The sequence below is a fragment of the Lynx rufus genome, unplaced genomic scaffold (assembly GCF_022079265.1).
Source record: "Lynx rufus isolate CCGP_SWC_20201006 ecotype Redwood Valley unplaced genomic scaffold, mLynRuf1.p SCAF_26, whole genome shotgun sequence".
In the NCBI taxonomy this organism is placed as follows: Eukaryota; Metazoa; Chordata; class Mammalia; order Carnivora; family Felidae; genus Lynx; species Lynx rufus.
The window spans coordinates 4,583,804-4,715,920 of NW_025814841.1; the positions used below are offsets into that span (position 1 = coordinate 4,583,804).

At 47.9% G+C, this 132,117-nt stretch overlaps 1 protein-coding gene and 1 long non-coding RNA gene across 4 annotated transcripts; both read left to right on the top strand.

Moving 5' to 3' along the window:
- The first annotated feature begins 28,766 nt into the window (after positions 1-28,766).
- On the top strand, positions 28,767-65,740 carry LOC124519084 (uncharacterized). Its single transcript, XR_006963995.1, has 5 exons — positions 28,767-29,455; positions 45,788-45,978; positions 60,503-60,594; positions 64,069-64,351; positions 65,425-65,740. It is a non-coding gene; the product is annotated as an uncharacterized LOC124519084 (long non-coding RNA).
- A 33,840-nt stretch (positions 65,741-99,580) lies between these two features.
- Positions 99,581-106,063, top strand: KLF10 (KLF transcription factor 10). 3 transcript variants are annotated; one of them, XM_047088962.1, is made up of 4 exons: positions 99,581-99,727; positions 102,741-102,974; positions 103,079-103,991; positions 104,463-106,063. In XM_047088962.1, the coding sequence occupies exons 1-4, from the start codon at positions 99,692-99,694 to the stop codon at positions 104,720-104,722; spliced, it is 1,443 nt and encodes a 480-aa protein (XP_046944918.1). In that variant the 5' UTR covers positions 99,581-99,691; the 3' UTR covers positions 104,723-106,063. The 3 variants fall into 3 exon arrangements, with proteins under 3 accessions (XP_046944918.1, XP_046944919.1, XP_046944917.1); XM_047088963.1 differs by lacking the exon at positions 99,581-99,727 and adding an exon at positions 99,765-99,888; XM_047088961.1 differs by lacking the exon at positions 99,581-99,727 and adding an exon at positions 101,684-101,786.
- Positions 106,064-132,117: the final 26,054 nt, after the last annotated feature.

Sequence of the window (132,117 nt, forward strand, 5' to 3'; positions counted from 1 at the left end):
CTTCGGGCTTGACACTGAGCTGGAAGAAGCCTGGGCGGCCCTGCCCACTGGTGTGAGGAATGGAGGGCTCTGACTGCCTCCTCAGTGTTCTCTCGTCTCCTGTGTTTTCTGTAACCCTTCTCTCCCCTGATAGAGTCTGGGCAGGTGAGGTGTAGGGCCCCTGCTTAGTCTGGGAAGGTCAGGGGTAGGGATCAGCCAAACTCAGACTCATAAGGGACGAGCCCAGCTGACATCTGTGGGCGCATGGGACCAGAGTCACCGTGGCACGTCGCCACCGTACCTGTCACCTGGAGCCGGGCTCCAGGCCGCCGTTGTCAAGAACGGGGAGGGTTGCTATGAAAATAAACCCTGTGCAGCTGGCCGGGCTGTGCTCGCAGGCGACGTGCAGACCTGAACTCTTGTTTGACAGAGTTTGCGTTCATCAGCGCAGTGAAGGGGAAACTTCCTGGCAGGCATGACCGGCTCCCTAATGCCTCCAGGGAGGGGAGCACCGTGGGGGACTACCTCTTTCAGCTGGCGTGACAGGGAGCCGCTGGAGAAAGAGCTTCACTGTGACTGCTCCTGCAGGTTAAAATTCGCTGGGGGATCTGGGAGCGCGCTCTGTAGGGAGCAGCGGATTGAACTGTTCTTCCATGATTTCCGTGTACAAGTGAGAGTCCAGAGAGCAAGGCGACGCTTAAGTGATGTGTCCTACCTGCGGTGGTCATTCTGCGTCCGGGCCCTGTTTCCTCAGGTAGACCGCAAGCTGCAGAGGGCAGGGAGCAAAAGTGATGTTTACGGGTAGCAACCTCCCTGCCCCTCTCCTCCAGACCCCCCCTGCCTTGCCCCTAGTCTTGGGGCCGCAGGTAAAAGCTGTGGGTGATGTTTGTTGTCAGGGACAGCAGGGAGGAGGAGGAGCTGGCCTCCGTGCAGAAGGCCGAGCTTTTCCACAGGAAAGGAAGCAGCAGCCTCCCTCTGCCCCTCTGCAGCCCCACGCTCCCCACGTGACCTGACAGTGCCGACCAGATGTCATCCCAGACAGCCGTAGCCCAGTGCCCGCGGGCCTCTCACCGTAGGCCTTCCACCCCCTCTCCCTGGACCGTACCGTGCATCACATGGCTGCTGCAATCTGAGGGACCCTGCGTGAGAGACAGAAAGCTCTGGATGTCTGGATGTCTTCCGAGCTTTTACTTAACTCTTACTGTTTCGAGACTGTTGTCTCTCTGTTAGTTTTCTTCTGGAAGAACAAAGCCCACCTGGAAAGGCCCCTCGAAGCGGGCTGTGCCAAGCCAAGGGCAAGGGCACTCTTGGGAGACTGGCTGCTTTGCCTGTCAGGGCCCTTTTCTCCTCAGGGCCAAGGAGCCCAGCTGGCCCCATCCATGTGCAGGAGGGAGTTAGGGAAGGGCATGGACCTTCAGAAAATGACCTCTGCCTCCTCCTGTCCGTGTGGTAGACTTATGTTAATATGGCCCTCTTCTGCCTTTTCCAGGGGTAGGATCTTTTTACAACATTGCGGTAGTCTGAATAATGGCCCCTCGAAGATGGCGATGTCCAGATCTCTGGAACCTGGGAATATGTAACCTTACATGGTCAAGCAGACTTTCCAGATATGATTTAGTAAGGGATTTTGAAATGGGAAGTTTTTCCTGGATTACCTGGTAGGCCCAAAGTAATCACACAGGTCCTTATACAGGGAATGCAGCAGGTCAGAGAGGAGACAAGTGCCATCTCCTCGCTTTGAAGACGGAAGAACAGGTGAGAGCCAAGGAATGCAGATGACCTCTGGAAGGTGGCAAAGCCGAGGAAACAGATTCTCCCCTAGAACTTCCAGGAGGAAAGCAGCCGTGTCGATTTTAGTCTTCCGACTTCCAGAACCGTAAAAGAGTAAATATATTTTGTGTAGAGCCACCAAACTTGCCGTAATTTGCTGCAGCAGTAACTGGGAGCGAATATACACATGAACAAACGCCATGGCTCCTCCTATGATTGTTTTCAGCCACATTGGATTGATGAAGAGAATTCATAATGACAATAGGCCACCTCGAGTTCAGTAATGCACTTACAGTCTGTTAAGCACACAGCAGCTACAAACATTTGAGAAGCAGTATAACCCACACCCGGCTCATACCAGGTGATGGATTCATTCATTCATTCATTCATTCATTCATTCTGAACATGAGCTCTCTCCCAGACCGTCCAGGTTCAACTTTCAGCCTCAAGGTCCTCACCTGTAAATGGGAACAATTATAATACCTACCTTATATTATTATGAGGAATAAATGACTCAACGTCATTTGGGAAACGTCCTAGGCACACTGTAAGTGCTATGAAAGTAATTGCTACGATTTTTATTAAGACATAGGATAGCTGTGAGAGACATGCTATTTATTCCGTCAGTAGATAATGTGCAAATAATGTTTAGTCCTGCTCTACTGCACTGTACTTTTGCTTTGTTTAAAAAAAAAAAATTTAATGTTTATTTCTGAGACAGAAAGAGCATGAGTGGGGGAGGGGCAGAGAGAGAGGGAGACAGAATCGGAAGCAGGCTCCAGGCTCTGAGCCGTCAGCACAGAGTCTGGCGCGGGGCTCGAACTCACAAACCGTGAGACCACGACCTGAGCCGAAGTCGGTCGCTCAACCGACTGAGCCACCCAGGCGCCCCTGTACTTTTGCTTTTTAATATGTCCCAAGAATGCTTAGCCTTGCAGAGAAGAAAATACGAATGCTCACCTCAAATCAGCACAAACACAATGGATTCTTTTCTTATGGGTTCTCAGCCTGATCACGACGCCCAGTTTCTTAGACATTCATTACTACCATCAGCCAAACTTGGAAGACAAACCCCGCTCCCAGTCCAGCTTGTCTTATTAGGACCCTCCAAACCAGATAGGGGTCTCCTAGGCCCTGGGAAACAGAAACTATGGGTGTCAGCACCATAGCCATTTACCTCTTTGTTCAAGTGTGAGGCAGCAATATGCCCAACCCTAGTGGGTGGGGAGCGTGAATGTGGCTGGGTTAAACCTGTTACGGTAATCCCATTTATCTTCGCCAATTAGCTGGGGTCTGAAACCAGCACTAGCCCCTTAGATGTGAGTAAAAGTCTGATGGTGGATTTCTGGGAACGTTTTTCTTTTCTGAAAAAAGAAAAAAAAAGTGTTTAATTATGGTTCAGGCAGGAAGACAGACACCACTCTAGGTATTTCCAGCAGGAAGGAGCTCTACACGTGGAATTAAGTGGTTACACAACTGCTGAAAAGGCTGGAGGAGCAAACGTAAAACGAGCCGCAGGGATGATCACAGGTCGCTGCAGACCACAGCGGGAGATGTTCACGCGCATTCCTAGAGGCCACTCTACATTCTCGTGTTCCCCTCTTCTCTTCCTTCCTTCTCTTCCAAGTCTTACACAGGCACCTCCAAGGACTGCACTCGAACCCCGATCCTTGCCAGTGAAGGATTCTGGGTTCTGTAATTTTCGGGCTCTCAGCCTCCATGGCAAAAGGGATGCACTGGCAGTAGGTAGTGGTGAAGACACTCTGGGACAGAGAAACTTTGTCTTCCTCCTTTTGCATTTTTTTTTTTTTTTTTTTAAATCAGAACAAGAAGCATGGGACTCATAGTGCTTGGGACCAAACTGCGCTGGAGAGTTACTCTTACTGTACATCCCTGTGCATCGCTTGTCTTTTTCACACGTGTTTCTAAAGCTAAATAAGGGCATTTCCCAGCAGTGGAGAGTTTGGCGGCCAAGTTCCTATTTATCCCTCAAGACCCAGCTCCTTTAAGAAGACTTTCTTGATCCTTCTCCCAGATCTTTGTTCTTTTCTTTATCTCTGTGTCGACACCTCATACCTGGTATATACTTGGTTCCCAGGAAATGTTTGCTAAATAAACAGCCCCTAAAATCCACCAAGCTTCCTGTCCCTTCTGCCTGGCCTTGACAAGTTTTCTTAGAGTGCCACTTCCTCATTGTTATTCTTTTGCTCAGAAACCTTCACAGGTTCCTATTTCCAAACCCCATCAATCTGGAATTTGGCCCGAGTTTCCAGGGTGTCCCCAGGCTGGCCTCGCCCTGCCTCACTAAACGTGCTCCCAGTGCTAGAAATCCTACCCACCCATTGAGACTCAGCCTTCGGGAGGCTGCTTGTGTTGATTCCAAGCCTTTGACTGTTAGTGAGGTTGACCATCTTTTCATCTGTTTATCGGGCATTTGTTTTTTTCTCTTGCAAATTATCCATGCATGTTCTTTATCCACTTTTTCCATACAGTTTTTTTTTTTTTTTTATCAAATTTTACAAACCCTTCTCGGAATGTAACAATTAGCACCTTTGACTGTCAAATATGGTGTCAATATTTTCCCCGATCTTTTGCTCCCCCTTCCCGTGCGTATGTGTCGATTTTTCTTTATTACTGAGGGATTTAACTCTTCGTGTAATCATATTTATTGACCATTTCCTTGATGAGAGCTGGGCTTCCTCTCATATGAGGCTTGGAAAGTCTTTCCTAATTTCAGAATAATAACAATGCTCATTCGTAGTGTCCTCTAATACTTTAATAGTTTCTTTTTAACTATGAGCATGAATTTTTTATGAAAATTTAAATTAAAAATGCTCCTGGGCTATCTCCTCCCCTGTATCCCCACCACCACTGCCCTAGGTCCTTATGCACTCTTGCCTGAACTATGAAAAGAGCCCCTGGCCGTTTGCTCTGCAATTTCCATTCAGGCCCTTCTAAGTGGAGGGGGGGAGGGGGCCCTCCTGCAAGTTCTGTCTGTGATGCTTGAAGAGCCAGTGGGGGTCCACTGTGGCTCCAGCATGGTTTCTGCTGGCTTCCTATTGGCCAGCTCTGCCATTCCTTGCTTTCGGCCTCCCCCTCCTTCCGGGCTCTCCTCCCCCTCCAGCCTCCCCTTTGGGCCTCCGCTCCTCGACAAGCTCCATCCACCCTTTGGACTGATGACCCAGTGTGGAAGCTGCTGGCTCTGACCTGCACGTCCCCATATAGACCACCCATGGTGTCTGCTCTCCGGTTGTTGAGACCTTTGTCCCCTGGGCTTGCACTACCTCGGGGCGTTGTCTTCCTGAGGAGGCCCGATCACCAGACTCCCCACCACTGTTCCCATCACCACCATGTGCTTTCATAAAACACAGCTCGCTCCCTGGCTCTCCAATTCTCCCCACGTCTAAGAATGAAGTCCAAACTTCATTTGTTTCACATCGCATGCCAGGCTCGGCTCAAGTATACTCATATATACTGGGCTCAATATATAAGTATATTCATCTTATATTCGAGCTGTGTTTGTAGTTGTCACTCTTGCTTTGTAAGCTCCCCGAGGGCACGAACTGTACGTTAGCTAGGACCCCACATTTAGACAACCACAAGAATAGAAATGTAATTCAAACTCACTTAAGGACGTACTAGGGAAAAGTTTTGCACCGAGGGCTGAGAATGTACCAGGGTTGGCCCAAGCTGGGTCCCCGTGCCACCCTCGGATTAATCCATTAGGACATGATGTCAGAGTGGCTTCCGTGGGAGCCACGGAGATGCAGGTGGGGCGGGGAAGGAGCAGAGAAAGATTTCAGTAGGGAAGGGGCGTGGGGTGTGGCTTCCTGGCCATGAACCATAGGTGCCCACTACTCCTGCACTCACGTTGGGTTCTGGTCAGGGATGTCTCCTCCCTCTGTCTCATTCATGATTCATTCCAACTCTTTTCTTTGTCGTTTAGCCTTCCGAATTTCAGACCCTCCTCTTCTCCTCTGCACAGGGGGTCTGTTGTTTTGCTTGCCCAGGCGATTGTTTGCCTGCCTTGTTCTACTGCGTGCTGGTGAGAGTGGTCTCCTCTACTTTTCCTTTGAGGAATTAGTCCCTTCCACCCGAGTTCCAAATCACAGGCCACGCGCTCCCCCCACCCCCCACAGTTGGGCCCACGGCCCAAAGTAAGCCAATCCAGCTCTTTCCCTGAAAATTCGAGTCCAGGGGAGAGTTAAAGCTGCCACTTCGTGGGCCACCCTCTAGAGACCTCCAGGGTTCCCAGTCTGCCCCCAGAGCGCCCAGTCTTGTCCTTCCTGAGTGCAGCCATTCCTTCTTATTCATGAACTTCCTTCAGGATCTGGTTCTGGATCCCCGCACAACCAGATGTGACCAATTCCTGCCTTTTAGCATTTTGCTCAGACCTTTCTTTTAGTATTTGTCGCCTTCTGACTTGCCTATAGTTATTTGGCAGTTCATCTCCATTGATTCAACCTCTATTCACACACTGATTATATGTGCCAAATAAATTCTCTTTTTGCTCAAGTTGGAATTGTATTTTATAGTTCGAAACCCAAACCACCCGAGCTGATAAGCCACCCTAGTCCCACAGAGCGGGGAGGAGGTCTGGCGCTGTCCCAGGCGCGCCCATGCACGGCTCATCCTGGCAATGTCGGATCACAGAGAGCTTGGGCTCACACTTGGGCTGTGCACCGTTCACCGCTGTCCCTGCTTGTTTATCTTGCCCCTTAGCTGCGCTGTGAGCAGTGTGGTGCAGGCACCATAGCATCTACTCACCGTACCTGGGGGAGAGCTGGGCCCGTGCCATGCAATCCATTAGTATGGATGGAACACTTTCCGTCAGCCTGACTCTATTTCGAGGCTGGCTACCGCGACCTTTCCACCCAGAGAATCCTCTCCTGTTGTTGGGTAGCAAAGAGGGACAAATATCTGACTGGGATCATTCCTGCCCAGAAGCCTTCGCTGAATCCCTGTTGGCAAGCCCACAGCTGGCCAGTGGAGAGCCCCTCACGCTGTGTGAGCTTCCTGGGGCTGCCACAACAGAGCACCACAAACTGGGGGTGGGGGGGTGTGGTTTAAACAACACAAATTTATTCTCTTACAGTTCTAGAGACTGAAGTCTAAGATCAAGGTGTGGACAGGGGGGTTCCTTCTGGGGGCTGCAAGGGAGAATCTGTTCCATGCCTTTTCACCTAGCTTCTGATGGTGTGTTGGCAACCTTCGGTGTTCTTTGGCCTGCAGACACAATCGTTCCAATCTCCACCTTCCTCTTCGTATGGTGTTCTTCTGTGCACAGGTCTCGCTCTGCCCATATTTCCCCGTTATAAGCAATCTTTTTGGATCAGAGCCCACCCTAATGACCTCGATAACTTGATCATCTGCAAAGACCCTATTTCCAAATGAGCCCCCATTCACAAGTACTGGGGGTTGTCAATATCTTTTGGGGGAACGCCAGTGTGCTGCACTTACCCTCTTCTCCCACTGCTTCTCAGTATGCTGTTGTGTCCTCCGAATGCATAGCTGTGAGCATACCCTGTATTTAAGCTCCTAGGGAGGCCTATGCTCTTCCCTTGGCTGACATCCTCTCTCCCTCCTCCCCACGCTGAGTGCTAAAACCCAACCGGGCCCAAGGTTCAAACCCAATGCCACTTCCCCTTTCCTCCGAAAAGCTTTCCTGATTCCCCACCCAGATGCGACCACTTCCTGCTCCAAACTCCTTTGTTGTTTGGATCCCCCTTCTAGTATTTGTCAGTCTGTCTAGTATATTGTTATTTGCCTATTTATTTGTTCACTCAACATTTATTCAATATGAGTCAACATTTGTTATGCTGTGTGTACCAGGCGCTCTGCTAACCCCTGGACATCCAAAGATCAAACAGAACCCCTACCCTGGAGAAGTTCCTACACAGAACAACAGTCAGGACAGTAGCTACACTGAAATGAGATATGGACAATGATGGAACTCTGTTGCTGTTGTTTTTATTCCTTTTTTTTTTTTTTAATTTTTTTTTTCAACGTTTATTTATTTTTGGGACAGAGAGAGACAGAGCATGAACGGGGGAGGGGCAGAGAGAGAGGGAGACACAGAATCGGAAACAGGCTCCAGGCTCTGAGCCATCAGCACAGAGCCCGACGCGGGGCTCGAACTCCCGGACCGCGAGATCGTGACCTGGCTAAAGTCGGACGCTTAACCGACTGCGCCACCCAGGCGCCCCATGTTGTTTTTAATGTTCATGTATTTGTTTTGAGACAGAGAGCGAGAGCAAGTGGGGGAGAGGCGGAGAGAGAGAGAGAATCACAAGAAGGCTCCATGCTGTTAGCATAGAGCCTGACACAGGGCTCGATCTCCCAAACTGTGGGATCATGACCTGAGCTGAAACCAAGAGTCGGACGCTTAACCGACTGATCCATCCAGGTGCCCCAAGGGAACTCTGTTTTTGAGCCCATTAATTAATTGCATCTTGGGGGTGCAGTGAACCTTTCACTTCCTGGGTGATGTCGGAGACTGTTTGGTAATGACACGGGTATGGAGTCCAGCAGCCGTGGTTTGGAACCCAGTAAACATGAATGATTCACGATGCTTAATCTTGAAGCCTGGGCACCTTTGGAAGTGGGGGCAGGGAGGGAAGAGCATCTAAGCAGCTGGAATAGCACGTGCAAATGCATCAAGGCAGGCAGGAGTGCAACATCTTCAGTGGGAGGTGGGGTGGGGTACACAAGGAGAAGATGAAAAGAGAGCAAGGGAAGGTAGAGAGCCTGGTCTTGGTGCAAAGGTGGAGTGTTTCTAACTCTGTACCCTTTACCCTGAGCAAGCTCATAGTCGTAATCCCTCAATCAGTGTTTATTAAACGAATTCAGTGGTTGGATTCAATTCCCTCCAGGGACATACTCATTCTTACTGGGAAAATACAAGCCAGCCAAAAAAATCTTCAACCAGTTTAAGTCAGAGAGATGCCGTGCAGAGCATCTCAAGGCTGTGTGAGGCCCTACAACCTTCCAGAAGTGGCACAGCTTCAGCTGGGAGTCTGGGCCCCTTGGTGGCCTAGACCCTCCTCCTGCCCTCCGGTTCCCGTCTCTCCTCTCCTGCTCTCCGAGGGTCCATGCGGCCATGCCTAGGGTTAGGGCTATGTTAGGGGCCAACTGTGTGACTGTGGCCTCTCCTGGAGTTTGGACCAGCGCTGGCTGGGTCAGCTGAGGACAAGCAGCAGCCTGTGGCGTCTCCTCACACTGTCCCAGGGAGAAGTAGTCCTGGGAACTGCCTCTGATATTCTGGGAATCCATCTCCCGGCTTTCTAGTTCTTCTCTCTTTTCCTTTTTCTCAGGCTTCTTAGCAATCCCATTGGACCAAGACAGGCGAGTCAAAAGTCCCCAGGACCTGTGGCGAGCAGGAGATATCCTCTGAGTCATGTGCTGTCTCACACCTGGCCCACCCAATGGTCTCACTTCCAACAGGACAGACTCACCTTGCCAAGGTCATAGGACATGCCAAAGGTCAGAGAACACATTCTCTGTCAGGCAGGAAGGCACTGAGATCATGCCACTGGGGTCCTGCTTTTCCTGGCCCAGTGACAGTTGCTAGAGAGGGTTATTTCAAAACTGAGAGACGGTTCTCCAATTCCCTCTTGATTTCTTGATTTTTGACTCAGCAAGGCATACAACACTTTTGTGCAACATAATAATAATAATCGTAACCAACACTTTTGTAGACACTTGCATGTTGGCATTTTTCTAAGTGCTCTATGCCATTAAAGAGCAGCTCTGTCCCTGACTGGGCTAAGCTGGGTGGCTTGTTCTGTCACCAATTATGGCTTCCTTTAGCAATACTAGATTGTCCAACTCTGATTCAAGAAGGAGGCAGAAAAAAAAGTGCTGGTCTTAGAACTGGATTCGCGGCTCCCCTGGGCCAAGTAATTAGCTCTGTGACCTGGGGCAAACCACTGAGCTTCTCCGTGCTCTAGTTCCATCCCCGGTGACATGGACTTCACGATCATTCCTTCAGGCTCACCTCATGGTGCAGGTGGGAAGCCCAAATGGGATAAGGGGTGGGAAAACCCTGTGGACGCTTAGAACTGTACAGATGGAGCTTTGTCATTAATGGCAAGAGCTCTCACTGACCTCCCTGGCCGAGGAGGGGACTGTGCCTCTCACAGGAGAGTGGACCAGGGCGATAAGGAAGCCAGGGCAATCCCAGTCTTGCCTCGTCCCACATGGGCAGGCTTTTGTGTGTTGGATGAAGAAAGCTGGGTTTTGAATTCAGGTCTGAATTCCCTTCGCACTTCTGCCCCTTAGTCGTGACAACTCCAGAGTGACAACTGTTGAGTCCCTTAATGTCCCAGCAAGTCAGTTAGTCACCTGTAGTGTGGGCCTGAGGATACCCCGTGAGGCAGTGGGCGATGCATAATAGGGGCTTGAGAAATGTTAGTTTTCTCCTCCTTTCTCCCTCAAGTGGTAGGTTGGGTCCGCAGTGGTTCTGCGGAGATTCACGATGTGAGCTGCATCTTAGAGCCACCTGGGGGACTTCTAGTAAATTCTGCCCAGGACCCATCCCAGATCAATGAACACAGAACCTCTGGGCGGTGGGGCCCAAGCTATGGTTGTTTTCAAAATTCCCCAAGTGATTCCTGGGGGCGGTCAGCTGGAGAGAGGCGTAGGGCCGCAGGATAGAATGCAACTGCCCCGTAGCTGGGGCTGGCACCCAGGCTGGCCCCGACTCAACTGCACCCCCTCTCCCATATCCTCACTGTGCTTCACTTTAATGCAGCCTGTGTGAGAGCTGAGCAGGGCAAGCGTACTCACACGGTCTTTCCCACCCAGCCTGGTCGTCCCCGAGGAATGGTTCCTTGGCACTGGAGTTCCTGTCTGGGTCACCTCTGCTTTCCTTTCCTTCCCTGCCCATCTTGGTAACAGTGCAGGGGCTCTGCCCTCACCACCGGCACCCACACCCTCTCTTCTGTCATTCACGGCACATTTACCCAGGCATAGACACCATGACAGGCATTAGGAGTTTCAGATCCAGGTGAGATACCAGGATGGGCTCCAGGAAGGCACTCACATGGAACAAAGCCAGCGAGGGCCGCCTGTGGAGGGGCGGGGCAGCCAGCAAGGGCCCTGCGGCCCAGCAGAACTGGCTCCAGTTCTGGATCCATGGTGTAGCCTTGTCCCCTTAATTTAAACTCGTCTAGGGGCGCCTGGGTGGCGCAGTCGGTTAAGCGTCCGACTTCAGCCAGGTCACGATCTCGCGGTCCGGGAGTTCGAGCCCCGCGTCAGGCTCTGGGCTGATGGCTCGGAGCCTGGAGCCTGTTTCCGATTCTGTGTCTCCCTCTCTCTCTGCCCCTCCCCCGCTCATGCTCTGTCTCTGTCTGTCCCAAAAATAAATAAAAACGTTGAAAAAAAAAATTAAAAAAAAAATAAAAAAAAAATAAACTCGTCTACTCCATCTACAAGTAGGGCTTATCATACTCCTAGGTTTGTAGTGAAAGTCAAAGTCAGTGAGGGAAGGAAAGCGTGTGCATGTGGCAGGTGTTCAGGCGTGACAAAGGAGGCCAGTGCGGAGTGACCGAAGCAGGAGCAAAGCTCTGTGGGCTTCCTCCTTCCTCTCATTCTCAATTGATCTCTCAATGATCTCATTGATCTCATTTCATTGCCACCCCATCTTTCCCTCCTCCCTCCTTTTTCTCCCCTTGGATTCTCTCCTCCCTTTCCTTTAACTAGGGGGGTAATGGCCATTGCCTCCATTCAGCTGGCACTTGATCATGCAGTTGATAAACATGTATTGAGGAGCTGTTATGTCCCTGCTTTCAACCTTAAAAGCAGGTGACTAGAATTGATTATCCTCAACTAAGTTTCCTGGGTGCACGTGTGCACCTGTGTGGGTGTGCGTGTGTGCGTGTGTGCACGGGCGGTTCTCCTTTCCCAGCGCTGCTGCTGGAAGGAAATCACAGTTTCCTGTCCTGGGGGCAGAACAGCTGCTGGGCAGACTGAGTTGGAGACTCAGTTGGCTGCTGAGCCCCTTAGGGGTGGTGTCGGCCTGAGAGTTTCCTAGAGGGAAGGAATCAGACAGGCTGGGGACCGGCTCCCATCTGAGAGCTATCAGCCCCTTCTTCCTGACCAGAAGGGAGCCGGACCTCGGGCCTGAAGGCTGGGCCTGCTTCCAGTGACCCTGTACGGAGTATAGACTATTTCTCGACGCGCTCCCAAATGGATCTCATTCTATGTCACTCCCACAGCTACTGTCCCCTCACCGGCCACCTGACTGCTCCCTCACTGGCCTCACTGACACCACCCACACCCTAGACGCCTAACTCAAAACCTACGTGCTCCGGGTGTGCCTCTTCCCTCTCCCCCACCCGAGGCCCACATTTCCATGGAAGAGAAAAGTGGCACCACTGCCCACAAAGAAACCACTAGGGGAGCCTTACCTGCGGCCCTCCAGCTTCCCATGACTATCCAGACTGGGCAGAAGCTGATACCTGTACAGGGATTCAAACCCAAAGGCTGGGCTGACAATCGCATCGTACTAACTTCGCAGAGTGACAGAGGGTAACTAGAGTGATGGAGGTGAGCATTTCATAGTGTATGAAAGTACCGAATCGCTGTGTGGTACCCCCGAAACTTACATAATATTGTATGCCAATTACAGTTCAATTTCAACATTGCTATTCATAAGAAGTCCCCCGCAGCTAGCTAGCTGCTCACTCCTGAACTGCTGGCTGGTCAGAGTTTTGCTTGTGTAACATTTAAACTACTAATTCTTCCATAAAATATTACCACTACCTTACTTACTCCTTTGTTAAATCGGAGAGCCGCAAAAACAAGTACTGTAACCCGGAGAAATGATAATGTGCCAGGCCTCAGGATTCAGGTTATCAGTGGGAGGCTCCCAGACAAATCCATCTCCAAATGATAAAGCAGACCAGTCTCCAGAAACTTCTAAGGCCTGTTGTGCTGCATGGACAGGCACAAAGAGAAAGGAGTCGGGCTCTTTTAATCTCTCCACAAGTGGGGTCTGAAGTTCTTCGCTCATAAAAAGCTACATTTTCAGTAAGAACATGATGGAGTTGTTTTGTTAATAGCTAAAGTAGGAGCTTGTTCTGTTTTTTAATGTATGTTTATTTTTGAGAGAGAGAAAGAACGTGTGAGTCGGGGAGGGACAGAGAGAGGGAGAGAGAGAGAATCTGAAGCAGGCTCTGAGCTGCCAGCATAAAGCCAAACATGGGGCTTGAACCCACGAACCAAGAGACCATGACCTGAGCGGAAGTCAGATGCTCAAATGACTGAGCCAGCCAGGAGCCCCACAGCTCTTTCTTTTTATTTTTTTGAAAAGTTTTAAAAATGTTTTTATTTATTTTTGAGACAGAGAGAGACCGAGCATGAGCAGGGGAGGGGCAGAGAGAGAGGGAGACCCAGAATCGGAAGCAGGCTCCAGGCTCTGAGCCGTCAGCCCAGAGCCCGACGCGGGGCTCGAACTCACGGACCGTGAGATCATGACCTGAGCTGAAGTCAGATGCTTAACTGACTGAGCCAGCCAGGTGCCCCACAGCTCTTTCTTTTTATTTTTTTGAAAAGTTTTAAAAATGTTTTTATTTATTTTTGAGACAGAGAGAGACAGAGCATGAGCAGGGGAGGGGCAGAGAGAGAGGGAGACAGAATCCGAAGCAGGCTCCAGGCTCTGAGCTGTCAGCCCAGAGCCCAACAGGGCGCTCAAACTCAGGAACCGTGAGATCATGACCTGAGCTGAAGTCAGACACTTAACTGACTGAGCCACCCAGGCGCCCCACAGCTCTTTCTTTTTAAATCACGTTTTGAAAATAATCATCTTGGGGTAAAAGTAAGGATCTGTGAGGAAGTCTTTGAGTCCAATTTTTAGGACTTCTCTGGGCAATGGTGCCATGCATAGTCATGGCACGCGTGGTCCAAGTGCATCATAGTAAACATGCAGACGTCCCCCTTGTGCTGACAGGACTCCTAAAGCCCTCTGTTGGGGGAGCCAATTCCTTTTTGCTCTCCTCAAACTCTCAGAGGTCCAGGGCCCGTCTCGGTTCCATACCGGGCTCCATATCCCCAGCTTGAAACTTGACGATGACTTTGGCCCAGTAGTCTTTTCCTTCCTTCCTTTCGTCTCTCTGGAATTACCCATCACCTGCGTGATTCTCTGTTTAGCCTAAGCTTCCCCCACATAGACAGGGAGCTCCCGGAGGGTAGGCGCTAGTCGGCTCGCTCACCTCTGTACTCCTAATGCTTCGCTCGGAGCTTGGCACACATCGGAGCTCCACAGCTGGCTGCCGGATGAATGAGCTGAACGGCCACAGCTCTGGGTCCCAGTTCCAGGTTTCTGTGGGTGTTCTGCTGCCCCAGCCACCCCGGTTCCAGTTGCTTTAGACTTGGCTCCCCATCAGGGAGAAGGTGGGATTCCACAAGGAAGCTAGCAGATGGGTAAGCAGCAGTCCGTTATCCATCTCAAAGGGCCATTATGAAGATTCCGTGTGGTTGTATCTGGCATATCAGTACCTACAGGACGTTAGAAGACTGTATTTGTTTATTTCTGCCCATCTCTCTGACCTTAGGTCGCCACAACGGCCTTACCCACTGTGAGGACAGGACCCTCCAAGACTTCCTGGGACACCAGAAAAGCATGCAGAACCCGTGCAGTCAGAAGCCCACTGGGCTCTGTTGCCACTGTTCTTTTCTTTCTTTAAAAAAAATTTTTTTGGGGGGTTTGCCTGGGTGGCTCAGTCGGTTAAGCGTCTGACTTCAGCTCAGGTCATGATCTCACGGTCCATGAGTTCGAGCCCCGTGTTGGGCTCTGTGTTGACAGCTCAGAGCCTGGAGCCTGCTTCCGATTCCGTGTCTCCCTCTCTCTCTGCCCCTCCCCCGTTCATGCTCTGTCTCTCTGTCTCAAAAATAAATAAACATTAAAAAAAATTAGAAGAAAAAAATTTTTTAATATTTATTTATTTTTGAGAGACAGAGACAGAGAACGGGGGGGGGGGTGGGCGGGCAGAGAGAAAAGGAGACACGGCATCTGAAGCAGGCACCAGGCTCTTAGCTGTAAGCACAGAGCCCGACGCGGGGCTCGAACCCACAAACCGTGAGATCATGACCTGAGCCGAAGTCAGTTGCTTAACTGACTGAGCCACCCAGGTGCCCCATCACTGCTCTTTTCGATAGCAGGATCTAGGCCAGTGCAGTGGCATGGACAAAATAGGAGTTTATTTGCCTGCAGGTCAGTGAGACCTTTTAGGGGAGACTCTACCATTCTCCTTGCATAGACCTCTGGCTCCGAGTTGCTTTAGTTCTTGGGATCTGCCAGCTGACCAGAAGAGGGAAAGGGAGACAGGCGAGCACTCACCTAATCAAGAGGACAGAAATCACTTCTGTTTGTACCCCATCGCCAAGAACTCAGTCGCATGACCACATCTAGCTGCAAGGGAGGCCAAGAAACATAGTCCTTAGCTGGGCAACCATGTTCCCACTTAAAACTCCATTATTATGAAAGAAAGGAAAAGCGGATGTTGGAGAACAATAGCAGGTTCTGCCACCGTGGTCTTATGAAAGCTGGTGAGATGATCAGAAAGTCCATAATCAAGGCACTGCCCTGCTGAAAACATTTCAGTGGTTCCCCCATTGCCCTCAGGATAAAGCCCACATTCTTTATTTTATTTATTTATTTTTTTTTTAAATTTTTTTTTTCAACGTTTTTATTTATTTTTGGGACAGAGAGAGACAGAGCATGAACGGGGGAGGGGCAGAGAGAGAGGGAGACACAGAATCAGAAACAGGCTCCAGGCTCCGAGCCATCAGCCCAGAGCCTGACGTGGGGCTCGAACTCACGGACCGCGAGATCATGACCTGGCTGAAGTCGGACGCTTAACCGACTGCGCCACCCAGGCGCCCCTATTTATTTTTTTAATTTTTTTTTTATTTTTTTTTTAACGTTTTATTTATTTTTGAGACAGAGAGAGACAGAGCATGAACGAGGGAGGGGCAGAGAGAGAGGGAGACACAGAATCCGAAACAGGCTCCAGGCTCTGAGCTGTCAGCACAGAGCCCGACGCGGGGCTCGAACTCACGGACCGCGAGATCGTGACCTGGCTGAAGTCGGACGCTTAACCGACTGCGCCACCCAGGCGCCCCAAGCCCACATTCTTTAACATGGCTTATAGTCCCCCCTGCATATAGCTCTTCAGCGTGCCATCATTCTGGAACATTCTTGCCCATCCTAACCTGTCCCAGCTGCATGGAACCACTTTTAGTGTCCCAAGTGTATCTTTATGTCACCTGAGCTGGACACGAACATGCCTTCCTTTCTGCCTGTTCTTTCCCCCCAGGGTCTCCCCTTTCTGTTGAGCCTCCCAGCATAGATGTCCAGCCCCACCTATGTGCCTCCTTAGGCCCCAAGTGGTCTTCTGAGCCCCAGACTCTTGTGTACATCTGTCTTCTGGATTGCCTCTACTTGGAGGCCCCACAGGTACCTTAAACTAAAGTCCCAAATGGGATCATCGTTTCCCTTCTGTCCAATCCTGTTCTCCTTCTGGATCCCTGAGACTAACCCCACCATCCATCTACCCAGAAGCCCAGGACAGAATCCTGGGAGTCATTTTCTCTCCTTCCTCTCCTTGATCCCACATCCTCTCAACCACCCTGGCTCACCTGCACTTCCTAGTCTCTACCCTCATGGCTGTGACCTTGGTTCCAGCCCCTACCACCTGGCACCTGGATTTCTGCAGCAGACTCCGAGCTCTGACTCCTGTCTTGTCCTCCCATCCATTCTTCACACTACAGCCAGAAGGTGGTTCTAAAATACCAGCTCAGTCAAGTTTCCATCTTTGTAAGGCCCTTTAGTGGTTCCCCATTGACCTGGTTCCTGCTCGCCTTCCTACTGCCTCCCTTACTGGCTTGCTCGCTGAATTCCTTGCAGATCTTTAAAGCGATGCCAAGCTCCCTCTAATAACCTTCTTGCGTCATTCTGTGCTTCACCCCAAGGTACTTCCCACGTTTGCCTGGCTGAGCCCTTGCGCTTGGCTCCGACGCGATCTCCTTCGGGAAGCCTTCCCTGAGCACCGAGGGGCGGCAGATCCCCCTCACATGCAGTCCCATGTGCTCTCTGCGACTGTGGGGAGCACATGGATGTCACAGTTTCCTTGTCTGCCGCTCAGGGAGCCAGGCGGTCCGTTCTGCGGGGGTCACCTTGCCCACCTCCCCCTGAGCCTTCACCTGTTTCTCAGGACTCACGGCTGCTGCACCTTGTTCTGGCCTTCTCCACGCAGTGATGAGGGCGGCCACGTAGAGGACACGGTGTGCCCCGTGCTCTCCTCACTGTCCCTTTATGATGGAGTCATCCAGCTGACACCAATGCTGCCGGGACGGTGACTGTCCCTTGCAGGTGCGGAAAGATGCGTCCACACATCTGGGACACATTGGGTCTGTCTGACCCCACAGTGCAGCTCTTTGTGCGGGCGCTCCTTTAGCTTCACCCTTCCCCAGAAATCAGGGCCTCTCACAGAGTCTGGGACCATCTCGTTCCTTGCCTCAGGGCTCTTGGAACTCCGCAGGCCATCGCTGTGGCCTTTTGCCAGGACAGAGTCGTGTCTAGCCTGTGCTGTGCCAGGGCAAGGATGGTCAGGCTGACCAGCCCTGGTAGTGGCCTGGCCCGGGGCTCCTGGCTCTGGTTCTATCATCATCCCACAGCTCAGCACGGCTATCACGTGGTGTCCGATACCACCCCGGGGACACAGAGCAGTTTCCCTGGAGATGCCAGCCTTGCCGTTTTCCTGTGAAGCCCACACATTTACCCAGAACAGCAGGAATTTCTAAAGTGAAGGCTGGTCCTCCTTTTTTCCCAGGGAAGAGACACTTCATGCTTAGCTCCAGTCCTTCTTATTAACAGGAGGTTTGAACCCTCAGTAGCCCACTGGCTCTGTGACCCCGGGCAGGCACCTCAACCTCTCTGAGCCTCAGTTTGCCCAGATGTAAAGTGCAGTAAATACTTGTGAGGGTTAAAAGAGGCCACTTGTGGAAAGCACCAGAACAGTCCTGACCGTTAGTAGGTGTTCAATCGATGATAGCCCCTGCCATTATGATTGTTGACTTCGTTCCCTCTGCCCACCTCTTGAGATTTCTAAGCTCCTGGCACAGGCATCGGCTCTCTCCTTGGCATCTCTCTCCTTTCCCTTTTTAAGGGCATTTCTGCTGCTCCAGCTGCACAGTCAGCCCCAGTTCAGACCCTCTCGGAGTCCTGAGGTCCTGCCAGCAGTCCCAGCCCCAACCAACCCGAGTCCTCCGCCCACATTCCTGCTAACTGTAGTCAGGGATCTGCCGAGGTCTGGCGGGGTGTGTCCCTGCCTGGGAGGGAGGGAGGGGGTGGAGGAGGTGGGGGGGAGCGAGCGACAGCTGCTCTTTTGTCAGCCAGTCACGGCGGGTGAGGCCAGGGCACAGCCTGTCCAGGCCAAGAACAGGAAACAGGTGGACTTTGCTGAGGCCCAGATGGGGGTGGGACGTGAGGCAGCCCACGTCTGGGCTTGAGGAGGTGCATGGCGAAATGAAAAGGACTCGCTGCGTTCCCAGGCCGGGGAGTCCGGAGGCCCTCAGCTGGGTTTCAGGTTGCTCTGGGACAAGGCAATCGACTGACTCATGCAGCTGTGCATTGAAAATTGTTTAGTCACCCTCCGCCTCTCTGTTAGGGTGCAGGTTAAGTTGCTGTAACAAAAAGCCCCCAACAGACGATTGTGTAAATGAGGCAGGACTTTACCTCAAAGAGCAGCCAGCGCCCCCCCCCCCCCACACCTCCCCGGCGTGGCTCGGCCTCAAGCAGTCATTCCTGAAGGCGAGTTTTCAGGCTTGTGGTTCTACCATCCCCAGAGACTGATATTCTAAACCTGGGCTCCAAACAGGGCTGGCCAGAATTCGGGGGCTGTCTGAACTTGCATGAGAAAACATCACTTCTTGATTTCCACCGTGGTGTACCTGAAAATTAGCATTTCTTTCCATCATGACATCAGGCCACAAACACAGGAGTGTTGGTGGTACCTGCGACCTCGTCTCTGACAGAAACCACAGATATTTTTGTATCACACTTAGTTGTTGTAGATGTTGGGAAATCCCACTTATACTGATTGCCATTACTTTGAAAGCAGGGTAGTTAGTAATATGTACTATTAGGCCGAATCTTTAATATTTCAACAGTATTTCAATATAGCTGTTTTCCTTTGTAATCTTATGATTTTTTTCTATGAATTTAAGAACATTCTTCTGAGAAGCATCCATTGACTTCTCCAGACAGCCAGAGGGGTCTGAGGCACAAAAAAACAAAAAACAAAAAACAAGCAAAAAAAAAAACCCAAGCAGCCCTGCCTCGTGCTTTGCTCTTGCTGTTGCTGGGAGCTAGGCCACCGCTTGTCAACATTCCAGAAAGGGAGAAGGGTACAGGTGCAGGACAAACAAATTCCTTCTGTGCAAGCAATATGGAACTTGCACGCTTCACTGCTGTCATCCTCTGTTGCCAGAACTTAGTCACATAGCTATACCTAGCTGCAAGGGAGGCTGGGAAATAGGGTTTTTCCCTTGGCAGGAATGTGCACAGCAGGACTCTATAGTTATGGAGGAAGGAAAGAATGGATGGGGGACCAGCTAAGGGTCTTCCACAATCTCCAACAATTCTCCTGCCCCATCAGGACCCGGATCTTCTGAAGCCATCACCTTCTCACCATTCCTGCTGTCTGCCTCATGGCCACACCCCATACCCGGCCTTCTTCAGTTCCTTCCTACACCCCAACTCCCTGTCTTCCCTCACGTGGCATAAGGGTCCAGAACTCCATCCTTCTTGTCTGCCAGTCTGGGTGTTCCCCTCCTAGGCTAATGCTCCCACTGTGCCCCCATCGTCACCCTCTACCCACTGGAGCCCTTCGCTCCCGAATTCTCTGTTCCTCTCCTGCACCATCACTTCCTTACTATGTGGTTCCCACCGCCGTGGAAACATACCCTTACTTCCCCATCCTCAGGAAACTTCTCCTGACCTCACTTCTCCCACCAGCTCTTGTCCGTTTCTTCATCCCCCTTCATAGCAAAACTCCTTGGGAGTGGTCTGTACCTGCTCTCCACACGGTCTCTCTCTGCTTCTCTCTCAGACCACCCCAGGCCACCTTCCTTCCCCACCACTCCGTAGTAACTTCTACTGACAAAGTCACCGAAGATCCTCATGTTGTTAATTCAGTGATCATTCCTCTCATCTACCAGACTCAGCAGCCGCACTGAGTCCAGATAATCACTCCCTCCTCCTAGAAACACTGTCTTTCCTTGGCTTCCAGGATACCGCGCTCTCCGGGTGTCCCCGTGACCTGGGGGTTTGCGCCTTCTCCCTGACCCAGCACTGGCAAGCTCCAGAGGTCAGACCGTGGCCCCCTTCTCTGTCCACAGTCCCTTGGTGGTCTCACTCATTCTCATGACCTTGAACGCCAACCATATGTGGACAACTCCCAATTTTATTTCTCCACCTGGTCTCCCCCGATGCAAATCTCATGTATCCAGCTGCCTACTTGACTTCAAAAACCATCTCAAGCTTCACGTGTCCAAATCTCACATCCTAATCTTATCCCCAAAAGCTTCGCCTCCCCTAGACTTCCCCACGTTTCCAGTTCCTTAGGCCAGAGATCTCAGAGTCAGACTTATTCCACTCTTTCCATCACATCCTACCTCCTGTTGTCATTGTCTTCAAAATCACCCGGAAACAGGCCACCACTTCTCATCTTCCACAGCCACCAAACCTGTCCTAATTGCAGCCATCTCCCACCTGAATTCTTGGAATAGTCTCTAACTGGTCTCCCCGGTTCAAGGCTTGCCTTCTATAGTTTCTTCTCAACTTGGCAGATGGAGGGATCCTTCCAAAATAAAAGTCAGTCCCCCATCTCTCTTTGAGTATGGTCCAAATTCTTCATGATGGCCCATAGTACCTATCTCATCTGGTCCCTGTCACCTTACTGATCCCTCTCTTGCTATTTTCCCCTCACTCACAATAGGCCTTTTTGTTATTCCTCTCACTCATTAGGCATGCTCCTGCCTCAGGGCCTTTGCATTGGTGGTTCCTTCTGCTGGGAAGGCCTTTCCCCAGATGGCCACATGACTCCCCCTCTCACCGTCTTCAGAGCTTTCTCATGTGTCACTTTCTGCATGAGGACCTCCCACACACCCTCCTTCCCCCAGCAAACCTGATCTCCTTTCCTGCCTTATTTTTTTCCATAGCACTTATCAGCATCTGCCAGGCTATGATATTATTTATTTCGTTACAGTGTATTTCTCCTCAGTAGTATGCAGTCTTCTTGGAGGCAGGGATATTTATTTAGAACAGTACCTAAGAAACAGTTATTGAATGTATAAATTGACTATCTTCTTCTAGAGCCCTGTTAGGCCCTATAGGAAGGTTTCTTTCTTTTCTTTTCTTTCTCCCCCCCCCCCACGCTGCTCCCTAGAAACTCTATCCAAAACATTAAGGTAGGGCTGGGAACCCATGAGCATGAAACAGATTAGTTGGTGGAGACCAAGGGCACAAAAAGGTAGAGTGTGTGCATTTATTCAACATGCCTTTGAGTGCCTTCTATGGACCACCCCTCCCCCCATGCAAACACTGACATTATAGTGGAGGCAGCTGGGCAACTCCTGTTTACAGTGTCATGTTTTCACAGGGTGAGCCCTGCAATGGAGGGGATGAGACTGATGACAGTCCCTGCCCATCCGGGACAGCAGGGAATGCCGGTGTGGTACAGTGACCAAGGGCACCGTCTTAGGCAAATGACTTCTCTCTGAGTCTCCCTGTCAACATCTGGATATGGAGATACTTATGGGGACAATTCTTACCAACTTCACTTGACTACTGTGGAGTCTACATGAGACTAGAGAGGAGTTTACTGTGAATCTGACAAAGCTTGAACGTCAAGGCCCTTACTTGCCCAGGCTCCTTCCAAAGCCCTAGCTATTTGTTCACAAGGTCATTTTTGGGGATAATTTTTCACTCCCTTTTAAAAAGAAGGCCTCCTTGGGGCGCCTGGGTGGCGCAGTCGGTTAAGCGTCCGACTTCAGCCAGGTCACGATCTCGCGGTCCGGGAGTTCGAGCCCCGCGTCAGGCTCTGGGCTGATGGCTCAGAGCCTGGAGCCTGTTTCCGATTCTGTGTCTCCCTCTCTCTCTGCCCCTCCTCCGTTCATGCTCTGTCTCTCTCTGTCCCAAAATAAATTAAAAAACGTTGAAAAAAAATTAAAAAAAAAAAAAAGGCCTCCTAAGTTGCTTAAGTGTCAGGGCCCACAAAACCTGAGTCTGCCTCTGCATGAGACCATATGTGGAGTGCTCAGCATAGATCCTAGCATAGAGTGATCGCTTAATAATGTAAAAATAGGCACACCTGTGGGAGTGCAAGCTGGTGCAGCCACTCTGGAAAACAGTTGGAGGTTCACCAAAAAACTAAAAATACAACTACCCTACGACCCAGCAATTACACTACTAGGCATTTATCCAAGGGATACAGGTGTGCTGTTTCGAAGGGACACGTGCACCCCCATGTTTATAGCAGCACTATCGGCAATAGCCAAAGTATGGAAAGAGCCCAAATGTCCATCGATGGATGAATAGGCAAAGAAGATGTGGCATTTATATACAATGGAGTATTACTCGGCAATCAAAAAGAATGAAATCTTGCCATTTGCAACTATGTGGATGGAACTGGAGAGTATTATGCTAAGTGAAATTAGTGAGAGAAAGACAAAAATCATATGACTTCACTCATATGAGGACTTTAAGAGACAAAACAGATGAACATAAGGGAAGGGAAACAAAAATAGTATAAAAACAGGGAGGGGGACAAAATAGACGAGACTCGTAAATATGGAGAACAAACTGAGGGTTACTGCAGGGGTTGTGGGAGGGGGGATGGGCTAACTGGGTAAGGGGCCCTAAGGAATCGACTCCTGAAATCATTGTTGCACTACATGCTAGCTAATTTGGATGTAAATTTTAAAAAATAAAAAATAAAATAAAAAAAAATAGGGGTACCTGGGTGGCTCAGTTAAGCATCTGACTCTTCATGTCGGCTCAGGTCGTGAGCTCATCATTCCTGGGATCGGCCCCGCATTGGGCTCCTCACTGACAGTGCAGAGGCTGCTTGGGATTCTCTCTCCCTCTGTCTCTCTGCCCCTCCCCCACGCTCTTTGTCTCTCTCTGTCTCTCTCTCTCTCTTTCAAAATAAATAAATAAACTTCAAGAAATTAAAAAATGATAATCATGAAATAAATAAGTAAAATGCATTTATAAATAAGCATGGGAAAGGGGCGTCACAGAGGAGGTGTCACTTGAACCGAGTCTTTACGGACAAGTAAAGGTTTACCAGGTTCCAAATAGGGTACCAGGAACACAAGCATCTCCCAGGTTTTGCAGGGATGTCTCCACGGGCCTCATTAGAGACCGCAAGGGATGCCTCTGCTCGGATAATAAGAGCTACCATTTGTTAAGCCCTTTGCACGGGCTACTGTGGTGCACTAAGAAATCTGGTCTTTGTCCTCAGTTCCTGGTACAGAGTAGGACGTCCAGAGGGAGAGGGGTGCTGGAGGCATCTTTTGTTGTAATATTTGGTCTTTGACCCTGGTTCCTGACACAGAGCTCCTAAATCCCTTGTAGAGTGATGGGAGTTACAGGAGTATTTTTACACAGAGTTCCTGGATCCCTTGAGATTTCCGGGGTGACAGGAATATCTTTTGCTCTGACGAGACAGCTCTGGGTGGGCTCCTGGATCAGGGCTGGTCACCGGAAAGACCAAGCCTGATTAAAGCTTGGAGCTTCCAGTCCCACCCTTCATCCTCTGGGGAGTGGACAGGGGCTAGAGATTTAATTAATAATGAGCATGCCTACGTGATGAAGCCTCCATAAAAATCCCTACAGCATGGGGTTTGGAGAGCTTCTGGGCTGGCGAACACATGGGGTGCTGGGAGGGCGGTGAGCACTGAGCAGGCATGAAAACTCCACGTTCCTTCTGCCATAGCTCGCCCCTAGGCACCTCTTTATCTGGCGGCTCATCATTGCATAATAAACTGGTAAATGTAAATAAATAGGTGTTTCCCTGAGTTTTTTTTTTTTTTTTTTTTTTGAGCCATTATAACAAATAAACCCGAAGATGGGGTTGGGGGAGCCCCATTTCTAGGCAGTTGGTCAGAGTACAGGTAGCAGCCTGGGACTTATCAGTGGCATCTGAAGTGGGGGGAGGGGTGCAGTGTTGTGGGACAGGAGCCTCAACTCTAACTCGGGGCAGTTAGTGTCGGAATAGAATTCTGTACAGGACACCCAGTGGATGTCCGAACGGTTGGAAAATCCCCACCCGTTGGGTGTCAGAAGTATTCTGTGAGTGTAGAAGAAACACGGTTTTGTTTTGTTTTGTTCTGTTTTCCTTTCGGCCACTCTCAATGCCTTCCCTGAATCAATGTGTTGATCTTCACCACAAACCGTGAGGCAGATAGGTGCTCAGAGCTGCAGAGAGATTTAAGTACCTGCGTAAGTTCAAGCTACCCAAGGGCACAGCCGGGACTCAAACCCAGCTTTCTGCCTTCAGAGCACCGGCCCTCAGTCTTTACCGGATCTGCCTCCTGTGGGTGGCTCGTGGAAGTTTCATCTGCCAACAGTGGCTCCTGGTTTCCCTCTGTGCCTCTGGGATGGATTGTGCCCCTGTGACCCCGCTTCCCTAGGGCCCTAGTTCATTCTCATCCGCTGCCCTGAAGGCGGATGCGGGTCCCCTATCCGGTCCCAGGCAGCCCTGCCCCTGACTTCAGGGAAGGAGGCTCAGACGCTGGCCACCTCCCCCAGCCTGAGCGCCTGCCACAGCCCAGCTCACAGAGGGCGGAGGCAAGGCAATTACCCGGAAAATGCAGGCAAAACTCCCACAGAACCACAGGGCCTTCTTCTTCTTCTTCTTTTTTTTTTTTAAAAAAGCTCTGATGTGACAGTGTGGTGGCAGGAATCTTACCCAGTCTCATTTCCCAGCTCCCATCACAGCCCAGCCCCTGAGAACCTGCTGCTGAGCAGCTCAGAGCATCCCTTTGCTCTATGTGAAAATGAGAGTGAGACCCCCGGGAGCCAGCCTAACACAGTGTGTGCAAGATGAAAGCAGCCAGCATCCCTCAAGTCTGCAGTTTCTCTCCCTTCCCCTCTTAAATCTACAAAACACCCAGATTCTGGTGCCGCCGGAAAAAAAATCGAGGTAATTGCCCAATCCCTGGACCTTTCCAGAGTGATTATCGTTTGAATAAGTCAGGCAATTGCCTTGCCTTGCGTTGGTATACTCTTGCTTTAGGCATTTGACAGATATTGTCCATTATGCTACATTTTGGGACAAACACGGCTTCCCTCATTTCTTACACCCTCACCTCACAGGGACCCAGCTGACCGTAGTGGAGAACAAAAAGAAACTGGGCAGAAATAACCAGTACTCCTTGCATGTGGACAGCAACCTACAACATCGGATGTGCCACTAACCCCTTAAACCATTTTGTAGAGGAGAGCCCGTAGGGGTTGAAAGAGAGTCATGACTTTTCAAGGTCACTAGTCTGATCAGTGGCAGACCTAAGACTGAAACTCAGAGCTTCTGGTTCCAATCCAGCTCCTGTGGTAGGGTTCCCGTGGTAGAGGAGTGCACATGAAAACATAGCTCTGACACTGTCGGTCCCTGGGGGTGGGGGGGGGTGGGGAGGTGGCAGTTGACAATTGCTAGCTTTAATGTGGTACTTTACTGTGGATTGGGGTTATTGCCTAGTAAGTACACTTTTAGACCAGAGCTGTGGGGTACATACGATCCCTTCTTTTCTTTCCTTTCTTCTTCTTTTTTTAATGTTTATTTATTTTTGAGACAGAGAGAGAGCATGAACGGGGGAGGGTCAGAGAGGGGGAGACACAGAATCCGAAGCAGGCTCCAGGCTCTGAGCTGTCAGCACAGAGCCCGATGCGGGGCTCGAACTCATGGACCGCGAGATCATGACCTGAGCTGAAGTCGGACGCTTAACCAACTGAGCCACCCAGGCGCCCCTGATCCCTTATTTTCTTATGGAAGACTGTAGACCTGGAGGGTGAGGCCCGGCCCCACAAAGGACCCCAGCAGCAGGGATCCAAAATTCAGCATCTCCAGTATGCATCTGGCCAATAGCTATGTTATACTTGGCCCCCAAAGTATCCTTTAAAGTGTGGATATTTTTGCTAACATTTAAAAATTAGGAGAACTCACATAAAACTTGGTGTTTGCTGCGGTATCTCTTAAAAATGTGAAGATGGGCGGGACGAGGAGCTGAGCAGTCTTGCTCCCCCTAGAAGGAGGGTGTATTCTCCTGGACGCCAAGTTCACAGCCATTCCATACTGTTTCGTGATGCCACCCGTCTGGCCCCTGTGGGCACTGGGGCTTTTGACTTTTGCTACAGGACAGAAACTCTTAACATTCTAAAGGTTATGGATAGAATTCAGGGGATCCACGAACGTGAGTGGGCAAAAACGATATCTTTATTTTCATGAGGTTCTACCTAAAACTGAACTTTCCTTCCATTATGACTGTAGGCAGTGATCATGATAGTCATGGGATCTGTGACTTTGTCACCAGAAGAAATCACAGATATTTGCATATCACATTAGAGCTTTGGGGATGTCTCCAAATGTCATTTGTGTTTATTGCTACTCTAACATCAGGGCCTGTCACTAGATCTCGTTCTTTAATGCATTTGATAAAGAAGCACATTAGTTGTGATAGTAGAAGTTCGATTTTCAAAATATAGTGTGATAACTGATTTTCAATGTAATTGGTTTCTTTTGTAATCCCATGTGTTTTATGCATTTTGAGTATTTTTTAATTGAAGTATAATTAACAGTGCTATATTAGTTTCAGGTGTACAATATAATAACTCAATTCTGTGCAGTACTCAGTACTCATCATAAGTGTACTCTCAATCGCCTTTATCCATTTTACCCACCCCCCCAAACCCACCTCCCCTCTGGCAACCACCAGTCTGTTCTCTGTATTTAAGAGTCTGTGTTCTTGTTCAGCTTTTTTTGTTGTTTATTTTGTTTCTTAAATTTCACATGAGTGAAATCATGGCATTTGTCTTTCTCTTTTTCACTTAGCGTTATACCTTCTTAGGTACATCCTTGTGGTTGTGAATGGCAAGATCTCATTCTTTTTTGTGGTTGAGTAATATTCCATTATATCTGTATCTGTGTAGCTATATCTAATCTATATATCTCACATCTTTCTCCATTCATCTATCAATGGACACTGAGGTTGCTTCTGTATCTTGGCTATTGTAAATAATGCTGCAATAAAATAGGGGTGTATACCTTTCCAAATTAGAGTTGTCATTTTCTTTGGATCATATGGTAATTCTATTTTTAATGTTTTGAGGAACCTCCACCCTGTTTTCCAAATTGGTTGCACCAATTTGCATTCCCACCAGTTGTGCTCCCAACAACAGCTGGGGAGGGTGACATTGTCACCAACACTTGTCATTTCTTATCTTTTGATTCTAGCCATTCTGACAGGCGTGAGATGATACTCATTGTGGTTCTGATTTGCATTTCCTTAATGATGAGTAATGTTTCCTTAATGATGAGTGACGCATCTTTTCATGCGTCTGTTGGCCATTTGTATGTCTTCGTTGGAAAAATGTCTATTCAGGCCTTCTGGCCATTTTTAATAAGATTTTGTTGTTGTTGTTGTTGTTGTTGTTGTTTGGTGTTGAGTTGTATCATTTCTTTATATGTTTCGTATTTTAACCCCTTATGGGGTATATCATTTGCAAATCTCTTCCCCCATTCAGTAGGTTGCCTTGTCATTTTGTTGATGGTTTCCTTTGCCATGCAAAAGCTTTCTATTTTGGTGTAGTCCCAATAGTATATTTTTGCTTTTGTTTCCCTTGCCTGAGGAGACCTATCTAGAAAAAGTTGCTACAGCCAATGTCAAAGAAATCGCTGCCTGTGTTTTCTTCTAGGATTTTTACGGTTGCAGATCTCACATGTAGATCTTTAATCCATTTTGGATATATTTTTGTGCATGGCATAAGAAAGTGGTCCAGTTTCATTCTTTTGCATGTAGCTGTCCAGTTTTCCCAACACCATTTGTTGAAGAGATTATCTTTTCCCTATTGTATATTCTCGCCTCCTTTGTCCTACATTAATTGACCATAAAAGCATGGGTTTATTTCTCGGCTTTCTATTCTGTTCCATTGATCTATATGTCTATTTTTGGGCCAGTACCATACTATTTTGAATACTACAGTTTTGTAGTATATCTTAAAATCTGGGATTGTGATATTGCCAGCTTTGTTCTTCTTTCTCAAGATCCTTTTGGCCATTCGAGGTCTTCTGTGCTTAGATTTATTCTAGTTCTGTGAAAGATGTTGTTGGTATTTTGATATATTTTATGCATTTATCCTGAGAAAACGTCCATAGGCTTCACCAGCCCGCCAAAGGAGTGGAAAGTGCAAAACTGGGCTCACGTCTTCAACATACGGCTGTCGGATCCCTTGGGCTGGGGAGAGCAGTTCTAGAACCTTTTAGAGGAGTGGGGGAGGAGGTACTACACACTCCCATCCAGTCCCTCCCCAGTGGCTTCATACTAGGCTCCCAGCCCAGGGCGTGGGGCCCTCTGAGGTCTCCTAGAACCTGGGGAGCACTCGGCCTCTGAGCAGGAGGCTATGCTGGGCTTCTGCGTTCAGGGGCCTGAGCCCCAGGTCTCCAGCGTCCTCTCTAAAGCAACCTGAATTCGCACCTGCAGGGAGAAAAGCTTGGCTCCCCCGCCCCAAGCGCGATGCCGGTTTGACCCGGGCGGGAGCCAGGAGCTGGTCTCGGTGCCCGGGCGGCTCCCACCTCTCACGGACTGAGCGCCCCGGGTGCTGACTCATGCTCGGACTCTCCCGTCCAGCCGGGTGCACGCCCACGACGTGCCCTCCTTCTCGCTTCTCCACTGCTTCCTCCCAGGCGCTTCCAGGCGCCCACACGCGCGCTCCCGTCCCGCCGCCGCCCCTCCTAGCAACCGCCCTCCGCTCCCCCTGCCAGATCCGGAAACGGGCGGTCTGGTCCGCTGCTGCCTCCGGAACCCTGCAAGCCGCTAGGCCTCCGCCTCCGCCTCCGGCTCCCCTGCCCTCTGCTGAAACCACCCTGCTGAAGGTCGACCGAGCCCGCCTGCCCCGCGAGGACAGGTGGCCCTGGGCCTCCCACTCCCGCTCCCGCCCCGCGGCGCCGATGCTCCGGCAGCCGCCTCTTCCCGGATGGACCTGCTCGCTCCCCTGGTTTCCATGACACTGCACTTTCCCACGCCGCCTCCGAGTTTCTGACAGCTCGTTTCCTCGCTGGCATCGCCCCCCCCCCCCACTCAGCCTCTCCCCGTGGGCCTGCCCGAGGCGCTGCCCTGGGCTCTCTCTCCCTCCTCCCGCTTGCGTGCCCACGGGCTCCCCCTCCGCCCCTGCCTCGTGCCACCCCCCCCACTGCTGCCTCTCCAGCGGCTGCCCGTCCCTCCGTAGCCCCCAGTCCCACGTGGCTAGGGCTTACGGAACTCTTACCCTACTCCCACCCCATGTCCTAAATCACTGGACGTCAGACTGGTGCCCCTGGAGGTGTTCAGGCGTGGTCTGGTCCGCCAGCCACATGACCTGGTGGGATGTCCTGGAGGTGACTTCACATGCCCCCTGCGCCTGAGCCCCGCGGCAGGCCTGCGCGAGGTAAGGCTGTGAGGGTGCAAGGCTTACAGGATGGGATTCTGTAAAACGGCTGCACGAGTTCAAATCCTGCCTCTGCTACTTGCCTCGGGCAGGGTCCTGTATTTGTTCATCCATTTATGTAGCAAATGTTAATCGAGCCACTTCTGTGTGCCAGACTCTGTTGAAAACACAAATGGAAAAACCAAGCGGCTCCCCACACTCTTGAGTCATGGCCTTAATCAAATAAGGTCCAAACAAACGCCAAACTGTGACTCTGACGAGCATTGTGACGCAGAGGCACAGGCTGCTGTGAGGCCCCCACCTCCAGAAGGTCTCCTCTGGGCTGTCAGTTTCCTTGAGGACATGCTCTTGAAGCTCAGGTGTGAAGAATGAGTGTGGGGTTATGAGGTGTGACAGGCTGAATAATGGCCCCCAAAGATGTCTACATCCTCATCCTCAGAACGTAGGAATGTGTTACCTTACAGGGCAAGAAACCTGTGATTCTCTTAAGGAGTGGAGCTGTGAGTCTCCTGGATTATCTGGGTGGCACAATGTCATCACAGGAGGCCTTATAAGAAGGAGGCAGGAGGGTCAGAGTCAGAGATGTGAAGATGGAAGCAGAGGTCAAGTGATGGCGTTGCTGGAAGGGGGCTGTGAGCCAAGGAAGCCTCTAGAAGCTGGAAGAGGCAAGGAAATGGATTCTCCCCCTCGAGCCTCCAAAAGGAGCAAAGCCCTGCTGGCCCACTTTGGAGACTTCTGATCCTCAGAAGTATGAGACAATTTGTGTTGTTTTAAGCCACTGTTTGTGATCATTTGTTGCAGAATCAATAAGAGACTAACATACTGGTTGAAGAATGGAAAAGCGTGTGCCGAGGCTGGGGATGCGAGATGGGTACCTGTGATTTAAAGAAAGGAAGTGTGGTTGCAGCGTATGTGTGGGTGTATGTGTGGGTGTGTACGTGTGAGTGCGTGTGAGGGGGTGGCAGCCATGGGGCTACACAGCTGGGCAGGCGCCAGACCGTGACCGCCAAGCAGCTCTTTCAAGCAGCCATTGATTGGTTGATGTTATCAACCCCTTTAAGCCTCAGGCTCCTCATTATAAAAAGATGACTTTATAGGGTCATGGGGAAAATGAAATGAGGGGCGCCTGGGTGGCTCAGCCGGTTAAGTATCTGACTTCGGCTCAGCTCATGATCTCGCGGTTTGTGAGTTCGAGCCCCGAGTCGGGCTCTGCGCTGACAGCTTAGAGCCTGGACCCTGCTTCAGATTCTGTGTCTTCCCCTCCCTCTGCCCCTCCCATGCTCATGCTCTGTCTCTCAATAATAAATAAACGTTAAAAAGAATTAAAAAAAAAAAAAAAGAAAATGAAACGAGACAGCGTAAGTCATGATAGCTGTCGGTAAGTGCTCATTTAATGTTAAGTCCTATTCTGATCCCATGGCGTTCCTGCTGGGAATTTGGTGGAGCCCCTCTGGGGCTGTGGAGAATGGAAATGGAAAGGCAGACGGGGCGGGGGGCAGTTCGGCCCTCAGTCAGAGCAGTCGAGCTTGTGTTTGTTTGCTCATTGGATTTGGCTTGTGCTTATGCTCCTGTTTAAATAAAAGGTTCCTCAGCTAAAACAGTTTGAAAACCACTGCTCTAGTCTGTCTCTGCTTCTTCCCGTAAAGGAACCCTGCTGTGGAGGTGCCACCATGATTCGTCCTGCATCAGAACCAGTCCCCGACCACTAATGCCTCAGCCCTTCGTGGTCCAGCGGCCTGGGCTTTGGGGTCAAACTGGGCACTTTGTAACATTAGAGTCCATTTTCTTTCCTGGCACTTCCTGTGATCTGTGTTATGTTTTCTTGCATCTTTCCTTTACGTCTGTCTTCCTCACGGGACGCTAAGGTCCACGGGGGCAGGAATCTCTCGTTTTGTTAACCACAATATCTCCAGGGCCTGATGCTGTGTCCCGACATGATAATAACGGGGAACGCTTGGAAAATGCCCCCTCTGTCCCGGGCACTGTTCCATGTCCTCTATACACATCCATGGACTTAATGCTCAACCCTACCTCACATAGCGTTCAAGGTTTGTGTTGAATTCACGGCTTCCCATCACTTGCGCGCCTGGTGAGTTTCTTAGCCTCTTTGAACCACGGTGGCCGCGTGCGTAAAGTGGGGAACAACAGCATGGACGGTGGCGGTGGTGAGGAGGAAATGGTGTCACGATGTCTGCCCGTCTGCAGGCTTTGGGTCTGGCGGCAGCAGGCACCCAGGAAAGGGTAGCTGTGGCACTGACCTCCCTGTGCTGGGTACCGAGTGCCCTGGTTCTGGCCGCACCGTCTGGACAGGGCCTCAGCTTCAGTCTCATGCCCTCATGCCGGAGCCGCAGTGGATTCCTTCCCTCCATCAGCCTAGTCACTTCCTGCGAAGTTTCTCCTGCTCACTCCTCCTCCTCTTTCTCCCCTGGGCCCAGAGCAGCACATCTGCCTTTCTGGGCTCCCACTCCCCGCCCCCCCACCCCCGCCCATTCCGATGAACCCTGCAGGCAGCTGCTTCCTTCTGTACTCCACTTCCGTTCCCACCTTCCCTCTGTGGGGGGGAGGGGCTCCCCAAAGGCTCCTACAACCCATACCATCAAGTGTGACCCTGCTGGGATCCCGAGGACCAGCGTTAAGTCCACACCCTGCCCAGTGGCTCCCAGGCCACCACTATCACCTCTGGCAGGAGCCTCTACCTGTGGCCTGGCCCTGTCTGTCAGCCTTTGCTGAGCCCTCTCCTGTACCCTTCCAGTGTCCTGCGAACCTCCATTGCTACTCATCTGGCGTGGTCTATACGTGTCTGTCTTTCACGAAGTGCCTGATGTAAGTGTGGTGCAAGTGGGAGATCCCCGAGGACCAGGGTTCACTTTTTTTTTCAGTGCGAAAAAGGTGATCTTTATTAAAGCACGGGGGCAGGGCCCACGGGGCAGAAAGAGCTGCGGTCACTTTTGCTCTTAAGTAATTCTGGAATGTGTCCCCTTGTCCCCTTTTCCACCACCACCCTAGTTGAGGCCACCCCAGTCTCTCACCTGGATGATCACAAAATATCATGGTCTGTCTCCTCTGGCCTCGTCTCCTCCCATTGGGCATTAAGGTAATCCTCGGAAGGCACCAGTGAGTTTATGGCCCTCCCTTTCAGGGTCTCCATTGGCCTCAGAGCCCTGGTGACCGGTTTCCCTCCCTCCCCATCTAATTGGATCCAGACACACTGAGCTGACTTGTAGCGGCTTGAATGGACTGAACTCTCCAGATGATTGAAATGTTCTTCCTTTTGCTCAAGACTCTCCCTTTCTTCTCCTGTCCGGCCCTCCTCTACCCGTGGGCTAATTCCTGCTCATACCCAGATCTCAGCTGAGATCCTCCACCTGGGAAAGGGCTCCTGTAGCCTTGGCCACATGACCTCCTCCGACCCTACACACTCCCTGCTTTATTGTGGGGAACACAACGGGGAGTGTTGCCTATTTGTTGTATCCAGTTTGCCTGTCAGTTCTTTAAGGGCAGGGCCCCTGTCTCCACTACCCCAGAGCCAAGCACAATGCTTGGTACATAGTTGGTGCTTAATAAATAAATAGAACTGAACTACTCCAGAAGCTTGGTCAGGTCTCCCAATCCCTAGCCGTCTCCAAATTTCACCCACTCTTCTTTTTTTTTTTTTTTTTTAATTTTTTTTTTCAACGTTTATTTATTTTTGGGACAGAGAGAGACAGAGCATGAACGGGGGAGGGGCAGAGAGAGAGGGAGACACAGAGTCGGAAACAGGCTCCAGGCTCTGAGCCATCAGCCCAGAGCCCGACGCGGGGCTCGAACTCATGGACCGCGAGATCGTGACCTGGCTGAAGTCGGACGCTCAACCGACTGCGCCACCCAGGCGCCCCTCACCCACTCTTCTTGATAACAAAAGCCATGGCTGACATTTATTGAGTGCTTATCTTGGGCCTGGCACTTTGTTAAGCACCTTGTGCATATCGTTTACTCCTCAACAGCCTTGCGAGGTAGGAACTATTTTATAGACACTAAGTCTTCGACAGGTGACATAATTAACCTAAGGGCACACAGCGTGACAGGGTAGAGCTGGAGGGCAACCCTGCTAGTTGACTTCCTTCTCAACCTCAAGATGACCTGTCCTCCACGCCCACTCGTTCCCCACCTTCTTCACCAAGTCTTCTCCTGCCTCTGGCCCCCAGGGTCTCGGTCTCACTAGATCCTTCTGGCCACTTCATCTGTGCTATTGCTCCCTGATTGCACACTGCCCTGAACAGCTCTGTGGTACAGAGGTTTTGCAACAGTAATCTCTCTCGCTAGTGACAAAGTCCCCAGGGACAAGGGCTGAGATCTGTTTGTCTAGAACCCCTGGGATATCCAGCACAGTGCCAGACACATGGCTGACACCCAGTTCACCAGTAAAACAAAGGCCAGGTCTCCAGGCTCCTGTCCATCTGAGGAGGTGGCTTGGTTGGTTCTGGTCTCTCTTCTATTCCTAGATCCATTTAAATAATGAGGAAAAGTGTCAGGGCTCAAGGGCATTCGTTGATGGAAAACTCCAGCATTTTTCTAATCCCAGTGCTTCTGAACGTAATGGGTTTCTGGGAGCCAGAGAATTTGGGGGAAGGGAATGCCAAGCTTCATTGATGCTAAGTTTGTGAGCAGCATCTTGACTTCATTTTTCTGGTCAGGGAGTCCCATTTTTAACCATAGCATGTTCCTGGAAACCATGTCATAAATCAGATTATCAAAAAGAAGATATTTAAAAGAGGATATTTAATCAGCAAAAATTTCATGCCCCGAGCACTTACTATATGCCAGGCAAGCAATGAGCTAGGTGACGGGAGTCAAGTTAAATATGACATGACTGTGCTCTCAGCGGTCTCACTGTCTGGCTAGAGTCATGAAGCAACACATCGAGGCAAAAGGCACCTGAGTTTTGCATGTTCTTCCTCCCATCTGCCTCTGCGAACTCATACCAAGTGTTTCTAGAAGTTTCCCATGGGTGTTTCCCATGGGGCTCATGTCTAAGTCCAGGCATTGCCGCTAACACGTGATTTCCATGATCGCTTCCCCCTCTTCCCGGTGTAATATGTACCACACCCCTGCTGGGCACCTAAGGCTGATGATGAAGCAGGTCTAGGACCTGTTCTTCAGTGAAACAACTCTGCAATGCCTGACATGGCTGGACCACGTCAGGAACCCCTCCCCACCCCCCCTCCCCACATGACCCAGACTTGATTCCATAGGTTCTGAGCTCTCAGGCTGAGCTAGGTTATTATATTCAGATGCGGCCCTTCTTTAATGACGAGGGCTCACTCACTAAGGCAAAGACATCTGCTTGACCACTTGTCCCCATGGGACGAGCCCTCATTCAGAAGGTTCCTCGCTCCTTCTAGAGCATCAGCCCTTGGCAGCTGCCCCACCACTTCCCTACAGAAGCCCACACCTGTCCCTGTTTTGCCACAGACACAGCTCTCTACTCCCCCCTGTTCCTCTTACACATGAACTACTTATTTATGCTCAGATTGAGAAAAAAGACAAGAAGGAAATATTCTAAGAGGTTGTGATTCTGGGAGACGTTATTTGCTTTTTTGTACTCTGCTATCTTTTCTGAAATTAAGAAAATAAGCATATGTCGCATTCACAATCCCCACCCCCCAATAAAAGCTTTTAGCTGTGGTAGATGTTGTTACGATACAAAATTAACAACACAAGCTGTAGAAGCAAAGAGGAAAGAAAGATACATTTTAAGGTGTCAAGGAGAAGTAGAAAATCTTCCAAAAGGAATAATGTTACAATTGGAGGTTCCTAAACAAACGAATCATAAATACAGCCAAAAAATATACCATAAGACCAATGCCATAGTGACTATAAATCTCCACAATTATTCAAAAGAGTAAAATTATTTTCCAGGCCCTACAAAATACACACATCACATTGATTATATAAAGGCCTGCAATGAACTTTTAAGTGTGTGTATCACATATTAAACAACACCCACAACTTCACAACCTTTATAACATAGCAAGGCAAGGTAGGTTAGCTATAATAAACAGTACACATTTAACTGACGATAGTTACGTTCACTTTCCACTTTAGAAGTGGGGCAATGCTTGATCTCATGACTTCCCTTTCTCTGAAACAAACAGGGATGTTCAAGATCACTCCTTGGAGATCAGCGCTGAGCATAAGGGGTGTGATTTATGTGTCTATTTGCTCTCGATAATGATGCTCTACTGAAAGTCTTGTATTTATTTTATTTTATTTTATTTTATTTATTATTTCATTTCATTCCTGCTTATTTATTTTTGAAAGTAATTTTGATTTTTTAATGTTTATTTATCTTTTTAAGAAGTTTTTTTATAATTTTTTTAACATTTACTTATTTTTTGAGAGAGAGAGAGAGAGAGACACAGAGTGTGAGGGGGGGAGGGGCAGAGAGAGAGGGAGACACAGGATCTGAAGCAGGCTCCAGGCTCTGAGCTGTCAGCACAGAACCCAGTGTGGGGCTCAAACCTGTGAACTGTGAGATCACAGACTGAGCCAAAGTCAGACGCTCAACTGACTGAGCCACCCAGGCGCCCCTAATGTTGATTTATTTTTGAGAGAGAGAGAGAGAGAGAGTGTGAGCAGGGGAGGGGCAGAGAGAGAAGGAGACAGAGAATCTGAAGCAGCAGGCTAAAGGCTCTGAGCTGTCTGCACAGACCCTACCGTGGGGCTTGAATCCACGGACCACAAGATCATGACCTGAGCCAAAGTTGGACACTTGACCAACTGAGCCACCCAGGCACCCGGAAGTCATTTTGAATATCTGGAAGGTCTGATCTGGCAACTTCTCCTTCCTTCACGTCTGCGTACTGAAAGCCACGAGGCAGGGATCAGCATCGGGTTAACGCGGGCCGTAGGAAGGCTGCCACGGGCTCTAAAGTCCGGCCTTCCCATCCTTTCCTTCCTGCGGACCACCCGGCAGCAGTAACTGTAAGTGACCGCAGTCAGTGTACAGAACCCGCTGCTGGGTGGCTGTCTTCATCTGGGCCAGTGACAAGAAAGGGATGGCTGGGGGAAATCAGGCGTAGGAAAAGACCTCGGCCATGAGCTGCTCTCACGCCTAAGAGCCGCCACCAGTGACATAGAAAGGGCACGCCCTGTGCCTGGAATTACGACAGAGATGGTTAATCGTACGTCATTGCTGCAGCTGTGAGAGGTAGTATCATCCCCGTGTTATAGGTGAGAAAGCAGAGAATCAGAATCCGCGAGCTTAAGAGACTTACCGTATATTGGTTTGCTGCAGCTGCCGTAACAACGCATCACAAACCGGGCCCCTTAACAGCAATTTCTTGCCTCCTGGTTCCGGTGGGTGGAAGTCTGAGAACAAGGTGCCTGCAGGGCTGGTTCTGGGGGCTGTGAGGGAGGACCTGTTCCACGCATCTTTCTCCTAGCTTTCGACGTTTGCCCGCAATCCGTGGCGTTCCGTAGCTTGTGGTTACGTCATCTCAATCTCTGCCTTCATTCGACGGCATTCTCCCCAGGTGCGCGCCTGAGTCCAAATTTCCCCTTTCAAAAGGACAGCGGTCGTATTCAACTGGGGCCCACTCTCATGACCTCATTTTGACCATCACCTCTGTAAAGACCCTATTTCCAAACAAGACTCCGTTCTCTGTATCGGGGTTAGGACCTGTCTTGGGGGAGAGAAGCGGACACAGTTCAGTCCAGTTGCCTCTGAAGATCTCCCCTCCAAAGAGTTACAGAGCCGATATTCAAAACCGTAGACAGTCTGATGCCAGCTCTTAGCCAAACCCTATGCTGCCTCCTTCCCGGCTCTTCCTGGCTACCAGCCTCTCTCCTGTAGGACACATCTATCACATGGGACCCGTGACTCTAGAGGACAAAGCCCACCTACCACTTTCGAGGACTTCCTAAGTAGAATCTCTTATTTTCTATGCTTTCGCCTGGAGGGACACGCCGATGGCTCAAGTCTTTTTTTCCACGTAGGGACGGACGGACATCTGCTCTACTGAAGGAGTGTTCCCCTCCCGCAATTTTTTTTTTCTTTTAATTAAAAAAGCACCGTCCGTATAGCCCCAATTTAGACTTTGTCTTGGCTGGTTCTCTCGCCAGAAGATGGCCAGCTCTGGACTGCGTCACACCCGACCGGGGTACTGTTGGGATCCACCTCACTCCTTTCTGGGGTCTCAGGGACCCCTCCGGGTGGGTGAGGTCGTCAGTGAATAAGGCAGACGCGCACTGAGGGTTTTGTGGTGGCACAGCCGTGCGCCCGGACCCCCCTTCAGAAAGCACTTGCCGCCCCAGCTGTGGGGAGCCCCTCCCTGCAGAGAGCATCACGAGGCCGAGGCCAGGCCCCCAGCCGGTGACCGGCTGAGGCTGGGGTATAAAGGCCCAGAGCTTCAGCCTACTACGCGGCAATTCTTAGGGGCTATGTTAGTTCCAGTCTCGTGCTGTCTGCCGAGGTTGTCCTTGGGCCTAAATCAGAGCTCAACGTCTCCAAGTCACTCCAGCTTCCTGCCCCTCCCTTCCTTGGGTGTTGCCCTGAAGAGCACGCCCTCACGAGCCCCCACACTCAATTCGATCCCAGAGTCTGCTTCCCAAGAGCCTGCCCTGGGACTGGCCTCTCCAGGGACTCAAGTCAAAGTTTGGTCCTGAAGCTGCAAAGAAGCAGCACTAAGTGTCCACAGGTTACTTCTATTTGGGGGATGGGCCCCAAACTTGAGCTTTCCCAACATCTGGCCAGGATGCTCAGAGGCCTGTCCAGACTCCCTTCTGTTTGCACCACTCAAAATTAGCTGACCAACATCTTTCTCCCTCCCTCTCCTCCACAAAGATTTATTGAGAAACTACTATGTGCCAAGTGCTGTTCTAGACACTAGAAATATAGCAGTTAAAAAAAAAGAGAGAAAAGTGTTTAAACTCATGAAGCTTACATTCTAGCAGGGGGAGCAGATAATTACCTAATAAATCAGTAAAATAATGTCACTGGGTGATGGTACTATAGGGAGGAAAAAGCAGGGAGTGGAGAGGGTTTGGGCAGGACAAAGGGGATAAGGCGAATAGGGTAAGATTCACTGAAAAGGTGATATTTTAGCAAAACCTGAAGGAGGTGAGGGACTGAGTCATGGAGCTATTTGAGGGTCAGCCTTTCAGACAGCAGAAACAGCATGTGCAAAGGCCCTGAAGCAGGAGCTTGCTGTCCGTGTTGAAGCACAAGCAAGGAGGCTGGTGGAACTGCAGCAGAGAGGGAGAACAGTAAGGAGTGAAATCAGAGGTCATGTGTGGGGGGATAATGGGACTGCAGGTGTGGAGGGCCTTCTAGGCCACTGTGGGGACTTTGGCATTGACTCTAAGACATGAGCCACTGGAAGGCTCTGAGCAGAGGAGAGACATGATCAGAGGGAACACCTTAAAGGCTCACTCTGCTGTGTGGAGAACAGCCAGGGAGGGTGAAGGCAGGAGACCCATTAGGTGGGGGATCTCAGTAAATTCCGGTGGGAGGCAGAGGTGGCTCAGCCGAGGGGCTGCGGTAGACGTGGCCAGATTTTGGAAACGTTCGGAAGGTAGAGCTAATGGGGTCTGCTGTTGAGCCTTCCAGGGAAGCCAGATGTGTGGCTGGCGGGATCCCTCACGTGAGCACAGCCAGCAGCGTCTTTCAATGTGACAAGCACTCTGTCGCGGCCTTGGAGCCAGACACACCTACGTGTGGACCCCGACTCCATCCACACTAACAGATTGTCTGGAGTAGGTTACATCAGCTAAGTCTCCATTTCTTCACCCGTAAACCGGAGAATCCTTATATCACGGGATCATTGTGAAGATTAAATTAGATAATGTAGACCAAAAAGGACAGGCACAAGGGTAAGATGATTATTTTAAATAATGCAGTTTCCCATAAGCCCCGGAAAGAGAGCAGGGGCCCGCGGAGGGGAAAGGAGAATCTGAGGGCCAAGGGAATGTGCAGGAGGGGCTGGGGCAAAGCCGGGGGGGGGGGGGCAGCAAAGACAGCCGGGGGGAGCGGGAGCGCTAGGGTGGGGAGAGGGCAGGAATCCAGGGCACATGCTCGCCTTCTCCAGTGAGGCTGGGGGATTCCACAGCTTGGGCGGGTTGGGGCGGGGGCGGAGGAAGGTGGAGCAGTGGAAAATGGGAACATCCCCAAATTCTGGAGAGGATGAGGTCACCCCAGCTGAAGCCAATCAAAACTCTCCCCTGGGCAGGCAGAAAAAGGGTTTTACTAGGCCAAAAACTGCAGAGATGGCTAGCAGCTGCCAAGAAAGGAGGCGAGGCAAGTTCTGGGCCCGAGGCCATGAGCCCCAGGGGCCCCACCCTGGCTAGAAAAAGAGACTGGAGGAGTGGTGGGGGGCAGCCCAGAAGCCAGGGGAAGGGGGGGCCTGTCTGAACCGTCTGGTGGTGATGGGGCATGCTCCTGGAAAAACCGATAGGTCCTGGTCCCAGGCAGCTGACAGAGCTCTGTGAACCAGGGCTCTGCGATTCTGTCTTTTCCTTACGAAAGGACAAAAAGCAGGATTCACATTCCTTCCATCAGAGATGTCCTACTTGATTTATGCATGTGTGTGTTTTTGGCTTTGTTTTCTTTTGTTTTTGCAGCCAACCAGGACATAGGCAGAGGTTAAACTGGGGATCCTGCGCGAACCTCCCAGTTAGGGCAAGCCGTGGTGCTGAACAGGATGTGGGTTCAAATTCTGGTGTGGCTGTTGACCTCGGGCACGATGTTTGACCTCCGAGTCTTGTGAAATGGAGATCACGGTTATTCGTAGGTGTCCCCTGGTGGCACTTCTCTCCCCTCCCCCACCCCCGAGGTCAGGAGAATGAAAAGACACCTTTCGTGTGTCACGGAGGCCATGGGGGCTGGTTTCTAGGGGCCAGAGTGGAGAGGTGGGGTCTGGAACCTCGGGGAGCGGGCACATACCCCAGGGTCTCTGGAGCAGCACCCCAGTTGCAGGATGGGGTGCCCTCCTTACGCCATGTCTCCCAGTTCGAATGCCTTCCCCCTCCACACTGTTGTCTGTTCCCAAGTCAGCAGGGCCCCAAAGAAATGGGACAGAGCACTTGGGCGAGGGACATCCTTTCCCCAGTCGTCCCTTAAGGTAGAAGTCCCCCCAAGCCCAAAGCCTTCCAGAGGCACTAACGTCAGCCAGAAGCAGGGCCGTGGAGCTTTTCTGGAAATCTCCTTCTCGAAGCGTCACCTCCGGGAAGGACACTGCTGGGACGGGGGCCAAGTCCCACAGCTGCGCGGCACCCGCCTGGCCTGGAGTGGCTTCCTGTGTGCCCGCTCGCACAGTCACAGTCCTGGGGTCCCGGGGGCAGGGGTGCTGGCTGGCCATTCCCCTCCCTGTCACCACCCTCTGCAAGAAGCCAAAGCAGCCCATCGCCAGCAGATTCCCATAGTCTCTTTCCCTTGGGCAGGCATGGAAACAGAAGTCTCTCTCCCTCCCCCATCCCTTGCCTGCCTTCCTCTCCTTGACTGTTCTTTCTCTGGGCAGGTCGCAGGCTTTGAAAGCCATTTGGGTTTTATGTCCAAGTAACTAGGTAGAAGACAGAAGCTCTGACTCCTGGTCCCCAGTCAGTTTTTCAGGCCAGCACGTCATAGGATTTGAACACAGGCTCCAGGATCTCCCCAACCAGGCCAGTGCCCTTTTCGCGAGCGGTTTCTGTGTGCCGGGCACCGCACTCAGTGCTTGAGGGGCATTATTTACTCCTGACAACAAGTTCAGGAAAGAGCCACTGGGAGCTCTAGTTTACAGATGTGAAAATGGACATAAGCAAGTTGCTTAAGGTCACGCGCACCACAGCCTGCGTCGGGAGCCAGGTCTTATGACTTCAAAGTTGAGCTCTTTGCCACCATATCACACTTCCCAAAGCATGTTCTGTGAATCATTCATTCCTCTAGGTCGGCCAGGAATGACAGAGACCTGGGGTCAAGCATGCTAAGATGATGCTAGCCTCTCCACTTCTTGGAGAGTCTCAGAACATGTTAACAGATTAAAGGCTCTGAGATGTCCTGCAGGGAGTAAATCCGTTTAACTCTCTGTAACCCAATGTGTCCCAAACTTATCTGCACTTGGATCCCACCTCCCCACCCCACCTTGTTTTGCTTGTTTGTTTGTTTGTTTTTAAAGGGACACTGTTTCCATCCCAGAGAAGGCTCTGGGAAGCGCCACCCAAGGTCACATTACCTGTCGTGTTTAGATATTGCCTGGCAATATGGCACAAGTTCCGTGCCTGGACCTCAATAAATATTGGTTGGATAAAATGAATATGCTTCTCCCATTTTCAGCCATCCTCACCCATTCCCCACTCTTCTTTTCCCTGAGAAATTCCTCAGCTGGGGGATATACCCAGGCCTGCAGATAACCCACTCTTGATGTCCTCCTGGGTGGCTCTTCCGGGCTGGACTGGTCACGTGGGAAGAAGATTCCATTCAGGCAGCTCCTGAGGCCTCCCCTAGTCCAGCCCCTCGGAGGTCTCTGTTCTAAGGATGAAGGGAAACGTTGGAGACAATCCCGTCCTGTTTTGGCCCCAGGAATATGGGTGTGGAAGAGGGGGTAGAAACTCTGTAGCCCTCCCAGCCCTTAAGGCAGAACAACTCAGACCTTGAGGTGTCCCTCCTCCCCTGCTAGTGCTCACACCTCCATTTCCACGCTCCTCCACTCCCTTCCTCTGCGTGTACCTCTTCCTCCCTACCCTCCCTGCCTCGGCCTCAACTCCCTACTGGAATGGAATCAGAAGTCCTCACCGGGGACCACGAACACACGCCCAGTTCGGGAAGTTCAGGGGTAATTGCTACGGGACGGGGCTCAGCCCTCCTGTGCCTTCAAATGCAGCCAGGGTCAGGAACCGCGGTCTCCCACCAGTAGCCATGGCCCTCTCCCCCACCCTTTGGCAGCACCCCCTCGGCAAGCCTCCTACCCTGGCACGGCAGCCACTGTGCCCCTTCCTCCCCTCTCCTGACCCCGGAGCGCCGCTGGAGAAATGCCGCCTCCACCGCTACCAACTGGGACTCCCAGCTCAGCGCCACTCGCCAGCACGAGTAGCTGGCCTGAGTCTTGCCGTCTTCAACCTCCTCCTATTCTGGGCCTCCCTCACTCCCTCTATGTTCCCTCCTGACCCCAGGCATAACGCTCAGCTCCCTGTCTGCTACCGGAAAACAAAATTGAGGCCGCAGGGAGCACATGATCTCCATCAAATTCTTGCCCCCTACCGATCCTGCTATCACCGTCCCTACCGCTTTCCTGTTAATTTTAGAAGCGGGCCGAAATCCAGGTCAGATCCCCCTAGCCTCTAAAGTCAGGTTGCCAGGGTTCAAATCCCATTTATATCACTTGCCGGCTGTGTGATCTTGGGTAGGTCTCTTAATCTCCTCAGTGCCTCAGTTTCCTCATCAGGGAAATGGGATCATCCTTGCCTTTACCTCATAGAGTTGACGGAAGGACTAAATGCGATAAGCCCCACAGAGAGCTCAGCGCGGCCCTGGCACGTTGGCAAGTGCTAACACAGGCTAGTTCTTGTCAGCTGCTCCCTGCCTCCTCCAGACCTTGTTCCGTCATTGCGAGCCTCTCCTGCTTCTAGCTCTCGCCTCTTGCTGCACAGAGATGCACAAGTCCCTCCGTCCTAAAAAGCTCCTCTTGATCCTGTGTTCCAGATTTCTCTTGTTCCTTCTCATCCAAGCCTCTTGGAAGCTTTATCGGCTCTCTCATTGCCTTATCTCCCTTTTGTTCCTCAGTCCACCAAGGACCTGGCCAAAACCACCTGGTCCCTAACTTCTGCCGACTGCATTGGACTCTCTTGCTCATTTCCTCTTTACAAACAGGCTCGGCTTCAATGCCTCCTCAGCCCTCGCTTGCTTCTCCTTGTGTGTCCGTCCTCTGCCCGTCCCCTCCGGGGCTCATCATCCTCTGCCGGCCCCAGGAAGGCTATCGTTACCCTGCGTTCGTCCTTAGTTGATGGGTCTCCTCTGCCCCCTCACACTCCGCTCAAGTGATCTTAGCAGCTCTCATGGGCCCGACTTCCTCTTGATGATTGATACCTGTCAGGGACTGAGTCGTGTGCCCCCCAAATTCCTATGTCAAAGCCCAACCCCCAGTGTGACTGTATATGGAGATGGGACCTCTAAGGAGGTAATTAAGGGTAAGTGAGGTTATAAGTGCAGGGCCCGAATCTGATAGGACTGATGTCCTTATACGGAGAGGGAGAGTCACCAGAGATCTCTCTCTCTTTCTGGGCTCGCACAGAGTAAAGGTCATGGGAGGACACAGCAAGAGGGTGCCATCTGCAAGTCGGGGAGAGAAGCCTCACCACAGAGCAGCTCTCCTGGCACCTTGGTCTAGGACTCCAGCATCTAGAGCCGTGAGAAAACAAATTTAAGCCACCCAGCCTGTGGCATCTTGTTACAGCAGCTTAAGCTAACAGGACATCTAAGCGGATGAGTTAGCTTTGCCTGCATAACAAGCAATTCCAAAATTTAGTGGCTGAAAACAACAGCCATGTATTTAACTTCCCTTTCTGCGGGTCAGCGGTTTGGTCTGGGCTCAGCAAGGTGGTTCTTCTGCCCTTGGCCAGGTCCACTCATGTGTCTGTGGCCAGCTGCTGGCTTGGCTGGGTGCTGGCTGGTCAGGTGGCCCCAGGAGGGACGGCCCGTCCCCACGCCATGTTCTCTCTCATCCTCCAGCATGTGGGCCCGGGCTTGTGTTTACGGCAGTGCAGCATCAGGCTTCTAAGAAAGCAGAGTTGAGGTTTGCAGGAAAAGCCTCAAGCTAGAGGCAGAGATCCAGGTCTTTCCATTCACACCTGGTCCCCTGCTAGTGGACTTCTCAATATCAATTGTCATTGGGCAATGAACTAGGAATATAGACTAATAATTAAATAAGCAAATTCTGGGAGAAGCACCTAGCACTTTAAAATGTGGTTGATGGGGCGCCTGGGTGGCTCAGTCGGTTAAGTGTCCGACTTCAGCTCAGGTCATGATCTCGCGGTCCGTGAGTTCCAGCCCCGCATCGGGCTCTGTGCTGACAGCTCAGAGCCTGGAGCCTATTTTGGATTCTGTGTCTCCCTCTCTCTGCCCCTCCCCTATTCATGCTCTGTCTCTCTCTATCTCAAAAATAAATAAACGTTAAAAAAAATTTTTTTTTAAATAATAATAAAATAAAATGTGGTTGACAGGACTTGACAGACATGGGATGAGGAAGGATAGGGAAAATAGGCCTTCTCCTGGGCAGATGGCTTGGTGGGCTGGATGGTAAGTGGAAATAACTTGCTGAGCACTTATTATATGCCGGATACTGTGCTAAGCACCTGGCACCCAGAGGACATCGAGGTGCTTGAGAAAAGGTCTCTGGAGCCAGACTTGCTGAATTTGAAGCTCAATTCTGTCATTAAGCCAGAGAAAGTTACTTAACCTTTCTGTGCCTCGGGCTCCTCCTCTGTAAAGGAGGCATGATCACGATACTTCCCCGGGCGCCTAGCTGGCTCTGTAGGTAGAGCAGGCGACTCTTGACTTCAGCCCCACGCAGGCCTGGAGCCTACTTCTATTGTTTTTTAAACGATCATCATCATCAGTAATGATGATAAATAATGGCACTTACCTCATGAGGCTGTTGCAAGGATTAAATGAAATAATACACATCGGTCCCATAGAAATGCCCAGCACGTGTGGTATCCTATAAACATCTGCTCTTGGCCTTATTGTCTCACTGAACCCTCGCAACCGACTTAAGAGACAGGCACTTCTGTCTCCACTTTACAGGTGAGGACACGGAGGCCTGGAAAGGTTAAATAATGGCCCTACCACGCATGGCTAGGATGTGGCTTTGGACCCAGGCAGCCATAACTCTAGAACCTGTTCTAGAACTTATGCTGTTAACCGCCACTTCCTCCATACCCCGCCCACCCACGCCCCCCACCCATTTACCATTCATCAACAGCAAGAGAACGTGTTTGAGGCTGAAGGTCATGAGTTTGGTTTAGATGTCGATGTGGAATTGCTGCTGAGACATCCAGGTAGAGACTTCTGGCCAGCAGCTGGGTTTGTACATGGAGTACAGAAATCAAGACACGGTGGACTGATGGGGACATGTAGACAGATTGAGTCACGGCTGGTAAGGTCACACAGGGAGATGGTGTAGCACGACAGCAGGGGACGGCCCGGGACACATTTAAAGAGTAGATGGAGGAAAAGGAGTCTGAGGATAGACAGCCACGGAAGAGAGAGGGAGGTTTTGGAGGGAGGGAGACCATACGTCTGGGTTCACCTTGGGAGAGTCTTAGTTTATGACGGTTAGCCTGGCGTAATAATTCATTAGTGCCCTTTGTCTCTTTAAATAGTGGCCCAGTTTGGAAGACAAACGATATATTCACCCTCCTTCGGGGGTCAAGGAGGAGAAAGCATCCGGGAGGAGGAAACACAGGTGTAAAATACCACGGAAAGAACAAGGAAGCAGTGTTTGCAATGTGGTCCGCTGGAGTTGAGTTTGGCGAACTGCTGACTTTGAGAGAGGTTTCTGAGGAAAGAAGTGGTAAGTACGTGCATGCTGATATCTGAAAAGGAGCTCAGTAGAGATAACAGATATGCACACGTCACTATCTTTGAGACTGGGGTTACAGAAGTGAACAGACAGGACTGTCCTGATGGAATTGTGTGTGTGTTGGGGGTGGGGGGGTGGGGTTGGAAGAATCAAGTAGAGTGACCTGGTAGAATCACTAGGAGCTATTTAAGGTACATGGGGTGGGGTGGGAAGCCCTCTCAGAAGCCCTAACACTTGACCTGAGAGCTCTGTGAAAAGGGTGAGTCTGCCTGGGAAGCTTAAGAGATGGAACCTTCCAGAGAGGGAGGTAAGAGTTCATGCAAAGGCCCTGAGGTGGGAGTTTGAAAAACACAAAGGAGGCTAGTAAGGGTGGCCGTGGAAACCAGAGGGGAGAAGACAGATTTGAGCGCTAGCACAAGTGAATCGACGGCCCTGGTGACTGACTGGATATGAGGCGGGGGGCGGGGGGAAGCAGGGGATGGTCTAAGGGTGACTTCCCATGTCAACTTGGGAAACGTGGGTACACCCCTCCCCACCCTCGACGGAGCTGGCAGAAGGAACTGGTTTTGAAGGAATGCAATGAATCATGTAGTGAGTTAAATAGTGGTTTATCCACTTGGACATGTCCTTTGTCCAACCCTATCCTGTGAACCTGTGAATGTAACCTGATTTAGAAGAGCAGTCTCTGCAGATGTAATTAAGGATCTTGAGATAAGATCATCCTAGGGTTAGAATGGGCCTTATATCCAATGACAGGTGTTCGTGTAAGAGAAGGGCAGAGGGAAATCTGAGACGCAGAGGGGACAGGAGAAGGCCATGTGAAGATGGAGGCAGAGATTGGATTCTTGGCAGCCATGGCCAAGCAATGCCTGGGGTTACCAGAAGCTGGAAGGGGCAAGGAAGGATCCTCCCCTAGAGCCTTCAGAGGGAGCGTGGCCTTGCTGACACCTTGACTTCAGACTTCTGGCCTCCACAGCTGTGAAAAACTAAAATTCCTGTTGTTGTAAGCCACCAAGAATGGGCTAATTTGTTATGGCAGCCACGGGATACCAATACGGACTCCTCCGCGTTGAGTTGGGGTGTGGGGCACATAGAGGTGTTGACTGGGCAAGTGCATGAGCTCCCCTCAGGAGAGAGAGTCCAGGGCTGGAGATAAAGCTTTGGAAGCCCATTGAGCAGGTGGCAGTTTAAACCAGTGTTATCTCTGAGGGGACCCTGGAACATGGCTCCAGAAGCTCTTTCTCAGAAGCACAGAACCAAAAGCTTTCCAGATTTTTAAAAACAGATTTCACTCACTGATATAACCAAACACCCACACTATATATATATCAATGAAATGTAATGTTCATACCAAAGAATATGTTTATATGCATTTTAATATCTCCCAATAGATTAAAGAATATTTTTATCAGATTATTTTAAGTCAGGAATGCTTGCACTTCCTTGGACTTCTTCTGGGTCTGATGTGAGGCGAGCCCGTTTTACATCTGACACTACTGAGAATATATAGGGAGAAGGGCGTATACATTAGAAGGAAGTGCCAGAAATAGTATTTGTTAGTTTCTGAAATTGCATAGCATAAATTTCTCCCAGGGCCCCTGGGTGGGCAGAGGAAGTGCTTCAGTTTCCTCTTTATCACTTCTCTCAAAATGGTCCACTCGCCGATATTGCAAAAGTGACATTCCTCTCTTAGCACCTGGTATGCCTCTAACATTTGCAGGGCCTGGGCCAAGAGTACAAATAGAGGCCCGTGTAACGCATATCTAACAATCTCTCAATTATTAAACCCATAAACAGTTAATTAGAATGCAGTGTTTCTCTCTACCTTGACGAATAACTTCCTAATGCCCTGGAAGTCCCAGATCAAGTTCAGAACCAGCAGGCTTTTTGGAGTTCGCACTGGAATGTGGAACATGGGCAGGGCTCCCTGCCGGCCCCTTCTCCTCCCACTCCCTGCTCAACAGCACACCCGGAGGGGCCTCCCAGGATGCAGGCTGACACCAGTGCCCAGAGCCAAGCTTCAGCCACACGCTCCTACAAACAGAGCCCCAGGCCACCCTCAGGCCTGAGCACCACTGTGGCTCCAGAGGACTGGCCCAGAAAAGAGGCCCTGCATAGGCCCTAGAGTTGATTTGGGACATTTGGGGCAGGAAATTCTGGGATCTAGGAATTTCTGGGATCTGGAATGGCCTAGGGACAGGTTTGGTCCTGTGGCTCTGTGGACTCCTTGACCAGCGAGAAGGGGCACAGAGCACAGGACCAGGACAGGGGCTCCTCTTGCCTAGGTAGATCTAAGGTGGCGGTGCTGGTCAGCCTGCACTCTAACAAGAGAGTCAGAGAAGTAAACCAACACCTGGCCAAGCCCGTGTGCAGACTTTCTTGTGTACTTTTCAGTTTTGAGAACATGCCAGGTTAAAAAATGAAGTACCGTAGATATTTTGAGCCCTGATTAATAAACACTATTACCATGCCAGTATTTCACTGAGTTCTAGAAATCAAAGGTCAAATCCCTAAAAAGTTTTGAATATAGTAAAATAAGACAATGAAGCAATAACTTGGGTGGCAGTGCTTTCTGGAAGTTTTTTCCACTTCTTCCTTTCTTCCTGCCTTCCTCCCTCCCTCCTTCCAATCCATCTCCTTCTTTCCAAAGCAGGAAGAGCCTAAATGAAGGCCATAGGCTTGGATGCAGTGGGAAAGTGCAGCTGAAGTACAAAGCAAGAGGGCCATGGCGGAATTCTAAGAGATGTCAATATCCAATAATCAAGCCAAAGAAGAGCTTCTACCAAGGAAAGTTCTGGAGTGGCATGGGAGGGAGAGGAGAGACTGGGGATCCATAGAGTGGGGAGGAAAGAGTTCCACAGGAGGGAGTTGTCCAGAAGAGCAAATGCCTCAAGGAGGTACCATCTTCCTCAGGCCGACTGAAGCAAATCTGGCCCATGCCTCTCCCAGCCCAGTCCCTCTACTTCTCTGGAGAGCACCAGCTCTTCCTCATACCCCATGTGGGGCTGCTTCAGTCCTGCCCCATCTTTTCTCACCCTGCATTTCCCCGCTTTATCACAGCTGTCCTCACCATTGGCTTCCTAACGTCCATCTCCATCCCTGGTCTCTTTCTTGAACCTCTAGCAGAACAATGGGTCCCAAGCATGTGCTTTGGTTAAGGGAGATGCTCACCAGATAATGGTCCAATGACCTTGTCCAAAACAGAAATGTTCACCAGTGTTCCTGATTCCCAAAGCGAGGACAATCTACTTTATCTCTGGAGAGAAAAGTGTGCATAAGCCCTTTATCCTGTGCTCTTCCTGTCCCCTCAACATTGGAATGTTCTTGTCCTTTCCCCTGCTCCCCAGCAATGCTCTTTCCTTGGTCTGGAATGTTCTCTCCCCCATCCTGCCCTCCCAGTTCAAATGTCACCTCTTGGTGACTCCTCAGGCAGGAAGGCTTTTCTGGATAGTGTGTATGTGTGTGTGTGTGTGTGTGTGTGTGTGTGTGTGTGTGTGTTCACCACTTATATTTTTCATTTTATATTTCCATTGTCTCCTTTCCTCCACCAAAATTGTAAGGCTGGTAGGGAAAGTTTGCTTTACCCAGTGTACCCAGTGTTATAAACCGAATTTAAGTGCCCCAAATTTGTAGAACATAGTAATACTCTCTCATAGAAGTTTATTTAAAAGTTCAATGGGTGATGGGCACCCATATTAAGGAGGGCACTTGTTGAGATGAACACTGGATGTTACATATAAGTGATAAATCACTAAATTCTCCTTCTGAAACCAATACTGCACTATATGTTAACTAACATGAATTTAAATAAAAATAAAATTTAAAAGTTCAAATTTCATGAAGCAATCAGGAAAGATTTTGTTTAAGAATCCTTCAGTCTTTGTTAATCTGTTTTTCAGGGATCAGCCCCTCTGGGTTGATCCAGGTTTTAAAAGGGCAACCTACTATCTCCCATTCTGGGTGGGATCCGAGCCTAATAGCTGTATTATGTATCATCACTTAATTATAGGAGAAAAGCTCTTAGATGTTCTGCAAGTATCTGGAATTTAAAATGCTTTAAACTCAGCCCCTTCCCCAATATCCGTGAGCCTGATTCCTCATCTCTAAATTTTTTTCCAATGTTCCCTTCTCCGGAAAGTCTTCCTTACTCATTCTATTGAAATCTGCAGCTGCCTCTTCCCTAGTCATTACATAGAATCTCTTTCCTGCTTCATTTTCCTCCATAGCACATATCACTCCCTGATATACTACATAGTTTATTAATAGTCTATTAATTACCTATCTCCCCTCAATAAAAGATAAGTTCCATGAGGGTGGAGTTTGTTCATTGCTGCATCCCAGTGCCTAGAGCAGTACCTGGCACATAGTAGGTCTTTTTTTATTTGAGTGAGAGAAAGAGAGAGAAAGAAAGCGCATGAGCAGGGGAGAGGGGCAAGGGAGAAAGAGAGAGAATCTTAAGCAGTCTCCACATTCAGTGCACAGCCTGATGTGGGGTTCAATCCCATGACCCTGGGATCATGACCTGAGCTAAAATCGAGAGTCAGATGCCCAACCAACTGAGCCACCGTGGTGCCCCTGAACTATTTGATATTTTAAAAATCAATAGAGTTGTCCTAGAGAGTGGTGGCTTCCTATCACCCATTTCTACCCCTACTTCCATACTTCAGGTGTCCATCAAACTCCACATGGCCCATTACCTGTCCAGGAGATGCTCACTCTAACTCTTCAACTTGGCTGTCAGAGAAAGGATGGGTCCTGATTAGTTTAAGCCATTGTCTATCTGCATATATATTACCACCCCCTTCAGGAGGGCACAAGACGGAAGTTGACCCGCCCAAGTGTTTTCTCTTTCCTCATAGATGTGGACAAGATAATGCCAACTGTCTCTGGCAGCCATCTTGTGACCACAAAACCAGCCAGGGACAAAGCTGTCATTGAGCATGCAGAGCTGAGAGAGAAAGAGTTTGGGTCTTCCATGCACCCTATGTCTGTACTGCTGGTCCATTCATTCCCTTATTCTACAAATACTGATTGAGCACCTGGTATCCATCAAGTACCATTTTACATGCTGGGGATACAGCTGTAAATCTAAACAGACAAAAATCTACTTCATGGAGCTTCCATTCCTGGGGCAGGAGGTGGTGGGGAGAGTAGTGACATCATAAAAATGACTACAATACACAAGTAAATAACATATAAGTGCTATGTAAAAAAAAAAAAAAAAAAGCCATTTGCTAGAATGGATTTTCAAACACTGAAGTCCTATATGTGTTGTGTGTTCTTTTCAAAGATAAATCAAAACATCCCTTTTGGAAATTGACAATCGTTTAGTTTCCAATATGTAAGAATACATCATTGTGCACTGGAGTTGGGATTCTGATCTTATTTTTTATCTAATCCAATGGTTGAAGACAGGTGGAAATTGTGAAGGATTTGGGAGCACTCCTGCTGATTGGGATTTAAAAAGGCATTTGTCTTTGGACGAGGGTAATGACCACATGAATAAATATCGGAACTGCCTGTCAGTGTTGCAAAAATATCAGACACAAACAAGGCAAATGACAACAGAACAATAAAGCACGCATACACATATGTGGTGGTAATTCTTTGAAATGTGGATTACCAATGCACTGGCAATGAAAATGAACCAATGCTATCATGCATCACATATTTTGGAGATGCTCCTAAATTCTGGCATAAATTTATCCAACATCAAGGATCATTTTGAAATGTACATGGAATACCATATAAAAATGATCAGAGCAACTTAACATTACAATCAGAATACAGTGTATCAGGAGATAAAAGTGTAAACTCTGCTGAAGCCAAATGCATATGATTATATTTAATTGCAAAGCCTGGAACTGCTAAGTTTATTGACAAATTGTCAGTCCTGACACCAAAAAAAAAAAAAAAAAAAAACCAAAAAAGCGGAGAATGATGATCAAAGTAAACATAATGACTGACGAGATATCTCTGTCCAGCAAAATAAATGACAGAAATGGCAGCCGATATAGAGCAGCCATTTTTATCGGTACAACAAAGTGAAATGAGTCACTGAAAACTGGCAAACCCAAGTGATATTCTGAATCCTGGTGGTTTTTTTTTTAGGATTGTCAGTATGACAGCCTATGAGTCAAGTGAAGAAGCCCATGAAAATATTTTATGCTGCCAACTTTGGCCAGCTTGTACGGACAACTGACTGATAACTTGCAGTATGGACTGGAAGCAAGAATTTAGGGTAGGCATGGATGGGCTGAAGCTCTGGCTGGCAACACGAGAAATCTGTCTCCATAGTCAAGCTGTTACCGCAAAGCTGTGTCTCCTCAGTGCCCTTATATACAAAGAAACCGTTGCCCTCCAGAATGCGTGTGCAGATTTAAGACAAGTACTTAATGAAGCTGATAAACTTGTCAATCATGTCACAAGCAGGCAGTTCAATAAAGACCTGACCTGTTTTCTTGGCTGAGTGAAGGGACGGGTGGTGACTACAAAGAACCACTGTTTCAAATGAAAGCTCATTGTCTTTTGATTAGAAAAGTTTTTACTCTACCGAGTTATAAGGGGAACTTTATTTTTTCAGAGAAAACTTTCCTTTGGTGAGATAGTATAGCAGGGTGGGCGTGGCTTACAAGTTAGTCTCTGTGCTCATCTCAACTCCTGTACATGCTGTTACCAGGCAAGTGTATGAGGAGATGCACCCGGGAGATGCATTGGCAGAAACCTGGCCCCGTCTGGCAGAGACTTCGATCCTGGGACTTGAGGTTTTTGCTGTTGCCTGAAAGACCTGGTTTTTAACTCATCTGAAAATAGGAGGAGACATTAGACGACTTAATAAAAAGGCCAAGGAGTCAAACTGGAAGTGGTTTAGTAGACAAGGAAACTTTTACTGCTCTACTTTAGGACATCACCAAATAATTTTGGACCTTAGTATGAAGAGCGGATCCTAGAGATAGTGTCAGATGGTTTCTTGAAACTACTTTTCTGGTTCTTTCGTTCGGGGTTTTTGTTTTTGAATACAGTCATTTATATCATTTTCTTCCACTCGCATAATTTTGAGTGGGAATTATCTCTCAGCATCTGATCCAGTCAGGGGAGACAGTTAAACAGAGTAGGAGTCAACGTTTACTGGCACTTTCTTTGTGCAAGGGACCGTTGGAAGTGCACATACTCATTTAATCCTCTCAGTGACACCGTCAGGTAATATCATCCCATAAATAAGTGACTGTTATTATCTTTGTTTTATAGATATTGAAACTGAGGCACAAAAGTTTAAGCACTTTGCCCAGGGTCGCACAGGTAGAAAAGCCAGGATTAAAGGCCAGACAATTCTGCCTGCCAAGGGCAAACTTTCAACCATTGCGCTATATTTTTTAAATATATAAATATGCATGTATGTATATACTTAACATAAGTGGTACTTTATTGCTCCTGCAACAAATGACCACAAGCCTACTGGTTAAAACAGCATGCGGTTATTATCTTAGCATCATGGAGGTCAGAAGTCCGAAATGGATGTCACCAGGGCTGCGTTCCTTCTGGAGGCTCTAGGGAGAATCTGTTTCCTTGCTTTTTTCATTTTCTAGAGGTTACCTGCATCCCTCGACTCTTGGCTCCCTTACCCCATCTTCAAAGGCAGAAGTGTCACACTTTCAGTTCTCTGACTCTGACAATGATTCTCCTGTCTCCCTCTTTTGCTTGTAAGGACACTTGAGATTACATCTGATAATCCAGGATCATCTCTTGATTGTAAGGTCGTTGACTAGCAACCCTAATTCCATCTGCAACCTGAATTACTCCTTGCCACATAGCATAACATGTTCACGGGTTCCGGGAGTTGGGACATGGATATCTTAGCGAGGTCGCCATCCTGCCAACCGTAACTTTCTTAGTTCACACTCCGAAACTTAAAACCCAAAACGGTGTCCAGTGGATAATCTCCCTCTATGTCTGCTCCCTGGCCACGTAGCTCCCTTCCTCAGAAGCATCTGATGTTATCCTGTGTCCTAGATATATTTTATGCACGTAAAGGCAAATATGTATATTTGTTATTTTTTTAATTGTTTGATCTTCCCTACAAACACTGTCCTACATATTGCTTGTTTTCATTTAAAAGCTCTGTCCTGGAGATCGGTCAGGTTGATATATAAAGATCTGGGTGTCCTTCTTTTCTGTGTCTACATCATCTTCCACTCCATGAGTGTATATTATGTTGTATTTACCTTCTTCACTTAGCCCACAGGACAGGTGGGGGGGGGGTCTCCAATCTTTCAGTTGTTTTCAGTGTTTTGCGATACAAACAATGCTGTAGTGAACAGCTTTGTACCCTTATCTGGAAAGTGTAGAGTGTGTCTGTAGGATTAACCTCTAGAAGGAGAATGACAGGGTCATGGAGTCTGTGCATGTGTCATTTAGCCAGCTAATGCGAAACTGCCTTCTTTTACCCTTTCCAATTAGGAATTAAAAAAATAAATAAAGGGGCGCCTGGGTGGCTCAGTCGGTTAAGCGTCCGACTTCGGCTCAGGTCACGATCTCATGGCTCATGAGTTCAAGCCCCAATCAGGCTCTGTGCTGACTGCTCAGAGCCTGGAGTCTGCTTCAGATTCTTTGTCTCCCTCTCTCTCTCTCTGCCCCTCCCCTGCTCACACTCTGTCTCTCCCCCCAAATAAAATAAACATTAAAAAAGTTTTAAAAAATAAATTAAAAAAATAAAGAACTTATGTTTACCTAACAAATGTAATAAATAGCTCTTGATGTCTAGGAACGTGTTCTAAAAATGCCAGTAGGTATGTTATTTGCTTTTCGCTATTGTCTTTTAATCCTCTTAACATTTCAAGTTTAACAACCTGTTTTGCTTTTATTGTAATTTTTAAATTTTCTTCTTTATGGTGAGTGATATTGGCTTTCTGTTTATACAGTACTATAAACTCCCATTTAAATATATTTCTTTGGGGAAAAAAAACAATGTATTTCTTTGGGACACCTGGGTGGCTCAGTTGGTTGAGCATCTGGCTCTTGATTTCAGCTCAGGTCATGATCTCGGGGCTGTGGGGTTGAGCCCACATCAGGCTCCATGTGGAGCCTGCTTAAGGTTCTTTCTCTCTCCCTCTGACCCTCTCCCCTGCTCTCTCTCGCTCTCTCTCAAATTAAAAAAAAAAAATTAAGGATGGTATTTATAAAAATAAATAAGTGAATGTATATATTTCTTTATGTTAAAAGGGTGAGATGACGTAAAGACAAATAATATGTCAATAATAATACAGAAGTTACCCTGACATGGCCAAAAGTTATGAGGGAGGTGTCCTAATGGCTGATTCCTCGCATCCAATCACTGCTACCTGATTAGTTTTTGTTGAGGTTTTTTTTTTTTTTTTTTCCATAACAGAGAATCATTGTCAACAGCAAGATCCTTAATAGACAAAGGGGGGTGGGGACTGGCAAAGCAGAAACTCTGCAGAAGCTGCCTTTGTGATATTCTCAAATGCTTTTAAATCCTATCTCGTGGATGGAAGCCAGAAACTCGGGCACCCAACAGAGAAAAAGTCAAATTCAAATAGATAAACTGAAATAATTAAAACCAGACAGTCCTAGAGCGTTAGGCTTCCTGCTACTAGTCAGGCGACAGCTTTTAGGGAAGTCTAGCCTTGATTCATGTGCTATAAACATGCTCACCTTTTTCATCCTTTGCTATGAACACTCAGCCTAGCTCACCCACTTTGTGGATCGCGGGGGGGCAAACTTTAATCAGGGCTCTCCCCTGGGGCGTATCCTTGTTGTGACGGAGCGTATCGCATTCCTTAGTTGAAAAATGAGGGGATGCAAACTCTTTTTAATGTTTGCTATGCCAACATTCCCCAAGGGAGGGGACTACAGAAAAGAGTTTTGGGGGACTTCAATGAATATTACTTGGAAAAGGAATTCTATGATTAGATGTTTGGAAAACTTTGAGTTAAAAGCTCTCTTTACTGCAGGCCAGCTCACAGCATTTAGTATGCTCTCTGGCCAGAACCATGGAACTCAGTTTATCTCAAAGGGACCAGCGTTTCATGGACCACCGGGTGTTCAGTGGAGCTAGCCTAGACAAAACATAATTAGGAAAGTGAAACTTTACCTGAATTAGACAACGGACTCTCAAAGCTAAATTTGGGATAACTGGGGTTTTCTGCTTTCTTGGGTTATTCACATGCTGATCATTTCCAGTGACGAAGCACTTGCTTTGTGCCGGCTGCTGTGCTAACATCTCAATGAATCTTACGGCGACCCTGAAAAGGTCTTCTTTAATCTCTACTTTAACAAAAATAAATTAAGGATCAGAAAGACTAACTAAGTTCATCCGTTTAACAAATTTTTCAGTTTATTTATTCTGAAAGAGAGAGAGCGCACGAGCAGGGTGAGGGCAGAGAGAGAGAGGGAGAGAGAGAATCCCAAGCAGCCTGCTCGCTCTCAGAGCAGAACTCGACACGGGGCTCAATCTTATGATCCACGAGATCCTGACCTGAGCCGAAATCAAGAGTTGGACGCTGAACCAAGTCACCCAGGCGCCCCCATTTCATACATTTTTATTATGAAGCTCCTGCTAAGCACTGGGCCTGACTCACTGGCTCCCTGCAGATTGGGCCCTGTAACCAAGAGTGAGCACTCTTGGCAAGCAGAAAAACAAACCTAGCAGAGCTCCCGGCGTATGTTTGGGAGATACTGTGACACAGTGGCTTGGAGCAGGGGCTCTAGAGTCTAAATCTGTTAGAATCGTAGCTTTTCCGTCTGAAAAATGGGTCTAGAAAGAATACCCCACCTCAGAAGGAGGTTGTGGGGATCGAGTGAAATCATCGGGAATATGTTTTGCGTGGCGCGGTTACATGGAAATGCTCAACAACTGTCAGCTTGACCTGTGGGCCAAGATGTGAGGAACTCAAGTGTTCAGGCTTTCCGTGAACACACTGCCTGTCTCCTCTATCTAAAATCGCCAAGAGAGGGAGGAAGGGAGCAGAAAAGGAAGGAAGGAAAGCAGACTATCAAAAACGTTGATCCTTCTGGTCACACTGATTTGGGGTTGGTGGTGGCGTTCTAGAGTTGGCTTCCGTGTCAAGCAAAACTCCCCACGTAGAGATCCCAGCTCGTCTGGAACAGAGAACACTGGAGGTCAGAGTAGCTCTCCTGAGGGGAGAAACATTTTTGGACAAGAACACAGAGCGTTCAGAATGCACACAGAATCATCAAACTCAAGAAATCTGACACTAGGATTGAAAAATCACAAGTAATGGGAACTGAGCTGATGTCTTAAAGACTCTGGGAAGTCTGGTTGAGTGAGCAACTCCTAATTAAAGAACAGACCTGGACACAATGGGGACTTTGTGGGGGGTGGATCAGGCCAACATTCCCTGAAGTCCCTGATCAATCTGAATTCCACTAAGCACTATGTGCCTCTAGAGGTCACACAATAGGAAGATCCCAGAACTGCCTATGAAGAATTCTTACAAAAAAGTAAAAATAAAAACTTGAATATGACTCCAATCAAGTCTCTAGACTTGATGTGATAGAAAACCCAGGGGAAACAGAACATGTTAAATGACACCATAAAGATGCAATCAGCCAACCCAGAGCCAGGAAAACTATAGAACACATGAACAAATAACTTTTGTTCAAATAAATGGATTTTTTTTTTAATTTGGGAATTGTTAGAGATTCATTCGGGAATTGTTAGAGATTTGATGGGATTTAAGAAATGCAAAGTGTGGTACTTGTTTGGGTTCTATTCAAAGAAACCAACTGAAAAATGGCATTTTTTGGAGACAACTGGGGAAAATTGAGCCAATTGGACAATAATTGAGTCTGAGTGTATTGTTATTATATCTCGCCAGCAGGATATTAGATGATGTTAAAAAGTTCTTGGTAATTTTAGGTATAACAGTCTCATGTTATATTTTTATTAAAGTACTTATTAGTTAGCGATAAATCCTGAAGTATTTACAAGCGAAATGACACGTCGTCTGGAATTCACTTTAAAATATTCCAGCAAAAGCAAACAGACCATTAAAATTGTTTGGTTGGGGAAGACTGAATGAAACAGCAGGACAGTGCTTGAGGCTGAGTGTTGAATACATGGGGCTTCATTACCCTCCGTTCTACATGTGTGTATGTTTTTAAAATGCCATTAGAAGTTAAATGAATACAATTAATTTCTGAAATCTTGAGAGCTGAAACGGAGGAGTTTTCCAGGCTCCTATCAAAGGGAAAACTGGTATGTGGTGAGATTCCAAGAGGTGGCAGCCCCAGGGAGCCCTGCCGGGCAGCAGCTTCTCAGCAGCACAAGACGTCTACTCCCCGCACGGCCATTGTAAAGCTGTCTATTTGACATGCTGCACTGGCTTCTATAATGTCTAACTATCTACAGAGCTAATTAAATTATTAGACTCAGAGCTGTGAGATGGCCCAGTTTACATGCAGAGAGTACCTCTTCCAACACTGTAGCCACTAAGCGAATTCCCCTTGAAGTCATAATTAGTCATCCGGAGTGCTTCCCAATCAAGTCGTGTCTCTGATAAAGAATTCCCAGTTTGCTCCTAACACTTCCCTGGTGGTGAGATTGTTTATTTAATTTCAGCACAAACAGATGGAGGCGGGGGCAGACCAGGAGAAAAAGGTTTCTCAGTCTGGCCTGGAAGGGCCAGTTTTTGAGTTAGGGCGTCCAGTGAGAGGGGCCTCTACTGAACTAACAGGGACTGAGTTTATGCCTCTTCAAAGGCTCAGACACGGCCTGTTGCCTGTGATGTCTTTGTGATGAGGGAACTGTGCCCCCCGTCTTCTCTGCCAGCATCCATCAAGGTCAGAGAAGGGGCCTAACCCCCTTGAAGAGAAGCGACAGGGATGAACAGTGTGGGAGATGGAAAAGCCACTGTGCTGAGAACCAAAGACGTGGGCTCAGGGTAAGTCTCCACACTCATCTTGGGCCCTAGGGTCCTCGTCTACAAGATGGTGGCTGAAGAAAGAGATTTCAAAGATTCCTTTCCGGTTACGAAATGGGTTTAAGTGGCTGGGGTTCTTTTGAGAAATGGTCCAAAAACTCAGAGTGACATGTTTGCAGTTTCCATCCTCAGCAGAGCTATAAGCATCATAGCTTAGTGGCCAAGAAAGGACTCTGAAGCCAGAGCGCTTGGGTTCTGGTGCAGCTACTGCCCAGCCCCCCACCCCCCCGCCGCAACAGTGTGGCCTATTGCTTAACCTCTTGAACCTCCTTTCCCCTCTGTCAAATGAGGATAACAGCAGGAATTTCCTCGCAGGTTTTATGAGGACCAAGGAAACGAATACACATACAGAGCTGTTGCTATGACGTTTATCAAGAAAAGTAACACTTTATACACCTTTACAGCCCTAGGAGTGAAGCATGATGCTGTTGACATTTTGTGATTGAAATTAGGCCCTCCCCACTGATTTTAGAGTCTGGAAGACGGGCATTCCTATTAAAACCTTGGCCCTAGGTGCGTCTGGTGGGCTCAGAGACCCACACTTAATTTCGGCTCAGGTCATGATCTCACATTTGTGACATAGAGCCCGTCTTGAGTGTGAAGCTTGCTTGGGATCCTTTCTCTGCTCTTCCCCTCACTCATTCCCTCTCTTTCTCTCAAAGTAAAAACAAACCTTGGCCTTGACACTGATACTATTGATATGAAGTAGTGTTTATTGAACACATTATTTTCTAAACTTGCTTTAAAAAAATTTCTTTTAATGTTTATTTATTTTTGAAAGAGAGAGAGAGAGACAGAGCATGAGTGTGGGAAGGGTAGAGAGAGAGGGAGGAAGACACAAAATCTGAAGCAGGCTCCGGGCTCTGAGCTGTCAGCACAGAGCCCGATGCAGGGCTTGAACTCACGAGCTGCGAGATCATGACCTGAGCCAAAGTCGGATGCTTAACTGACTGAGCCACCCAGGCGCCCCTCTAAACTTGCTTTTTAAGTCAGAAGGTTGGAAGGACAGAAGGTTGGAAAGGACCTCTAGGGTTTTCCAGCTTCAGCCTCAATCAGAAGTTCAAGGCCATGTACAAAATCACTGCCCAGTGACACGTCGTGTTCTGCTTGAATTCCTCCGGGGACATGGGGCTTACAGCCCTCTGACAGACCTGCTCTTTGAACCTTGCCTCAAGAGAAAACATGAAAAGAACTGAGGATCTTTAAGCTGGAAAGCAGGTTAGTGGAAACATAGCTGACTTTAAATATTTGAAGGATTGTTATCAGTGTTAAAAGAAAAATGAACATTAAGCATGGCCATTAATGTATTGTCATTATGGTGATCATTTATCCACCTCGCGCCCCATGTCAGACACCACACAAAATGCCTTGTGTGACTTCCAATTTAATCCTTCAACATCCCCCTAAGACAGTATTAGTATTCTGATGTTATAGTTGAGGAAACTGAGGTAGAGGACAGTTAGGTAAAACTCTGCCCTAGGAGATACAGTCAGTCAGGGGCAAAAACAGGATTGGTCTGACTTTGGAAGGTAGAATGAGAACTGTTTTTGCAGAAATTCCTGGGACCCTAAGGCACCCACTGTCTGGGAAGCAGGCTTGGGATCAACATGACGAGAACTTTAACATGAGACTGAACTCATTTCAGGTAAGGAAGGGTTGCAGGGCTTTTGTAAAACACACACACACACACACACACACACACACACACACACATACTCTGATCAGCCTGACACGGGTTTCTGGAGAGACAGTGGGTAGACAGGAAGGGTGGGGACCTGGGGAGGCCAGACGGACAAAATGGGCTGGTAGAGAGGGTTGCCCATGGCCAGTGACAGGGCTGGAGAGAACACCCAGGAGGCATGACTGGCGTGCCTGCAAATGTGTGGTCTCCAGCACAGCTCTACCTCCCCACTGTTCCCTCCACAGTGGACTCTATTCTGGACCAATCTCCCTGAGCAAACGCCACTCTTCCTACTTCACAGGGAAGGTAGAGGTCATTGGGCATAGCTGACCTCAACTGTCAGCCTCTCTTCATGACCTTCACTTCCTCCTCCCCTGCTTCAAGAACGGGGCTCCAAGAACATCTCGGGATCTTGACTTACACACTCTCCACTCTCTTTCTTGAACCTTTATCTGCCCTGTCCTGGCTTCTTTCCATCTGCCTGTCACCTTGTCAAAAACACAGGGGAAGATAACTCTTGTGATCCTGCACCCAGCTCGCAGCAAGTGTCCCGGCCCCCTTTTCAAACCAAGCTTCTAAAACACAGTTGGCGCTCACTCTCTCCAGTCCTATGAGGATCTGCCATCAGCCCAGCCCATCCAGCTTCCAAACACACCCACGTGGGAACTGAGGACACCTCTGGCCTCTCAGTTCCTACTGTCCAGCAAACACTTGTGGCCTCAGCCTTACCTGACCAGATCTGTTACTCACTCCCTCTTTATGAAATTCCCGTTTCTCCTGGTTGCTATAAAACACTTTCTTGGTTTCCCCCTTACCTTTCTGGCTCTTTCTGGATCCTCTTTCTCTGGGGCCTCTTACTTGTTTACCAGGAGCCATCTGAGCCCCTATGCCCAGTCTAGACCCCCTGCAGGACCATTCACCCCCAGATGGCTTCTCCACACTGCCCACCCTCCCAATCTAGACATCCAGCTGTCACCCAACAAACACCTCAGCCCCTACATAGAGCTGCCTACTACGGGGGGTGGCTCTGGACCCTCCATGTAGAAAATAAAAAACTCCCCCCCCGCCCCCGCCCTACAAATCTGCCAACAGCTTTAAGGGATTCCTGAGAGATGCTGAACTATACTCACCACCCTACACAACATGAAGTGTTAAGGCTTCCTATGGTCCCAGGCTAGAGCAAACTCTAATGGGATCCTCTGACCCAACTCCTTCTGCCTTCCTCTAACCTCAGACCTTCTGGCTCTGCCTTTGCCTCGGCCCTCCAAGGCTGAACCGTGGGTATGTGATCTTTCCTCCACTAATTTGCTTCCTTTTGGTCCCTTCTCTCAACCCCCTATTCTCCCACTTCCCCAACACCTGCAATGCCACACATTACATCTCTATCGCAGCCCTCTCCCCTCCCCTTGCATACGCTATTTATAGAGGCCAAATACATTATTATGTCAGCTACCTTTGCAGCTCACTTACATGTCGGGAGAATAGAAATGGCTCACACAGACACCATGACAGGTGCTGTGTCAAAGTCACGGATGAAGGCCACACATGGGTGCTTCTCAGTCCTCAGCACGGGCTCCAGACTATGGAGAGGCCGCATCAGCTGGGCCTCAAGGCACAGGCTGCCTGAAAAGGAAAAGAGTAGCCTTCCCCACGGAGGGCTCCCAGGGGACCCAGAGCACCCAGGATCTCATAGAAACAAGAGGTGTCCTGGCCTCAGGACAATGCTGAGGGTGGGTGAGAGGAGGAGCAAGAAGAGGAACATTCTGGCTGGGAAGCTTGCAGATGCCCTGCTGTGGGTCTGCGTCCCAACGGGGCAACTGAATCAGGCTTCTCTGGGCTCCCTCTGTGCCCTTTGGCCTTTTTCCTTCACCAGAACCAGTGTTTGTTCTTTGTCAGGAGCAGTTGTCCTAGGCTGGTGCTTCTCCTTTTTCTTCTTCTGAGGCCAGCATTTCGGTGTGCTCCACCCCTGCCCTTTTCTTTGGCTCCCCCCTCCCCCAACTGGGCTGACCCTGGGGGGGGGGCATACCTTCCTCCTTCCCTCCTCCTTCTCCCTTTCTACCCTCCTCCCCCCATCCTCCTCCTTCCTACCTACTTCCTCCCTCTCCCTGCCTCCTCCCTCCCTCATCCCTCCTCCCTCCCTCATCCCTCCTCCCTCCCTCCTCCCTCTCACCTCTCTCCTCTCCTTCTCCCCCTCTTACCTCTCTCCCACCTCCTTCTCTCTTCCGTCTGCTCCCTTCTCCTTGTACTGGGACTCAGAACTGTGCCCACCCCAGGGAGCTCAACATGCATTTCATGAGGGACATCGGGTGTTGCTCAGATATTCTCAGACACCCAAGAACAAGCTGTAGATAACAGGGTGGTTATAGACCCTCAATGTACACGGGGCTCTCCTGTGGTTGCTTTCTGATAACCAGACACCTCGCTCAGGATGGGGACCCGAGATATTCTTACACTGCTCTGGCAACTCTCATTACATCTGTGGACAATAATTTTTGTCTGGATACCCAATAACTTTTATTTCAGCTTGGCCCACTCTTGAATTCTCCGTAGATCAAAACAGCTTAACCAAGAATGTCAGAAAGCAAGCATTTTCTGAATTAACAAGAACCACCACTACAATCTTTCAAGAAGAAGAAGAAGAAGAAGAAGAAGAAGAAGAAGGGGAGGAGGAGGAGGGGGAGGGGGAGGAGGAGGAGGAAGAACACCAGAGAAAATATAAAAGAGATTTCAACCAGACAACTCTCACCTAAAAAGTTCTTGTGAAAATAGGTAGATCGTGTATCTGCCCCACATTGCCTGGGTCTCTAAAGCCCAGATAACAAAAATCAGTTCAAATCCTTTTTTTTTTTTTTTAAATAAGAATTTATGGAATGCTGTTGCCTTTTAGAGGCTGGGAAAGTGGAAAACACCGTGAAGCTGAGCTTTGGCGTGATAACCACCGCCACCGCCGGGTGTCACACACCAAGGCGAGGCGCTGTGCCAACCGTGGCAGACACGTTACTTAATTTCACCCCCTTGGAGCCCTGTGAAGCAGATATCATCGTCCCATTTTGCAGGCCCCAGAGAACGTATTTCATGACCCAGGAGTCAAACTCGATTCTTTCAAACTGCAAAGTCTTGACGCTTAGCCCCTGCACTCCCCCTGCCTCATGCTGTATTTCGGGTACCCGCCAGATCCATTATCATTCACTCCCATCGCCTTTAGCAAGACTCCCAGAGTCATTCCCAGCTCAGCTAAGGGCAGAAAACACAGAACGCGTGGAGTGCTTGTCCCTTAATGTCTTGAAGGCAATACCAGTGCAATCTAGATCAGGACTTCTCAACCTCAGCATTACGCATGCTTTGCCTGGGATAATTCTTGGTGGTGGTGGTGGGGGGGGGGGGACTGTCCTGTGTGTGGTACGATGCTTAGTAGCATCTCTGTCCTCTGCCCACTAGAATCCAGCAACATCCCTTCCCGCCACCCGTCGTGGCAACAAAAGTATCTCCGGACAGGGCCAAGTGTCCACTGGGTGGAAGACACTGCCCTCAGTTGGAACCACCCATCTAGACATCCAGACCGTCAGCGGGGACTCAACACCTCATCCCTGCCCCACCAACTTTGCTCTCTATGCTTTGCGTACTCCTACCTTGAAGCAACAGACCTGGCAATCCCACAGCAGGATGGGCAGGAAGAGAGTGGCTGTGAAGAACTCAGTAACAGGTGATCTCTAGAAGTCAGGTAGGTTGGCAGCTGGCATCGGGTTTCCGGATTTTTCCACATAGGCCAGTATTTTCTTTTATTTTTTCTTTTTTTTTTAATTTTTTTTTAACGTTTATTTATTTTTGAGACAGAGAGAGACAGAGCATGAGCAGGGGAGGGCAGAGAGAGGGAGACACAGATTCGGAAGCAGGCTCCAGGCTCTGAGCCATCAGCCCAGAGCCCGACGTGGGGCTCGAACTCACGGACCATGAGATCATGACCTGAGCTAAAGTCGGACGCTTAACCGACTGAGCCACCCAGGCGCCCCAGGCCAGTATTTTCTTGACGAAAACGTCAATTTTACTTCCCCTCGTGTCAAGTCTTTTACACAAAGACCATTCTTAGTATGTTTCTATTTAAAAAAAAATTTTTTTTTTCAACGTTTATTTATTTTTGGGACAGAGAGAGACAGAGCATGAACGGGGGAGGGGCAGAGAGAGAGGGAGACACAGAATCGGAAACAGGCTCCAGGCTCTGAGCCATCAGCCCAGAGCCCGACGCGGGGCTCGAACTCCCGGAGCGCGAGATCGTGACCTGGCTGAAGTCGGACGCTTAACCGACTGCGCCACCCAGGCGCCCCAGTATGTTTCTATTTTAAAGGTCATAGATGTGAAGACTAGGAAAACTAGGCAGAAAAATGCTCACGACAATGAAAAGAGCAGGTGACAAAAACTGTATGAACTCTGTTGTGGCATCTAACGTGACAAGAGAAATGATGGAATGAAGGATTATGGGTGGTGTCTTCCTCCTCTTTCTAAATTCCCTTCCTCCTCATTCTAAAGGTAACTTCCAACGTACCTTCGTAATTTAGAAGGTAAAATTCCAGATGGTGTCCCCAGACCTAGGTCTCCCTACCCTCCTCTCCAGGTCGTGTCTCCAGAGCAGTAACCTCACAATGAACAATTACTACCTGCTCCCTGAATTGCCACCTAGATCCCCAGTGTGACCATAGACAATGTCATCTGTATTGGCTGTGCCGTATCTAAACCGCACTTAATACGTTTGTTTAATGAAGTTTATTAAAATTCAAAAATGATTACATTATTTTTCAGAAAAAAATGAAGATTGATTCTTCCATTGCCTGATCCCATTTGAGCATCTGAAACCAACTGTGGCTGAGACAACCCCCCCCCCCCAACTCCCTCCCAGGGATTCCCTTACCTGGAGGCAGCCTGGAGGCAGAGGTGGGCCCTCCTCCCTCCACTGTGGCCACTTTGGCACTTTAGGCCCCGCCCCTAACCTGAGCTGGACCCATCAGATTCTCTTTCTTAGAAATTCGGAATTTTGAACCAACAGACCTAGGCCCTTGTCCTGTTCATGTAAGCGGCAGCTCTCCAAAAAGTCTGTAATAAATTCCTGCTACTTGGATCCCCGATTTCTGTTCCTTCTGCAATCTGGTTGGTCCATTTTGCCTGGAATCCTCCCCCACCAAAAATAATAATTTTATTTGTTTGTTTGAGCTGGTTCTAATTCGAATTGACTCTTGCTTCTTCCAACTCAAAGAATCTTAACTCCTAGATGTCATAATTCACATCTCTTTATTATCCACGTAAATATCAGGCCATAAGTATTCTGACCCTCTTGCCAGTGGTGATGTCTTTTATGGTCACATCTGAAGAGCAGAAATACTGGCTTCCGTCAGACTGGTTGCATTCTCAGCTCTGCCCCTTTAAGCGCGAGTTTCCTTATAGGGTATGTGGGCACTTAACTGCTGTTGCAGGGGATGAAGGGCTTTGAATGAGGGGTGTGCTCGGGGCTATTTCTGCAAGGGGCTGTTTCCCCTTTACATTCTGTCTCAAGCAAGAAGATACTCGTTCTTCTTTATTAACTCATGGTCTAAAAAAACAAAATCCCATTTTGCAAAAACAGTCTGTATTTCTCTCTGTGCACTTCCCACATTTTTTTTTTTTTTCTCTCCCTAAATCCCAACACTTGATTTGAAGCATGTCTTCAAGGCCTTCCGTTTCCTATCCGGGATTTCCTGACCTTAGAGATGCCTGTTAGGTTTCTTCTGACATAGAATTTGGGTCCTCATGAGAGTCCCTAACACTGAGTAGTGGTTAACGAGCTTGGAACCTCTTTAGAGATGCTTTACCAACATCCCATACATTTGATCCAGAAGTACTGATAATTACTGAGTGCTTACTGTGTGCTTTGCTTAAGTTGTCTTATTTAATCCTCATGCAACTCTGTGAGGTAGGTACGATCATTCCACCCATTTTACAGAAGAAACTAAGGCTCCGAGCGGTTAAATAATCTGCTCAGTGTCACATAACTGGTAACCTGTAGACCTTGTGTGCTTAGCTGCCATCTGTGCTAAATTTGCTGCCTTTACGTTACATATGACTAACTTCCTGGCCTGCCCTCAGTGAATGATGAGCCAAGCACCAGGACACCCGTGTTCATCTTGGGCCCAGAGCAAAGTTCTCCGTATCTAGGGGCCTGAAGGGTCCTTCCACACAGGGCCTGGGAGCAAATACCCTGCTTTTCCCGAGAAAGTCCCAGCGTGTTGTGCAATCCTGTCATTTAGAGTTACTGCTCCTCCTTCTCCTGTCTCATCCATCTACGTGCTGTCTACACCCTCGGCTTCTTGCACTTCTGCTTTTTTTTTTTTAAATTCTTTTTTAGCGTTTATTTATTTTTTGAGAGACAGAGACAGAGCAGGAGCAGGGGAGGGGCAGAGAGAGAGGGTGACACAGAATCCAGAGAGCAGGCTCCAGGCTCCGAGCTGTCAGCACAGAGTCCGATGCGGGGCTGGAACGCACAAGCCGTGAGGTCATGACCTGAGCCGAAGTCGGACGCTCAACCGACTGAGCCACCCAGGCGCCCCTTCTTGTGCTTCTGTTTAGTGAGCACTTGCTGGGGCGCCTGGGTGGCGCAGTCGGTTAAGCGTCCGACTTCAGCCAGGTCACGATCTCGCGCTCCAGGAGTTCGAGCCCCGCATCGGGCTCTGGGCTGATGGCTCAGAGCCTGGAGCCTGCTTCGGATTCTGTGTCTCCCTCTCTCTCTGCCCCTCCCCTGTTCATGCTCTGTCTCTCTCTGTCCTGAAAATAAATAAAAACGTTGAAAAAAAAAATTAGTGAGCACTTGCTATGTACCACATGGATGCACAGAACATATTTCACAATAAATATCACCTCTTGTTTTTGTCATTAGGGTTCACACCGCCCCCCCCCAGCCCACACACACACATGGGCCCACATGGCCCTGTGTGATCTATCCTGAGCCACCTCCCTGACCACCTCCCAACCCCTCCCTCTCCCTCACAGGCTCCGGCCGCACTAGTTTCCTTGCTGCAAGCTCGCTCCTGCTTCAGAGACTTGGCATCTAGCATTCCTTCTGTCCAGATTGCTTACCCACTTCCCTCAGTTCCCACCTCAAATATTTCTCAAAACCTGTGCTATGCCCTCTTCATAAATGATCTCATTTAGTCCTCAGCAATCCTATGAGGTGGGTACCATGTTGGGTTAAGCGCCTATGCAATTGCCAGTATTTGACCATTTGGCTTACCGGAAAGCAACTTCCTATTGTTCAACCTAATATTATGCCTATTTTACAGAGGAAGGAATTGGGCCTTAAATAATTTGGCCAAGGTCACACTGTTATCAAGCGGCAGGGACAGGATTCAGTCTTAGACCTCTTTTATCCTAAGGTCCACACCCTTAATGTCTAACCATTTGCCTCCCAGACCTTCCCTGTTTCTTTCTTGGATTTTTGTCCTTCCATTTGGTCAAGGAGCATGACATACCCTCTACGAAGCTGGGGTACCAAGAAACTGAAACACTAATGTTCCCACTTGAAGAGCCTCGAGCCTTCCAGTCAACACAGAGGCTGCCTACCTGGATCTTTCCTGTCTCTGCTATCTGGCTCCAAGCCGCTGGTAAGTGAGCCCAGACAGCCAAGGATGAGCCCTACAGCAGACCAGATCTGCACTTCCTGAAAAGTGAGGGGTCATCACAAGCTATTAGGCCTTGGGGATCTTGCCTGAAAACAGAAAAATGGCTCAGAAACTGGGGAGGAGAAAAGAAACCTGGGAACTTAAAAACACTATTTTAACACTGTTAAACCCTGTTATAACTCTCTCATCGGCTGAGCAGAAGCCTCCCTAGGTAGTAAGCACATAGCCAGGGGCTTGGGGAAGTGTCTGAGAACCAACATCAGAAGAGAGGGCAATGTTAATTGGCACAAGTGTATGGGGCACCTGGGTGGCTCAGGCGGTTATGTGTCTAACTCCGGATCTCGGTTCAGGTCATGATCTCAGGGCCCAGGTAAGGGCCTTGATCTCTAAGGGCCCTGATCTTGGCTCAGGTCATGATCTCAGAGCCCTGTGTTGGGCTCTGTGCTGACAGTTCGGAGCCTGCTTGGGATTCTCTCTCTCCCTCTGTCTCTCTCTGCCCTTCCCACACTTGCGTGTGTGTGTATGTGTGTTTATCATGAGAGTAGATAAATCTTCTGAGCAAAACCACACCGTGCACTCTCTCTCTCTCTCTCACACACACACACAAAGTAAATAAATAAACTTAAAAAATATATAAGCACAAGTGGAGGGCTTTGGGGGAACACCAACCATCATCACTTCTCGCCCCCAGCATACATGCAGTCTGAAGACCAGATCTGGCCCAAGCTTGATTTTTTTTTTTATTTTTTTTTTCAACGTTTATTTATTTTTGGGACAGAGAGAGACAGAGCATGAACGGGGGGGGGGGGGCAGAGAGAGAGGGAGACACAGAATCGGAAGCAGGCTCCAGGCTCTGAGCCATCAGCCCAGAGCCTGACGCGGGGCTCGAACTCACGGACCGCGAGATCGTGACCTGGCTGAAGTCGGACGCTTAACCGACTGCGCCACCCAGGCGCCCCCCAAGCTTGATTTTTTAATGCCATTTTGAATATCATTGCCAGACAGTAGCGTATGTTACAAACTTTACCAGTTATGGCAAATCTGCTCAGGGGAAAAATGACTCCCATCCTCTGTTTAGCTCTCTGGGTTTCCAGTTTTACTTGGATTTGGGTCTATCTGCCAGTTCAATATCCTGCCAGGTCTTTGATACCTGGAGGATTTTTAGAGGATGTACCCTGGAGGGCCATTCCACATCCTTATCTCACTGTGTTACTGAAAAGGAAAGTCCATTAAGTGTTCTTAAGCAGAGGAATCACATACTATCAGTCCTTTTGCTTTGTTTTGTAAAAGATGTCTGACAGCTGTGGGAAGAATGGGTGAACTGGGGACAGAACCCGAACAAGGAAAACCATTTCAGAGGCCATCGCGTTCGTCCCGGTGAGAAATGCTGTTCGCTTGGCCTGGCCTGTGCCAGCGGCAGTGGAGGGAGACAGAAAAGAACCAATTCAATAGGTATTGTGGATGTATCTGCACCAGCTGGCAACCTGCCTCTGGGGGTGAGCTGAGCAGGTGCTCCAGGTGGTCTATCCTACGGCCTCGGCCGTACAGCTAGTGGGCCAAATGACTCTAAAATCCTTCCCAACTCGATGATTCTATTGATCTAGAACACCAACGACATGGCTATGGCTGTGGGTAGAAATACGCACTGTTTGATAGTTGTGACCCATGCCCACGCACGTGGTCATATGTGAGCCTCATAGCAATCCTGGGAGGTACATATTATTTTTTCCACTTTAAAAATTAGAAAATTCAGGCCCAGAGAGTTTAAATGATGGATCCAAACACTGACCAAATCCAATGGCTCTTGGGTTCAAATGCAAGTCTTTTGACTCCAGAACCCACCTGTTTCTTCTCTCATGAGAGTAGAGAAATCTTCTGAGCAGAAGTGCCAAGGAGACCATAAAGTTGAGACTAATAAAATCAATGCTATTATTTTAAAATAAATAGATATCTGTATTATTAAACTGATACAAGTGTAATTATAACAACGCCCTGTATTCGAGTGCTTACTCTGTGTAAGGACTATTGAAACACCAAGTGTATTATCATAATTGGTCCTCACAAGAACCCAGGGAGGGAGGTACTATTATTATCTCCATATCATATATAGACAAACTGCAGTATAGTGGTTAAATATATTGCCCAAGTTCACACAGCTAGTTAGCTGTGGAACTGGAATTAAAACCCAGGCCACTTAGACACCTGAGTCCTTTGGGCTAAATGGCCTCCCAAGAAAGAATATATACACAGGTGATATTATATGCATAGGAAGCTTCTGAAACTCCCTGTAGGAAGGAAGACCAGAAGCTAGAAGGGGAAGGAAGATTCCAGCTTTCACTGTCTGCCCTTTTGTATTTTTTGCACTATAGTGACTGAGACTGCCAGCAGGCCACCAATATCCATTCTCCCCTTCTTCCTTTAATTATAGGAATCCTGAGTGTTAGCTAGGCATGTGGGAACCCATCTTGAGTGTATACTCCCCAGCCTCCTCTATAGTAATAGGTATGGCCATGTGACTAAGTTCTAGCCAGCAGAAAGGATATATGTAAATTCTGGGCCATGTCCTTACAAGGAATGGAGAAAGGTTACCCTAGCCTTTTTCCCTCTGGATCGCTGGGATGTAGCTATGATGACAGGAGCTCAAGCAGCCACCTTGGACCTAGAGACAGAAGCAATATACTGAGGATAAGAGAGCTACCTTACTAAATTGGGGAACTCTATTTCTGGAATTTTACCTGAGGAAAAAAAAATCAAACTTGTATCATATTTAAACCACTATATTTTTAGGTCTATTTTTAACAAGTTTCTGCCGTATCTAACACACATACGCATATATTGCCTTTTTCAAGGAAAAAACTAATTAAAAGGGGTGCCTGGGCCGCTCAGTCGGTTAAGCATCTGACTTCAGCTCAGCTCATGATGCCACAGCTTGTGAGTGCAAGCCCCATGTTGGGCTCTGTGCGGACAGCTCAGAGCCTGGAGCCTGCTTCAGATTCTGTCTCCCTCTCTCTGCCCCTCCCCCACTTGCGCCTGTGCTCTCTCTCTCTCTCTCAAATATAAATAAACATTAACAAAATTTTTTTAAACTAACTTAAAAAATCATGACATATGGAACATAGCCACAATTATATATTTGAGATAATTATTCAGTGAAATAGTAGTAAGTACTTAAAAACAGCTCTCCAGGGTGGGGAAAAGCCCTGATTTGTAGCGTTTTCCAATTTTCCTGGTGTAAATACTCTTCCAGGGCTGATTTCAAGCTACCAATGTGAGGTCACTGAGCACAGAGTTGGGAAGAGAGGGTACACACTTGGCTCCCAAGAGTTAACAGGAACTAACTCTAGCATACCACCACAATTATCCCTATAACCTTTGGAGGAAATGCTTTAAATACTAACTGCGACAAAATCTGGACATGATCAAATAGGATTCTAAGGAGCCTCTGGTATAGACGAATAGAAGGGTTTTTTAAAGTATTTTTTTCTAACTGGAAGACATTGCTCAAGTCAGAAAATCTTACAAAACATGAAAGATATTTAATTTTACTTCTCAAACGATGGGTTTGGACTCTACATAAGTTTCATACTTACTGCAATAGAAAAGATGAAAGCTAGAAATGATGTTGGGAACACACAGTCCTTTAACAACCATTAATCATACCTACTAGCATGGGAGGGAAAGAGGGAAATCAAATATGGCCCCTGCAAACATTGGTGGCTTTAATATGCAGTGTCTAGAAATGAGGCTCCATTTCCGAGTTGTAAGATTATGAAGATTAAGGAGAGTATTTCTCTCTGTCCAACACCACAAATTAAAATGAAGTCTTCCTTATTAGTATTTTAGCTCAGTTTTGCAGAAATGAAATTCTCTCGTCCTAAGGGAGCAATGGCAAGTTCTACCAAGAGCGTACTGTGCAGGAGGAAGAAGAAGGTGGGTATGTTTGGGAAGGGCTGCCACACGGAGCAATTGCCACAGTTACAGGATTTTTAAATCTCGAAGACAGTGAGATTACAGTAGCAAATGCTGGAAACGTGTGGGGCTTCAAACGTTTCCCCAGGGAAATGGTGGAAGCCCTATCGCCTCATGGAACCTCACAGATAAATTCCAAAGAATCTGAGCCCATCCTCATCAGTCTGTCAAATTTCCACAGACCCTCTTCCCACAAACCAGTCTTAAAACAAAAAAATATACCCAGGTGAAAATAGCTGAGGAAATGCTGTCTCAGAGTCTGAATTCTTCTTTTACTTAAAACAATCCTCTGCTCCTAGAACTTGCCTTATTAGAGCTAGAATCAAGTGGTTTAATCCATGGCTCTGAAAACAAAGTCTGGTCAGGACGGAATCCAAACATCTGAGATCCGCACGAATAAATGTCCCCGGGGGTGACTATTGCATCTGGAAGGGTAGGAGCCATTTCTACTCTCTAGGAGTTGCACAGAAAGGAAAGGAGAAGCATGTTGGATTCCAGGCTGTCTTGCTCCTGGTGTCTGATGTCATTGCAGAGGCCACCAGTGGCCCAGAGTAAGTCCAGCTGGCAGATGACTGGATAGCCTACAGGGCTACCCTGGGCTTATCTTCTTGGCTGCAAGCCTCTGAGCTGTGGGGCTCTGTCTGAACGGCCGGATTCCATACCCAAGCAGAGGCTGCACACTACCGGTGACATCCAACCAGTCGGCAATGAGCTTCTGGGCAATTCTTCCAAGAGACTAGATGGACACCTGGAGCCAAACTTTATCAGACTCACTGAAGTTTGACCCTTATAAACAGTTCAGTTCTCCAGAGTTTTCTGGCTTGCATGTGGTTGGAAGTGGGACCGTGCCAAGTTCCGAGTCCAGCTTTGAAATGTTTATCCTGTACCACCTGCTCCAAAACACGAGGTGAGTAAGTGCCACGGCTCGTGGGCTAGGTATGTGTGGTGCTGCCTGACACGCCAGAGTCACATGGTCGTACAGATGGCCACCAGCCACGCGTCTGGGCTTTTAGCTTCTGACAGTTTCCATTATGGTTCCTCTGACAGGCTGTGGTGTGGGATGATTTGGGGGGACTATGTTTTCTTGCGCCCATTGCCATCAGGAAAACTGCATACTTTGCCAAGAGACACTGTTCTTCAGAGTTCCCTGGGGCTGAAGTGCAATGACCAGGATAAAATCAAACCTGAAGTACGAATAGCTTACCCAAACCCTAGTCAACGAAAATGACTAGTGCCTTCTAATTTTTTTTTTTTTTCAACGTTTATTTATTTTTGGGACAGAGAGAGACAGAGCATGAACGGGGGAGGGGCAGAGAGAGAGGGAGACACAGAATCGGAAACAGGCTCCAGGCTCCGAGCCATCAGCCCAGAGCCTGACGCGGGGCTCGAACTCACGGACCGCGAGATCGTGACCTGGCTGAAGTCGGACGCTTAACCGACTGCGCCACCCAGGCGCCCCGACTAGTGCCTTCTAAATGCAAGGTACTGTCCCGGGAGGTATGATGTGGGGTGGGGGGCGGGGGGCGGGGAGACAATACAAAGAAGTAAGACTGGGCGCAAATACAAAGTAAAAAATTTGGTCCTTGCTTTTATGCAGCAGAGGAGCAAGATCTGAAACAAATACTTCCTGTGTCTCTCCTCCTCGGTGAAGTTTGATCACCACCCCTAGCTCAGTCCAAAGTATTTAGGTTAAACCACATTTGTGGCCGCACCATACAAAATTGCTGTTTTTCTGGTCAAAAAGGTAGAATGTCAGCAACTTCATTTGGTTCAACTTAATGATCAGTTCTCCCAAAGCACTTTGCCTCTGTGTGTGTGTGTGTGTGTGTGTGTGTGTGTGTGTGTATCCAAGCAGTGTGCTGGTCCTGGGGATGAAAGACTGAATCGACATGGTCACTGCTCAGGATGAGCTTGGGTCTCAGTGAGACACAGAAAATTTCATACCATCAAGAAGGGTTCAACAGCGGCACTATTGGCATTTTGGGTCAGGTAATTCTTTGTTGTGGGGATGGCTGAGCTGTGCATTGCATGACGCACTCACTACCCACTCGACACCACTGGTATACCCCATACCCTCCCACACAGTCATGACCATCAAAAATGTCTCCAGATGTTGTCAGGTGTCCCCTCGGGATCAAAGTCACCCCTGATTGAGAACCACTGGTACGCATGTGCTAACGTGGCAGGATGCCAACATGGTGATTCAGAGAAACTTCCTGGAAAGGATGACACCTGGGGTAGGTCCTGAATGACATGTAGGAACTAGCAAGAGGAAGCAAAGCAGAGGCCATTGCACAAGCAAAGACATGACCCCTTGCCTGCACTTTACCTTGACGAGGCATAGGTGTGGCCCACACATGAGTGAAAGCCAACTTTCAAAAGTGAATTCTGAAAAGAATATTAATCCACATACTTACACTTTAAAAAGTAGATCCCCCCCAAGCCTTGGTTTCTGATATAACCTTCTTTCCATGAAATCCTCTTTCTTTAACAATGCTTGACCCAAACATAGGACCTCGATGAATTGAGGTCCCTCAGAATGATTTTAATGCTTGTGCAGAAGCAACACCAAGAGTTAGAATAATACTATTTTCTTTTGGCAAGATACTTCATAGGGCTTTTCTCTCTCTACTATTTTTTTTTGCATTAATTTTTTAAGTGCTTTAATGAGATGTTGAATACATACAAAAGAATGTTTTTTAAGTTTTTAATTTTAATTCCAGTATAATTAACATCCAGTGTTACATTAGTTTGGGGTGTACAATATTGTGACTCAACACTTCCATATATCACCCGGTGCTCATGAGGACAAGTGCACTCCTTAATCACCATCACCTATTTCACCATCCCCCCCACCCACCTCCCCTCTGGTAACCATCAGTTAAGAGTCTGTTTCTTTTTTTTTTTTTTTAATGTTTATGTATTTTTGAGAGAGAGACAGAGTGTGAGTGGGGGAGGAGCAGAGAAAGAGGGAGACACAGAATCTGAAGCGGGCTCCAGGCTCCGAGCTGTCCGCACAGAGCCCAATGTGGGGCTCGAACTCACGAACCGTGAGATCATGACCTGAGCTGAAGTCGGACGCTTACCAGCTGAGCCACCCAGACGCCCCAAGAGTCTGTTTCTTGGTTTGCTTCTCTCTCTCTCTCTCTCTCTCTCTCTTTTTTACCCTGTGTTTGTTTTGTTTCTTAAATTCCATATATAAGTGAAATGATATGGTATTTGTCTTTCTCTGACTGACTTAATTTGCTTAGCATAATACCCCCTAGCTCCATGCATGTTGCTGCAAATGGCAAGATTTCATTCTTTTTTTTATAGCTGAATAATATTCCATGGTGTGTGTGTGTGTGTGTGTGTGTGTGTGTGTGTGTATCACATCTTCTTTATCCACTCATCTATTGATGGACACTTGGGCTGCTTCTATAATTTGGCTATAGGTGATGCTGCAGTAAACATAGGGGTACATATATCTTTTCAAATTAGTGTTTTTGTATTCTTTGGATAAATAGCCAGTAGTGTGATTATTGGATCTTAGGGTATTTCTATTTTTAATTTTTGAAGAAAATTAATTTTTTGAAGAAATTCCATACTGTCTCCCACAGTGGCCGTACCAGTTTGCATTCCCACCAATGGTGCGAGAGGTTTCCTTTGTCGCCACATCCTCACCAACACTTGTGTCTTGTGTTTTTGATTTTAGCCATGCTGAGAGGTGTGAGGGGATACCTCATTGTAGTTTTGATTTGCATTTCCCTGATGATGAGTGATGTTAAGCATCTTTTCATGGGTCTGTTGGCCATCTCTGTTTTCTTTGGAAAAACATCCATGTCATTTGCCCATTTTTTAGATTATTTGTTTTTGGGTGTTGAGATGTATAAGTTCTTTATATATTTTGGATGCTAACCCTTTATCAGGTATGTCATTTGCAAATAGCTTCTCTCATTTAGTAGGTCGTCTTTTAGTTTTGTTGGTTGTTTCCTTTGCTGTGCATAAGCTTTTTATTTTGATGTAGTCCCAAAAATTTATTTTTACTTTTGTTTCCCTTGCCTCTGGAGACATGTCCAGAAAAACATTGCTCTCGTTGACGTCTGCTTGTGCTTTCTTCAAGGATTTTTATGGGTTCGGTTCTTACGGTTAGCTCTTTAGTCCATTTTTGAGTTTGTTTTTGCATACGAAAGAATATTTAACATGCAAACACACAGAGTACTAATGAAGCACATAACTTCCATGCTGCTGTGGACATAGAATATCACTCCCACCTTTAAAGTCTTCCGTGTACTCCTTCCTGATCCCATCCCTCCCTCTACCTCCAGGGGAGAAAGATTTTTTTGTTCACATTTATTCATTCAAAAGACATTTTCCTGACCACCCCACTAGCTATGGGTCAGGCTCTGTGCTATAAAGTAGTGAACAGAACAAAGCCTTTCCCTCCCTAACTTAAAGCGCTTTCACATCAGCCATTTCCGTTTGATTTCACGTTCTTAATATCCCAATGAGACTCATATAAGCAGCTAATAATTACTCTTTCCCTGGCCTGCTTCACAGATGAGAAAATGGAGGCTCAAACTATTGACTTACCCCAGGTCACGTGGTTTCTAAGTGGCAGAACTGGAGCAAGAAGACAAGTGGTTGCACCCCTCCCATCCACCTCCTTCCATTGCACCACATCGTCTCTCCTCCTCTCCTGGCCTCGCCCAACAACAACACACTGGGGCTTCGACTGCTGCCGAATGCCAAGTTCGGCAGCTGAAGTGAGGCAACCGCAGAGCAGAGAGCTGGGTGGGGTCCAGAGACCCCTAACAGCCATGCTGGATTCAAGACTAACCAGCCTGCATGTTGGGAGGGAGGTCTCTGCAGTGAAACAGCCCCCAGTGGGGACAGACTTGTCCCCAGGAATTTGAGACCATATCCAACCCCGACTTTAAAGTTGCACTATATCATACGCACAAAACCATCTTTTTGCCTTTTCCATTTCATTGGGGAAAACATGGTTTACTTGTGGTTCATTTATTAGCTCCTTAAGTTGGATAAACTTGGGGCCATTTATGTACGACTCGATTTCTGCTTCACTTGTTGGTATCCTTTGGTAAAGACCTCCCTGTAAACAAAACTGCTAATGCCTGATAATGCCAGGTGACAGAAAGACAGTTCTCAGAGGCTTCCCAAAGGTGAAGAATGGCTTCTATCTAGTGTAGCAACGCTGATCCATTGGCAGCAACTAACCGGGGTGTTGTCTTAAGAAGGCTCAAGGATCATAATAGATTTGCAATCATGGGCTCTGGAGAATGGAGTGGGGGCTCTTACACCACGTATTTATCAACCCTGATGTGGCCTGTGATCAGTCAAGATTAGCCAAGCACCAAGGAAGGCCTCAGACCAGAAAGGTCCATGGTGCCCAGTAATTGGCCTATGTCTTGGTGTCTGACCCTAGTCACATACTCAAAGGAAGGCAAAGATCTGGTTCCTGGTTCCAGACCCTTTCGAATGAGGACATAGCATGACAAGAAAGTCCCAGCTCTAGAACCAGATGTGACCTCTTGTGACATAATAAAAAAATATATTTGGTCTCTGCCTGCGATTCCTGACACAGAGCTCTTAAAACCCGTCTAATCTCCTGAGTGATAAAGATGCTAAGACATCTTTTGTTCTAATATTTGGTCTTTGACCCTAGTTCCTGACAAAGCTCCTAGGTCCCTCGGGGTTTCCTGGGTGACAGGAACATCTTTTGTTCTAATGAGGTGACTCTTGGTGAGCTCCTGGATAGCTTCAGGATGAGGGCTGGTCACCCGAAAGACCAAGCCATGATTAGAAGCTTGGAATTTTTAGACCCACCCCCATCCTCCAGGGAGCAGCGAGGGGCTAGAGTTGGGTTAATAATCCATCATGCCTACGTGATGAACCTCCATGACAATCCCTCAGCTATGGGGTTTGGAGAGCTTCTGGGTTGGTGAACACTTCCATGTGCTGAGAGGATAATGTGCCTCAACTCCATAGGAGCAGGAGGTCCTGCACTAGGAATCCTTCCAGACTTTGCCCTGTGTACTTCTTCTTCTGGCTGTTCATCTGTATTCTTTGTATCCTTTACAATAAGCCAGCAAGCGTAAGTGTTTCCCTGAGTTCTGTGAGAGATTCTTGAACCTGAGGAGAGGGTCATGCAGACAAACCTCTGATTTATGGCCAGTGGGTCAGAAATACAAATGACCACCTGGGGGCTTTCGATTAGTATCCAAAGGGAGTAGAGGAAGACGAGAGTTTTCCTTTAGCTCTGTTGGACTCATTGACTCCGTCCACGAATATTTTTGTTGCGGGCTCTTCTGTGCCAGATCCTCTGCTGGACACTGGGGATCCTAAGGTGACCAAATCAGAGACCCCGTCCTCAGGGTGCTCGCTTCCCGTCAAGTGGGTAAGACAGATAATCACATAAATAGCAACACTGCAGTATAGTGAGGACCATGAGAGGGGAAATGCAGAATCCTACCAGAGGTTGTTCACACGGGTAGTCAGGAAAGGATGGCTGCCCATATCACTGGGGGCAGAGAACATTCTGCAATGAGGCAAAGAATCCCTACTCTTCCCTGAAACATGTTGGTGAGGTTGTTTTGTGACCTGTTGGGTCTTGATGATACTAGGAAAGGAGGTAGAGGCTGGACTCTTTGCTTTAAGGGGCAGAATAGGTACCCAGGGCCGCTGTATACAGTTATGCAGGTTGTGGCTTACACAAGGTAACTGGCTTAAAGGGGAAAACAGGAGGGAGGAAAGGGTAACTTTTACCAACTCTGCCCAAAGAGGGCACCTTTTCTAACTTGCCCAAGGTGCTCTATTTGCCAGCAGAGAACCTAGGGGAATTATATCTTTCCATTACCCTATAACCATGGAAGGTAGGACTGACTGGATTACCTTTTAGCTGCTTTCATGGTGTCTACACATCTTAATATCCTTTGATCTAAATGGACATCCAGACATTTCCTTGGATCTACATGGAAGGGTTCACTCAGAGCAGCCGAAGCTGTGGGTTCTGGTTAAGGGTTTTATTACAGGCATGAGCCTCCCTCTGAAGGAGACGCTGGAGGGGTGAAGGCACAGGAGGCCCTGAAGGTCAGAGAAGGAGACACCAGGCTGTCAGTCAAGCAAACTGAGTAGATCCACCACTGTGGAGGGACCATATGGAGAAGACTGTGGGAGGTCTTTGGTGGGGGGGGGGGGCGTGTGGGTTCCTTCTCTGTGGATCTGCCACAAAGCATCTGAGGAAGAGCCTGGGACTGCTGTCACGTCTAGAATCAGCAGCCAGGAAGAGGAGCAGGATGTGGAGGGGAAGCGAGTGAGGACAAGTGAGACCCTGGCACCTTGGTATCTGCCTATCACCACATCTAACCCCGATGATCTTCCAAGTGTAATGGCCACTACTTCAGTTTCACCTTCCAGATCCTGAACAGATTCCTCCATGGGCCAGATCTAACTCGGAACCATGTGGGAGAGGGGGTCTGGGAAAGGGAGTTCCATTTCAGCCAAGTCACCAGAGTGCAGCCCGCCATGCTTGAAGAAAACATAGTGGGTGAGGGCAGCTCCAACCTTCTTTAATAAAGAAACAATTCAACAAAGTTAATAAACCTCCTGGTTTTAATAAAGAAACCAACTCTGCAGAAGTCCCCAGTTCAAAGCACCGGTGGTCCTGAGACTCATGGGTATAGCTGAATTGCTTGGGGGAGCTGATAAAAAGACCAATTCCCAAGGCTCGTCTCTCCAGATTCCAAGGTGCAGCTGGGTGCCTATTTCAGCAAGCTCTATAGGTGATCCTGATGGGCACGAAAGCTTGAGACCCACTATCCTCAACCTTACAAGCAAATAAATAGGTTATTAATCAATGCGACTCAAATGACCTCCTATTGGAAGCCCTTATCAATTACCTGCCTTTTAGGGACACTGAGATGGTGACCCAGATGTTCGACACAACCCCAAATTCCCTCCTGAGCTGGACTTGATGGGTCCCCCATCTCCCTGCTGGAACCCTCTCAAATTCAGACTCGAGATTCACTCCTGAACTCTCCTCTGAGGAAGCTGGGTGTGGCTGGACAGCCGGAGAAATCTCACGCAGACACTGCTAAGGGGCTGATGGATTGGGAAAGCCAGAGGTATGCTCCACCCTGCAAACTGGGTTTACTGGTAATCACACAATTGATTTATCTCATTCAGGTGATCACTATTAAACAGCATGCCTGCGACACCTTGAAGTGCGTGGGCATCCATGCAGAGTGCTATGTGTCGCAAGTGAAAATGATAGGCACCTGCCTTGGAGGTCAGGGATGACCAGACCTGCAGACCCTCCCATGTTCTTGTTGGCCCTGGGGCTCTCAGATCCTCACCCGGGGAACATACCTGCCCACCTGTCTCCTCCCCAGCACCACGGAAACTTTTGACCCAGCTTCCAAGGCTACTGGGAGTGCCAGCCTCTCTCTCCTTGGGGAGGTAAGGCAGGCAGCTTGAGAATCTCAAAGGAGGATGGGGCAGGGCCTGGAGTGGCCCAGCTAAGGTGCAAAACAGAGCTGAGAGAAGATCTTCCTGCTGAGTTCCACAGGGTCAGAGTCAAGGCCAGCACGCACCCCTCAAATTGTTCCCTTCCCATGCCTGCCTTTCCTGCCTTTGCAAACAAAGTCACAGAGGAATTGAGCCACATTAAAATGCCCTTCTCACCCTGTCTTCTCCTACTACTGGTCAGTTTTAGCATTTCTGACTCAACAAATTGAGCCAGAGGGGGGTGGGGGCGCAGATCCTCAACCAGTAAAGTGCCTTGACCACCCAGGGAGCTTGTCAGTGACACAGATTCCTGAGTTCCACCCTCAAAGAACCTGACTCCATAGGCAAGACTGGGAAACTGCATTTTAAGTAGTCACCAGGGATTCCACTCAAGTGGCCAGGGACAAGATTCTGGAGAACACCACCCCGGGCAGAATGCCTGTGGAGGTGAGATGAGCAGAGGAGGATGGGGGAGAATACGACTCCAGTCTAGGTGGGACAAATGAAAAAGACTTCAGGGTGGGCAACACGCATAGCTTCACAAAGACCCTGGGAAGGGAGATCGCCTGGATCCGTTTATCCCAGTCTGCTTGGTTCATGGCTGTATCTCTGGCATCTCATAGGGTGAGGACAAGGGAGGGGCAAACGAGGTGCCCGGAGCATTAAAGGAGGCTCTCACTCCCAATTTCCAGCCCTGGACTTGTGCGACCCTAGGGAGGGCACCTGCTAAATGTCGCCCCTCAGCATAGCCCTGGCACCTGCAACCGTGCCTGGCACACAGTAGGCACCCTGTAAATATCTGTTGACTGACTGAATGAATCTATTTAACAGACATCGCATAAAGCGCAAGCCTTTACACTCGGTGTGTGCAACTGGGTGTGGGGGGGGTGGGTCCGGGAGGCAATGACACCCTCAAAACGAACTGGACCCAGATCTAGCTCCGAAAGAAGTTTCTGATCTGGTTAAGTTTGGCAAGCCCGAAAATAAAAAACGCAAGGGAACAAAGGCTGGTGGATAATGGAAATCTGGGGGCAGGAGAGAGGGAGTCAGCCAACATGTTCCGTGAGAGCAGGGCCCCGGCCTCTCGTGCCATTCTCTGTTCCTGGCACAGCATGGGTAGGTACGCGGTGGGCACAATATACATTTGTCAAGTGACCGAGTGGTAAGCGCCAGCCTCCAGCTTCTAGAGATGTACCCTGGTGTGCTGTGTAGCTTTATAACTGAAGCTAAGGCCGGTAAAGCAGGTGCCTGGAACTGGGTGAGGCTCACGACAAAGGCCCCCGCTAACAATCGAGCCGCGTGGTTGCCAAATTTGGCTGGATGATCCAAAACATCTGATGAGTGTTTGGAAAATAATGACTCCCAGGCCCCACCCAAGAGGTGCTAAAGCAGGATCTTTAAACTCAGGGATCCGTATTTGAACTCCCTGGGCGCAGTTCGTGAGCACCCAGGCCTGGGAACTACTGCTCCCATCAGGACTCAAATCTCCAGCTTTTCGAGAGCACTGGATCCCAGCCTTCAGGAGTGGCCACATCCTCCCACAGCCCCGGGCCAGGTGGGGAGGCAGAGGCAGGTGAGGCACAGAAAGCAGCGTGCCTGGGCTCACGCCTGCTGACCAGCTGGGTGACCCCTTTTGGTTTTAAAAAGTGTTTATTTAGGGGCGCCTCGGTGGCTCAGTCGGTTGAGCGGCCGACTTCGGCTCAGGTCATGATCTCACAGTCTGTGAGTTCGAGCCCCGCGTCGGGCTCTGTGCTGACTGCTCAGAGCCTGGAGCCTGTTTCAGATTCTGTGTCTCCCTCTCTCTCTGCCCCTCCCCCGTTCATGCTCTGTCTCTCTCTGTCTCAAAAATAAATAAATGTAAAAAAAAAAAAATTTTTTTTAAAAAGTGTTTATTTAATAGAAGTTAGATCATAGTGTTAGTAATTAGGTTATTAATAATCACTTAGCATGGATATATTAATTATTAATATATAGTAATTATATCGATATAATAATATTGGTAGATTGGCAGATTATTGTAGACCATAGTATTGGTGGTTAGATTATTATGCTTATTGGTTATTAGTGTGTTAGTTGTTATTGATGTGTATATATTAGATAATTAATTTAATTTGAATATTAATCATTCTTAAATTATTAATATACGCTGAAACGCATTTAATGGTATGCTTTTTTCTTTTTTTCTCCCCAATCTTTTATTGTGAGAAAATACACATAAAATTTACCATCTGAACCTTTTTTTTTTTTTTTAACGTTTATTTATTTTTGAGACAGAGAACGACAGAGCATGAACGGGGGGTGGTCAGAGAGAGAGAGAGACACAGAATCCGAAACAGGCTCCAGGCTCTGAGCTGTCAGCACAGAGCCCGACGCGGGGCTCGAACTCACGGACCGCGAGATCATGACCTGACTGAGCCACCCAGGCGCCCCTGAACCATTTTTAAAAAACGTTTATTTATTTTGTGAGAGAGAGAGAGCACACATGAGTGGGGCAGAGGAGGGAGGCGCAGAGAGAAAGAGAGAGACAATCCCAAGGGAGAGACCATCCCTGTGCTCTCAGCGCAGAGCCTGATGGGGCTTGATCTCACCAATCAGGAGATTTTGCAAACACTTTTACAAGTCATTTATTGGCCTGTGTTTAACCTTTACTTAATAGGTCCTAAGTCACTTTATTAATTGATGCCCAGTGCCAGAAAAAGCTCTGGTTCTAAGTTTACAGCCTACTGAAAAAAATGATTGAGATGTGTACACACAGGAGGAAGATTCTCACCACAGTTCAGGTGATAAGATGCTTCAAATATATGAGAGGCATCCACACAGCAAAGGAATTCTATTTGTCTGGGGGAGGAAGCCCACCGTGGCAGAACTGGGATTAGTGGGGATGGGAGCTTCAGGAAGGAAGACATCCATTTGGCACAAGGAAACACTTTTGAACAATTATGATTATTTTCAAAGAAAAATAAAAGCAAAGTGCTGTTGAAGCTTCTGTGAGCACCCGAACACTGAAGTATTGAATCAGGGGATGGAAGTGTCACCAGTCAAGATGCTGAGATGGGTCCGAGCTGAGGTCAGAGGAGGTCCCACCCAGGTCTAGGACCCTGTGATGGTGTGGGCTAGAAAGCTCTCTACCTTATCTGGACAGACTTATCTTCTGTGGAGGGCCCGGGGAAATGTTTTTCAGACCAGATTAAGGAGAAAGGATTTCTACCTCTGAAGACCTGTTCCGGAATATTCCCAGTTGTTTCAACAGGTAGTTACCAAAATAGAGCGTGCACGTGAACTTATTTACAAAATGGAGGGGGCATTATGCACCTCAGTCACAGGGCTGCTGTAAATACCAAATGAGCAAATATGGGAAGGTGCTCGAAAGGGAGCCTCGGCTCAATAAGTGTTAGAGATTATTATTAGCATTATAATGCATAAAAACTAGACGGGCAGTTTCTTTCTCAGGACACAGTTATTAAACAGCTAGAGAAATTACTAGAAAGAGGGGCGCCTGGCAGGCACAGTTGGTAGAGCATGTGACTCTTGACCTTGGGGTCGTGAGTTCAAGTTCCACATTGGGTGTAAAGCCTACTTAAAAAAAAATTTAAAAAAGCCTCCTTCCAGAAATTACTAAACGTCTATGAAAATTGCCAGCGGTAGAGTAGGGGGAGGTAAGTTGTTGAGTTTAGAAACCAAAAGTTGGTTAACATCCCCGCTTCTCTAAGTACAGAAATAGTGACATTGCCTAATTCCATATCGGCACAAATTACAATAACTTATGTTATTGTGATTATGTAACTTACGTATCGTTTAAATAGCATATACTTCACAGTATACAGTTTCCTCTTTTGTGTATATATGGGGACATATGGGGTAAGTATTTATATGTATATTTATAATTATTCAAGTCTCCATTATCCAATTCCTTGAAGTTAGGGAACTGAGTAGTGAAAATATTTTTTAATAAACAAATCACTTATAACATTGGTCCCTACTAAAACATTTCTCAGCTAACACTCCTGTCTTACCAAGTAGGTCTGTGTGAGTCAATCTCTTGCTATTTAAAAAAGTTAGGAAATATAATATAGTAAAACTGCCAAACTTGCGAAAGACGCAGGATTTCATGAAGTTGCTAAAATAATATTGGAGAATTGCTTGCATCTCAAGCAAAGACATCGGTAAATAAAGGTGTGGGATGTTTAAACCAGTTTACAATTGAGAAGCCACTCTGAGAAAGGTGTGCCATATAAGCCCTTCAGAAGCAAACGATTTAATATCAAAGGATAAAGAGAAGCTTTAGGAAAAATTGATAAACTCTTAAATATATTGCAAAAGCAACAAACAAAACCCCAAACCTGGCCTCTTCTGTGATAGTGCTTTAAAACCCAAGTAAAGTGAAAGATGTTACAGTATATAATTTTGTCAGGAAATGTATGCTGAGAAAAGTAACGTATAATTCATTCTTTGAGAATTAGTGCACATTTTCAGTTATAACCTAGATTTGTTACACCTAAGAAAGCATGTTTTAATATCACTCAGTTTCATTTTTCAGTATGAATTTCCAGTCAAGCTCCTCCCACCCCATTACCAAACCATGATTCTCTTATTAAGTGGATTCATATTAAATGTCCTTGCCTGGCAGCAATCATCCCCAGATATGGCAAGAGAAAGAGAGGGAGTGTGAGTGAGCACTAGAGACCTTTCTCAGTAGTCGCCTAATTCTTCAGCTAAGTAGCAATGTGAGACAAACAGACCCACTGTCCTTTCTTTAAAGTCTTGGGGCGCCTGGGTGGCGCAGTCGGTTAAGCATCCGACTTCAGCCAGGTCACGATCTCGCGGTCCGTGAGTTCGAGCCCCGCGTCGGGCTCTGGGCTGATGGCTCAGAGCCTGGAGCCTGTTTCCGATTCTGTGTCTCCCTCTCTCTCTGCCCCTCCCCCGTTCATGCTCTGTCTCTCTCTGTCCCAAAAATGAACGTTGAAAGAAAAAAAAAAATTTAAAGTCTTGTGCTATGGAGGGAGAAAGATATTTCCTCTTACTAGGGAAAGCCCTAGAAAGTTACCTGGGTTCTTTTCCCAGACTTTCACTGGAAGAGTTTGTAGGGTGAGCGTGAAGTAGATCGCGACATTCAAATCAGATACTTCAAGGCACCTCAGAGTTTGAACCCTAACTTGACTCTGAATAGCTGCTTGACTGTGTTCTTAGAACTTCAAACCTAGAAAACCATTTTACAAAATGGTCCCTGAGGGTCAAAATTGTGTTGCTTGTGGTCAAATACGTTTGGAATCGATCCCCCCATTTCATCGGTAAGAAAACTAAAGAGATTGCGGACATGTGACTTTCCCCAGACTACACTTGCTATTAATGGCTCAGTTAGAATCAAGACCCAAGTCCCCTGAATATAGAGCTGTGATTCTCAACCTCGGTTGCACATTGGAATCACCTGAGAGCTTTTAAAACTACTGATGTCTGGGTGTCATCCCCAGAAACTCTGACTTAATTCGTCTTGAGTACGGCTGAACTGGGGATTTTAAAGAGCTCCCAGGTGATTCCAACATGCAGCCAAGGTTGAGGTCCTGATCTTTCCTAATTTTTGCTCGTGCAAAAGGACCTATGTCACTTAGCACCACAGTCTTTCACAACCTTCCACTTTTCTCTCCCAATTAATCCTAGTTCTTCTCTAGTGTTGTCATATCCCAATAATTATCAAAGCCTAATGCTCGAAAGGTGGGCTATGTGACCACAGAGCAGTGGGCACCTAGTTGCCTCACTTGCTTACACTGGACAGATGTTGAATTTCAAAGCCGAATGTAGCATAGAACCAATGCCACCCTAGCAGCAGCCGTATACCCAAATTTAAGTTTAAATATTCTGCATATGCTCAGGCTTTGGATTCTCTCCTGGAGCACAGGCAGCAGAAACTAACCACCCAAGTCCTAGCAAACAGCAATGACTTTTGGAGCTGAGAACTGTGGACTGCTGTGATAATGGGAGCATGACCAGGCGCTGGACCAACCCGCTTCACTACCTAATTGCTCTGCCCTCAGCTGTGAGGCGGCCTTTACATCCCCCGCTTAGTTGCGTGCGTAAAAATGAGTGTTGGATCCCACCACAAGAGGAGCCGTGGTGAAAAAAGCAGACCTAAAAAATTAATCTCTTTTTGAGAAGAGTGATCAGTACAAGGAGACAAGCCTATTCCCGAAGCCCAAGCCCTTGCGGTGCTGGGCTTCAGGCCCACGTGGCTCATAAAGGTATGCAAGCTCCACCTCCAAAGGCCATCACGGCCAGTCTCTCAGATCTCTCGAGAAGCTCTGACTCCGCCTCCTGGAGAATGAATCAATCAGGACAGGCCCACTGCGGTCCGCAGTAGGCTGGGGGATTCCCATGATGCTCTGTAACAATAACCTGTTGCTTAGGAGGTGGGTTCCGGCAGCTACTTCCGGTTCCCGCCACTCCGAAAGCAGAAGTGCAGGCTTTCCAGCGAACCGCCAACCAGACAAATTCCGACCCACTGACCCTGTGCACCCCGGAGCTGACAGCACGTGCAGAAAGTAGCTTCCGCTTCTCTGAAAGATGTACGGGCCCACTGAGGAATACCCACTCCTTGCCTGCATGGGCTTTCACCCGCAGTTTCAAGCGATTTGGATTTCCATCCCAAACCATAGGACTCCGGCAGTTCGTCTTAACGGTATTCAAACTCTGCTTTAGTTTTATCCAGTGCATTTCTGGAGCATCCATTCCACAGTTTCTTGAAGGATAGCAAAGTAGAGATGGTACTTTAATGCCTCAGGACACAAGAACTTGAGCAACACTCTCCTTATCATGTACTAAATCTGTGGCTTATTCTAGAACAATAATACGAAGCGTAATACAAACTATTACCAATTACAGTTTTGAATTAGGTGCGGAAGCTAATTAGAGGCCAGATTGCTCCATCTTTTGGCTTAGGGGCCCAGGGAAGCCATTTCTCAGAGCTTATTAGGGAGGTGCCCCTTATGTGATCACTTCTGGGCAGTGGACACAGGCAAATAAAGTTCCGACCCTCCCTGAGTTTATAGTCTAATGGAAAACAGAGATGTTTGAATTATAGATAACTGTGCTGTGTGGTATGTATGCAGGAGAAAGACGCACGATTAAATGACTTCCTTACTTAAAAAATAAAATAAAAATAAAATCGGGGCACCTGGCTGGCTCAGTCAGGGGAGCATCTGACTCTTTATCTCAGGGTTGTGAGTTCCAGCCCCAAGTAGGCACGGAACCTACTTAAAAGTAAGTAAATAAAATAAAAAATAAAATAAATGACTTCCTAAGGTTCTCTGTCAAATCAGTGGTGCCACCAAACCTCAGGAAAGCAAACCCCCTGACTTAACATACCCTGACACATCTTTGGCTAAAGTTGGCCACATCACTTTGGGGCCCAGACCCTGCCTGCTAGGGACCACTTGAAGGTGAATGTAGCAAGAAGCTTTGATGAAAAGAATTTGACTGCAGCCAAGATGACGGCAAAGAGGGTATGTTGTGATCTGTTGTGAGGTAACAGTGAAGAACACGGCACCTGAAATGGGGAGCTAATTTTGGGTTAGGTCGTGTGGGGCTGGATTGTAAAGCCTTTATACATGTGGTAGAGGAGAGTTTTAGGGGGGGTTGTGTGCTTTTATCTTTATTTTTAATTTTTTTTTTTTATTTTTTTTTCAACGTTTATTTATTTTTGGGACAGAGAGAGACAGAGCATGAACGGGGGAGGGGCAGAGAGAGAGGGAGACACAGAATCGGAAACAGGCTCCAGGCTCTGAGCCATCAGCCCAGAGCCCGACGCGGGGCTCGAACTCGCGGACCGCGAGATCGTGACCTGGCTGAAGTCGGATGCTTAACCGACTGCGCCACCCAGGCGCCCCTATTTTTAATTTTTTTTAATGTTTATTTATTTATTTTTGAGACAAAGAGAGAGAGAGAGAGCATGAATGGGGGAGGGTCAGGGAGAGAGGGAGACACAGAATCTGAAGCAGGCTCGAGGCTCCGAGCTCTCAGCACAGAGCCCGACGTGAGGCTCGAACTCACGGACCGTGAGATCGTGACCTGAGCCGAAGTCGGGCGCTTAACCGACTGAGCCACCCAGGCCCCCCGTGTGCGTTTATCTTTTTGGTCTTTACCCCAGGTGAAGAAATTGTCAAAAACTCAATTTTTAAGCAATTCGCCATTAACCTACGCAAGATTCTTCCCTATTTTTTCTTTTTAGTTCCAAACCCTGATTCTATTTTTCTTTGCTCCTGTAGCACCCACTCTAATATGTTTAATATATCTTTATATGGGCATGCATGCCTTCTTACAAAAGGTGTATTATTTTTATGCCAATGTGTCTTTACAGAAAGGATAATGTGCTCTGATGATAACGTGTTCTGTTTCCTATATTTTTTCCCTTAATGCTAGGTTTTAAGATCCATCAACGTTGTTAATGTGCATCTGGTTGACACTTCTGGATTTAGTTTTCAGCAGCGCACATCTGCCATATTTTACTCACCCCCTTCTCTATGATGAGCATCTAAACTGCTTCCAACATTCAGCTACCCTGTAAACATCCTTGAGTCTGCGGGAGAATTTCCTACGAATATATGTATTCTAGCATTTTCCCACAGATCATAAGGCATGCACATGCTGGAACTCAACAACTGCCAGATGACCTTCCTGAGTGGTGGTGGTACCAGTTGAGACTCCCTCCAGCAGTGCCCCAGAGTTCCATCTTCTGTATTCTCACCTGCACCATTTTCTCCCTTCTGACATTGACCATTCTTAGACATGCAAAGGCAGAGCTCAGGTAGATGCAGTAGGTCATAGGGAGCTGGCGAAAGCTCTTCACCTGTGGGTACCGTGAGAAAGGGGCTGCTTTAGAAGAATTGTGCAGGAACGGATCTGACTTGCAAAACCAAAAGATGCAATATATATATGTATTCTCTGCGAGGTTTGGGAGATGTTTAGCGTGACAAATAAAAACTATTTTGTACATATACTTCGTTTTTTGTTCAAATGTCCTCTTCGGTATTTGCTCCTTCTTCCCATGTTTGGTTAGTTGGTGCTGATTTGGTCTGAAATGTGGTTTGACTTGGCCGTGGCTGGTCTCTGCCACGGCTGGTCGCAGGAGGCGGGGAAGAGGCAGAGCTGTGAGATCAGAGTGCCCTGCTGAGCAGAAGCCTGGCCTCACTTGGTGAGCTCTGTCTCCCTCCCTGTCTTCAGCTGTCATTCCCCTTGAGGGTTGGGTGGAATATTACAGTGACAATAAATAGTAACAATGAACATTTGTAGAGTACTGGCTACTCAGAATGCGATCTTCAGACTGGCAGCTTAGGCGTCACCTGGGACACGGTTAGAGATTTGGAATCTCGGGGACCACTCCAGGCCCACTGAATCAGAATCTGCCTTTGGCAAGATCGCCAGCGGGTTCTGTGCACATAAGCACTGCTTCAGTCTTTGCCAAACATTTTCACATAGATTGTCTCATCTAAACTCTTCCCAACACCCCTGATTTCCTTGGGCATAGTTGTTACGTACCTCCCCTGTTACAGTTGAAGAAACCGAGGCTTGGCAGGTGAAAGGGACTAGCCCAAGAGTATCAGAAGAGCCCAGGGCAAACAGATTTTCAGACTCTGCAACTGCATCTCAAGGTCATACTTTATTTATAGCCCCCTTCTCCCCATGCCCATTTTCCCTCAGTCCAAAAGGAAACCACCCAGGAAGAGCTCATTTCAGAGCCAAAAGAAAGTGGAGTGGAGGTGAAGCCTCCCGGTCTCCTCAGGGATGTAAAAGGCCACTGAGACCAAGAAGCACTCCCTGCTGTGCAGCCTTGATCCCCCTCCTGCTGCACTGCAGCTTTGAGCTAAGAGGGGCAGCCCGATCTCACCGTGTGAAGTAGGTGGAGATATTAGTGGGTCCCTCCCTTGAGCAAAGTCTACCAGGTTCCATTTTCCTTCTTAAAAGCAAGCCAAGGGGCGCTTGGGTGGCGCAGTCGGTTAAGCGTCCGACTTCAGCCAGGTCACGATCTCGCGGTCCGGGAGTTCGAGCCCCGCGTCAGGCTCTGGGCTGATGGCTCAGAGCCTGGAGCCTGTTTCCGATTCTGTGTCTCCCTCTCTCTCTGCCCCTCCCCCGTTCATGCTCTGTCTCTCTCTGTCCCAAAAATAAATTAAAAAAAAAAAAAAAAAAACGTTGAAAAAAAAAAGCAAGCCAAGCAGGGGTTACTTAATCTGGGGTTCCCCAGATCCCCAAAGCATTTGTGGGTACAGTTCAGGAGTCTGGGAACTTAGCATTATCTCCACCCTAACTAAAGGAAACAAACCCACAGTAGCATCAGCAGGACCTGTGACTTTGTAACTAATAGAAATCACAGATATTCCCATACTGAGTTGCAACTGTTGCACATCTCGAAATCTTGTTCCAGCTCTTCTTGACTCCAGTACTTTAGGTATTGGACCCACACTAGATCCTGTTGTTGAATATGTTCAGAAAAGGGCACTATATTGCTAAATTTCAACTTTATTTTTTGATATTTTGATAACTATCAATATAATAGTTTCCTTTGTAATTTTACAAATTTCATCTATGAACTTGAAAATATCATTCTGAGAAGGAACTCATAGGCTTTACTAAACTGTAAAAGGACTATGTCAAACTTTGGAAACCATCACATCCCCAGGCTGTTTTTGGTTGGTTTGGGTCACCCCCTATATTTGTTTTATGTCTTTTTTTTTTTTTTTTTTTTTGTCAGCAACATAGCACATAAAACCAAAGTGGCCTATGTGTTTGTCTTCAGGGGTGAAACAAAGGATTTCCTGAGAAGATTGTACTCCATTGCATAGCCAGGCTTGATGGGAGTGAGGGCTGAAGAACTCCAAGGGAGACCATTTATGACCCTTCTGTTATTCTAGAAGATCTTCTCAACATTCAGAAGATTTCGGTTAAAAATGCATGCCACTTGTTGGGCAGAGGGACCATTAACTATAGCTTTCCTTGGTCACTTACCTTTCTGCAGGTTTGTGTCATGATCTCAGTTATAATTCACAAAGAAGCTGGAAGATGTTTGGCCTTTGAAAAGGAACACCCCTGTCTTCATACCCATGACATTAACCAAGATTACCAAGATTCTGAAGTCTGAAAAGGTAAGTTAGTGACTGCACTATCCAGAGAAAATGGAGGCTCAGACTTTTATGTAAGCTGTAAGAATTCTACCTTGATAATTATCGATGCACAGAGAGATGTCCATGATAGATTAAGTTAAAAAAAATCAGGTTACAAAATAGCACATTTTATTCTGTAGAGAGAGGGGAAAGTGAGAGGGCAGGGCAGAGAAAAAGAGTCTGAAAAAAATATATACATTAATAATATTAATTCTGGGGAGTGGAATTACAGGAGATTTTCATCTTTTATTCCTTTTTGTATTTCTTTTTCCTTTGTATGATCAGCATGTACTACTTTTGTTTTTAAAAAAAGGCAGTAAGACTATTTTCACTTTGTAAAAATCAAAATGTTTAACAATTATAGTTTACTGCTAGTTGGAACCTTGCAGAGTCACTTAACCGCCTAACTAGCTTCATACCTCTTGGGAAGATAAAAAAGAGCAGAATGGAAAGTGGGGAAAAAATTGTGTACAAAAAATTCTAACATAACATGCTATGCTATACCATGGACTTTATATAGTGGGTCAAATCAAATCCCCCATATTCTCAATGAACCAGGCAGCAACTGGTACATAGCAGGCCCTCCATCAAAGTGAACTCCCTTCCTTCCTGTTACATGTTCATTTCCAGTGCAGAGTGCTCAGTTCAGTGCTTGGAAGGTCGGGGGTATATTTTTCTTCCAGATCTACATACTTCCCATTTTCCCAAGTTATTTCTTACTCTAACTGTTCTTCCTTTCCTACTTCATCGGTTCTTCTAGTCCTCCTTCCTGGGGTTTTCTCCGAGCTGCTTGAGATTTTTTTTTTTTTATAAGATGAATATTTTGAAAACTGGCTGTCACTCCAGAGCTGATACAATCACACACCCACTGTTTCATTTATTTCTTGTGGCATAGCAAACCCACCCAAACCCAGGGACAGTCCTGTATGCAGAGTTGGGGGGCGGGGTAGTGCCTACCTGGTGGAGGGGAGGCAGGAAACGCTACGTGGGTTGCCCTTTCATTTATCACTCCTAATTCTGTGGGTCAGGAATTCAAGGAGAACTCCTTTCTGCTCCAGGCTGGGTCACCTGGGCCTGTGTGACTGGTGCTGGAGGGCCCTGGGTGGGTCTGCTCATGCATCTGGAGTCTTGGGCCTGCCTGGCTGTCAGTTGGGGTGCCTTGGTTTCCACCTCCTCCATTCAAATGTTCTCTCATTTTTCAGTAGTTCAGCCCAAATGCCTCTGCCAAATGGCTAGTTTCTAAGAGGGTGAAAATGGAAACTCCCAAGACTTCTTAAGACCTAGGCACAAGTGGTACCTGGGTGGCTCAGTCAGTTAAGCGTTCGACTCTTGATTTCAGCTCAGGTCGTCATCTCATGGTTCTTGAGATCAAGCCCCTGGTTGGCTTTGCACTGTGGAGCCTGCTTGGGATTCTCTCTCCCCCTTTCTCTGCCCCTCCCGTGCGCTCACTTGCTCTCTCTCTCTCTCTCTCTCTCTCAAATAAATAAATGTTTTAAAAAATTGTTACAAAAAATAAAAAGACCTAGGCACCAAGTCCTACCATACCACCCCCGATTTTGTTGGTCATAGTGAGTCACAGAGCCAGCCCCCATTCAAGGGGGCTATTAATGCAGGAATGGCAAAGTCACACTGGAAAAGGTTACATGGAGTGAAACGGGTTGTTGTGTCCATCTTAGAAACAATCCACTCAACACCAAGAATTCAAGATTTTATTATTATTTTTTATTTTTATTTTTTAAAGAAATCTCCATACCCAACGTGGGGCTTGAACTCAACCACCCCAAGATCAAGAGTTGCATGCTTTTCCTACTGGCCAGCCAGGTGCCCCTGAATTCAAGATTAAAAAAAAAATTTTTTTTAATGAGCTTAAAACCCATGGTAATTGGTATGATGAAAATAACAAATACTATTCACTAGTCAGTAGGGATGTTTTTCCTAATCTGTGTGACACTTTCACTTCCTGAATCATCCCTTACTTGCCTCTCATCTCCACTTTATGTCATATTAGGCTGGGTATGTAAGAGAAGTCCTCCCCATGTCCCCCTTCGCCACGATTTCACCACATGGCCGTTCTCTCTCAGTCTCCTTCCTGAGCCCATAGTTCCCAAGAGACCCAACCTCAGTTCTCTTATCTCTTGTTTACCCTTCCTAGGGGATTGCATCTACTCCTTTGGCTTCAACTATCACCTATAATCTCTGGCCCAGATCTTTATCTCCTGGGCTCCAGACCTGAAATTTCAACTGCCTCCTGGGCATCTCTATTTGGAAGTCCCACAGGTAATCTTATCTTTATAGGTCCTAAATCAAATTTGGCATTTTATTTCTCTACACCAAAACCTGCTGCCTCCCTATGGCCCCTACCTTGGGCAATTGGGTCTTGTTTCATCCAGTGAATCAAGCCAGAACCTGGCAGCCCTCCTCCACATCTCTCTTTCTCATGCCTCCATCCAATGAATTGCCAAATTCTGTTGTTTCTTGGTCCTTCCTTCCTTCCTTCCTTCCTTCCTTCTTTTCTTTCTTTCTTTCACAGAGACAGAGCATGAGCAGGGGAGGGGCAGAGAGAGAGGGAGACACAGAATCTGAAGCAGGCTCCAGGCTCTGAGCAGTTAGCACAGAGCCCGATGCAGGGCTTGAACCACAAACTGTGAGATCATGACCTGAGCCGAAGTCGGACGCTTAACCGACTGAGCCACCCAAGCTCCCCTCTTGGTATTTCTATTCCATTCTTTCCATGACTGCCACCATTTCCTTAGTTTAGGCCAGCATCATCTTTGTTGCCTACATTACTGCAAAAGCCTTCTCACTGGTGTTAGACCCCACTTCTCTGGCCCATTCTCCATAATGAGCCCAAATGGGCTTTCTATACCATCATTCCTTGCTAAAATCTCTCAGTAGATCCCTATTGTCTTCAGGATAAAAGTTCTATTTCCACATTCCTTAGGCCTGTTGTGCAAAGGCCCTTTATGTTTGGGGCTACTTCCCTTAACACCCTAAGCTCCCCACCCTACCTCTCAAATCTGTGATCCAGACAGTTTAGAGCATCCTGAATCCCCAGCGGTCTGTCTACTCTCTACCTCCACCCCTGCTCTCCTCTAGCTTAGGGATCAGCTGAGGGAAGCCTTCCCTGACCTCTTCCTTGGCCCTCCTGGGACACTGTGCACACCCCTCTCCTGGCATTAACCACACTCTATAATAATGGCTTCCTCTCCTGTTTACTCCTCCCACTGTCCTGGAAGCCCCTTTGACTTGGTTTTAGCGTTATTCCCCGGTGTTCAGCTAGTGCCTGGCATATGGTAGGGCAACAGATGAATGGTGAGGATACCCACTGACTTTAAGGAGCAATGAGAAGATGGCTGTCGGTTACAATATGCTCTAATTCCATAACTAAACTGAGGGATCTTTACATGTCAGCCCCCCTGCCACTTCCTTCATTATTCTGATGGAAGGAGAAACGAGCACCATCAGCAAGAAGGGTCAGCATCTATCTGAGGTACCGCTTACTACCACCTAGGACTTTTTTTTCAGTCATACCCAAGATGACAGTTTTCCATGCGTGGTCCTACACCGATGGAAGCCAACGGTGAGGTAAAGAAGGATCTATACTTCTGTCCTCGGTGTTTGTCCACATTCTGTCTGTAACTCCATTGGGTCTTCAGAGACAACCTACAATTCTATTTCCTCCGTTAAAAAAGTCTTGAGTGCCTAGGGGCACCCGGGTGTCTCAGCTGGTTAAGCAGCTGACTTCGGCTCAGGTCACGATCTCACAGTTGGTGGGTTTGAGCCCCATATCAGGCTCTGTGCTGACAGCTCGGAGACTGGAGCCTGATTCAGATTCTGTGTCTCCCTCTCTCTGCCCCTCCCTTGTTCACACTCTGTCTCTCTCTCTCTCAAAAATAAATAAACATTAAAAAAGTTTTGTTTTTTTTTTTTTAAATCTTGAGTGCCTAATACAGAACAGACACTGGACCAGAAAGATTATGACATGGCTGCCATCTTGAAGGAGGTGTTGTAAGATACTTCTTGCAATAAGATGTGATATGTGTTCCACTCCCAGCATAGAGTGTGGACAAAATGCTATGGGAACAGAGAACAGTGGATTCATCTTGAAATTACCAAAGAAGGCTTCAACAAGGTGGCTGTACAGCAAAGGAAGCCAAAGGAGCCCTTCAAAGATCAAAATGTACATTTCTTCCAAGACACCATGGCTCCTGTTACACTTTGAGGAAAATCTGTATTTCACACTGTGGCCTGTAAATTCCTCCTAGTCTGACTGCTCCTGCTCACTCTCCAACCCTGTCCCCCCACACCCCACTTTCCCCAGCACCCTCTACACCTCCAGCCACACTGTATCACCAAGTGAGCTCCTTCCTAGTAGGACACGGTCATAGCTGTATCTTCTACTCAGGCACATTCTCCATGAATCTGCCTATCCTATCGTTAGTTTTCAGCTTAAGAGTCTCTTCCTCAAAGCAAGATTCTTTTTTAATTTTTCTTAATGTTTATTTATTTTTGAAGGAGGGGGAGACAGAATGTAAGCAGGGAAAGAGGGAGACACAGAATCTGAAGCAGGCTCCAGGCTCTGAGCTGTCAGCACAGAGCCCAATGCGGGGCTCGAACCCACAAACCATGAGATCATGATCTTAGCCAAAGTCAGTGGCTTAACCAACTGAGCTACCCAGGCGCCCCAAAAGCAAGATTCTCTTATCTCCTAAACCAAATCACAATCATAGGCACAATCATACTATCATATCACCCCGTTGTAATTCTATGCATTAGTTAGCTTCACCATCATAAGTGATTGTATTATATATATATATATATATATATATAGAGAGAGAGAGAGAGAGAGAGAGAGAGAGAGAGAGAGATGGAGACAGAGAAACTTGTCTTTGCCTTCCCATCCAAGCTTTCTGAGAGCAGGGACCTGGACTGGCTCCTTGCTATTGTTCTGGTACCTAGGACACATAGTAGGTGCTCAGCAAATACTTGTTGAACAGATTGGGTAAATGAGCAACACAATGTTTGCTAAATGAGGACTGTGGCTTAGAGATGTGGAATTGTACCCATTGAAGAACAACAAGTCATTTGCTCTGGCTTTGGGCAAGGGTATGTCTGGATAGGAGAGGAGTTGGAAGGATGGGGGGGGGTGAGTTGGGGGCAGACTATACCACTCTGAATGGAATAGCTTCTTATCTCCTAGACAACAGGAGCCAAGGACCATTTTTAAGTAGGGAGTGTCATGATTGGATCGTGACTTTCAAAACACCACTGTTGTGGCAGTATGGAGAGTTTGGGCACTAGAAATCAACTGGGATGGGGTTGGAGGTTGGATGGGGAGACTGCAGATTATTCAATCCAAGGGAGAGTTGATAGCAACAATTAAAGGAGAGAAATGAAAAATGAGGAAAGAGAGACGTTTCTGAGGCAAAACTTTCGCGATCTGGGGCCCAACTGGATCTAGGACTTTGCGGGAGAAGGTGAAGGCTGGATGGGAGATGATGAACCTATACACGAAGGAGCAGAAATGATTTTAGTTTTGGTAATGTTGAGTCTGAGGTGCCTGGGGAACATCTTTCTCTGAATCTCTAGGAATTGTGCCACCACCACACTGTTCCTCCTACCCCTTTTCTCTTTTCTTTCCTGTTTTGAATCACTCCCACAAGCCATGAATGCTCCCTGCTTCTCAGCGTGCTAGGGCATCACGCCAGCAGGCCCCACATTCCTGAAGAAAGGACTGGATTCAGACCTGGAGGGCTGGCTGTGGCCACCTGAGGGGGCGGATCCCTGACAGGAAGGAAGGCTGGCCTGTGGAGGGGGCGGATCCCTGACAGGAAGGAAGGCTGGCCTGCTGGTTGGGCGCCGAGGGGAGCTTCCCCGAATGCAGCAGGTGCCCTGGGCCAGCTGCTCCAACCCCTCCAGCTCAGATCAACAGGATGGGACAGCCCTGGCGGAAGGAAGCCTACAGGAAGGGACACCCCTGCAGACAGAGTGGAGGCAGGGAGTGGAAGGGAGATAGAAAGAGCTGCCTGGGCTGCTGAGCTGGCCCCCCTCCAGCTGATTAAGGAGGGGCAGTGACAAGAGGCCATTCAATCCCTGGCCCTGGTCAACTGTATTATTACTACTGTTGTTGGCTACCCTGGATCTTAGATATACCAGAAGGAACCACTAGAAGATGTTCATGGATTTAACAGTTTCTAAAATAATTAATTCCCTTCTGTGCTCATTCTGTGGTTATTGGGAAAGGAAGGACACTTAAATTAGCCTTTCAGTTACACGGAGAGGTGAGACAGCTTGAGGGAGGGGCCGTGATTTTTGCCACGTGTTCAGCCCGTCCAAAGGAGATAAAATCTTTGGTTTGCTTTAAACCGGGTTATCACTGCCCAACTCTCCAACAACAGCTGCTGTGAACGGGACCAAACGGCCAAAAGAGGGCAAACTGGGAACGAAAGCAAAGTCAAGGGCTCCCCATCTGGAGGCCCTAGCCCGCCTCGGAGCCCTGGGGGTCGGAGGTGGGGTAGTCGGAGAGAGGAGGGCCGGTGGTGCTTTGGAGGGGCGGGTGTGTCTTTGACTAGGCGGGCTTCCCCGCAGCAACCCCGCCCCGAGGCGTGCTCCGACCTGCGCTGGGTGACCCTAGGAGACCCCTCCCCACAAGCTGTTTCCCGGCAGGGCGTTTCCGGAGGCCTTGGCCCGGGGTGGTGGGGTCTACCTTTGAAACAGCTTGTAGACTGCAATTTAAACTTTACAACGAGCTCAAAACTCGATTCTCCAACCGAGCGTCGGCTCCGGAGAAGGATAAAAACTCGGGTCTACAGCCCCTCATCACCCCATTGGTCCAGTCCTCAGGGCTTCCTGCAGTCCCCACACCATTCTCCCAGCTGCCTGGAGGAAGGATGGGCGGGGCGGACGGGGCGGGTACTGCTGCCAGCGACGCAGATGGGGAGGGCGAGGCCGCGCCGGCGGCGGGGGGCGTGGGCGGGGGGCGCAGGAGCAGGTGTCGGCTCTGCGGCCGGGTTCCCCTCCCTCCTCACCCCTCCCCGCTTCGGTGCTCCTCACGGCTCAGCGAGGCAAAACCCAGTAAATGCTCGAGAAATGCAGCTCAGTCGGTCAGCGGGCTCTGCTTTCTTGCCAGACGCCTAAGGACGGCGCTTCCAAATGCAAATCTCTTGGCTCGGGCCCCTTGGCTAGCAGCCGCTGCCTCCCCCGCCCGGCTGCCCGGCGTCCCGCCCACCCCGTGGCGGGCCGAGATGGGGCCCCGAGCAGAGGGGACGGGGCGGAGCGGGCATCCCTCCCCACCTCCCACGTGGGGCCGGCCCTCCGCAGTGCCTGGGCGCGCCGCTGCCGCGCCTCCGGGTTAGGCCCGCGCCCGCGGCACCGCCCCCTAGGCCGGGGCCGAGGACCGCTGTTGGGGGGGTGGGCGAGGGATGAGAGGGTGTCACTGAGTCAGGTGGCGGCGGGAGTTCCCTCGGGCCGGGCCGAGGGAACACGCTGCCGGGGATTGTGTACACGCTCCACTGACACAAGCTTCACGCTGCCGGGCAGCCGCTGATCACGCGTGGCCCCGGGAGCCCATTGGCCGGCGCCTCACACACCTTTGCCGCTGATTGGCCGTCCTCAGGCTCCGCCCCCGCCCCCGCCCGCGGCGCGGGGCAGGCGGAGAGGCTACCTGAATGGGGAGGGGGCAGACGGCGCGGAGCGCGGCGGCGGCGGGAGCGACGTCGAGTGTCTCCGGGCGCCCGTCTGTGGCCAAGCAGCGTAGCAGCGTAGCAGCCAGTCAGCTCGCCGCCGGCAGCCAGGCAGCCAACCATGCTCAACTTCGGCGCTTCTCTCCAGCAGGCTTCGGTAAGTCACCTGGGGATGCCCCTGTCCTTCCTCTCCTTGCTGCGTCTCAGGGGCCAGCCGGGGCGCCAACCCCGAGCCCTTGACATCAGCGGCGCCCGAAGACCGGGGTGCAGCGGGGTCGTGGAGGAAAAAGGGGCTTTCTTCCTGCAAACTGGGCATTGGTGAGAGCGTGTGTGTCGCGGAGTGGGTCAGGAGAGGCGAACGGGGCTCTAGAGACGAAGGGAGAGGTGTATAATGAGGAGGGGAAGGGGCAGCTCCGCAGGGAGACTTGAGGTGGGCGAGGGGGAGGATGGCTGGAGGAGCGCGAAGAGTGAGGAGGGGGCTGCTGCCCTGGCAGCGAGGACTGGGGAAGGTGTAGAGGGGAGGGGGGGACAAGGGGTCTACCCTGCACCTGGCACCCGAGAGAGATGCCGCCGTCTGGATCAGTAATGCGACCCAGGGCGGGAGGGGGCTTCTGGCGAGCATTTGAGGGGCGGGGTGTCCACTGGCGAGGCGAGGGGGCTGCCCCTCTCGGGTCTGAGCCGAGCCTTGCAGGACGGGGGCCGCTCAGCAGCAGACAGCCGGGTGCTGGGGGAGGGGGCGCCCGGCGTGGGCGCGGGGGAATGGCACGTGGGCCCCGGACCGCCGAGGGGAGACGAGGCGCCGGCAGGGGACTCCCCATCCCTGGCGGGAGCAAGTGGCCACCTATTGAGGGCCCCCTGGAAGGGGGGTAGGGAGCCTGCCGTGGGGCGGGGGACGTGGGCGGGGGGAGTCGGGGCCGCGAGACGCGGGGGCCGCGTGTCGAGGCGGGAGCCGCGGGCCGTGCGTCTGGAGCCGGAGCCCGTGGGGGCTGCACGTCTGGGAACCTGTGGAGACTCGGCGGGCGGAGGCCGGAGCTGCCGGAAACCGCGGGGAGGGGGCGCCGCGTCTGCGGGAAAGACGGGGTGGTCTGAGGTCCCGTGGGCGGCGTGGGCGGGAAGCGCCGAGGGCTCGGCCGGATCCCCGGGGGCTGCGGCCGGGAGGAGGGAGGGGGCTGGGTTTCCGCGGGGACACGGCTCCTCCTCCGGCAGCTGAGGCGGAGGCCGGGGGTGGGCCGGGAGCGGGTGCGCCCAGGGAGCTTCTCGTCCCCGAGTGACCCAGCCCCGGCCTCCGCCAGGGGCGGCAGAGAGGCCCAGCCCTGCTGTCGGTTCCTAAGGGAACGGCGGCTCTCCGGGAGCGGGGAGGGGCGGGCACTCCCGGAGCCGGCGCCCGCGGCCCCGCCCCTCCCCGCGGGCTGGGGCGCGCACTGCCGGGCGGTTGGCGGCGGCGCCCGCGGCCCCTCCCCCGGGCCGGCGCGAGGGCGGGGGCCCGCGGGCTCAGGAAGTAGGTGAAAGGTGACGGCGCGGCAATTCCCAGTTCACGTTTCCTGCGCCGCCCGGAGCAGCCGCCGATCACGCTTTGTTCACATGCCTCGCCCCCACCTCCCCCGCGCCCCCGCCCTTCGCGGCCCAGCCAATCCGGGCCTGGGCCGCCGGGCAGGCTGGCCAATGGCGGGGGCAGGGGCGCGGGGACGTGCGAGCGGCGAGGAATGTTCCCAGTGACTCACCCGCGAGCCTCATTGAGGTTAGGGCGGCCCCATCCGTCTGTCCCCGCCAGCGAGGATCTCCCCCGCCGTCCGCCCCCGCCCTTCGTCTGCCTCCCCCGCCCGCGCCTCCACCCGCTCTTCCCTTTCCTGCCTTGCGCCCCACTCCCTTTCCTCCCCTCCCCGCTTCTCTTCCTGCCCTTCCAGCTCACGCTCCCCTTCCTTGCCTGCCTGCCTTTTCTCCTTTTTCTTTGCTTTGCTTTGGCGTCTTGAGGCTTTTAGACATACGTGCGCTGTCCATTGCAGCTTACATAAAGGGGCGCGCGATTATGCAATAGCGTTGTTGGTGAAATCTCCAGAGCAGTGGCTCCTTTTCTAAGGTTATCAACACGAAGGGTTTATGTATTTTTTAAAACTAGCGTCGAGAGTAGTACTTTGTAAAGAATGCTTTTCGGTATTTTTACACAATTTCTACTTCAACCAAAAGAATGGCATCACATTAATGGAAAATGGAAGGTGGTGGGTAGTGCCATTTTTTTTTAAGTGCTGTTTAAGGAACTTTAATATGAAACATTAAACACTTGATAGAGGGAGCTGTACAAATGGCAAGCATGCACTATCATTCTTGTCATCTGGCAGTTATTTTAAAAAATTTAAAAAATGTTTGGACTATCGCAGACTCACCAGGCAGTTTTTACAAATTCTGGGTGGAATATTACATTTTGATTGTCCATTTTTTAGTATCGCATTAGCTGGTCATAGCTATGCATGGCAAGCCATTGTTTAAATCTAGTGAAAGGGAACACAAATATGAAGAACTTGAAGCCTAAATATGGCTTTGGGATTTTTCCACATATTTCACTTTATCCCTCTCTACCATAGATAATCAAGCTATGAAAGGTATTTTACCTTTAAAATAACCTAATGTAGTAATTTTAAAAAGACACTGAAGATTTCTATTCTGTTGATTTTATCCTAACGTGCCAAGTGACTTTCAAAAGATCAGACCCATATCGACAGACCTGAGCTCTTGGCCTTTTCCCCACTACCAGCTGTGGGGAACTGGTACCTCAAAAGTCCTCATACCTCACCTGCAGTATTGAAAAAACTTTTGCATAACCTTCCCTTAGTTATTTCATTTATCTCAGTTGCAGATGGCTGTTCTGGGAAGAATATAATTTTTCTAAATCAAGTTCATACATGCATTGTTGGATCATACATGCATTGTTATCTTTGGCCTTGGTCTCCTTAATGGTAATATGCTTCTCTTCTACCTTGCAGGGATATCAGTGTTCAACCCTAAGTATTAGAGAAAGAATGAGGAAAATTTTATTTTTAGTAGGGGTGAGAGAAAAAATTATTTCACAAACTTGGAAATTTGTGCAACTGTAAAGGAAAAATTGTACGTTGCTTTGCGTGTTACTTGGATGACAAAAAATATGGTTATAAGCATTTGATCTTTTGTTCTTAAAGGAAGAAAGGATGGAAATGATTTCTGAAAGATCGAAGGAGAGTGTGTATTCCTGGAACAAAACCGCAGAGAAGAGTGATTTTGAAGCTGTAGAAGCACTTATGTCAATGAGCTGCAGTTGGAAGTCTGATTTTAAGAAATACACTGAAAACAGACCTGTTACTCCAGTATCCGATATGTCGGAGGAAGAGAATCTACTCCCGAGTACACCTGACTTTCATACGATCCCAGCATTTGTAAGTTTTATTGTTTTTAATATGAGACTGCAGATGGTCTAATTTTTTATAATTTACATAGCAAACTTAATTTCTCATGCCTATTTCTGTTATGTCTTTTCTAGTGTTTGACTCCACCTTACAGCCCTTCTGACTTTGAACCCTCTCAAGTGTCAAATTTGATGGCATCAGCGCCATCTACCGGACACTTCAAATCATTCTCAGATCCTGCCAAGCCTCACATTGCTGCACCTTTCAAAGAGGAAGAGAAGAGCCCGGCACCTGCCCCCAAACTCCCCAAGGCTCAGGCAACAAGTGTGATCCGTCATACAGCTGACGCCCAGCTGTGTAACCACAGATCTTGCCCAGTGAAAGCAGCCAGCATCCTCAACTATCAGGACAATTCTTTTCGAAGAAGAACCCACCTGAACGTTGAGGCTGCAAGAAAAAACATACCCTGTGCAGCTGTGTCACCAAACAGATCCAAACGTGAGAGAAACACGGCGGCGGATGTTAATGAGAAAGCAAGTCCTGCACTTTATGACTTTTCTGTGCCTTCCTCAGAGACAGTCATCTGTAGACCTCAGCCCGCCCCTGTGTCCCCACAGCAGAAGTCGGTGCTGGTCTCCCCACCTGCAGTGTCAACAGGGGGAGTGCCACCTATGCCGGTCATCTGTCAGATGGTTCCCCTCCCTGCAAACAACCCTGTTGTGACAACAGTTGTTCCTAGCACTCCACCCAGTCAGCCACCAGCTGTGTGCCCACCTGTCGTGTTCATGGGCACTCAGGTGCCCAAAGGCGCTGTCATGTTTGTCGTTCCCCAGCCTGTTGTTCAGAACCCAAAGCCTCCAGTGGTGAGCCCAAATGGCACCAGACTCTCTCCCATCGCCCCCGCTCCAGGGTTTTCCCCTTCCACAGCAAAAGTCACTCCTCAGATTGACTCATCCAGGATACGAAGTCACATCTGTAGCCACCCAGGATGTGGCAAGACGTACTTTAAGAGCTCTCATCTGAAGGCCCACATGAGAACACACACAGGTACCAACCATTTCTTATTCGTGTCATTGAGATTTAGTTGAATGTTTTTTGGCCATGATCACAGGTACAAGCCAGGCATGTTAAAGAAGAACTTGCCTTATTAGCCAGTTCAGTGGGGGATATTTACAGGTTTCTCAAAGATTTCATCAAGGTGTTTGTTTTAATTTCTCAAACGATGATTATGTGTCTGAGTAGTTACTTTAATAAAATATTTCTAAAGCCGTTGTACCATAGTTGAAGTCAGAAAACCTTTTTGTGTTTGGCATTTATAAAGATTCCTATAAATGTGATTGAGTGAAAGTTAGAAATATATGTAGCGTTCAGTTAACAGTTGATTCATTTAGTAGCTTTTATTTTAAAGAGCATCTCTTAAGATATTTTAAAATGTATGTCTTTGGATATAATTAGATGTGCAATTTATAGTGACTTGATGAATGCATAGTGACGATGATCTGAATTTCTTTGTCTCAGGAGAAAAGCCTTTTAGCTGTAGCTGGAAAGGTTGTGAAAGGAGGTTTGCCCGTTCCGATGAACTGTCCAGACACCGGCGAACCCACACAGGTGAGAAGAAATTTGCTTGTCCCATGTGTGACCGACGGTTCATGAGGAGCGACCATTTGACCAAGCATGCCCGGCGCCATCTGTCCGCCAAGAAGCTACCAAACTGGCAGATGGAAGTGAGCAAGTTAAATGACATGGCCTTACCTCCAACCCCTGCCCCCACGCAGTGACCGCTCAGAAGGTGAGAATCCGAAGTAACTTTGGTCACAGCCAGGAGCCAGCGGTGATGTAAAAATGCTTCCACTGCAAGTCTGTGGCCCTCCGGTGCGGCGGAACGCAGAAGCCCCACAGCCTGAGGAGAAGCCTCAGCCCTGGGCTGGAGGACAAGAAGTGCTGCAGCCACAAGCAGGTCACAGAGTGGCAGGATTCATTTCTTATCACATAAGAGAGATGAGAAAGCTTTTATTCCTTTAAATATTTTTTGAAGGTTTCAGATGAGGTCAACACAGGTAGCACAGATTTTGAATTTGTGTGCACAATTTATTAATTCGTTTTCACCGTTTGTACTTGAGACCAACTTTTCAATGTGATTCTTCTAAAGCACTGGTTTCAAGAATAGAGACTGGAAATAAACATTATGGTACGGAGATGGAGATGGAAAATTGATTTGTATTACAAACTTTGGCATCTTTTCCTAGTTACCTTGTTTACTATTCCTAGTCTTTCCAGTCAATTTCGTGGATGTAGTTGTTAAATATGATCTAGAACTAGCATTTTTATACTTGCTACCATTTGGAATTAAGCAGCTTGTATATTGCTAAAGAGGGCCCAAAGATTTGGAATCCTCAGTAATTTAATTGCTTTGAAGTATAGCTATAATTTTTTTGCGTTTTTGTTTTGAAAGTTTAACAGATGACTATATCTAGGCATTTTATTATGCTTTGAGCTTTAGTTTGCCTGCAGTTTCTTGTGTAGATTTGAAAATTGTATACCAATGTGTTTTCTGTAGACTCTAAGATACATTGCACTTTGTTTAGAAAAAAAAATGGAAGATAAAAATATATATTGTAAAGAAGGGATACCAAGAATTTTAGATAACTCCTTGAAAAAGATGACTTATGTCATCAGTAAAGTACCCTTATATTATGAGGATATAATGTGTGCTTTATTGAATTAGAAAGTTAGTGACCATTATTCACATGGGCAAGTGTTGTCCTGTTAATTTATAGGAGTTTTTTTGGGGGGGAGGGAAGTGGAATTAGGTGAATAGAAGTTGTTAAAACATTCACTTTTGTTAACAGTATTTCTGTTATATTCTGTTCTATAGTGGATGATACATACAGTGGTAAAACAAAAGCAAATTGTTTAAAATCTACAGTGAAAAATGGCACTATATCTTTCCATTTAACATTTTTCTCTATTGGGTATTGATTTCTGACATCAAAACTTGGACCCTTGGAAAACAGGAATTTTCTTTTAATAATAAAAAAAACTTTGTGATTTACAATTTGCACAATATTTCTTTTGTTGTACTTTATATCTTGTTTACAATAAAAATTTCCTTTGGTATATTTACTTGGTTGATGGCATTTGTTGAAAACCATTCTCACTCTAAACATGACATTGATCAGTTATGAGTGTATCCAAAGACAGTGTCTGCATTTTTCTAAGAGCTTCATTCAATTTTAGAACTGCAGGGGTGTATCTCTACTGTGAATCAAATTAGTATACAAAGTGAGGACTGGTATCCATATATTCACTGAGATAACTTACAAGCCTGCCCAGTTCAAGAAACCAACACATTTTAATCTTGAAACATTCTTGTACATTTTGATGATTTGGGATTGAGATATAGCTCTGGCTCTCAGCAAAACCTTAAGTAGCATTAAATTAAGGGGCATACCACGATGAATGATTACAAGCAATAAGACTGCTGTGGCAAATGAAAAGAATCCTGACCTGTTAAATGGAGAGTAAATTACCTCTGGAAGTTAGATTAGTTTAGGCCATTAAGTGAAACCTTAAATGCAATAAACATGCTGATACTTAAGCTGCATGAAAGGTAATACACCTGGCAGGAGAAACACTTGCTAGTCACTTGTCAGTGGAATTAGGAGCTGTAAATGCTAGTTGGGTGTATTGAGTATAATTTTGGAGGTTGCTATTTTAGTTGGCTCTGAAATCCCCTTGTCATGAGAGAACATTGTCCACAGTATCCAACTTAGCTATTGACCTAAAGTCTGGCTCACTGTTGAACACGCATGGTAAGGGGCAATGTGCTCACTTGGCACCAGTTATAAGACAAGCATCTCGGGTCATCTGTGCACCTGTTACGACTTATTTCTTGGAAACTTAACACCGTGTAAGTACAGCACAGCCGCTGGGGAGGGTATTGTTCTGCAGTCTCAATGCTGGGACCTGGACCATCCTAATGGTTTCCTCATGATGGTAGGTCTCCAGAAGTGGGAGTAGAGGAAGGTAGATGCCCTAGTGCCCACACCCTTGTGATGACATGGCCAGTGGAAATGTGCCACCCGTGGCTGTGTTCTTCCCAGTCCTAGCTGGCATCAGACTTTAACTTCAAAATTTTGTAAATCAAATCATTGGAACAGAGTAATGAATTTGAGTTGAATGTTCACGCAAACTGATGTTGGTGCAAAAGTTGCCCCCAGACAAGAACGTTTGCAGCATGTAATGATAATTACGGTATTAGTGTAGCTTTAGCAGTTTTGGCTGCTTCTTGTCTGACTTCTGTATAAGTTGGACTGTATGAAATTACTGATATTCAAGCTATTTTAATAGTTCATTCTTTTTAGATAATTTTAGACTTAGAGTTGCAAAAACAGAGTTCCCATTTACCTTTCATCCAGCTTCTGCTGGTAACATAGCCATAGAACATTTATCAAAACCAAGAAATTAAAATTTGCTTAATGTATGTTTATTTTGAGAGCGCAAGCTAACAAGCAGGGGAGCGGCCGAGAGATCGGGAACAATCCCAAGCAGACTCCTGCCTGTCAGCCCAGAGCCCCACGTGGGGCTTTGAACTCACAAACTGTGAGATCATGACCCGAGGCAAAATCAAGAGTCGGATACTCAGTTGAGCCACCCAGGAGCCCAAAAGTAAGACATTAACCTTGCTACAATACTTACTAAAGTTTAGAATCTGTTTGGGTTTCACTAGTGTTTCTACCAGTGTCTTTTTTTTTTTTTCTACCAATGTCTTTTTTTTTTTTTTTCTATCAGAGAACCTAATCCAGGATCTCAAACATTTACTTGTCATATCCAATTTTTTCCAATCTATGCTCACTCATTTTGTCTTCTCTCATCTCTTTGAATAGTCCTTCTTGGTTATTTTGTAGAATGACCCTCACTTTGGGTTTGTCTGATGTTTTTTCATGACTAGATGAGGTTATGTGTTAATTGGGAAGATACCACAGAGTGATAATGTCTTCGCTGCATCATAGGAAATACATGATGTCTGTATTACTGGTGATGCTAAGCTTGATCACTTAGCTTAGTGATGTCTGCTAGAATTTTCCGATGTAAATTATTTTTCTCCTTATAATTATTAACTATTTGGGGAGATATAATTTAAGATGGATAACCTGTTTCTGCTTAAACTTTTGCCCACTCAGTATGCTTACATAGATCTTGCATACGGCAGTTATTACTGTGATATGCTAATAGCGATTTCATATTTTCTTCATTATTAATTAGAATTCTGGGGAAAAGAGTTGTTGCTTCCCCCCTCATTTATGTATTCATTTATTTATGTCACTGTGGAATTAGGGATATTTATGTCATTCTTTATGTTCCAACTTTGACCCTTGTTAGTTCTCTCACTATTCAACCATTTTTGATGGACTCAGATGGAAATTTTATCTGGGTTCAACCTATCATGTTCCTGTTTCACCAGAATGAGAGCTGTTTGGTGTTAGTCATCTCACTTTTTGGAAGTCTTCTCTGTCCTCATGGCTACCACCCTCTCTCGAACAACCACAGCTATCCCTAATGGGTCTCATCTTGTCTCCCACCATCCAGCCCCCTCAACCAGTCTTTTGAAAATGCAAACCTGACCATGTCACCTCCTCATTTAAGACATTTCACAACCTTCCCAATGCTCTTAGGATCAAGTCCAGGTTTCTTAACATGGTCCAGAACAGTGCTGACCAATAGCAATATAATGTGAGCCACGTACGTAATTTGAGATTTTCTAGTAGCCACATCAGAAAAAATTTTAATTAATTTTCATATTTTTATTTGACCCGATACGTCCACAAAGTTTATCATTTCAACATATAATCAATACAAAATTGTTAATGAGATATTATCTTTTTCTGCACTACACTTCAAAATCCAGTATGAATTAAATGTCTACAGCATATCTCAGTTGGAACTAAGCACATTTCAAGTGCTCAGTAACTATATGTGGCTGATGGCTGCTGAAGGCACAGAGCAGAGCTGGAAGGCCCCACAAGGTTACGCTTCTAACAACCTCTCACACCACTTCCCACCTTATTCTCTACACCATGTCCAAGTTCTGAGCCTTCATACACATGATTTCTCCTGCTGGAAATATTTTCCTGCCCTTTCGCTTTGACATTTCTGCTTTAATAATTACACTTTGCCAAAATTGCTTAATATCTTTTTCCCTTTCACTATAAAACTCCATGAAGACAAGGACTCCATGAATCTCGCTCACTGCTCTGTCACCAGTGTCTGACGCACTGCAGGGGCTCACTAAATTTTGTCAGACTGAAAACTGAGAGGTCTGTGCAGCTTAGGGAGAGAACAATTAGGGAGCTGTTACAAGACATGCAGGGTACAGACAAAGGCAATGAAGAGCTGAAGACTGCCTTTTTCTTATTCCCATCAATCTCTGCTAGTGCTAGAAGCATTCTCACTACACCTTCAAAGCTCTCAAAGCGCCACTGGAATTTAGGTTCTTTTCATTGCATTTTTAACTGGGCAGGGAAGAAATCTGATCAAGACAGACATATACAAGGCTCACCAAGTCCCTCTCAGTGAGTCTAATTCCTCAGCCTGTAATGGCTCAGCTCTTAACCTGTTCTTTCTCTTTGGAGGAAATGAAATCCAGGGACACCTTAAGGGAAGCCTTGTCTCTAGAGATGTCCCACTGATTGTGTGTGTGTGTGTGTGTGTGTGTGTGTGTGTCTGTCTGTCTTAATCCAGTTCTGGCATTTTTCTGACCAACTTAACAACAGTTTGAGAAATGGCTTAGAGGTGGTTCTCAAATAGAAATACCTCTAATTTTCTACACAGGTAGCTGTGCTCTAGAGAAGGTATAGGGAAAGAGCACTGATCAAATTAAAAGACCTGGTGTATTAGGGTTCTCCAGAGAAAGAGAATCAGTAGGATTCATAGCAAGAGATTCATTACGAGGAATTGCTTCATGTGATTATGGAGGCTGGCAAGTCCCAAGATCTGCAGTGGTCAAGCTGGGGACCCAGGAGAGCCAATAATATGGTTCCAGTCCAAATGGGGGCAGGCCCAAGACTCAAAAAGAGCTGAAATTTCAGTCACAGTCAGAAGGCAGGAAAAAACTGAAGGCCCAACTTGAAGACAGTCAGATAGCAGGTATTTCCCCTAACTCAGCCTTTTTTTTGTAGTCTGGCCTTCAGCTGATTGGAGGAGACCCACCCACGTTGGGGAAGGCAATCTGCTTTACTCAGTCTATCTATTCAAATGTTCATCTCATACGGAAACACCCTCCCAGAGACAACCAGAATGTTTGAGCAAATATCTGGACACTCTGTGGCTGCATGAAGTTGACACACAAAATTAACCATCACACCTGAATTCTGGTTGTGGTTGAACTGATAACTAGTTTATTCCTTGGGAAAATTGCTTTTATCGTTCTGCATCTCAGCATCCGCTTTTAAGAACAGGGCTGAACACACTCATAGAGCTACCGGCAAGCTCAAACAAGGCTCTGTATACAAAAGCTCTTGGAAAATATAATACATTTTACATTTCCTGGCACTGTACAGCACCCATGTGTGGGAACATATATATGGCAGTAAATGGATTAAAATTCCCATGTAGGGTGGCCACCTATTCTGGGAAAGAAAAGCCACTCAAAGCTAGGGAGATTAGAGAATTTTGATATCCAGGGTTTCCATACTTCTCTCGATGTGTCTAATTATTTGGGTGACCCATTTGCAGTAACTGTCATTACAATTAGACCAGTCTAATGGGAAGGAAAGCACAAAGTGGAAAGCCATGGCTATTTGCTGAGCATAGCTAAAGCATGGACAATTGTCATTTGATTATAAAGTACAAACTTGGACAGAGTTACCATAGAAGCACCCAGTATCTGAACTTAACTACCTTTATGGAGTCAGTCAGTTAGTGGAGCTTCCTTTGTTCCCCTTGTAATGACCCCTGCTTGTGTGAATTCTCCGTATCTGGGCTTAGCGATGATAGATGCCCAACATCAGATGTTCTATCCAGCAATGGCTAAAAATGCTATACAGACCTCTAGGAGTTGGAGCCCCAGGGTCAGGAGTGATAAAAACATCTTTCCTCCCAGAAAATGATCAGGTCACACCTCTGCCAGGTCTGCCCAGGTAACGTGACCTCCTTCTATTGACAGGCACCTTCCGAAATTCTCTCATCTTCGGCTTGTTGTTCCAGCGGAAGGAATAAAACCAAATGGGGCCACATAAATGAGGTCTGTTGTTTTAAGCGTCCCCCACCGGCTGGCATCCTTAATCTTGACAGAGACTTAGAAATTTGTGGCTTTCTTCCCCGCGGATGCCAATAATCCCAGTTTGATCTTGATTGACCAGTGTGGAAGTGGGATGTGAAAAGGGTGGAAATACCCCCAAATATAAGATGATACCTGATCATCCTTTGATTTTCTTAGGATAATTTGATTTTAATTCTAAGCATAGCTACTGGTCAGTGGAGGCACAGCCTAGGTTTGGAAAAATCCGTGTGAGGTTCTGGGGAGAAAGAGAGAAGTTAGGAATAAACCGAAGTGATGAAGGGATGATCACTGGTGGGTGTCAGTAGATGAGATTGGATCCTCTGATTAAATTCAATTATCCAAACCTTGACCATAGTTTAAAAAGGCAGCCTTGGGGCGCCTGGGTGGCACAGTCGGTTAAGCGTCCGACTTCAGCCAGGTCACGATCTCGCGGTCCGGGAGTTCGAGCCCCGCGTCGGGCTCTGGGCTGATGGCTCGGAGCCTGGAGCCTGTTTCCGATTCTGCGTCTCCCTCTCTCTCTGCCCCTCCCCCGTTCATGCTCTGTCTCTCTCTGTCCCAAAAATAAATAAACGTTGAAAAAAAAAATTAAAAAAAAAAAAAAGGCAGCCTTTTAGTTTGCACAGTCTCACTGAAAAGATAAATACAAGCATCAAGTGTTTATTACCACTGCTCAAAGTAAAGCAGTGTGGTCCTGGAACAGGAAACATCTCCTGGGGTCATGGAGCCTGTGAGGGGCTATGAGCTCTGAACTGACTGTAATTATGAGCTCAGCAATGTATTTCATGGCTCTGTTAGCTCTGTCAGCCCTAAAATGGGGATTCTGATGCTTATCTGACCTGCTTCCCAAGAGAGAATTCGGCGGGAAAGCTGTGAACAAAACAAGCAAACAAATGCTAAGGGAACTGCCCCAGTACAAGCAGCGGATACTGCAAGTGTCACAACTCAGACCAATTGTGAAAACAGAACAGGCTCCAAAGTTTCTAACGTTAGTTAGAAATTGTGACGGCGTGGTCCCTGTTCCGAGGGAAGGTCAAGTTCCAAATGTTCACAAAAATGTTCACAGTTCGAGGCTAGAAGTCTGAGATCAAGTCTCAGCAAGGTTGGTTTCTTCTGAGGCCTCTCTCCTCGGCTTATCGACGGCTGTCTTGTCTATGTCTCCCCGTGGTGTTCCTTCTGTGTCTGCCTGTGTCCTAATCGCCTCTTTTTTTAAGGACACCAGTCATATTGGATTAGGGCCCACTCCAATGACCTCATTTTACCTTGTTAACTCTTTAAAGACCCTATTTCCAACCACAGTCACATTCTGAGGTCCTGGAATTTTGAGACAACGCAATGTGACTCATTGGGCAACCTGTGTCAGTCTATACTGCCCCATCTTAATACACAGAGAGCAGTGAACTGGTCTTAAGTTCCTATTTTTAGTATCTGGTAAATTTCCCCTGAGAACTAAGTACCCTCAACTCCCTACCGCGTGTCACACAGTGACATCATGCCCAGTGCAGTGTGTAATTCCTAGCCATAAGGGAGACATATTATTCTATTATGCACCCAGGTATTTCTTAGTCATGAAATAATCTTTATCCTCGACAAAGTTTTCCTTCATTACATACTTACAAACTTTATTTGCAATGTAATTTGACAATCCCCTTTTTTCTCTTAATTATCTCTAAAGATAAACTTGTTCTGCCTCAGACATAAAGCGGATACAGCATCTTTTGCCTGATCCCAACAATATCGTGAACAGAATAGGTATAATGGTGGTCTTTTGATACCCATGTTTGGATTTGTTCAGTTTTATTTTGTCTACGAGATTAAATATTCTCTTCCCAAATTTCCATTTAGTTCAACTAGGGAAATTCGGCCAAGGCTGTAGTCAGCCTTGCAGGCTGGAGACATAACCCAGCCGTGTTACCTTCCAATTCCATTTATCACATCCATTCTGTTCTGTGTCAGTGTGGTTCTAATAACAGTGATCTTCAAACAGAAAGGGAGCCTGGGTCCCCATCCCTGTAGGGGTCGTAATAGTGAGTTCATCAAATAGTTCAGGCTCTCTCTACACTTCAGACACATGTTAGCATTACACTTCTCCCTGGTGGCTGGGCGAGGTCATGCATTCTGGTCTGGTCACAGAAATGATATGTGTCACTTCTGGACCAGAGTACGTAACTGCTGGTGTTAGGCCCTCCAGAGCTGTCTTTCCCTCTATTATGGTGACCAGCAAAATTCCAGCTAGTCAACCTTAGCTCTGGAATGAGTATGGTAAGGAGCGAGAACGAAACTTTTGTAGTTTTAAGATGTGATTTGGGGGATCGTTGGTTGCCACCTCATAGTCTTTACTTGTAAAGGTGTACTGACGGATACAAGCCCTTTTGTCCCATGAGGTTGTTTTGCTCCAAATGAATTTATTCTCCTCCCTCCAGGGATCATTTCAACATATCATGTGGTATTGAGGGGTATGACTTTAAATTCTTTTTTAATTTTTTTAATGTTTACTTTTTTTTTTAATTAAAAAAAATTTTTTTTTAAGGTTTATTTATTTTTGAGACAGAGAGAGACAGAGCATGAACAGGGGAGGAGCAGAGAGAGAGGGAGACACAGAATCTGAAACAGGCTCCAGGCTCTGAGCTGTCAGCACAGAGCCCGACACGGGGCTCAAACTCACGGACCATGAGATCATGACCTGAGCTGAAGTTGGACGATTAACCAACCAAGCCACCCAGGTGCCCCAACGTTTACTTATTTTTGAGGGAGAGAGAGAGAGAGAGCATGTGCACGTGAGTGGGGGAGGGGCAGAGAGAGAGGGAGACACAGAAGCAGGCTCCAGGATCTGAGCTGTCAGCACAGACAGCGACGCGTGGCTCAAACTCATGAACTGTGAGATCATGGCCTGAGCTGAAATTGGACACTCAACTGACTGAGCCACCAAGGCGCCCCTGACATGTATGACTTTAAAGGAAAAAAAAAAAGACCTGTTACACTTCCCCCATGACATTGGGTGCCTTATATTTGCATAACTGAATGGGGCCATATCCTATTTTTGATCCTGAACAAGGAAGCGCTTCTACAAGGTGTTTGGTCACATCTACCTTGTCTACTTAGAGAGAAAAGCACCAGCAGTCATACCATCCCCCTTTACACTACCAGTGCCCTGCTTGAGTTGGTGGAGACAAAGCAAAGGTTAGAAACCATTGTTTAAATTTTTTTTTTTCAACGTTTATTTATTTTTGGGACAGAGAGAGACAGAGCATGAACGGGGGAGGGGCAGAGAGAGAGGGAGACACAGAATCGGAAACAGGCTCCAGGCTCTGAGCCATCAGCCCAGAGCCTGACGCGGGGCTCGAACTCACAGACCGCGAGATCGTGACCTGGCTGAAGTCGGACGCTTAACCGACTGAGCCACCCAGGCGCCCCTAGAAACCATTGTTTAAATAGTGCAATGGCGCCATCTTAGATCACACACAAGACATCCTGGAATTAATGCCTTGGTTTTGAGACTCACAAGTATTTAATGGGGACAATCTACTCCTTTCACCTGAAGTATCTTGGGTGTAGGGAGGAAAGCTGGGGAGTGGAATCCTCCGAGGAGTTCGGAAGGTGACAGAGAAGGGTGAGCAGGTCTCTCCTAGCATTTTGCACTTTGCAGCTCTAAAGAGTAGGGGAGAAAGAGTATTGGGCTGACCATTGCTGCCTCGTGCCTGGTTTTGATGGTGAGGATATCACAAACGCTAAGTGGGTAAAATGCTGATCTTCTTCCCTAAATATTTTAAGAAGGCAGAGTATCATGGTGGCCCAGAGCATGAGGTCTGGACTGTTGACTTGTAAATCCCAGCTCTACCTTTTAGTGACTATGTGACTTAGGGCAAGCTAGGATTAAGTATGATGATGAAATGAATCTGCATCTATAAAGCCCTAGGAATGCCTGGCACCTAGTGAGCACAACCTTGAAGTGTTGATGAGTTGATGATTTTCTACCTTTCAAATGCCCCAGCCACCGGCATCCTGTCAGGTACAAGGTTGATCCATTTGCGATCTCTGCCCTCAGGGGACATAAAAAGGGGGGGGTTCTAACTGAGGACTTTATAAGCATTTGGACTAAGGGAGGACTTTCTAGGCTCTTCAATCCTGAAGATTCAGGTTAGGCAAGACAGCCGGCTCCCTGATTGTCCCCTACTTTGAGCTAAAGCTGGCACTACAGGCCGGCTTCTTCTCCCCGGGCCTGGTGCTTGGGTGAAGAGGTGTTTAACCTTTTTTTTCTGAATCTGAATGTTTTAGGGATTGTTCGGTTTTGTTTTCAGGCTTTCGTTGGCAGCTGTGAAGTAAATCCTTTTTAGCAGGAGTGAGCGTGGCTGTACTCAAACCACCCTGCATCTCTTGGCCAGTGTGCAGGCGCCCTGGGTGGCCTCATAGTAGCCACTACTCACTGTGGGAGAGACTTGGAACAAGAACTTGGCCCCAGTGCTGGTTCCTCTGTTCTGGCTCGGCTGGCTCAACACTGAGTCTGCCCAGTGGCCGCGTCTGGGTTGGGGATAACAGGGAGGAGTTACTTCATGTCAAGCTTGTCCTAGTTCAGCCCGGCCCCAGGCTCAGTGCCCAAGTGATCCCAGGCCAAGTGCAAGATCAGAGGGAGCCTTGAGGCACCAGTTCCGTCCTCCTCTGTTTGAAAAGTTGAAAACATCGTGATCTTGGCTTCAAACTGTGGTTTTCTCACTTACCTAATCTTGGGCATACTGTTTAAACTCTCTGAACCACGTTTTTCTCATTTGTTTTAAGGACAGGCCTCCGTAACGTGTTTGACACAGGAGGCGCCCGAGAAATGTCGGCTAGCAATTACCTGCACTTCCGCCTTTGCAAAAGCATCCCGTCAATGCTCATTTCTGCTCACATTACTTCGCTTGTCTCTTGTCTCGAAGTATCTCTTTTTTCTCCACTGCACATACACAAGTCTTGTTCGTTATTGACGTCCATTTCCGAGCAGGAAGGGGGAAGGGCCCATCCTGGAACCACTTGGATCAAATCTGTGTTAGTTTACCAGGGCTGCCGTAACGAAGTACCACAAACTGGGTGGCTTAAGCGAGAGGAACTGATTGTCTCACAGTTCTGGAGGCCAGATGTCTGAGATCAAGGCCTTGGCATGGTGGTTCCTTCCGAGGGCCGCGAGGGAGAATCTGTTCCATGCCTCTCTCCCAGCTTCTGGTGGTTTGCTGGCAATCTTTGGCCTTCCTTGGATCGTGGGAGCAGGCCCCGTCTCTGCCTTCATTTTCACATGGCGTTTCACATGGTGTTCTCCCAGGAGGCATGTTTCTGTGTCCAAATTTCCCCCTTATATAAGGACATCAGTTATGTTGCATCAGGGCCTGGCCCAATGACTTCATCTTAACGACATCCCTATTTCCAAATAAGGTCACCTTCACAGGTATTAGAGATTCAGACATATGAACTGGGCAGGGGGTGGGGACACAACTGGACCCCTACAGGGTCTAGTTCTAAACCCTGGGATTCCTCCTCAGGATTCCCAGTCTCTGTGAACCAGGGACCCCATCTGCTCTCATTTCCTGGGCCTGTCCTATCCCTCTATCCCTGCTGACTTCCTTCCTTCTTTGCTGTCCTCTAAGACAGACTCACAGGACAGGCTTCCCATGTAATTGACTACTGAGAAACAGATGGCTGTTAAATCAGGAAAGATCTGAGCTCCTGGGGCAGCTGGGGATCCCCATAGAAGCACACTAGACCCCTGGATTCTTGATGTTCAGGTTCCCTTCCCTTGGGAGGAAGTAATATATAGGGGGAGTAGAATAACGTCTATGGCGGGTGGTATAGGTAGGAACTGGCCACCTTGAAACTTTCCTCCAACCCTGAGATTCTTTGAGAAGGGAGAGTCCAGGGTCTCAAACCCAAATATCTATAGGAAGGGTTGGGTGAATTCTGTAGAGGAACCAAGTCTGACATGTAGAAAATGAGCAGAGATGGCTGAGGTACCAATGTTGCTATGTGGAAAAGCAATTTTCAGAAGAATCTGATTTTTTGAAGAAGCTGGAAATCTGGATTTTTTTTTATTGTGATAAAATATATGTAATATAAAGTGTTACCATTTCAGCCATTTTAAGTATCCAATTCAGTGGCATTAAGTACATTCACAATGTTACACACTCATCATCACGGTCCATGGAAATCTAGATTTTTATATCAAATGTTTTGATTTTTAACTTTGGCATGTAAGTCATATAAAAATAAACCTTTTGTGTTGGCACGTTGCCAGTTTGGAACTCCTAGGCCCAGGAAGTGATTATTTGCTATTTTGGCCCTGGGATGGTGAAGGTGTCATGAATGGTGGGCAAGACAGGCCCCAAACCCCGGAGCTCCGAGGCAAAGTCTGGCAGGGGTGACCGTTCAGAGGAGCGGCCCCCCACAGGGGCAGCTGCCAAGTTCACGGGCCAGTACTTAGCACAGATGTTATATAGAAGACATTTTTGTCTGAACTAAGGAAGCACTAAGGTTTCTTGTGTAGAGTGGAGGAAGGGAGCCTCTGAAGGGACCGACTTTGGGTTTTTCCCCACGCTGGCAAGTTGAAGCTGGAATGGATTGAATCCGGTTGATCAAATGTGACCTTTCTTGCCTTCCTAGAGGCCTGGAGTGGTTTGTAGCCGTATTGGGTGTGATGTCTACAGGCATTCACACTCGGTTCCTTGTCTACAGCTCCTGACTCCCCGAGCCCCCTTCCTGCTCCCAAGGTGGTCCCAGGCGGCCATTTGAACCTCTGTCCTCCGTGTTTATTTCCAAGAATGGGGCTTATCAAAAATCCCCTTCTCTTTGTGCCCCGCCTAGAGAAAAGACTCTGAAGCCTCATCCCCTGGTGCAATCAAGAGGCGTGGGAAGCTGAGGTGTGGGGCATTGCCCGCAGATGCTCAGTTCAAAGGCCCAGTCTGGGCAGTGGCCAAGTGTCCCTCCCAGAGGGTCTCAGGGGATAAAGGGGGAACCCAGCATTATAACTGAGGCAGACCAGGTTTAGGACCAGGACTGTAGCAGCAAGCAGCAGGTGAGAGTAAAGGAGCATGGAGGCTCCAGGAGGAGGATGGGCATCCGGAGCCCAAGCCTCGTGAGCTGAGAAGGATGGAATTGGAATAGTTCTGGGTTTCTCTCCAGTGGGTCCGTGTCCCCTTGGCATCTCGGATACCATACCTTCTTAATATGCTGGGGCTGAGCCCCATCTTTTCCATAAAGTGTTCCTAGGAGCCTCTGCACTCCCCGCCACCTTCTCTCCTTCCTGAGTGTCCACTCTCCCAAGCTCCTCAGCCCCTGGCTAAACCCTGTCCTGTCCTGACCTGTCCATGACCCGTCACCTTCTCTGGGCAGCTTTGGTGTCTGATGCAATGTTTATCTCACTCCCTGGGCACAGCTTTGAGCTGGACGTATTTGGTATTGAGTCAACCCCACCGAGTTACCCAGGACTCTCCTTCAACTCACCTACTTGAAGTGAGGGGTTTATCGTCATCACTAATGACCCACCATGACTTCTCTGGACCACAGGCTTCCAAGAACATTCTCAGGCCAGACAAGAAAAGGAAGAGAGGAAAGGAAAAGAGACAGGGGGAAACAAACAGGAAACAAAACCCTGGGTTTTAGGGAAATCTCACTAGCCTAAAATCTCCATGGTAGCTGGGAGGCTGACTCCGCCACCGGCTGGGATCTTGTCCAAGGGTGTCTTACGTTCGTGGAGCACAAATTGAGGGTGATGTGATGTTATCTGTATGGCTGAAGTAGCCTTTTTTCTGACTTTGGACCTGGCACTTCCAATCCTTACCCTCAGTGACCTCTGTCTTCGTGGGCTCATTCTTGGGCAGGAGAACTTTGCACGCAGCCTGCTCTCAGGGGAGTCCACTGGAAACTAGCCACCCACAGAACATCTTGCTTTTAGGATCTGGTGGGACATGTGCGTGTGTATCAGAGAGAGACACTGAAATACGTTACATGGGGAGGAAAACACTGAAATTTTTAAATGTTTATTTATTTGGGAGAGAGAGAGAGAACGTGCACACACGAGCAGGGGAGGGGCAGAGAGAGGGAGAGAGAATCCCAAGCAGGCTTTGTGCTGTCAGCGCAGAGCCCCACGTGGCATTCAGTCTCATGAACCATGAGATCGTGACCTGTGCCGATAACAGATAAATCCAGAAGCCCAAGTGGCTTCTGCCCCACAGGCATTCCTGCTCCCTCAGAACAGTGATGCAGGAACCCAGGCTCATTCCATCTGGTGGCCCCCGCGGCCTCAACAAGATCACCAGGGGCTTGTCCCCATGCCAGCCGGCCAGAGGGGGAGAGCAGGGAAGACTGATTGGGAGTGGTTTAAGGCCCGTCTCATTGCCTAGGGCTGCTGTAACAAACCACCCCAACCTAGGGGCTTAAAATATCAAGAACGTATTCTCCCACAGTTCTGGGGAGCACACGTCCGAAATCAACGTGTCAGCAGAATTGATTCCTTCTGGAGGCTCTGAGGGAGAACCTGTTCCATGCCTCCCTCCCAGTTTCTGGTGGCTGCTGGCAATCCTGGGCATTCCTCGGCTTATACCTGTATCACTCCATTCTCTGCCTCCGTTCCCATGAACTGCTCCCCTATGTGTGTCTCTGTGACTTCTCCTTTGTTGTCTTATATGGACACTTGTTGTTGGATTTAAGGTCCACGGTAATCCAGGATGACCTTATGGACCCTTCTTCCAAATAAGGTCACAGGGACATAAAAAGAAATATATATTTGGCCTCTGCCCCTTAGTACCTAACACAGAGCTCCTAAAACCCTTATAATCTGAGTCATAAAGATGTTAGGACATGGGAATGCAAGCTGGTGCAACCACTCTGGAAAATAGTATGGAAGTTCCTCATAAAACTAAAAATAGAACTACCCTAGGACCCAGCCATTGCACTACTAGGCATTTATCCACAGGATACAGGTGTGCTGTTTTGAAGGGACACATGCACCCCCGTGTTTATAGCAGCACTATCGGCAATAGCCAAAGGATGGAAAGAGCCCAAATGTCCGTCGACAGATGAATGGGTAAAGAAGATGTGGTATATATATATGTGTATATATATATATATATATATATATAATGGAGTGTTACTCGGCAATCAAAAAGAATGAAATCTTGCCATTTGCAGCTACATGGCTGGAACCGGAGGGTATTATGCTAAATGAAATTAGTCAGTCAGAGAAAGACAAAATCATACGACTTCACTCATATGAGGACTTTAAGAGACAAAGCAGATGAACATAAGGGAAGGGAAACAAAAATAATATAAAAACAGGAAGAGGGACAAAACAGAAAAGACTCATAATTATGGAGAACAAACTGAGTGTTACTGGAGGGGTGGTGGGAGGGGGGATGGGCTAAATGGGTAAGGGGCCCTAAGGAATCTACTCCTGAAATCATGGGTGCACTATATGCTAACTAATTTGGATGTAAATTTTAAAAAATAAAAAATTAAGTAAAATAAATAAATAAATAAAATAAAAATGTTTCCTTTAAAAAAAAAAATGGTGCTAGGACATCTTTTGTTCTAATATTCAGTCTTTGACCCTAGTTCCTGACAGAACTCCTAAGTCCCTAGGGGTTTCCTGGGTGACGGGAGCATCTTTTGTTTTAATGAGGTGACTCTTGGTGAGCTCCTGGATAGCTTCAGGATGAGGGCTGGTCACCCGAAAGACCGAGCCATGGTTAGAAGCTTGGAACTTTTAGACCCACCCCCATCCTCCAGGGAGCGGAGAGGGGCTGGAGATGAGTTAATCATAAATCATGCCTACGTGATGAGCCTCCATAACAATCCCTCAACTATGGGCTTTGGAGAGTTTCCAGGTGGGTGGACTTTCCATGGGCTGGGAAGGTACTGTGCTCTCCCTCCAAGGGGGCAGAAGGTCCTGTAGTCGGGACCCTCCTGGACTTCGCCCCCTGTGCCTCTTCATCTAGCTGTTCATCTGTATCCTTTATTATATCCTTTATAATAACCGAGTAAATATAAGTGAGTATTTCCCTGAGTTCTGTGAGCTGTTCTAACAAATTCTCAACCTGAGGAGAGGATTGTGAGATTCCCCCAATGTATAGGTACATCTGATTGGTCAGAAGTACAGGTGACAACATAGGACTTGAGATTAGTGTCTGAAGTAGGGACAGTCATGTAGGATTGAGCCCTTAACCTGTGGGGTCTGTGCTAACTCCAGGTAGTTAGCGTCCCAGTTGAGTTAACTTGGAGGATAGCCAATTGGTGTCCACTGAGAAGTGGAGAATTGTTTGGTATGAGGGAACTCCCCTCCCCAATGTTTGGGGTCCGAAGTATTCTGTAGGTACAGAAAAAGTCTTTCTTTTGGTCACATCGGAGGTTCTGGGTAGACACGAATTTTGGGGGAGACACTGCATCCCACACTACAGGGCACACCTGGATATGTTTCACCTCTTGCGCTCACTTTCCACTGGCCAGAAATTAGTCACATGGATGTACCTAATTATGAGAGACACTGGAAACTGTAATTGATCTGTGCCCAGAACAACTAGGAAACTGGTTTAGGGAACAGAGGGGAGGGTCCTTGTCCAGGACCAGAAAGCCTAGGCTCCCAGGGGAAGGAATGACTCTCCCTTAGGCAGAACCAGTTACATACTGACATCTCTCTTATCTAGTCCCCTTGCCTGTGGCAAACACTGGCTGATCTGCCATCAGACATTTTCTCCTTGATTCGCAAGTTTCAAGGTCTGTTCCAGGTGCTTGTATGAGCTAACAGGGCTGGTTTCACAGCTTGTCCTTCAGGTGAAATCCTTCAAGGCCCTCGCGTCCTAGATTACCTGGGCCCATTGCAAATTCTTCCCCACCCTCCTAGGCAGTCTCTCCCTCCTCTCGTTATACCTCTTGTCAGGGGAAAATACTTATTCCTCATTGCAGTTGCTTCCTTCCATGGGAGAGTGTTCCCTCGGCCTAGGCACTCCTGGTAACCTTCTATCACTTACTGGCTGGAGGGAGACAAGACAAACCAGGTTGGTAATTTTGGAAGGTAGAACCCAGACTTTTCCTGTTTCCTTTTTCTTGGGTGCTAGTTTCTAATAAGGACTGCAAGTTATATTCCGGTCCTCTAGCCTGCCTGGTTTGGGGCTTCAGAATTAGGAAGCTGATTTGCCTGCGGACATAAGCCAGATTTTTCAATATCAGCTTAACAAAGGTGATATTTTTGACCCTAAACACCTTATTCTTTTTGTTGTATTTCTCATTTGGTTTAGCATCAGGCTGGGAAGAGGGGTGCTGTTGATTGAGACTTGATATCTCTACTACAGTCTTTTTAACTGCATACTACTTAGTTGAATACACATTTATTTTTAAAGGCCTTGGATAGTGCCTGACACATTCGGTGTTTGTGTTTGTTGAGGGAATGAATGAAAACTGGGAAAATGATAAACACTACAAAGAAATATCACCGCTAAAAAAAAACACCCCAGAGAACTGCAAAAATGGGACATTAAAAATTCCTAGTTTTCTGGAGCATAATTTGGCAACATTTATCAAGAGCCCGGGAAATGTTTATACTTTAAATTCAGGAATTCCAGTTCTAGAATTTAACCAATGGAAATGGATAGATATGTAGAAAGCTGTGGCTAGGGATGTCAGCCCCAACATTTTTTAAAATGGCAAATGTTGAGCAGCACCTGGGTGGCTCAGTCAGTTAGGTGACCTACTCTTGATTTTGGCTCAGGGCATGATCTCACAGTTCATGAGTTCGAGCCCTGCATCAGGCTCTCCACTGATTCTCTGTCTCTGTCCCTCCCACACTCCCTCTTTCCCTCTCAAAAATAAATAGATAAACTTAAAAAAAATTAAAATAAATAAAATGGCAAATGTTGAAACTATATAATAATACATATATAATATATATATGAATTCCTTTTTTTTTTCTTAAAAGAGCCATACTTAGTTTTTGTTGCTTGTAACAAAGACGTGTATGGGTTTTTTTGTTTGTTTGTTTTTTTGGGGTTTTTTTTTTGGTTAAATTAGGCAGGGATCTTTGTTACAAACAACAAAAACCAAATCTGGCTCTTTTAAGCAAAAAAACAAAAAAAGCAAAAAAACCAGGAATTTATTAAAGGGCAGTGGATAGCTCACAGAATCTCCAGGAAAAGCAGGAAATCAGACATAGAGGGTGTCAGAAAAAACAGTCAGAATAAGCCACAGTATGTCTAATGAAGACGCTCTGCTGACATTCCTGGGCACAAACACTGCAGCTGATGCTGTCAGCACCACAGCTGCTAAATGACAGGGTTCTGGAAGCTTCTGGAACCTGATGGAGCTGTCATCCTGCCTCACCTTTACCTGACTGCAGGCCTGTGATCCCTCTGCTTCTTCATACTCCAGTTTCTGGGGCAAATTCATCTCATTGGCATGGCCTAGGATACATGCCCACATTCTTGCTGCAAAGTAGCCTGGAAAAGTATTATTTCCAACTTCCCTTGTGGGAGGCAGGTTCTGTCTCACTGGGAGGGGAGTCTCTAAACATAGGAAAGGGTTCAGATACAAAGTCTACTAAGTACTAAGTACCACAAGAATGATGAACATCCATTACAGTGTTCCCTAAGGATTAGTAAGTGCACTGTGGCACAAACAATTCCATTCCATGGGAGTCTTTACAAAAAAATCATGCTTTGGAAGAAAATATAATGACCCAAGGAAGTATCATGATCTTTAAGTAAAAAAAAGCAAAAAAAACCTTGAGTTATAAAATAGTGTGATCCAGGGGCGCCTGGGTGGCTCAGTCGGTTAAGTGTCCAACTTTGGCTCAGGTATGATCTCACGGTTCGTGAGTTCGAGCCCCACGTCAGGCTCTGTGCTGACAGCTCAGAGCCTGGAGCCTGCTTCGAATTCTGTGTCTCCCTCTCTCTGTGTCCCTCCCCCACTCCATCTCTCCCTCTCTCTCTCTCAAAAATAAACATTAAAAAAAATTTTTTTAGTTAAAAAAATAAAATAGCGTGATCCCAAATACATTATTCAAAATTCAACAGACATAAAAACGGAACTATATACAGCAGAATGTTAATAGAGGGAGTCTGGGTGGAGGGAGCTTTGTGAGTTTTTTCTATTTTATACCTTTCTGGGATTTCCAAATTTTCTGAATGAGCACGCATTTTTATAATTAGCAGACAAGTAATGCAAAGATTTTCAAGAGACTAGAACTGAGCAAAACAGAAACGGTAGGTGAAACATCTTAGTAACAAGCCCTTGAGGAGCACACTAGCCCTTCACTTGGAAAAAAATGACAGTAGACTTTCATCAAAACCTCAGACACACCAGCATCTGTAAGTCTGCAAGACCTTAGAAGACACAGTCTTCATTTTCTTTTCTTTTTAAAAAAATGTTGTTTTTTTTTTAACATTTATTTATTATTAAGAGACAGAGAGAGACAAAGCATGAGAAGGGGAGGGGCAGAGAGAGGGGGAGACACAGAACCCGAAGCAGGCTCCGGGCTCTGAGCGGTCAGCACAGAGCCCGACGCGGGGCTCGAACTCACAGACCGTGAGATCATGGCCTAAGCTGAAGTCGGACGTTTAACCGCCTGAGCCACCCAGGCACCACTTATTTTTCTTTTAATGTTTATTTTTAAGAGGCGGGGAGGGGCAGAGAGAGAGGGAGACATAGAATCCCAAGCAGGCTCCAGGCTCTGAGCTGTCGGCACAGAGCCTGACGTGGGGCTTGAACTCATGAACTGTGAGATCAGGTCCTGAGCTGAAGTCCGACAGGGACTGAGCCACCCAGACGCCCCCACGGTCTTCATTGTCTATAACGCTCAACTAGTCAATTTCCCCCAGAGGAGGCTCTTACGTAGGCGGAGGCCTGCTGGCCTGGAGGCACCCTTCTGCACCTACCCCAGGAAACACAGTAAATATGCATAAATACCACAGGTGGCTTCTTTGCGGGGTGCCGCGCCGGCTCTGGACCCGAGGTCTGACTGTGGGAAGGGTGTTGATACCCAAGTGGGGCGCAGGTGGAAATAAATGATGGCTCCACTGTGAGCCCCAAGACGTTTTTCAACCAGGGAGCCTTTGTGAGAAAGAAAAGGTCAGGCTTTCAGGAGTTTGAGAGACAGGAGAAAAAAAAAAAAGTGACAATTAATGGTGGTGAAAAAGACAAAAAAACCCAAACAGCTACAAGCAAAAGTGGGACAAAATTCAAAATTAGCCTAAGAATATACAGCCAAAAGTTACTGGCATTGAAGAGAAGGAAGAAAGAGACCAACACTTTTTGGGCGTTGCCAAAGTACCCGAGAGTGGGCTAAGGGCTTTAGGGTATATTTATCTTCCTTTGGTGGGTTAATCACTCTGAACGGGCCTCCAATGTAGCTTGAGCCAAGGGCTTGAGGGTTGGTTGCAGGCACAATTTTCCTTTCAAAGGGCTTTCAAATTCTCACCAGTAAAATCACTCATTTTTGTCAAACCACATAAACCAGTGAGATCTCCATGAAGTGTGTTAAAAGCCCTCTTGCTATGTTCGCTTCAGTTGGAGGTGCGGATTCAAATGCAGATTTCTAGGGGAACTGAACCTGCCTAATGCTCAGAGGAGGGTCTGGAGAGCTGCATAGACACTCCCCAGGGGGAGTTCATCAGAGCCATGTTGGAGAAGCAGGTGGCCAGCTGCCTCCCCAGGTCTGCTGGCTGAGCTCTGAGCAAAGACTCAGACCTTAGTCCCCACGCTGGCTCTGCCACTCAGCAGGTCTGTGACCCTGAGCTCTTGGCTCCACCTCTTTGTACTGTCAGATATCCACCCCCCCACCTCCCCCACCCCCGTACTTCCTGGAGGACAAACTGAGATAATAGAAATAGCAGAAATGAAAGCGCGCTGAAAGCTAACAGCGCTCTGCAAAATGAGGCAGCGTGACCACATCAGATAATTTCATCAACTTAGAAAGTTCAGAACTCAGTGTTCTGGGGGAGAGCAAATGGGGCGGGGTGGGGGGGGGTTGCTGTACTGCTTTAACAAACTAGACCTGGTCCAGGAAGGGCAAACCTCACTCCAGGGAAGGCTGGAGGGCGGCTCTGTGTGGTTTCATGGGGTTAAACCGCCAAGAGTTCCTGCGGCCTCTCTTCAGGCTGACCCCAGCACCACCCTCTAGGCTCAGGGTGGTGTGGCTGTCTCCAAGTCTGAGGTCGGTTCCTGTTCTGTCAAATTCCAATCCTGAGAGCCCGACTTGGTTGGTCTGGCAGCTTGTTGGAGACAGAAGCGTCTGACTGCAGGGTGGCCTTGCTGGGCCCTGGGCCAGGGCTGGGGCTGCTCAGACGTGGCTGAGCCACAGGGCAGGGCAAAGGAAGGCAAGAGGGGCAGGGATGCCAGTCCCCAAGCAAGAGTCCAGGAGGCCTTGCCCTGGCCTAGGCAGGCCTGAGCCCACCAGGAGACCCTTCTGTGAGCTGACCCCCACCCCAAATGGTGGTGACATAGCTCCCGGTGTTCATTCAACCGTCTGCTAAATACTTGCTGATCACTCGCCAGTCACAGACCCTGTGCCAGGCTCCAAGAAAACCACAGTGGACAATACACCGCTCCTGTTTTCAAACTGCTTACAGTTTAGTGGTTCTTACCCTCGAGTTTGGATCTAAATCCCTAGAGAGCTTGTTCAAAGGGCTGATTCCTGAGCCCCAGCCCCAAGATTCTGACTTCGCAAGGCTGGAAGGGGCACCAAGCATCTCACGTGATTATCCTGGGGAGGGCGGGGGGGGGGGTGTCTTCTCACCAGGTTTGGAGACACGCTGCTGTAGCCCAAAACTTTGGGGAAGAACGAGGTGAAATGCAGCCTGGAGAATGTTGCCTGTTCCATGGGGACTACCCATAGGTAGCTTTAGACAGGGAAGGAGAGGGTGCACACTGGTGAACAAGGCTGATGTTGGGAGTTGGGGAAGCACTTTCTCTGCATTGGGTTACCCACCTTCCATCAGGCAAGCCCCCTTGCCAGCCAGCCTCCTTCTTCCTTGGATTTTCAGCACCCTATGAGGTGAGATGTTTTGCCTGGCTGGAGGCTCATTTGGGTTGGATTCTCCTGTGCTCTGTAATTGTCTGTAGCTGGCCTGGCTGGTGCCTTTTGGGTTTTTTTCTGGATACCTTGCCCCTTGATTATTTTCCATCCTGGTTTTCTGGCAAACTGTGGGCCTGGGTAACTTTGTACTTCTCATGCATTCTAGAATCTTAAACGCTATGTCTCTGTTCAGACTCAGAAAGCTACTGTAATTAACCCTACTCACCCTCAAATCCATTTTAACACAGAATCTGGATTAGGAGGCCTAGTAAATGCACAGTGGAATCAGGACTCTATTCTCTGACCACCACCTGCCCACCCCCTGCTGCAAGTTTTAAAAAAGTTATTATCAAAACTAGAACACTTCTTTAAAAGGAAAATAACCAGATTTAAGAAAAATGTTAGTCTGGAGGAAAACCGATTGGGGTCTTGAATCTTGTGTCCGAAATACATTTGTGTAAGAATTTTGTTGTGTCTGGGGCAAGCGTCTCCAGTTGAAGTTCTCTCAATTCTACTTATTTTTAAGAGTTTTTCTAGTGCTTAATAAAGGGAGGGGGGCAGTCTCTGGAAAGGTTCTAGAAAGTAAAATGAAAGAAAAGAATGAAAACGCAAAAAGTGAAGCTTCCATATTCTAGAAAGGTTTAGACGGTTTGTTGTACCATTGGGAAAATAGCACCAATGTTGACTGCAGTGATTTGGAAAGGATGGAAAACAAACCAGAGTGGTTCTCTGCCTGGGCTCCCCTCAGGCTCCACTATTTGCAACATGGCAAGCTTCCCAATTTCTGAAAAACTCCGTTTCCTGACTGGCAAGATGAGGATACGAGGACCAACTTGTAGGTTAAGTAAGATAATTTGTGTAGAGTTTAGCAGTACAGTGCCTGACACTGGGATGTAATAAAATAAATGCCTACTATCCCCATCCCCATCCTCCTCACTATCCCCATCCTCCTCACCATTGCCTTCCTTCTCACCATCACCTTTCTCATCATCATCTACCTCACCATCAGCCTCCTTATCACTATCAGCATCATCTCTCGGTGTTAGAGTTCACCAGGTTGCTTTCTGCAGTAAAATGTGGCCACTTTAAGGAATACAGTTTTCTCTCATCCTTAAGGTAGTAGCCCCTTTAGTTCTGTCATTTAGCTAAGCTTTTGGGGGACTTTTTCCCAAAGTGAGACTTATTGAATAGTGTAATGCCTGGTTCTGAACTTTACATGCCATTTCTCTTTCAATTCTCTCAACACCCCTGCGTGGTGAGGTTCCCCTATTGTTAACATGAGTGTGGATGAGGAAATTCAATCAGAGAGGATAAGGAACTTGTCAAGGTGGCACAGCTGTTATGGGGCAAACTAGCTCTTTCATTTGAGTCTACGTTTACCATTATCATTGAGGAAACACTTTACCACTATGAACTCTGGTCTTTGTCTATATAGAAGAATAGAGGATCGCTGATAAGAGCAATTTATGAATGATCAATAAATTATTCAGAAATTGAAATTATCCACTTCATCTTGAAAATCCAGGATAGTTATGAGATTTAAATGAGAAAGCACATTTTTATATAGCATCTAGCGTATTATAGTCATTTAAGAAATGTCAAAGTCCTCCTGTTTATACCTTAGTATACCGTCCCTTCATCAGTCGCCCCAAAGGACCTACCAAGGGGCATGCAGAGTAAGTGCTTAATACTTTCTTCTTACTTGAATGAACTTGAGCTTCTTGAGGGGTCTTGTAATTGAGAAAGTGTCCTCCAATTTCTCGGTTGCCTGGCTTGTCCCACAGAATAACCTTGAGCTGGCAAGGCCCTAGGCACGGATGGTCCCTTCTATTCCGCGGGGTCTCTTATCAGAAGACTGCAGGAGAAAAATGAGGAGTGACAAGGAATATTTGGAGAGTTGAGCAGGGGTTGGAAGAGGGAAGAGATTAGAGGGACAGAAGGAAAAACTCAAGAAAAAATCGAGGGGAGATGAGGGCATTGACCTGAAAAGCAGGGTGCCCTCCCCTCTTTCTGCTAATGCATGCTTCAAGGCACTCTGGGACTCCTTCACTTCAGGCTGTCAGTTGGGACCCTGTCCATGGCAGACTTCCTTCCATCTACCTTCTGTCTGTCCCACTGGGCTCACTCTTCAGGTCCTAGTTATAGGCTAGAACTCGAGTAGCCTGCCTGCTGTGATATTTAGGACAAAGGCTAGGTGGCTGCAACAGGGGGCTGAAGTTTACTTTCCTCACAGAACAGTTCTGGCCAACACTCCGGGGTTGGCGTGGGGGGCTCGATCGTGTCAGAGACCCAGGCTCCCCCCCATCCTGCCCTGCAGGCTCCTCCAGAATGCTGCCTTCCCTGCACAAACATGGCTCAGCCCCAATCCACAGCCCACGAGAAGGAGAGACGAAAGGGAAGCACGAGGTCCTCGCTTCGTAAGCACATGATCTGAAAGTTGCACATGTTATGCCCTCAGCAGCCTGTTAACCACAGGGATTTGGTGTTAGTTTGCTGAGGCTCTCATAGGCTGGGAGGCTTAGACCATGGAAGTTTCTTTTCTCTCACTTCTGGGGGCTGGAAGTCCAAGATCAAGGTGTCGGCATGTTTGGGTTCTCCTGAGGCCTCTGTCCTTGGCTTGCAGATGGCCATTCTCCTGCTGTGTCTTCACGTAGTCTTTCCTCTGTGCGTCTGTCTCCAAATTTCCTCTTAAAACAACACCAGTCCTACGGGACTAGGGCCTAACCTGAGGGTCTCGTTTTCATCTAATCACCTCTGTAAAGGCTCTCAGTCACATGCTGAGGGACTGGGAGTTAGGACTTCAACATGGGAATCCAGGGAGCACATAATTCAGCTCACATCAGGGGCCATATGTCCAGCTGAACCAGAGAGGAGAGCATCCCTCCGGCCTCTCCCTGCCAATGCGTATCTCTTAGGGACTATCTAAATCATGGCCCCTCCTTCCAGACTATGCCTTGGGCTTTCTGTCTCTACCTTGGCTTAGGCGGTATCTTTCCTGAGGATGTCTTCCTCCCACACCCAAACCTTGCAATGCTCCCCACCTCTTCCCCCCACAGTGCCCTGTCCTTGATAAAAGTTGTCCTTTTACGGCCCCACAAAATGTCATTTCACTCCCTCAGTCATACATTCAGTCGACAGACACCCGCCGATGCCCCACTGTGTGCGGGGCTGGATGAGCCGCTGGAAACGAGCAGTCACTGTTCTTCAGTGCTCACAGTCCGGCCACGGAGTTTCACCCCTCTGCTCTCCCTTCCATACTTGATCGATCCCGCTCAGACTTTGAAGGAAAACCACTCTTGTGCGTCTCCTCTATACTCAATGCTCTACTGCAACCTGCTTCACTTCTGACGCTCCAACCCTCTTTTTTTTTTTTTAATGTTAATTTTTTTATTTTTTGAGAGAGAGAGAGCACAAGCCGCAGAGGGACAGAGAGAGAGGGAGACACAGACTCCGAAGCAGGCTCCAGGCTCTGAGCTGTCAGCACAGAGCCCGTCATGGGGCTCGAACCCGTGAAACATGAGATCATGCCCTGAGTCTAAGTCAGACACTCAACCAAATAAGCCACTCAGGCTCCCCCATCCAATCCTCTAATCAAGACTGTTGCCCCTGGCAACCAGCCCCCATCCTTAGGTTACTAGCAGCTTTCCAAAAGTCACCTCCTTAACATAGGGTGTGGTTGAAAGGGGCTTGTTATGAATAACAAAATAACAATCCATTTCGCCTTTAAGGCTCTGCAGCTACATCAGGAACCAGGAAAAAGAGATGCCTCCTTAGCTCATATCACTTAGGAAATTAAAAAGGTTTTAGGAGCTAGTTCCAGGATGGAAGACCAAATATATGTTTCTTATTCTAAATTACAATATCACAGATGCTTATGCCACACTTTGCTGTGTGAGGCTGCTATTTATATACTAGCTTTATTTCTTCTTCTAGAGAGGAAGTGCAAAGTCCAGGGATGAGCATACACTACAAGCTGTCTGAGTCAATAACACTTAATTTTAAAAAGTAAACCTGATCCACTTCTGGGTATATACCCAAAAGAATTTAAAGCAGGACTTGAACAGATATTTGTACACCCACATTCATAGCAGCATTATAACAATAGCCAAAAGGTGCAAACAACCCAAATGTCCATGAATGGATGAACAGATAAATGAAAACCGGTATATCCGTACGATGGAATAGTAGCCTTAAAAAAAGAGAGGAAATTCTGACATATGCTACAAAATGGATAAACCTTGAATCCATTATGCTAAATGAAATAGGCTAGTTACAAAGAATAAATACCGCATGATCCCACTAATATGAGGCACCTAGAGTAGTTAAATTCCTAGATACAGATAGTAAAACAGGGGCTCCTGGGTGGCTCAGTCTGTTAAGTGTCAGACTCTTGATTTCAGCTTAAGTCATGATCTCACGGTTCCTAGGATCGAGCCCCACATCGGGATCTGCGCTGACAGCATGGAGCCTGCTTGGGATTCTCTCTTTCTCCTCACTCTTTGCCCCTCAGAGAAAATAAATAAACATGAAAAAAAAAAGAAAGAAAGTAGACTAGAGGTTCGGGGGAGGGGGAAGGGGGCAGGGAGATTGGAGCTATTGTTTAATGGGAACAGTTTCAGTTCAGGAAATGAGAAACTTCTGGAGATGGATGGTGGTGATGGAGGCACAACGATGTGAATGTGTGTAATATCACTGAATTGTACCCTCAAAAGTGCTTAAAATGATACATTCTGTTATGTGTATTTTACCTCCCTTCTCTCAAGAAAAAGTAAATCTGGTAACGTGGACAGCTTGGGACGCACAGTTCTCCTATCACCAGCCCAAGCCAGCTCCTTGTCAGAACACTGTGTGAGGTTTATATGCACATACTTCAC

Excerpts from the sequence above, each read along its gene's own strand:
- KLF10 (XM_047088961.1), top strand. The coding sequence starts at position 101,712 with ATGCTTTTCGGTATTTTTACACAATTTCTACTTCAACCAAAAGAATGG. Across the intron at positions 101,787-102,740 it reads TTAATGGAAAATGGAAGGTG|GAAGAAAGGATGGAAATGAT; the intron begins GTGGGTAGTGCC and ends TTGTTCTTAAAG. Across the intron at positions 103,992-104,462 it reads CCACATGAGAACACACACAG|GAGAAAAGCCTTTTAGCTGT; the intron begins GTACCAACCATT and ends TCTTTGTCTCAG.